Here is a 137,715-nt window from a genome sequence, read left to right as displayed (position 1 = left end):
GCACAGTAGTCAGTACGTGCACACGGAGCAGCAGGCTCTCTGTGTCTCTGTCTGTCTCCTGAAGCGAGTGAGAGGATATGCAAATGAGGCGGATTTTCCGACGTATTTTTAGACATATAATGGACATTTTACCATTTAAAAGACCAACAGCAAAACTCAAGGTAAGTTATCAGTTGTATTTTTCACAGTTAAAACCACAACAAATCACTTTAAAGCAAGCTAGCTTGCATAAAACGAAGATAAGTCTTAACATTTCAACAGCTTCAGGAGTTTTGCCGGGAGTCTGTGCCTACGTCACTCCTGAATATTTGTGTGCAACTCTAATTAAGGCCCCCCTATGCTACAGGTGACAGGGAACTATACAGAATTGTGTGCGTCCGGAATCATGAAGATTCTACTTTTATTTTATTTTATCTTTTCTTAATAAAGGCTTTGAATTCTCAGTATGTGGTTTTGAGAATGGCGTGTTTGTCCAACTCCACCTCATCCTACAGGTTCAGCTCCTAAATACACATTTACCTTCCCAATAAACACTGGTTCTGTGCCAGTTTCAACTAAGGTTAGAGGTGTTAGAGAAGTAATATTCAAAGATGCAGCCGTGCCACGAGAGCAACAGTCCACTGGCCATAAAAACAACAACACAGATACAAATAATTTCAGCATTTCTTAAACTACTTCTCATTCTTGTGTAGACTCTCACTCATCCAGGTAATCTAATTACTTAAATACGAGACAAGTCTAATTACCTTTCTGAAACCACGTTCGTTACATGCATCTGTTGAAACAGTCTGGACTGACCCACGATTATGGTTGCCAAGATTGACTTTTCAGATGTAATGCTGTCAAACTGTTCTCTAATGTGTAACTATTCTTGCATGTATCTTCACAGATAAAAAGTAGAAAGTTGACTCGAGGAACACAATTTAAAAGATCATGTTCTATCAGTTTTTTCCACTGCAGTGAGAGTGTGGTAAACACCAAATATACTGTATCTCCCTTTAAAACAAAGGAATCTGTGCATGTGTCTGTTCCTTTTTCTCAACGGCTAAAGCACAGGCTGCAAATACAAAATTCTCACCCACAGTTTGATACAGAGTGGGAGTATTTTCAGCCGAGAGCCAACGATTTGGTTCTCTGGAAGCGTTGCACATTGGAAAGGGCTTATCAAGCCGGTCCAACTGCAGCGGTACAAGCCCTCGAAGGGGAAGCAATCCTGTGGGAGGAAGGTGCTCCGAAAGCAACACGACAATTTCATGCTTACGTTTTAGCTGCACCAACCTTAATCTTAGTATCTGGCTATTAATGGCTATTCTATGTCATCTAAAAACTTATGTATCAAAATCAGCTGAAGGACAGAAAAGCGGACAGAGTTTCCTGAGGTGCTGATTAAAAGTCTGTGACCTGCTATGGTGAAAATAACATAGCAGATGGTGGGAGACTGTTTTTGGTTGTTTTCTGTTACAAAAACAGTTACAAAAAAAAGGTTCAGTGTGTATTCTCACCAAAGGGACCGCACCGAAATTCACAATCTGATTTTAACCGAGACCATATATTTTTGCGAGTCTCACTTCACTCATTTTGGGCATCAGCCAAATGTGGAAAGTACAAGTTGACTTCTCATACAAGCTGTTTTTGCTGTTGTAGCAACATTCGATGTCGACCTATTGAAATGCGATTCTCTTATGAAGCTATAAAGCAGGCGCTTTGAAGGCTCATAAAATAACCAAACGTGTTTACTATAGTTTTCCAGTAAACATAATCCTGGCAAGTCGCCATGTGAAAGGTTCAGTCAGCTCTCATCGATCAGCTCTGCAACCCTGAGCAGGCGGTGCGCACCATTTCATGTCAGTTCTGCTAATTGTAACTATTTAAAAAAGAGTTTTATTGGATACAAAACAATGACACAACCCTGACTGAAGGAGGACTCATCGACATTTTTGAATCATTTGACCTGAATGGAAATATACTGTACATTGAAAATTGTCCCTTTTTGGGTTGGGGACAGGGACAAACTTCAAACTGTTAAATGTGTAAACAATACCAGACTCCAGAGAAGTCCACAATCACTACACACTGCATTAAAAACAGAAATGACCTTGAAAAGGTCATCACTCAAAAAGAATTGGAAGCAAAAAAGCCTCAGCAACACGATGACAGGACACATCCGGTTAAAGTTGTTAGAAAATCAATCCATCCATTCATTATCTGTACCCACTTAATCCATCTCAGGGTCACAGGGATCCACTGGAGCCTATCTCAGCTTTGTTTGGGCAAAAGGCAGGGGCACAGCCTGGACAGGCCACCAACCCATTGCAGGGTCACATATGGACAAAGAATCACACACATTCATACTCTTGTTAGGAAATGATTAACAGTGAAGAATGTCGAAGCTCAGGACTCCATACAAGAATCGCAGAGAGATTTATAGACCACTGTTGGGTAAAAATAACACCTCTGAGTAAATTAACCACTAGGTGACTGCAAAATCTAAGTAAGACTGAAATAATTTAACACTCCAAAATAAAGACCTGGCAATATGACTCAAAATAGTGAACTTTTTAATTATCTTTTGCGAACGTACATCTGAGGAAGCAGGAGTGACAGAGCAAGTCGGTAGTACAGCAGCTTTACCAGAGCAGAACAAGTTGGTTTTAGACAACATGCAGTTCTCAAAACGTCTTTGCAGCTAAACACACAGCTAAACCCAAACTACAGTACATAACCACAAGTACTACTCATAATATGCAATCAGTTAGTACTTAGTAGTTTATCTTTGTTTTGGTTATTTACATTAAAGATATTTGCATATACACACTGTATACGTATACACACAGGTATATATATATATATATATATATATATATATATATATATATATATATATATATATATATATATATATATATAAAATATATATATATATATATATATATATATATATATATATATATATATATATATATATATATATATGTATATATATATATATATTCTTCATTTTTTAGACCAAAAAGGTATAGGCTGAAGCCTCATGGCTTTTGCCTATCCTTTACAACAAAACAACAAAAAAGGAAAAAAAAAAAAGATGCTAATAAGAAGAAAACGAAATGAACGAACAAAACAAAGAAAAGGAACAAAGAAGAGAAGAAAATAAATGTCGTCACTCACGATTGAGGACAGCATAATTTAGACAGTTGGATATTTAAGCAATAGCTTGTCATAATAAATATATAGTTGGTAATAATTAAGGTATAGTTTCTGTTAGCGTATCATGATCATTTATATTAGTGTTCTATATTTAGGGGGAAGGTGAGGTAATGTGAGACATCGGGTAACGTGAGACACCTCCTGTATCTAGGCAATGGTACACATTTGTGGTCAAGTGACCATGATGTTTTCAAGCCCCTCCCATTTCCCACTGGCTATGAAGAAAAGAACCTCATGGTGATTTGGTAAGCATGCTTTTTTGATAAAAATATGTTTTTTGCATGAAAAAGTAAAATTTCTTCTTAAAGTGAGACACGTGACACTTACCGCATCATGAAGTTAAGAGGTTCAGTTCAGTCTAAAAGGTATTTTAAAGTAATATTACATTACATCTGTTTTATTCTTTATGTTATAAACATTGTAGAATCTAGAATCTTGGTTTTCCGACTTCCTAGCACGTCGCCATCTCCCTGTCCGAACTCCGGAGGAAACATCCTTGGATAGAGCTAGAACCTTTAACATCCTTGGATAGAGCTAGAGCCATTAACAGAACTACAGTGGGGGAGTTCTTTGATAATCTGGCTGTAGTGATGGACAGGTGACAGAAATAATTCTTTAGTTGCTAATGTTTTATGGAGTTAGTAGAATTTGTTTTTGAGTCTGATATGTTTCTACCCTTACCTCTCCTTTAACAGGCATACATTTCTTCCACACCTGATTTACAACGTTGATGAAACCGGCATCTTGTCGTGTTCTACCCCAGACTGAGTAATATCTGGGTCACGTGTTCTGAGCCCAAGACTGTTCTAATCTAACTGTTCTGTCATTTGAATGTTCACTGCCCCTCTGTTGCAGCAAAAAGAACTGTTTTACTGACAATTTTCCAACATTAAAGTTTTTCAACATTAAAGTTGATTCTGATTCTGATTTTCTTTTAGAGTGATTTCAAGTGTTGAGAAAAATGTGTGCTTATTGACCAATCCCCATGATTCTGTTACTCGTCTGACATTATTTCTAGAATGTATAGCTGCCAAGTTAGCTGTCAGGAGTCTTACTGCTACAACATGTGTGGTTATGGTAGTTTTTAAGGGGAAAAGATAAATGTATCAGATTACCCCAAACTGTCTCACTTTACACCCTTGATTTTTCTGGTCTGTCTCACTTTACACCGGGTCTGGGGCAAAATGAGACACTTGACCACTTTTTTAAAAACAATCATATTTTCACTGCCCTTTGTCCTAAACACATTCTGACTATTTATGTTGCTAGAAAACATCCTGAACTAATAGTAAATGTGCAAATAGTATTGATATATCATTTTAGCTTGCCTGGAGGGGAGGAAATGTAAAAAGTGTCTCACATTACCTCACTCTCCCTATCTATTATTTTAGATTTATAATTTTTTTTTAATTTGTAAATTGAGCTACTTTTTTTTAGTTCCTCATCCAGGCGGTTCCACAGTTTCACCCCTTTGACACTGATACATCTTGACATTTTATTTGTTCTTGGCCATTTCTGGTCAAAAAACCCATAGCCCCTTAGGTTGTACCTACTTTCCCTCACCTGGAACAACTCCAGGATACAGCCAGTCAGTCAGTGCGGTTCCATGCACATCTAAATCAAGCTACTGGCAACAATCTAGCTAAGGATGAAACTGGAGTTTCAGAGAAATCTCAGTATACATGCGCGAGAAGACAATCGATTATTGAGAAAGGTGCGTTCGACTCCTTTTGCGTTAGCATTCGGTACAATTAGTAAACAAGGGCAAAGGAGGAAAACAACATGCGGAAAAATGGACGCTAACGATGCAGCAGCTCTGTAAATGTCGTACATACTAAGCTGATCATGTTGCAGGTAAGATGCAGCAAAGTCTCCCTCTTCTTCTTCTGTTACCGTGTTGTTGTGATGCTGTGACTGTTGTTATTCCGGCTCCCGCGGCTCGTCACTTCCAGAAGGGGGAGTCCTGGGACGGTCAGTAGCTCCGCGTGGGTTGGTATACGTGCCTGAATAACTCGGATCAGGATGCATTATCTAGCACTAAAAGCTCGAGAGCTTCAGTTGGGTTCGACTACAGCCCAGCTAAGGCTTTTAAATATTCGATATCGGTCGGATTAAGGCAACCATTCGACTTTCTGTTAGTGCATGTAAACGTACTGAGTGTACTCATAATGAACTCACAGAGTGACTGAAAATTACATTTTCCATCACAACGATGATGATTGGAACGAAAGCTTCAAACTTGAAGTTAGTTTTTACATAAACACGAGGAAAGTATGTCATTATTTCTGCAGCTGTTTTGGTAAATTACTCAAAAGTAAGATAAAACCAGTATAACACATCACAGACATACAACCTTCCTGAAAGGCTTTGCATCGGTGTTGACCACGCCTCTTCCCTCCCCACTAAAAATGGACAGAAAAAGTAGGATGCAATTGATAAAGTCAAAAATAACAGACACCAGACATCAAAACCACTCGGGAAACCTAAGAAAACTGCAATACAAGATGTATCAGATAAAATTAGGAAGTGATATATTTTTCCCAAGTGCTGCCGAGCCCCTTGTGACCCCAGAGGGTACTTCGCTGGCATTCTCATTTGGATCCTTGTAATCAGGTCTGGCCCAGAGAGACTATTAACAGCCACGACAAAGTCGACACATTAAACCTGGATAATTCACTCGTCTAATTTCTGCGTCACCTCTGGGATCGACCCTCCGCAGGCCTGTCAAGTTATTTACGTAGCCTTGCTCCACGAACATGACCCAAAGCCTGGACGTATCAGATCTGATCAAATCACGAAAATCAATCCAACCAAACCAATGACCGACCCAATGTGACACCAAGAAAACACGGATTGCAATATGTTTTCAAAAAGCACATTTTCCTGTTGATATTCAAACGCAACAACACACTAATGTCTGACAAAATGAAACTGAACATGTGTCTCAAGTTGCCAACAATATATTACCATATTTGTGGAGGAGGGGAACCTTTGGCCAATAATGAAATGGTTTCATTACTGTTATAAATGAATTCAGAAGGAAAATTCTGGCAGATATTTGAGGAAAATGCTTCTTTTTTGCAACAGTGAAGAAGAAAAAGGAAGCAAGAGATATGCAAGATTTCATGCAATAAATTCAGTCACAACTCTTCTCGTGGGTCCTTCATTCATTCATCAGCATTGCCCTAACGAGTGGAGCCTCAGAGTTCCTGTTTTTCCTCAGGGTTCATCTGTTCAGTGCTGTTAGTGTAAAAGCAATTGCTGTCGGGTGCAGGAAGCTGCACAGCTGACCCCGACAGCAGCACTATATACCTCCCACACACACGCAGAGCTTAAGCTTCTCAAACCTCCACGCCGAGCACGCTCTGACAAGCCTCTTTCTGGATCTTTAGACGGGGCTTTAGCAGTCGTCTGTACTGGGAGCAATGAGAAGTGACAAGATCTGTAGGGAGCCACGGAGCTGCTATCTGGAGGGATGGAGGTAGAGCAAAAATTCAAGCCCACACACACAAAAATACACCCGGGCCCACACGTATTCAATAAGCATATAAAATAGAAAAAAAACAGACAGTTTTTTTCCTTCTTTTTTTTCTGCGTAAAGTTGCTTGTAAAGTTTTGTGCAAAAAAAAAAAAACGAAAAGGAGACATAATTAGATCATGTGACATACTGTAATGTGACATATATTTCCACAGGTGGATGTGCTCGTTTTCAGCAACCTGAAAGGGAAAATTATGGGTACAAATTAGATTTAGTGAAATGTCATGATCAGATCAGCCTTTGTTCTCCTCAAACACGCTCCTGCGTTTGCAGCAGCTGGTACTCATATGGGTTGAATAAAGAAGTGCTGACAAAGCTGAATCCACACAGGAGGAGGACTTTATTGCCGCATAGGTGAGTGGACAAAATGTTTCAGCCTTTTCTGCTCAAAAGCAAGATAAACTATTATTAAAAATGAGACACAATGGTAGAATGCATATACATATATATATATATATATATATATATATATACATATACATACAGTATATGTGGCTTCAAGTGCCTCGATCATCTTGTTGTGTTTATTCTGAATGCTCGACAAGCCTTCACCAAATCTCCTGCCACTGCAGCCTGCTGAAGAAATTTCTTTAATTATCCATGGCAACTGCTGTCCTTTTTCAGGTCCACTGGGGACAACGAGATGTGTGACTAAACAAACACCATCCTGCTCTCCAATGAAACACGCAGGCAGTCTTCAACACCTTACCATGCAGTCTTGCTTGGCTGTAAAGAAATGAGAAGAAACATCTTATTTTAGGTTTTGCTCCGTACCGCCCACCTTACAGCCTACTCACTTGCATAATGTATGAGGTGTTTAAGTGCTTTCACATCCCCTTGACGATAAATAGATAGATAGCGTATAAATAATGCCAATTGGGCATAGATCATGGACCGATTATGCCGAGACTGTTTCTTAATATTGAAACACATTACAAGAACCTCTAGCCATCCAAAAGTGATGAAGTTTCTTTCTCAATTTTTTTCGTCTTTCTTCTTCTGCTTAATCTTTGAGCTGAGAAGAACCCATGTGGATTTGACCAATGCCCTCATATGCTTTATCAAATCTCTCTTGCTCCAACCGTTTCTCAAAGCTAATTTATTTCAATTTGCCTGCCCCGTATTTTTCCGAGTGTTAGGAATTTAATGACTTGAGTGGCCTCCGAGGATCCACGGAGCTCTCCAGCAGTCTGTCTCAGATAGCTGTCCTCTTTTGAATAGGCCAAACATTGTTTTGTTTGCATGTGCTACTGTCAATGCAAATGAGATGCAGTGCTTCCCTTTTCTCAATAATGAATCACAATTAATTTTTTTCAATCCTAAAACAATAAAGTGCAGGCAAAGAGCTTTGTAAAGCACTTATATCCTTCAAACTCACAGGGAAGATTACAGTGCAGTTTGTACTGCCATCTGGTGGGAGTTGAGTGTGTCACATGTGAGACACCACACATGTACATATGTACAAATACATATCTTTGTGAAGCCCAGTCCAGTTGCACCTAAAACCTAAAACTATGAGAGATTTTCCCAGTTGCAGTGATGAGCAAAAACACATTATAATGTATTCCAAAATAAAATACTATTGTTTTCTCTAAGTTCTGAACATCTCCAACAGTCCATAACTCCGAATAATGCTAATATGTGTCACTATGAATGCCTAGATTGATAATTGGTGATTTTTGGCACTCTTCTCTTGGGGAACCAAAACCAGTCACACAGTATGCTGAAGGTGGAGCTAGAGACACTGCACTCACTTGATTGGTACAAGAACTGTCTGTCACTGTTTATTTTCTCAAACAAAGCTCTGCTTCTTCCCACCAAGATGAAAGAATATGATGTGCTAGATGTTGTCAAGTTAATGTCACAACCTTAAATATAAGACGTAGATGCAGCCAACACACCTAGCAGTGGAAACGTAAGCTAGATCAGTGATCATGGTTCCAAACTGCAGTGTACTACTGACCCCAAGTGACCTGCAACTCTCAGTAGAAATGAAGCTTATATTTGGGCAATATTTGCTGAAAATGACGAAACAAGTGAAGAACTAAAATCACTTACGTTCAATGCCGTAAATTATGTTGATGTGGTAAAAAACAATTGGATGAAGCATTAAGCCATGCGGTTTCTGAAGAGCCTTTGAATCCTCTTATTCTTCATACTAAAGGGCCACCTCGCTGCCGGAGAAGCTGACTGGAACATGCCAACCAGATGTCAATCAAAGTTAGCGGGGGCTACCAGCTCCTTCAGCCGATCCCTGCTAAAATATATGCAGAGCTGCAAGCAAATGTTTACAGCAACCTTTCTCATTTGACTTGGTGATTTGATGGCGAAATCAAAAGTGACTGCTTACTTTAGAACATCCTGCTTTGGATAAAAAAATTAGGCTTGAGCTTCTGTAAAAACATAAACTAAAGGTGAGGAATGTTGCGACTGTTTGCTCAGTCAGCGAAAGACTGGCGTTTTATGTTACTCGGCTCTGCTGGAACAAGTTTACTGTGATCTCCTTTGGGAAGTCTGAACATCGATTCAGGGTCTGAATGCATTATTTTTCTCTATTACATCATCTTGTAGATATGAAAAAAACTGTAGCATTTCGATCCAAAACTTTAATCATTTTCCATTATCTTTCTCAAAACAATATACTATTTTCTATTTGATATATATTCAAATACATGTATCATAAGTACTGATCCCCATTTGACTCCATGTCTCTCTTATGTCTCTTTTTTAGCCCACTTGTTTAAATGAAATCTTTCATGTGAATCTAATTGGATAAAACCCTCAACAAGTTTCACACTATTATTATTATTAATATTATTAATATTATTATTATTAGTAGTAGTAGTATTAGTATTATTCATGTGCAGCTAAGAAATCATGTTAGACCATATCTGGCTTTTGAGCTGGATTCAGACTTTTGTGTAATATCATTTTCACCACTAGATGGTGTATTGAGTCTGCTCTCAGTCCAACTTCCGAAGGACTAGGCAGAGGGAAGGTAGTACAAAAAGGGAGGAAACACGGTCAGTTTTTATCCTTCAACAAGTTGACTTTGAATTAAACTTTAGAAATGCTGCTTCATTCAGATCCGTGTCAAAAACCCTTTGTTAACTGGGGAAAAGTTAATAAACTGCCACCAGGCAGATGCACTGTAAGCTACAATGCACATCGCTGCAATCTGCAATAAACAGAGGAGCTAAAGGCCAGAAAGTCCCTCAACCTCTGCCCCATTTTCTAATTTATACATCCTCGTTTTCTCTCCTCTGGTCTTAGTTCCGCTCTGCAGAGATGAGAGCAGAGGAGATGAGGACAAACATGGCTGTATCTTGTGTTTGTTTTTTTTCCCCCCTTTTTTTCCTGCTATTGCTGTTTCCCATTATAGCTCTCCGATGAACATAAAAGGTAATTGCAATAACGTAGTCACATTACATGTAGTCTTGCTCATAGATACTCAGGGACCTCTCCTTTTTCTTTGTTCTTCTCTCTTCCTTTGGTGATTTGGTGACACACCGGATCATTACGGAATATGCCCCATATCATTTTTGAGAGCTCAGATGCTGTGGATAATGGATCGACATAACAGCACCACCAGGAAGGAAGCAACGGCACCTGGTTCTCTGGGGTAAACAGGGTTTCTGATGACATCGTTGTGGTCGATTACACAGAAAATGGCGCTCCACACTGCACACTGCTACAGCTCTCTCTCATTGTCAGCAGGTGGATTTTCTCCCCTTTAAAAGGATTTAGTTACTGCTGAAGTTGTGCATTGAAAATATAACTTTAAGGCATAGATTGAATAACATCTTGTGGCAAATTTTCAACCAAATGAGTAACCCTAAATTTAAACAGGACCTGCAGTGGCTTTGAAATATTGAGATACTGTAAATGCACCGCTATCAACACGTACCAACGTCCATTTGGGTGACCTCTCCTTGTTCCATGTACACAGGTGAATCTTACACAAGCAAACACCAAACTATTAATGTCACATTTGTTGACAATGCGATAAAAATGCTGCGTCTTGTGGTGAGATTTTATGTGTTCTTGTGTGACAGAGGTGTAAACCAGGAAATCATAGAGTACAAGTAAACAGAGATAAGAATGGATGAGAAACTGATGAGAACATGTGTGATTATAGAAGCTATCTCTGCTGCGGGCCTTGCATAAACGGTGAGTCAAACACAATATTGGATTACCACACTTTAGAGACAACAATACATTTTCATAAAGCACACCGTGACGCACACTGTGCACCACCATTATGAATGTGAGAGTCTCATAACTGGGTCTTAACAGCATATCAACAGACAATTGTGCTTCCATTAAGCGTGACAACAGTGACAGAAAGCTCTTGCTTCAATACCTCATTATTCTGAACCTGGATCCTGCTCGTTTTTGGGTTATATTCTACATTGTGTGCATAATTGGCTGTAAGAGGTTTTGAAAATGGCAAGAGAAGAGGACAATAGATGAAATGGGAGAGGAAGACGGGGAGACAAGATATTCGCTTTTCACGCTGAATGAGAGTAAATAATTGAATTCTCTCATGACAAAACACAAGATTTCAATCACCAGAAAGAAGGTTGTTTTAAAAGAAAAATCATATACCTCACGAAGTAAACTCAAAGAAAGCTATAAACTGTGAATTTATGGTCCAAAAAAGTACTGTTTGTATGAATCACCATGGAAACACAGCATCCGAACATGATCTGGTTTTGTCCATGTTATGTTGGACGTGAGCATCAGATTGTTCCAAAAGACAGGTTTCATTTCTTTCCTGGTTCAGTAAAGTCAGAGTAAGGAGTAACCGTGTGGTTCTGATCCCAAAGAGGAGTGTGGTAATCACCACGGCAACGGACCCTCTGAACCTAACCTGGCGGGGAGTTGGTTTTGTTCGGGTTTTATCGCGTACCTGAAGACAACGATTCATCAAGGCTGTGACTTGGTCATGGTCACAAAAATGATGTTCCCTTCTGAGAATTAACAAACACTATACAAAAGCACAAATAACTAAATGACAGGGTGATGACAAACATGGACTGATGTGATATCTCACCTGAAGGTTTTTTTTTTTGCTCTTGTTGTTTTGGTAGAACACTACAGTTTCTTTTATTAACTCTTATATATGTAAACAGAATTATGCAGCCTGCCTTTTTTCACACGCTGCAACAGCTCTGCAAACACTTTCAATTATTTGTTTTTCCCCCACTGGAAGTTTTTTGTACAGAGTTGGGGAGGTAAAACATGTTGGCAAAGTAAATGCTCACCGGACGGTGCGTAAAGTTTGTCTTCCGCATGGGCAACATCTTCTGCCTCTGCCTCCTGTCTACTGGCTTTGACTAAAATTTTGCAAACGAGGCAGTGACTCGTTGTTATCATAAAGTAACCAATATATGTATTTATATAGTAATCAAATTCCACTTTGGACTGCATCCAAAGAAAAAAAACCCACAAGCAATACTTTGAGAGCCACTAAAAGCCGTCATAAATGACTCCTAATAATCTAAAATGACTCCAAATTCGTTGAGTGTATTTTTTGCTTTTCACATGAACGATCACGGTCATATTTATGTGATCAGGATTTATTAACGTATTTATTTATTCATGCCATTATTAACCTATTTTGTCTCTCTGTGGAGGATGTCTGCATAAGTGTGCTGTGGACACGAGCAATCCTGATTTAATCGGTCGATTGAACTGATTTATAACTGGTCTTTATGTAAACCACAGCTTGAGCTTAGTTGATACTCACAGAGTGTCGCTCTGGCGCTGTGACTTCTGAGGCAGGAATGAAGGAAGGGGGTTGTACTTAATTGTTTGTTTTTAAAATCTTGCTGACTTCTATTTTTTTTTTTCTTTTTTCCAACACCTCCTACCCGAACTCTAACACTGATGTGGCTGCTTATGTCTCAGTCAAACGCTGATGAGGGCCTACTGTCATAAAGCTGTAACTGTGGGACGCTCTGCAGGGAAACATCAATGTTTTTCAAGCAATTTTCTAAACCACTTTTTACTAAAACCTTTGTTTGTGTTCCTGGTTTAATATGTTAATATTCTAGTTTCATTTTAATTGGTTTTAACATAAACTATTTCAAGTCTGCTCTTTCTTCTGTAAGGCTTCTGGATTTTATTTCTCACCTCTAGTTCACCTGACAATAACATCAACAAAGTTCATGTAAATATTTGCAGGACCTTTGTTTTTACGTGAACTCCCCTGCGAGGCCAGGTTAGCCGTGCATGGTCATTGGTATTTGGGAACCCTCTCTTTTCAGTCTAGACTAAGTCTTCCCTAAATAAAGCATATTTTTGGTCTAAAATATATAGTTTAGTAGCACATTATCCCTCCTCTGCATTTAAAAACTCTCTCTCCTTTCCATACAATTATACAATGAAAGATACAATGAATCATCATTGATTTTATGCTGTGGAGGCTCGTTTCACATCTGCAGCATGGTGGATGCATTGTGGGTACATTTGTACTGCTTTGTTGCAACTTCATGTTTGTGTCCACAAGGGTTGGAAAGCTACAGAGACTGACAACGAAAAGAAAGAAAGATGTTTATTTTATTTGATTTCAAAGAGTATTAGAGACAATCAGGTTGGTGGCTGGAAGATTGATAAAACTGACCCACCACTCTCTTTCCAAACCTGGCATCCACTCCAAACCTTCTTTTGTGCTGCTGCTCTGCAGAGAAAGAAAGAAAAATGTCATCATAAAAGGAAATCATTTATTTTAGGGCCTCTGCAACATTGTCTGCACATTGAAAAGGTGTCTTTTCCTCAGCTACGGTCAATAACATGACCACCAAATATTTTAGCTGTGTATTTCACTGACTTGTATTTCACTAACTGCTTCCCCCAGTGCTCAGCTGTTGCATGAAAAATAGTAACGAGCAAAACGCCAGAGCGGTTTGAGCTACAGCTGTGCAGCAGTGCGTATAGCTGTCATGTGACCGAGGGAGATCTGTTAAACATTAAACCTGAGCTGAAATAGGAGTCATTAGGTTTCTCACGCTAATCTCACGCTGCTAGTGTGGCACCCTGGAAATGGCCATTATTATTATTTTATTAGTTCTTTTAATTAACTTGCCCCCCCAACCATTATTTTTCTTATTTAATACAGTTACTTGTAAGAACAGGGAAAACTAATCTGCTTCACCTGTGATTTAACGTAGGGTAATACCCACTTCGCCAGTAGGTGTCAGTGTAGGCTTGGGAATGGAAATGACGACGCTGTAATTCTGGCGTACAAGAGTGAAACTCCAATATAGAACGTGGTACGGTCAGGAGAAAGACACAGAGCCTATACTGACCACAAACTGTTTTTGTTATATTTGCAGGTGAGGAAAAGTGCACAAGCGCCCTATATATATTTATGTTTAGTTTATTTATCATACAGGCCATTTCTTATTCGTTTCGTTTCGTTTTATTCTTATTCGAGGCAGATATCTGTTGTTAGCCTTAGCTGCTAATTTAGCCACGTCCCGAGGCTAGCCGCAGGCTTGAGAGCATTGTGTGGGTGGGAACACATATAAATGACGTCACACTGTAATATCAGTGACATTACTATAATCTTTATTGTTCTTGTTGCATAAGTTTGCAGAGGTTTATAAAGGATAAAAGCAGCTGATATATGTAGTCTGTTATGTTATGTTTTGCATTTAGTATTCATTTGATTTCCTGTCAGTAATAGTTTGACTGTATTATATTATTTTTAGTTTTAATCCTGGCGTACAAGAGTGAAACTCCAATATAGAACGTGGTACGGTCAGGAGAAAGACACAGAGCCTATACTGACCCAAAACTGTTTTTGTTATATTTGCAGTGTTCTGTGCAATAAAGACAGCAGAACCAGGACATCTTCTGTCATCCTTTTACATGTGTAACATAATTTGGCGAGCCAGCCAGGAGGTTACTGTTAGGACAAAGACAAAGACACATAACCTTCTCAAGAGACGAACCTAGAAACAAACACAAGACAAAGATGGAGCAGCTCAAAGACGAGATCAGCGCAGTGTTGTGGACACTTGGGAAACCAGAACTCATCAAGGTGTGTCAGTATCTAAAGTGCAGTGAACCATCAGGCGAGGGATTTAGAGGACAGTCCCGTCGTGTCCTGATTCGGCTAGCAGAGAACACTTTGGATGAAATTGAAGAGGGTGAGGAATCCCATACGTTCCAGCAGTGTATTAGTGATCTCCAGACATTTTTACAGTCATTACAAGAACATATTACTGACAAGGCAGAAGTACTACAAACTGAGCCTAGTGAAATAAAGAAATTACATCAAGAATATGAACAGCTTCAGCAGGCTCAGGCCGAGGCACGTCGGGTTCTGGAGAAGAAGATTGAAGCCTTGGGGTCCCAGCTTAGCAGCGCAACATCTGTTAAAGAAAGAGAAGTCAGTCATCCTCCACCCCTCGCAGCACCAGAGGTGACATTGAGAAAAGATTTCCGGATCTGGGGTCAGATAGGTGAGGCTGGGCAGAAGGACAAATTATCTTTTACCAGCCTGACCAATCAGATCGAGTCTGGGCTTAAGAAGAGCTACTCAGAGACTGAAATCATTGAAGCTGTGATTAAAGCAGTAAGCCCTGGCCTCCGCCTTCGAGACCTGCTGGAAGTTAAACGGGACCTTACACTCCCCACATTGAGAACCATACTGAGAGGACATTATAAAGTGGACTCATCATCCGACCTGCTCCACAGACTTATGAATATATTCCAAGATCCCAAAGAATCAGCTCAAGACTTTCTGTTCAAGGCCATAGAGCTCAGAGAGAAATTGCTCTGGAAGTCTGGTGATGATACTGAAGAGGAACAGTTCAGCTCAGACCTAATCCAACGGAAGTTCCTGCGCTCCTTAGAGACTGGTCTGCTTAGTGAAGCAGTGAAGTTTCAGTTGAAGCCTCACCTTAGCAACCCTAAAGTTACAGATGAGGTTCTGATAGAAAAGATAAATGAGGCTGCCAGTCTTGAGTCAGAGCGACAAAACAAGCTTCGAAGAAACACAACAGTCAAGCCACCCAGGGTAAATGAAATACACACAGAGCAGCAATTTAACAATAATCAGCTGCCTCTGCAGAGTAGAGCAGACACAAATGGTGAAATACAGATGACAGGGGGTGTGGAAGCCACCACAAAGAAAAAACAAGGACAGAATAAAGGGCCTGATCCAGAGACAGCTAAGCTGATTGAGGGCCTCAAGGCTGATGTTCTTGAAGTGAAGAAAATGTTTAATGATACAATAGAGGCAGTAAAGTCAAGGCCCAGTACATTCACCCAGCCATCACCAACTGCAAGACGTGCAAGAGGGTGCCAGGCATGCAGAGAGGCTCAGGTTGGTGACACATGCAGACACTGCTATCACTGTGGGCAGGAAGGCCATCTCTCTCGAGGCTGCAGGCAGAACAGGTTCATCCAGGGAAACGGGAGGGGGCTGCTGAACAGGGACCCACAGTAGCCCTACCAATCTCCAGGTCCCAAGTTAAGTCTGTGTATCTGCACAACACCACCTCACCTCCAAAAGAACCACCAAGTGACCACACAGACACTCTATCCATCCCACAACCAGACAGCACAAAGCCCAGCAGTGAGCCACCTAGTGGTTATGTGCCCTCACAACGCCAGACCAAGCTCATCAGCCTCATTGGGAAGAGATGCATGGTCCAGTGCCACCTCGACGACAGACCAGTTGAGGCCCTATGGGACACTGGAGCTCAGGCAAGTCTCATCAACAATGACTGGCGGGAACAACACCTCCCACACAGCACCGTCAGGCCCCTCTCTGAGCTTTTGGGGGCAGAACCACTAGTGGCATTAGCTGCGAATGGGAGCGAAATCCCATATGATGGATGGATAGAAACAGAGTTTTATTTGGACTGTGACACTCACCCTGAAAAGACACTCCTAGTCCCTGTATTAGTGTGTAGTGATTCCAATGTTGCAGAACAACCCATTATTGGATTCAATGTGATTGAAGAAGTAGTGGGCAAATGGGGAAAGCGGCAGACAAAATCACAAAACATACAGAAAATCAGCAGGATCTTCTCAGTGTCAGTGGGAACAGCGAAATCAATGTTAAAGTTACTACAGACACCAGACCCAAATCAACATGTGGGAACAGTGCAGACAGGGAAGAGAGGAATACGCCTGGCTGCTGAACAGATAACCACCACATTCGTTCCTGCTCATGTGGGAGCCCAGTCTGCAGGAGAGAACCTGCTGTTTGTTCCCAGTGATTCATCACAGTTACCTGAGGGTCTGGTCATTCAAGAGGGACTGGTCACTGTCAGGGTGGAAAAGTTCACATACATCCCGATCTCAATTGCTAACACCAGCAAGCATGATGTCATTTTAATCCCTCGCACTATCCTGGGACAGCTGGAGGAAATAAAAGCAGTACATCCAATCACAGTGGAGTCCTCTGACAAGACAGCAGAGACTAAGACAGCAGAGACTGAGACAGCTGAAAAAAACACTGTGCAGCATCCCATCCAGCTAAATGAGGTAACCAGCATCCCACAGCCCAGCCACAAACCTTCTCAGTGGGATCCACCTGTTAAAGTAGACCATCTCAGCGAAGACCAGCAGCAGGTGGTGAGACAGCTGTTACGAGAGGAATGTCATGCTTTTGCTTATGATGACAAGGACGTCGGGTGCATTCCCACTTTAAACATGCATATCACACTGCATGACACCACACCTGTTCGAAAAACCTACACATCAGTGCCAAAACCGCTGCATCAAGAGGTGAAAGAGTACCTCCAAGATCTCCTGACCCGTGGATGGATTTCAGAGTCAAGGTCACCCTATTCATCCCCAATCGTCTGTGTCCGGAAGAAGTCAGGTGAATTGAGGCTGTGTTGTGATTACAGGGAACTCAACAGGAAATCCATACCAGACAGGCACCCAATTCCCAGGATTCAAGATATGCTCGACTCCCTGCATGGCAGCTCCTGGTTTTCAGTCCTTGATCAAGGTAAAGCATATCATCAGGGGTTCCTAGACCCTGAGAGTCGTCCCCTCACAGCCTTCATAACACCTTGGGGGTTGTATCAGTGGAACCGCATACCCTTCGGCCTCAGCTCAGCTCCAGCAGAGTTCCAAAGGAGTATGGAAGACTGTTTGAGGGGCCTTCGCGATGTCATCTGCCAGCCATACTTAGACGACAATCTAGTCCACTCACCTTCATTTGACAGTCATTTGAACCACATCTGTGCTGTCCTGCAAAGGTACAAAGAACATGGTGTCAAACTCAGTCCACAGAAATGTGATGTCTTCAAACAGAAAGTGCGCTTTCTCGGCCGGATGGTATCCGAGGAGGGATATACCATGGATCCAGCCGAGATAGCTCCTGTTCAAGCACTCAAAGACCGACCACCATCCATGGTAGGAGAGCTGAGCAGAGTCCTTGGTTTCCTCTCCTACTACAGGGTCTACATCCCAGACTTCTCTAAAGTGGCAAAACCGCTGTACCAGCTGCTGACCCTGCCTTCAGATAGGACTTCATCACATGCATTGAAAACAAAAGGAAAAAAGGTTAGTTCAAAGCAGAGGGGCCGGCCACCACCCAGAACACCTATCAGCTGGACTCAGAGCCACCAGGATGCTCTGAACAAGCTGATTGGTTGTCTAACAGAACCCCCCATCTTAGGCTACCCTGATTTTGCTGAGCCTTTCATACTCCACTGTGATGCCTCACAAGAGGGCCTGGGGGCTGTGTTATACCAGCTGAGAGAAGGTAAGATGAAGGTGATTGCATATGGTTCACGGACATTAACACCTCCAGAGAAAAATTATCATATGCATTCCGGAAAGCTGGAATTCTTGGCCTTAAAGTGGTCGATTTGTGAACGCTTCCGAGATTACCTTTATTATGCTCCACATTTTGTTGTCTACACAGACAATAACCCCCTAACATATGTCCTCACAACAGCAAAGCTGAACGCAACTGGCCATCGGTGGGTGGGTGAACTGGCTGACTTCAACTTCACAATCAGATACCGACCAGGTAAGAAGAATGCAGATGCTGACGGTCTGTCCAGGTTACCTCTGGATATCGATCAGTACATGGCCCAGTGCACAGCAGAGGTGAAACAGGATGTAATCAGCGCTGCTGTGGAGAGTGTAGTGTTGCAGAGGGAGGATGCCTTTCGTGAAACGACTATAGTCAACCAGAGTGCCATCAGTCTAGTGCAAGACCCCTCATCACTGTCGGCTGGGAAGTCTCTTTCAGAAGAGGAAATCAGAGTGAGTCAGGAGAAAGATGCTGTGATTGGTCGTTTGCTGCATTTCAAAGCTAAAGACTATCTGCCGAAAGGCTGCGCCCTGAAAGCAGAACCACCTGATGTCAGAATCCTGCTGAGACAATGGAGCAGATTGCATCTAAATGATGATGGGGTCCTCTACAGGAGAGCTAGTGGCAGAGATCAGCTTCTGCTCCCCAAAGAGCACCATGACACTGTGTTCAGAGAACTACATAAAGAAATGGGACATTTGGGGGTAGAAAGGACTCTGGGGCTAATAAGAGACAGGTTCTACTGGCCCAGAATGCAAAGTGATGTGGAACATTTTGTGATGCATGCCTGTGAGTGTTTAAAGCGGAAACGACCAAGTAAGATCACCAGAGCCCCACTGACTTCCATTACGACCACATACCCCTTTGAGCTTGTGTCCATAGACTTTTTACATCTCGAGACCTGCAAACACGGGTATGAATACATTTTAGTGGTAATGGACCACTTTACACGCTTTGCACAGGCGTATGCAACGACAAACAAATCAGCAAGAACAGTCGTTGAAAAAGTCTTCAATCACTTTGCACCCACCTTCGGCTTTCCAGTAAGAATCCATCACGACATGGGGAGAGAGTTCGAAAACAAGATGTTTTCCCAGCTGCAAAATGTATGTGGTATGCTTGGCTCTCACACTACCCCATACCACCCACAAGGCAACGGTCAAGTGGAGCGTTTCAACAGGACGCTCCTGTCCATGCTTAGAACACTGACTGACACTGAAAAGGCAGACTGGAAGAACTTGCTGGCAAAAGTAGTGCACGCCTATAATTGCACTAGGAGCGAGGCAACTGGGTTTTCCCCGTATTATCTGCTGTTCGGCCGCACGCCCCGACTCCCTGTAGACATCCTGTTCAACTTACCATCACAAGAGCAGCGAGTAAGTTATGAGGAGTATGTGGCAAAGTGGCAGTCACGGATGAAAGAGGCCTATGAAATTGCATCAACAGCTCAGAAAGAAGCACTGAGAGGTAAAAGACACTACGACCAAAAGACCTATGGAGTCCAGATTCATCCTGGCAACAGAGTCCTGCTCCGCAATCTCACCGAAAGAGGAGGGCCTGGCAAGCTGCGTTCACACTGGGAGGATGCTGTGTATGTCGTGGTGAGTCAAAAAAGCCCCGACATTCCTGTGTATGAGATCAAACCAGAGAGAGGAGGCAGAAGCCGCACAGTACACAGAAATCTGCTGCTTCCGTGTGACAGCCTACCTGTGGAAAAAACAGAGAGAAAAGAGCAGGACAAAAGGAAGAGAGGCCTGAGACATAACAGTGAAAAAACTCAGCATCAGCCACAACTTCAGGACACAGACATGGAAAGTGAGGATGAGGGCGACCTTGTGTGGAGGTTTTCACACCAACACAACCACACTGACAAAGTTGATGTCCCAACCCCCGATACTGAGACTTCTGACCAACAGGTGGGAGAAGTACGGAGAAGAGACAGCACGCAGGAGCTACAGGATGTGGATAGAGAAGAGGAACTTGAGCTGCAGATATCAGATCATCACGACCGACAGGAGCAACAAAAGAGGCAAACATCTGATGAAGAGGAGCAGCATCACCAAGGAGACTCTGACGCAGATCCGGAGTCATCACCTCTAACCCGACACATCCACCCTCAGAGGGAGCGACGGCGGCCAAGGATGCTGACGTATGATGCACTGGGACAACCTACGGTCAGACAAGCCGGTATGGACAGCATTGAGGTGGGCACATCAGCACCTTGCTTCCAGACACTGTGGAGACCATGGGTTCCCACAGACATACAGACAGTGTGCTAGAAAAAAACGAAAACAAATACTGAACAATAATTTTACAGCACATACTGTAATGTAACAGATTACCATTTAAATCGTGATAACTATGTTATGGTGCCTTGAACGGTGGACTTTAGGAATGTGGTAACAGACAAATGTGAAGTGTTGGCCGATAATCGAGTCTGGTTACAGTAGAGAATCCATCCCAATAGGGTGAACGTGTTCACAATTCCTGAAAACAACTGTTTATCTTCCACAAGATTGGGTATTGTGTATCAGCTGAGCAGTACTAACTTCTAGTATGGGTTTAAATGTATTTAATTTAACGTACTGTGAAGGATGCTTTCATTGAACAGGTAAATGCCATTTGTGTGCGTAACCATAGTGATTATTCAGGAATTGGCACCAGTAATATAGCAGGCGGTGTTTATGGAGTATAGAAAAAAAAAGTGTAACAACATTTTTTTTCTTTTGATTAAGTGGGGGAGGGTGTGGCACCCTGGAAATGGCCATTATTATTATTTTATTAGTTCTTTTAATTAACTTGCCCCCCCAACCATTATTTTTCTTATTTAATACAGTTACTTGTAAGAACAGGGAAAATAATCTGCTTCACCTGTGATTTAACGTAGGGTAATACCCACTTCGCCAGTAGGTGTCAGTGTAGGCTTGGGAATGGAAATGACGACGCTGTAATTCTGGCGTACAAGAGTGAAACTCCAATATAGAACGTGGTACGGTCAGGAGAAAGACACAGAGCCTATACTGACCACAAACTGTTTTTGTTATATTTGCAGGTGAGGAAAAGTGCACAAGCGCCCTATATATATTTATGTTTAGTTTATTTATCATACAGGCCATTTCTTATTCGTTTCGTTTCGTTTTATTCTTATTCGAGGCAGATATCTGTTGTTAGCCTTAGCTGCTAATTTAGCCACGTCCCGAGGCTAGCCGCAGGCTTGAGAGCATTGTGTGGGTGGGAACACATATAAATGACGTCACACTGTAATATCAGTGACATTACTATAATCTTTATTGTTCTTGTTGCATAAGTTTGCAGAGGTTTATAAAGGATAAAAGCAGCTGATATATGTAGTCTGTTATGTTATGTTTTGCATTTAGTATTCATTTGATTTCCTGTCAGTAATAGTTTGACTGTATTATATTATTTTTAGTTTTAATCCTGGCGTACAAGAGTGAAACTCCAATATAGAACGTGGTACGGTCAGGAGAAAGACACAGAGCCTATACTGACCCAAAACTGTTTTTGTTATATTTGCAGTGTTCTGTGCAATAAAGGCAGCAGAACCAGGACATCTTCTGTCATCCTTTTACATGTGTAACACTAGCAGAGCAGACATGCAAGTTTTGAGATACTCAACAAATTGCTGCACAATGCTTTGTGACATTGGAACCATTTTTCCCACCAAGCCTCCAGCCCTTTTCACTTCGCTCATTCAAGGTGGGACACGTGCACATTAAGTGTTAAGGTGTTCTGTGTGTAAGTACTGAAGTGGTAATCACAGAGATGAGCGGATGGCAGTGTATACGTGCAACCTGGCACGGAGGAACATGGCACATCAAGCAGCAGCGCGAGTGCTAATCAGCAAGAGAGAGCACGTCTCTCCTCTGTCAGCCTGCCTCTATTGGTTCCCTGCTTCTCCATTTGCTTCAAAGCTATGCTACGTGCGTATAAAGCCCTAAATTTGGCCATATTTGCAAGACCTGATAGTGCCTTATGTTCCTAATAGAGCTCTCCATTCTCAGAGTGCAGGTTCAGTTGTAGTTCCTAGAGCAGGGGTCACCAATCCTGGTCCTCGAGGGCCGGTGTCCTGCAGGTTTTAGATGTTTCCCTGCTTCATTGCACCGTGATAAAAGTGACTGTGTTGTTAACAGAATTGTGCAGACCTTGATGACAAGGTGATGACGATGATTCATTGGAATCAGGTGTGTTAAAGCAGAGAAAACTCTAAAACATGCAGGACACCGGCCCTCGAGGACCAGGATTGGTGACCCCTGTCCTAGAGGATCTAAATGTAGATTTGGAGGAGTGTTCTTCTGCTATCTTTTCTGTTTAGTAAAGCCTATAGTTAGTGTAAACTCTGGTGTTAAAGCCATTAGTCACAGCTGCAGCTGCAGGACAAGACTAGAGCAGAGTTTGTCTTAAACAGAGCTTCATCAATGCTGCTATAGACCTAGGCTGCAGGGCGGAACCAACATGATCCAATGAGCGGTGCCCCTCACCCCTTTTGGTCTCCTCTTCTTCTTTTTCTTTTCTTCAGCTCAATCCATGCAGATGTGGATGGTATACATGTCTCTGTTGGATATCTACTGACATCCTGACCCGCAGTCCCACCCTGTGGCCACTTCAGTGTCTGCTGTCTACAACTGTTTGTATAGTTGTCTCTGTAATACACCAACTAGGAATGTATCAGTCATTTGTACATAAAACTCTTAGGTCTCCAGCTAGCGGATAATTAATACTAAGGTATCTTGTCTTTTGTGCCTTTGGCAATACATCTGTGACTCTCCTCTCTCTGTTCTTCCTCCTCTCTGTCCTATCTTCCTTTTCCTAATCCACCTGGCTGGTCTTCAGCAGGAGGGCCCCCCCCCTTATTTGCTCTGCCTTTGTGAAAGAAGTAACAAATAAAAACAAGCCTGCAAGCAATGGCGCTGCACATGATAAACTGCCCCGCCATCTTTGGTTTGGGTGATTACAAACAAAAACTCAATTACCAGCTGATCTTGTGCATCAATGTCGAACAATCTTAAATCAATCATGAGTATTATTTTTGTGTTATTGCTTTTTGTGCTGATTTTATCAAGTGAAAAAAAATCAAGTGAGTGGAAACTCTCTTGTTTATGTGAATTACATGTGTGTGTGTGTGTGTGTGTGTGTGTGTGTGTGTGTGTGTGTGTGTGTGTGTGTGTGTGTGTGTGTGAGAGAGAGAGAGAGAGAGAGAGAGAGAGAGAGAGAGAGAGAGAGAGAGAGAGAGAGAGAGAGTATTAGATCTAAACAGGATATGAAGACTCCACAGTTCAAAGGAGCAGTAGTTGCTGGACTTGGTGCGGTTCTGAGGAAGCGTGCTTCCCCCTGACAGGCTTCATTGGATGAGACAGTGGAGCTCTCCTCTACTTCAGTGAACACTGATCACGCCTGCCGATAAATATACATATCTGATTGATCACATAGTTTCTTATCATCATCGTATAACATTGTACAAAGTTGGCTTTCATCTGGATTCAGGCCGGGGCTCTGCTAGGCCCCAGTCCAAAACTTTCAACAAGTTAAATCATTTTATTGTGGATATGGATACATGCTTGGTGTGGCTGTGCTCATAATTCCTCTCCATCTTCAGCTTTCTTGAAGACACCTGAAGGTTTTTGCCCAAAATTAAAACATTTTTGAAACTGTTCATCAATCTGCAATTGACGAAAGACCAAGGTTCATATGGAGAAAGGCAGCCACAAAGTATGATGCTTCCAACACTGGGCTTTACCACCGGTGAGGTGTTCTAGTAGTGATGTGCAGAGCTGTTTTTCTGCCAAACCGTTTTCTGCTCTTGGAAATGTGACCAAAACTTTCTATCTTGGTTTTTGTCGGTGCATAACACATTTTCCCACATGTTTTTGGAAGACTTCGTGTACTGCATTGCAAAATGTAGCTGGGTCCGGATAAAGACTTCCATCCTGTCACCCTACAGAACTTTAGGGTCACAAATACCTGTAAGCAGCACAAATAAACTCTTGCAGTCACTGTCTTGGCAGGTTTGCCTATAGGTGTGGAAGTTAGGGCACTTTTAGGATGCTGTCTCAGATTTACTGTTGCTTGGTCTTTTGTTCACTGACTTTATTGATTCTCCTTGCATTGTTACTTTCTCAAGTCTTTCAATCACCTCTGCTATGGGGTTGACTCTGTGAGCTGGCACAATTGTTGTTGATGTCTGATAGAGAACAGTAAAGGTACTAAAAGCTGCTGCAAGAGACAACTGGCATGTGGCCAGTAGTTACTTTAGATGTTTTTCGTTGATATACAGATGAGACACTGAGACAGCTAATCAACACTTCCTGGAAGTAAGTAAATATTCCTAAAAATATAACAGATTTTTTTTTTTACATAAAAGTCCCTCTTCAGAGATATACTGGCCTGTCGAGGGTGTACCCCAGCCTTTCGCCTGTAATGAGATGGGATAGGCTCCAGCAGACCCCCGTGACCCTGCAAAGGATAACGTAGGTATCGAAAGTGGATGGATGGATGGATGGAAGTCCCTTGTGCTGCTTTAACTTTCATTCTATCAAAGTGACCGATTAATCTCAAATAAAGTTCTGATCTTCCATGATTTAGACATTTAATAAGCTGCATCATAGGAAAATATATATATATATATATATATATATATATATATATATATATATATATATATATATATATATATATATATATATTAATATTATAACCAATATCCCATGGAAAAAACGGTGACGACATCATGAAGTGGAGAAAATATGTAATGACAGTGACGTTAGAGAACTGAATGTCCTTTCAGAATTGACCAAAAATCATAACAAACTTTTTTTAAGGAGGCCTCCAAGAAGTCTGGAGCAACACTTAAAGCTGCAGGAATTTCTGGCAAGTACTGGATGTGAACTAATTCGGACTACAGGCTTCTAGATCCATATGGGTGGAATATGTGGTATGGACACAAGACAGGCAACATATATAAACATATGTCGACTCTTCCAAAAACAAGTGTGAAAACTATCAGTTACATTTTGTCGTTTGAAGTTTATGCCCACAATTTCAAAAAGAGCTATAGCCATAATCAAGAGACCACCAAGCCTATTGTGAAGCATGGAGGTGGAAACATCATGTTCTGCGGTTGCTTTTTTTCATCTGGAACTGGGGCTTTAGTCAAGGTGGTCAGTTTATTCCCCAAAACATTCAGGTATCTTCTAGAACGATGAAGATGAAGAGGAATTTCAAAGGTCAGCAATGACACCAAGCATAAATCCAAATCAATAAAACAGTGGTTTTGGCAGAAATAAATTGAAGTTTAATTTCATCCAAATCTGAAACTGTGCCCAAGAGATTCCCTCAGAATCTGACACATTTGGAGTACTGAATGCAGAAATTTAATTAAATTGTAGTCACAAAAATCTGACTTAGCGGGGGGCGGGGTGCACTCTTTATATCCACCATACATTGGCTTCACTCTTTACCTTTGAATACACTTTTTTAAAAGACGTCATTTGCAGTTAATCTGTTGAAATGTCCCGGAAGTCCGCCAGGTCACGCTGCTGGGGTTAAGTCAAACATACATGTATGATGTATTATCATATAATCTCCCTGGTCACTTATTTACTGCCAAGGCTCAGGGGAGAGAAAATAAACACACTTTTGCAAACTTTTAACCGTCTGAAGTTCTATGCACAGTGCTGGGAAACTTACTGAGTTATCAATTCCTTTCACTTAACTATGCTTAACTCTATTTAAAATGACACTGTTGTATAACAAAAACACTCTTCAAAGCTGCAAACTTCATCCGTTAAGATTTAATGCAGAAGGCAAGATAATACGCACTTTTTAATCAAGTACACAACCAACACATCTGTGCAACAATCATTGTACTGTGCCTAATATTGCACGCTCTCCCGCACTATTCGCTGAACATCTGTAATTTGTCGGCTGTTATTGAGTCCGGTTTTTTATTTACAATATGCATGAGTACTTTCCATAAGTGAAACAGCATCCACGGTGTTTTCATCTTGTCTCTTCATTTCTCTCATGTACACTGAGGTTCTTGTCCTCAGGCTCAATTTTAACTGTGTCTATGTGTTTCTCAGACTGCTGGGAGACCTTGATTCGTCTATTAAAAGTTAATCGTTTCAGCACAGACATATGATTAAACTGTAGTATTCTGCCTGATGGTCCTCTGCAGAGAAGCAGCTCTCGGTAGGCCCGCCGGAAATCCCTGTTGAATGCTGGATACAGTATGGGATTAAGGGTTGAGTTTAAATAGCCCAGCCACAGGACTACTGAATGAATTGTATTAGGGGGGTTGGTCTTTTCCTTTATCCCCATGCAGGTGAAGAAGGTGAAGTAGGGACACCAGCAGATGATGAAAGCCCCCAGTACAGCTGCAAGGGTGACTGTAGCTTTGTGCTCTCGGGCTATGGTAGCAGTCGCTGAGCGTGCAAATGATGGGGTAGTAGCACGAATACGCCGCACCTAGAAAGGTTGGTTAGGACAAGAATAGAGAGCCAGAAGACATAGGAAATTAGATCTTGGGACTGGATCATTAGCAGGAACATATGATTTTGGATGGATCCATAGATCCATAGAAATATTTGTTTATACCAAAACAGAATCATATTTTATCTCATAGTAGCTTCAGATAGTTGGAAAATGGATGTACGGTGGATATAAAAAGTCTACACATGAAAAATTGAAAATTGACGGTTTTTAAAATATAACCTTCAGGCAGGAATAACACCATAAATATCCGACTTCAAATATTCCAACTAACAGAAATCAAACATACAAAAGACACGATCCACTTCAGCTTTATTGCCTAAGTGTTCCTGCTTAACTAAACACCTTATGCATTTATTCCAGCATCAAGTCTTGGTAAATAAGTCTCTATTAACTTCACAAATATATATTTTGGAATATAATCTTACTTGTCATTGCAAAAAAGTTCAAGTTCCTTTATATTGCAAGAGGATCTCCTTTGTCCACTGCGACTGGGTCGATACGGGACTTAGATTTCCTCCTCTGAAGGCATGTCTTGGCTGACTTTGAGGTTTGCTTTGGGTCATTGTTGTGGTGGAACATAATATTCCTCTTCATTTTGAACTTTTTTTGTGGCAAAAGGCCTTAGTTTTCTGAGTTTTCTGAGAATTTTCCCATCTATCTGGACAAGTACCTCTGTCCCCGCTGGAGAGCAGCACGCCTCTGACAGAATGCGACCCCCACCTCGCTTCACTATTGCTTTAATGTTGTTCGGAGGATGCTCTGTTTTGTTTTTTCACCAAAGATCCTTTTTAAAATTGAGGCCAAAAAGTTCAGCCATTATCTAGTCCCACATCGGTTGGGGTGACAAAATAAATCTTTCGGCGTAATTCAGATAGGTTCTTATATATTCTTTTTTGTAGGACAGCCTTCATCTCTTTTGACATTTTAAAGGAAACATGGCTCAGATATCAAAAAACTGTTAAATCTGAAAAAAATAAATATTTTTCTGATATTGTTGCATGCAATTGTAACAAACACTGTGTTCTTTTTAATACTATTAACACTGCTCTCAACTGCTCACTAGCCCAGGGGTCAGCAACCCGCGGCTCTAGAGCCGCATGCGGCTCTTTAGCGCTGCCCTAGTGGCTCCTGGAGCTTTTTCAAAAATGTTTGACCTTTTTTTTTCCTTTTTTTCATTCTTTTTTTCTCTTCTTTTTTCTTTTTTTATTCTTTTTTCCTTTTTTTTCTCTTTTTTCTTCCTTTTTCTTTTCCTTTTTAATCTCGACATTTCGACTTTTATCTCGATATTTCGACTTTTTTCTCAACTTTTCGACTTTTTTCTCGTCATTTCGACAACAGCTGGAGCTTTTTCAAAAATGTTTTACCTTTTTTTCATTCTTTTTTTTCTTTTTTTCCTTTTTTTCTCTTCTTTTTTCTTTTTTTATTCTTTTTTTCCTTTTTTTCTCTTTTTTCTTCCTTTTTCTTTTCCTTTTTAATCTCGACATTTCGACTTTATCGAGATATTTCGACTTTTTTCTCGACATTTCGACTTTTTTCTCAAGATTTCGACTTTTTTCTCCAAATTTTGACTTTTTTCTCGACATTTCAACTTTTTTCTTGACATTTCGCCTTTTTCCATTTGCCTTCATTTTAAGGCTTATACAAGAATTTTCATTTTTTGCGGCTCATATTAGTTTTTTGTGTTTTTGGCCCAATATGGCTCTTTCATCATTTTGGGTTGCCGACCCCTGCACTAGCCTGTTGAGTTGGACACCTCCTCAGTTAGTGGTGAAAAATTCCAGCAGTACATTACATCCAAAATGACCAGCATCAGAGCTCTGATAACCCCACCCTCTATTGATCCCTCTATCTCTGGCACCTGCCCTGTCACTTTTAGTCAGTTTGAGCCAATATCTCTCTCCGCTTTAAGCAAATCCGTGGGCCAAATGAAAATTTCATCGGGTCAAGTAGATAGTGTTCCTTCATTTCTCATTAAACAGAAAATTGAGACTACAGGTCCCAGTATTTTAGCAATTATGAACAATAACCTCGCCTTTGGTATCGTGCCTAAGAAGTTTAAGCACGCTTTTGTTAGGCCATTGATTAAAAAACCCAATTTGTACACTCTTTCCAACTACAGACCTATTTCAAAACTTCCATTTTTATCAAAGATTCTGGAGAAACTTGTGCTGCAACAACTACAGTCTTTTTTAGATACACGTGGTATCCTGGACCCTCTCCAATCTGGGTTTAAAGCCCTCCACAGCACTGAATCAGCGCTACTTAAAGGAGCTTGAGGCTTCTTTTAAGAAATGAGACTCTCTAGCGCCACCCTTCACCACGACGGCCGTTGGGGGTACTGCAGCCAACAGCGAAGCCGGCACGGGAGAACGGGGAGAACGCACATGCAGCGTCACGTGACGTCACATCCACAGGACAGCGCGGGAAATTCGGGACCGAATTGCAGCACATTTTGCAGCACACAGCCTGTTCAAGGCAAAGGAGAGATACACTAGAGGAAACATTCTTTTGGGTTTGGAACGCTTCATCTGACATTATTACTAGAAAACTTAAAATGTATACGGATTTTTTTCATAAATCTTGCCACAATCCGGCCTCAAGCTCCTTTAAGGTTTTTAATGATTTTTTGTCAATCACTGACTCTGGAGATTCTGCCATCCTGATTCTCCTTGATCTTACAGCTGCATTTGACACTGTAGATCACGCCATATTAATGTCCCGTCTGGAACACTGTGTTGTGCATCAGAGCCACTGCTCAGAAATGGCTTTTATCTGTTTTTCTTTTTTTAATCAGAATCCCTTTCATTGATGGCAGGTGTATGCTAGGTACCCTACTCTGAATGTATCTAGGCAACTCTGAGGAAACTGAATCATATTCAAGTTGTAAAAAGTCTAACATTTATGTTATTGTTATTTCTAAACCTCCAGTTTCATAAGGGTTTGTAGACTTTTTGTATCCACTGTAGCTCTGTAGGATTGAACTCAACACGTTTTATAAAATCAGAATACAAAACACTGACCTGTTCTCGTGCCACTCGGAAAATGCAAAGGTACATTCCACACATGAGAAGCAGCGGCATGTAAAAAGAGCAAAAGACGTAAATAAGAACATAGTTATTGTTCCATTCAAACTGGCAGTAGCGAAACTCCTTGTCCTCGTCCCCCATAACCCAGTCCGAGTGCTGCACCCTGTAGTCCACCGTGTTCCAGCCCAGGTGGATGGGCAAAAAAGCCACCGCTAGTGAAAAGGCCCAGATGAGAACGATGGCCATCGTCACCCTTCTGGGGGTTACTATCCGGGAGTGGCTGAGAGGAGACGAGATGGCCAGGTATCGGTTCACGCTGATTGCCAGCAGGGTCAGGATGGAGGATGTGCACAGCATGACATCCATTGTGATGTAGATGTTGCACAAGATCCCTCCGAAGGGCCAGTGCCCGCTGCGCAGCTCCACCGTGGCAGACAAGGGCAGCACCAGCAGGCCGAGCAGGAGGTCTGCCACCGCCAGCGACACCACGAAGCAGTTCGCCGTTCGCCACAGACGCCGGCTGAGCCCCACGGCCAAGCAGACCAGCACGTTTCCCCCGATGGTCAGAATGATTACACACACGAGACACAGACAACGCAGAGTGGTGGAGATCATGGCTCCTGATGGCTCCTTTTGATATTTGAGGAGAAATGCTTGAAATGACTCATCCACTTGTTCTGATGGTCTCCGCGTGTTCACTTTTCAGTCAGATGATCATTATCATGGCATCCTTGTGGAAAGGGAGTTACAGGAATATCAGTTGAAAGAATTCCTTAGCCATTTCTTTGTATTTCTTTACAGAGCTGCTGCCATGGCTCCTGAATTAAACACGTCCCTGGTAAAGAAAGAACAACCGTTATTATTAAAAAAACAAAACATAATCACATAAATAACTGCTAATTTAAAGGAATATATGATGATGAGACATAGAATGAAAGAGTCAAATTGCAAGTGTCCATTACATAACTTCAAAATATGGAAATAAGGGGGGAGGGCGAGCAAAAGGGAAGTTTTCTTTTAGAGATCTATGAGGAAATACATAAAAGTTCAGGTTACGAAGGAAATTATATCAGTTAGCAATATAATTAGTTATAGTTCTCCTGTAATGTAATATAATTTGAAGCAGTAGTGTTACCATCATGGGACCGTGACATGAATAAGAAAGACAAAATCAAATTAGAATAAATGAAAAAGATGATTACAGTAACATGTCTGGTGTCCATCTGAAGTTTCCTTTTTGATTATCTAAATGCTGCTCTGTGACATGGCCTCCTAAACGTCATGTTTGTGCCTCTAAAAGCTAAATACTATAGCCACATGGTTACAAATTTAGCTTTTGTGGAAATGTCAATTGAAAACTGAGATGGAAGAAGCTGAAAGAAGAAATGATGACAAGGTTGGATGATTCAACCCTTGCCAAAAAAAGAAAAAAAATCAACTACTACTCTTGGTGGACCTTGATTGACATGTTTTATTTCGTGGAAAGAAAATGAACAAAGGCTCAGTTTAAATTAAGATATCATACTGCAATTAATAAATAAATAGCCATAATCATTATTTTCTTTTTGTAAATAGTTTAGTTAAAAAAATCAAAAGCAAAAATAATAATTAACGTATTTGTAAGATGATTTGACTTCTGTACAATGTTTGATCGATAGTCGGAAGCGTACGATAATTTACAATCCCTCTCGAAAAAGCGAGTATTTCTTAATTACTCTAATTATTAGTCTAATTTGGAATCAGAATCATCAGATTCATTTGTTCATAACTGATCTGGCGTGATGTCAAGTTTTATTTATTGTATTCTCACTTTTTCTCTCACACGGACACGCCTCCAATCACAAGTGGCCAGCCCTTGGCTCGTGTTCCCAATGTGTACTCGTATGCATCTTAGCTGATGAGATGTGACCTTCAGGAGACTCATTTCTCATTTGACGTTGTAATGTACGATAATTTTATGCGAAATACGATAGTTTTGTTACGCTAATTTGCTTTTGGGCATCAGTCAACACTGTCAGTAGCTGTGAGGTTGTGTCTGCATATATCAGCTCGTCTTTCCCTTCTGCTCTGTTCTTTGTTCTTGCTGGCGTCGCACCAAAGATCTGATGTTCTTTTGTTTGTTCTGCCCCCGTCATTTTCTCAAGGGTTTTTCTACGTGTTTGTGTTATTATCAGTACATTGTTGTCATGATTTTGAGATTTTCTGCATTGTATTTTTTTAAAATACTTTTGTTTGCGACTCCTGCCTTTGAGTCTCTGTCTTTTTTGGCTCTGGTCCACATCTACTGGACCCGTGTGTCGTCTCTTGTGACATGGCAGGAGTTGCACAGGCCTGGAACTGAAACTCTTCTTTCTTTTTTTAAATGTAGTACTTATGACTTGACTTATTTTATGTGAGGACCAAGTCCATGAAACCTGTTCTCACTCCCAAACGTCACATAGTGATGATTGTTTTGTAAGATTTAGTATCAACCCTTGCAGGCTTTAGCTGGGTTTATAAAACGCTAGCAGCGGATGGGCCTGAAGTTTCAAATTATCCTGACAGACGGTCACAACATCAGACACTGCAAGGTTAATTGGGTGGCACCTGCACCACCATTAGAAAACTATTATAAATTATTAACTTCTCCAGCTGTGCTTGCAAAGATCACACCTCAAATTAAATTTGGCTACCCAAAACCTGACCCGATGCAAAGGGAATGAGAAGTGAGGCCACTGACGACTCAAACGGGCTTATGAAAGTCCTTCCCTGCTCCTAAATCTTTTATTTTTTGTTTGGAAGTGCAGGGTCTTTCAAACTGGCAATGCAACGGTTGTGGGATCATCTTAGAAATACATTTTTCTATAGAAAACCATTCTTTTATTATGTGCTTTATTTGCCAACTGCAATGTTTTCCTAATTGTAACCAAACACTTTCCACATTACCAAGCACATGTTAATGCCCAGCTGCACCCAGCTCCATCTGGTCAAGGAATAATGAAGCAAGTTAAGTAAAAATAAAGACAGATTGAGTTAAAAGCAATTTGATACTGTATCAAAAGCAACTTCTACCCTTGAGAAAAAAGTGCCTCCTCGACTTTAATCTCCTCCTGTGGTCCTCTTTGCATCAGTAAGCGAATGCTGCTGTAGGAGGATATTTTTGGCATGCGGTATTGATTTAGTATTTGGTTTCTTTCTGTGATAAATGACTGAGAATGTGTTGGGGAGGGGAGGTAATGGACTTTGATGGTCTGCAATTTAGGCAAGCATAAAAATGATTATGCATTAATATGAATCAGACAGCTGCTCCCGAGAGATATTTGCAGAGAAAGCGATTGGCTGCAGTTTATTTGCAATCAGCAAGGTCATATGGCAAGGTCTTAAAAACAGTCATAAAACATAAACAGCCTCCAGAGGCATATAAATAAATCTAAACTCTAATTATATTTGCTACTGTTTAAAACAAACAAACAAACAAACAAAGCCATCCATTATCGTGTATTTCCTCTGCCATGCTTCCCCAAAGCTCCACTTCTGCTTCCTCACAGTGAGGCTGAGCTTTGTTTGAATAACTTATTTTGTGGATGTTCAATGACAAACAAGCTAAACCAATTTCACAGTGACATGTAATTTCATTTGATGCGGTCCATTTGTTCTGCTGCGGCACACGCGTAAGGAGCCCACACTGTGTGCAGAAAGAGAAATGACCCCCCTCCAAGCAAACTAGTATTACTCAAACTATAAAGTTGGAGCAGTGACAGTCACTGCTCTGAGCTCAGATATATACTGAAAATAACTAGGAACACAATCAACCTCATATCGTGTAACGGAAGAGGGTTTTATCTTTTCTTTTTATAGTGAAAGCTGCATTCAGGATCTTCCCGAAAATCCATTAACTGACGGGATCATTTGAGTGCATGCAACGTTCACGCCTCTCTCAACGTCTCTGCAGAACTGTCTCCTTAGGTCCTTAACTTTTCCTCAAGCGTGCAAGTGTTTACGTGTTTACTTATTCAGTATTCAACAGGACTGAGTCGGTCAGGTTTTGGGCAACGGTGTGAACGTGGGTGACAAATTTCCAGCTGCTACAAAAGCAGGAAAACCTAGAGAAAGCACTGCATCTCCCAGGATGTAATATTTTCCTGCTGTGAGACGGCTGCACTACCAGCTGCGCCACCGTGCCCCTTTCTGCTTTTTTTTTTTTTTTTGAATTCTTTTGACAGGAGTTCTGTTCTGATCAGGGTTTTTTCCTATTAGAATATAATCCAATTTACGATATTAAATATGACAATATGAAGTCATTAAAACGGCCTTGATGAGAAAAGATGATATAGGGTTGCGGTGTTTGCTTTTGTGGTGGACGTCATCATAGCGGTGCTCCGATGCAAATTTCTTTAGGAATAATTTAAAGAGACAACCAAAGGTCATGCAAAGGTGCAATCTCCAAGGTAAAAATGGCAAAAGTTCAATTGTGTTGATTTACCAACCGACTCATTCCCAGCTTCATTTAACATAAGTTCTAACGATATTAAAACAACCCTTAAGTCTATTATTAGATGGTAAGAAAGGTATATTTTCATTTAGAACCAAAACCGTGTGAATTAAATCAGTTTTGAGTGAAAGTGGAATATGTATTTGCTATAAAGTTACAATAGCAGTCAGCACTCAGGGCAGAGGACCTACAGCGAATTACATTTCTTTTTTTAGCCTATCAAGACTCAGGATGTCCTCCCAGCCACATTAGAAGTTCACACGAGCCAACTGTTGCGGAAACTATTGTCAACGGACGCCAAAGGAGATCTCACGACCTCTGCTTCTGACAGTTACTTTGTGATAAGTATCAGAGGCGCTGGTCCAGCTCAAGCAGGTCCCCGTTTGAATCCCAGCTGGACCCCGTCTGCCTGGTGTTTGTCCTCCCAGTGTTTTTCTCCGGGTTCTCCGGTTTCCTTGCGCAGCCCAACAACAGGAGTCAACGTGAGCGTGTGTGGATGGACTGACAACCTGTTCAGGGTGAACCCCTACCTTTTGTCCGCAGAGAGCTGGGACAGACTCCAGCAGATCTCTGCGCCCTGACAAGGACGACAGGCCGTGAACTAGCTTGCTTTTGTATCGGCTGACCGGAGTTTGTGCAACGTTCAGTATCCAACTTGTACGGACTTATAACAAGACGGCAGCGACTGTCATCTGACGTCTGTCCAACAGTAATTTTTACACACATTTTGTACAAGTACTACATTAAAATCATTTGCTGGGATCACGTCTTCTCCATCACAGTGAAATTACATCTGCCATTCTTGTCAGTGGCTAAAAATAGCTACTTATTTTGCCGTAGTGTTCACGCTGCCAAACGGACATCTTGTTCCTGCTCAGACCTGCTTTGGTTCATGTCGTTTTGGTCCCTAAGGTCCCTATGTACACTAATGTCAACCGAATAACAGACTTTGGTATGTTTTTACTCTAGAATCTCCCTTTTGATGTAAAAAACATCGAGAAGATCAAACTGTACTTTTGGATTTCTCCAGAGACTAGAGGTAAAATGCAGTTACCAGCAGTACTCGAGTTGAGGGGGGATGAGGGGGGATGGCATCCCCCCTGAAATAAAAACAGTAAAAATCATCCCCCCTGTAAAACTGCCATCCCCCCTTTCCATCCCTTATGTCATTTCATCAATGAATGTGGTTTTACTGCTATTTCAACATTTAGAGTCATCACCAGAAAAATAACACCATCAAAATAACTTATTTGACAATTTTCACCTGTTTCAAGTACATTTTCACTTGAAATAAGTAGACAAATCTGCCAGTGGAACAAGATTTATCTTCTCATTACAAGCAAAAAAAATATTGTTCCTCTGGCAGATTTTTCTACTTATTTCAAGTGAAAATCTACTTAAAACAGGTGAAAATTGTTGTTTTTTTTCCAGTGATGAGTCTTGTTTTAAGTGTAATAAGATTTTTTACTAAAATGAGACATTTTAACTAGAAATAGGACAAATATTCTTATTTTGAGTTTTTGCAGTGAACCATTTTACTGTGAAGGACAGCAGCATATTGATAAGTTCAGAAAAGTGTTTTTTATTGTTGTGTTTTGATGTATTTGATGTAAGCCCAGTGGATATTTAAAGCTTACAGAAGGCTGCATTTAACTGCTGCTATGTCATTCCTGCAGTATTTCTGCAGGTGTTTTGGTCACTGCTATTATTTGTAATATATTATATTATTTGTAATCAGCACAAATTATCTGTCCCCATATGATAAAATCTACCATCCCCCCTGATTGTTTTTTACAACTCGAGTACTGGTTACCAGAGTGAATACTGCGTTTCAGACAATACTTGTCCCTTTGACTGTCAGTGATGCTCCTGGCGTTTCGCAAGCGATCTGGTAGTAGCACAAAGGAATTTCATGAATTATGCACATCTAGCATAATTAAATAACCCCCTTATTAGCTTGTCATCTCAAGGATGATTTTGTCTTTAGTTTCTTGTTTGTTTGTTGCCGTTGTGTGCTTGTTGTCTTTGCTTTCCCCCCCCCCACACTTAGCAACTTTGAGAATCAAAGGTTTTTGTAACTGTCCATTGATTTCCCTCAGTGTACTGTATGAGCACCTGCTGTTGCCATGGTGAATATATTTGTTCAGCACAAGAGTTTGAATGGAGCCACGTCCCTGGTCAGCCCCTTTTTTGTGCCACAAGAATCAGGATTTATTCTAAGCCATTAAGGGGTCAGAGAGGATTACGGCGAAGCTCAAAAGGACATTATAACTGTTTGTCACCACGTTTGTCTTTGTCCGGCTGCTGACTTGTCATGATTAGGCCCAGGTGAAACAAAACACCATAGTACCACAAATGACCTAAGATCATTTTCCACTTCATTGTATTATTTATTTCCCCGTGTCTTACACAATGTACCAATCTGCAGAAAACTCGTTAATCTGTTTTTGAAAAAAATCCCATTCTTAAGACGTCTCAGAGTTCCCGTGATGTGGAAACTGTACATATGGTGTGCTGCATGCATAGCAACACAGGTACAGTCCTGCTCTGATAGGTGACAGCTCTAACCATATTTGCTCACTGCACATCAACACTTAATACTGTCATTTAAAGCTTTTAAAGCTATAACCACCACGGGCTTATTTTATTGCCTGATAGCAATTAACCAGAAGAGTATTATAAAGCAGCACAGGGCGACACTGATACGTCTGCTACATTAAAGCCTCTTATCTGCTGTAATTAAAAGATATCATGTCGCTGTTTGGCAGCACATCTGCACATGACGCTGAGAGAGCTCGAACATCCCCTTCATCGTTGGGGAAGGACACGAGTCAACAGTAATAGACAGCCATGGAGATATAAGGTGATAAGATTCTGAGCACAAACTTAAATCATGGATATCATCGTCCAATATTAGAAGCAACTGTACAGGTCACATGACAAAACAACAAAACATTTGCCTAGACATCTCATATTATGATCAACTGAATAATAGGTCTCAAAAACACTAAAGAGAAGAGTTTGTCCAAACGTGAAGGAGAGAACAACTCCTGGATGTTCCCGTGGGTTCATCAAGGCTAAACCTGCCAGCTGTGAATGTGTAACCAAAGAAAAGGTGACACAACTGAATCACCAAGCAACGTATCCGTCCTTGAGTAAAACGGTCTGATCATTTGTCCTCCTTCAACTTCAGGCGTGGGACTTTCAACAGCTAGTGCAAAAGAGAAAAAGGTTCCAGGTGGACTCACCTCACATGGCTTGTCCCAGATCTCCGTCAGGTCTGTCCTTCTTTCCACACCACGAACATTTTCTGGTTCCTTGATCCTGCATGTGCATGCTTAGTTCTCACTCCCTCTCCCTCCTCGTCTCCTCCCTCCTCTCCCCCCCCTCCACCTCTGTTCTCGCAGACATGAGAGACACATGTTATTAGCATATCCACTTTCAACTCCATCTAGTATATCTGTTTATTAGATATGATTCCTTCATTTAGCATGAAAACTACTTCGGATGCAGCGAGTTGGGTCGGTTTTACTTTTTAATAACAAGCCACTTCAAAGGGCTGAATTGATTTCTCAACACGTTTTTATTGAGCATGGACTAGTGTTTCATCTTAGATTTATGTCTGTTATGTGCAGTGTGGATTTAAGTGAGCTGACGGTAAGAGTTGAATGTAAAGAGGATGAGCAACATTTTGCCGTCTCAACAAAGTCTCTAAACTGAGAGGAAATACTTTCATTTATGATTTTAAATGAAGAAGTCGTGTTGAGGATATGACATAAATGAGTTTTTAGAAGCCTCATGAATGTAAAACAAGCAAACAAATAAACAAACAAAAGAAAACAGGTATAAAATACTGACATTCAATATCAGCAGCTGGATACTTTAAGTTATACACTGACTTCAACATATCAATACGAGAACTCTAAAATTTTGTTGAGATGGTATGTTTTATTGTGTGCTGTTTTACTTGGGCTACTCGACCAAGTGAAGTTAACTGATTTATTTAATCACAAACCAAATATATTTATAAATGAGTCCAGAGTTACGTGCACCCAATTTCATATGATCAATATTGTATAAGTGAGATGGATAAATGAAGCTATGTAAAGTGACCAGAAAGCTAGAACAATGCAAAAGAGGGTGCTGAACAATCAATTTATGACATAAGAGACTAAAACAGAATGAAGACGACAGCAGAGAGATGACACAACAAGACATGACCAATATGCTAAATAAAATGATCCACAAAATGACCTGAGATGCAAAACATCCAAAACATGTTAAGTAGCCATATTTAATAAATTAAATGACTAAAACGAGGCAAACACAACACAGAACAAAGAGATGTAACATCTATTGTAAGAAAAAAACAAATATATATACTATTCAATAGGATAGACACAAAACAATCATCAATAATAAGCCAAATGACTGAAAAGTAGCAGAATGGATATAAAAATGTCAAAAGAAAAAAAAAACAAAACAAACACCGTGATGTAAAATGTGACGCAAAGTGATGCTTACTTTGTTTTTTTTTTTTGTCTCTTCTAATTTCAGTCCTCTGTGGAATGAGTAGGAGGTTTTTAGACATCCGGTGCCTCCTCGTTGGACAACAAATATTTTTCCTCCCTCAAAGATGGGATGCTTTGATTACCGCGTGCTAGAAATAATAAGACAACCTGAGAGTGAGACGATGACTTCCTGATGCACTGATGTTTTCTTTGCCTGAAGGCGTGGCTGATCTCCTTTTCACTGCTTATCCCTGAAACAAACCAAGTTAACAATTAATGCAGGTATGAAGACTCTTGGCGACAAAAGAGATTAAACAATAACACGAGTTACCTGAAAACCGGGTTACAGACTGGAGTCCAGTCTACGCTTCCGAGGTGGCGAGGAATGCCTGGCACAGCTGTCACGTGTATGTTCATATTAGAATATACTGTTAGAAAAAAAACCAAACCAACACTTTTAATGTCTTGATTTTAATGACTAACGCAACAGCAAGGGTTGAAAGAGTTCAAATCTGTGACTGGAAAATGTTAACCTCCTGAATCCAAGAGGGAGCTATAAAGCATATTTATGTCACCGGCGGGAGATATAAGCGTGAGAATCACAGAGGCTGCTATTTGTTCAACTACAAATAGCAGGGTGCTCATATTCATAAAACTCATTAAGGATCAAAAAAATGAGTATCTCTGACCTCTTGACTACGTCATCTCAAAAGAAGGGGGGGAGAGTGTTGACTGTTTCTTTGAAGATGTGACATGATGTTGAGTAATCTGAAGCCTATTGATCTTGAAATAGATTTTTAGTTATAAAAAATGCCAATAGCATCTGCTCTTTGTTGAAAACATTACAGTTATTGGAGGACCAAGGAGGTCCAGGCATTAGAGATGCAAGACAAAGCAGTGTTTGGCTCAAAGATTGGATTTAGATATTGTTAGTTCTACAGGAAGTGACTGAACATTTGTTTTCTTGTTCTGTAATGCAAAATAAATGATGTCTATTATTAAATTAGGGGCTGTTATTCAATTTGTCTGACAGTCAGCGTGGAGGTCCTCGGGTCTCAGTCTGGACAGCTCACGCCTCCCACCTGCTGGTCATTTGGAGTATTGCTTTGGGGAAACTCAAAAAAGTCAACATGTGCAATACAGGTGGAGACAAAACTTAACTGCTTAATAGAAAGTGCGTTCATCCATCTAATTATCCGTTATCTATACCCATTTCTTCCCGTTCAAGGTCCCTGGGTTCTGCTGGAGTGTTATGGAGCCAAATCAAGGCCAAAAGTTTTGCTAATTTGAAAATAAAATTTGAACCTGAAAATTCTTTTTTACAGTTTCAATTTTATTTTTTTCAGCATCAGATCTTTTTTTCAGTTTCAAATCTTTTTATTTCAGTTTCAAATTTTTTTTTCAGTTTCACATTTTTTTTTCAGGTTCAGACTTTTGGCCCCGATCTGGCGTGGGGGGCGTGTTGAATCATACTTCTACTGATAACTTCTGCAACCTACGTTTCCTGAAGGCAACATGACTGAGGAACGTCCCCCGCCTTCTCTGTTCTGCTGCCACTCATGATGCCACGCCCCTCTCAGTTGATGCCACGCCCCCCACGCCAGATCGGGGCCAAAAGTCTGAACCTGAAAAAAAAATTTGTAACTGAAAAAAAAAGAAGTGAAACTGAAAAAAAAGACGTGAAACTGAAAAAAAATATTTGAAACTGAAAAAAAGATTTGAAACTGAAATAAAAAGATTTGAAACTGAAAAAAAGATCTGATACTGAAAAAAATAAAATTGAAACTGTAAAAAAGAATTTTCAGGTTCAAATTTTATTTTCAAATTAGCAAAACTTTTGGCCTTGATTTGGCTCCATAGAGTGTGCCCCAGCTGACTTGGGTCAAAAGGCAGGGTGCTCCCTGGACAGGGGCCTCATAGAGACAAACAACCACACATGTTCACTCTCACTTTTAAGGAGAGTTAAGAATCACAAATTCACCTCACATGCATGTTTTCGGACAGTGAGGGGAAACTCAAATACCTGGAGAAAAGTTTAGGCAAGCAAAGACAGAACATGCAAACTCCATTCAGGGAAGTGGCAGCTGAGATGTGAACCTGGAACCTTCTTCAGATGTAAAGGCGTATGAGTTTGCATTAGCAGAAAACTTTAAAGGATCACAAATATCCAAATATGGAAACTGAATGGATGCTTTTATACCTTAAATGCAGATTTTAATAATCACATTTTTCTAAATTGCAGACCAAAGTCTTTGCCGCCCTGAATAGACTAACCTACCTTTACAGCTATGACTGCTGTTATGTTTAATTACATTTGTAGATATGAGGTGTTACAGCATTCCTCTTATGGAAACATCTGAGCCCCCCCTATTCTATATTCTATGAGCCATTTTTATGACTTAATACCAGGAACATGACTACGGCGCACACCATGTGCATGAAGGTGTGGTCCATGTCTGTGCATGTCTGCGCTTTACATTCTGGGAGCGGATTTATTTTTATGCTCCGCTCTGCTGTCAGACGCCATCATTGACGGTGGTGTTAATGAGATGTGAGTCGGCCTACAGTGATGTTTCAGACTAACAAGCTTTCCTCTGAACCACTCTCCTCTTTGTTGATGCACAGACCTTCTTTCAAAGCCGTCTTGTGAAGCCCACAAGAAGCTCTGAGCAAGAATGAGATGTTTTTGTTTCCAGACATACAAAGGCCTTCTAATTAAAGTCAAGGGAGGTACTTATTTTTCAAATGTATTTATTATATTTTTTATTTTTTAATGTGCCATAAATTACAGAAAGTTAGAGGAATACGACACAAGTAAGGTTTCACCGTTTGTTATATGAGGCATGAATGGAAACAGACTGAGTTGTAAAAACAAAACAAACAAACAAAAAAAATAAAAATGTTAACACCTCACCAATGACCAAATCATCATTTTAAAATTTTTATTTAAAAAAAAAATATTGAAAATGCTCACAGTTACTGTTTTTGACAGTCCTGAAGAAGATAAAAATGTCATAGCACCCATTCCAGTAGCTGTGTAACAATTTAGCTACTGTGGTGGGGTGGGGGGGTATTTTTATAAACCTCGCCACTTAAAATTCTAACTCAAACACTATATTAATCCCTGAAGGGAAATTAATTATAATTGTATAAATGAACCTCATGAAAATGAATTAATTAAGTAATTAAAATGATGTACAGCCATAGAGTTATACATATTTATTGGGGTGTTTCTGGGTGGCAGCTACGTTGCTGTTTATGGAGCTGCTGTCATCACTGTGGGTACTTTGCCCTTGTGATGACCTTGACCTCTTCATTGTGATTAACGGAGCATAATTACTCTTATTTGAAAGATAACATGTATTTTTCTGCTCTGGTTGTAGAATCAGACCACCGCAGTCTCCGATGGGTTGGCTTAGAGGAGTCTGGGGGTGAAGGTGGAGCAGCCAGAGCACTGGCTGGAGGTGGTGGTCTGCATTTCAGCCCCGCCAGTCCTCATTCTACATGCTGATGGACAGCCGAGAAATTGCTACTGAAACAACATCTGAAGTGAGGATGGAGGGTTAAATCTGAATAGGTTGAAGAACATGAGGATGGGTGAGCATGACAGGGCCCTGGACAGCTGTCTCGGCTGTGGAGAACCATTTAGAAGACAGGAGTTTGCATCGTTTAAGGTCCAATATTATTTAATTTTCATCCCTGTTCATTTTGATCAAGAATTACATTTAAATCCTGACTTGGGGATGGATGCATGAGCCGCGTGAATCTGTGCCTGGAGTTTGCAGGATCGATCTGCTAAGGTTGGATAAAGGTACTCTTTTGGTCAAACTTAATTTACATATTGTACTTTGAAGTTAATAAAATATAAACAAAGGAAACATGTTCATACTACATCTTTCATCATGATCGAGTCGTTTTATTGGTGCATTGTGAGCGACCGGATGGTCACCCCGTTTCAGGATGTGATCAGCCTGGACTTTGTTTAGAGGAGTTGGGAGGAGAAAGTGGCAGTTTGATGGTTTTTACAAGAAGTAGTACTGCAAACCAGACAGTCCATAAAAAGTGCACAGGTCACCAAACTGAGGGTGGAAAATAAACCAAACCAATGACAAAAACAGAATAACGGGTTTGTACTTTTAGCACGGCTGCTGCTCCCTCCAGCAGGCCGACAGACCCTCATTCCACCCGAGACTGGAGTGCAGGCACCCTTAAATAATGCCAACCTTAAACGCCGTCATTTAGGACAAACCAATACAAACAAAGGGGGATTTCAAACAAAGTAAATGAACATGAACCAACCATCAGACCCTCAGAAGAAAATAACTGAAAAACCAAATAGAACATTTCCAACATATACTATATCCAATAAGTTTCCCCTTTAATTATTTCCCAAAACTGACCTTAAAACCATTATCCTGACACTACACCCCCTACTCACTAGGGCCTGCACCTCCTACTCTCGTTCAGGTAACCAACCACACCTGCTGCTGCACAAGGTGCTGCACGCGTCTCTGCACAGGAGCGATGAACCTGACCCGGAGGAGCAGGAAGTGAATACAAATATGTTTAAGAAAAATAAAAAAAAAACACCAAAAATATAAATCGAAAACAAAATGTAAATTAACATGAAAATGTGGGTTACCAAACACCAACCCTACTAATAACACCTTCATGCAGTGGTGAGAAACGGAATAACACCTTCTTACATGCATTAGTGGGTCTTTAAACTGTATCATTGCTTATATGCAAGATTCATTCGTTGGCATGTTCTCTTTTGACTCATTTGTAAATGTGTGCTATTACTTTACGATATTTGTCAGCCAAATAAAAGTTGTTCTTGACATCACTCATGTCATTTATTTATTTAACAACTGACATGGTTTCCACTCTTTGTTGTCCTGGAGGAACGCTGCTGCTGCTGCTGCTGAGTCGCCGGGTCAAAACGAGTCATTGATTCAGTCTGTGAATCAAATGGCAGCAGGGTTTTCATTTATAGAGGAGAAACAGGGATGAGTCAGAGATGTTGATATTTGGTGAACATGGACCAAGATAGGTGATGTATTTAACTAAGTAAACAGACAAATACCATGCAATCATTTGTAATGCATTAGTTGTCAAACGTCTAGCTGGAGGCCATCCTCAGCTCCACACTTTTGTGAAAGTGAATCCATCCATCCGTCCATCCATCCATCCATCCATCCATCCATCCATCCATCCATCCATCCATCCATCCATCCATCCATCCATCCATCCATCCATCCATCCATCCATCCATCCATCCATCCATCCATCTTCTATACCCGTTTTATCCGTTGCAGGTCACGGGTCACTGTCCCAGCTCATTACAGACGAGCAGCAGGGGTTCACCCTGGACAGGTCGCCAGTCTATCACAGAAAAGGAAAACCAGTTCAGAGTCAGAAACCTATGTAGAAAATCGACTCAAACCATTTGTGTGTGCGTACTACTTGATTTGTGCATAGCTCTTGATTTGTGTGTGCGTATTATCTGATTTGTGCGTAGTACTTGATTTGTGCTTATTATTAGATTTGTGCGTGCGTAACTTGCTCGAAGTTACAGAAAAAACGATAATTATGAATTCAAAAAGCCTCCTGCACACACAAATCATTAAATACGCATTTACGAATCACCTGAAACACACACACAAAGCGATATGCACAAATGGTTTTGAGACTCTTTTCTTGCATCCAAAGAAGCCTCACAGATTCGTCCGTACAGTACATGCTGCATTTAACTACTGGTGAAAAGCTGGGTCATCTGAACTTTCATCTGAGTCAAGCACTATTTCCCTCTTCCATCGACACCTGATCCACTCCCAGCATGGGGACCAGTCCCATAAACTGCCTTCTTTTTCTTTGTTAAACTGCAAAGTCATCCAAAGGTAATAGTAACCCAGCTTTTGCATCCAGCTCAAACTTTGTTTCGGCTTCTGGCTCTGATGCACGTGTTCATGGGATCCTCCTCGCCAGAGTGAAAAAACAAGAGGAGATGATTTATTAAATCATTCAGTCCAGACTGATTTACTGTTAATTTTACTCTAGAAGTATCTGACAGTAGCTGTACAGAGGACGCACAACTATTGCACAACATCAGTGGGGGACAGAGTGCATGAAAGAAGTACATTTATGTAATAAACTGGATGTATCTGCTGCTAGTAAATAACAGGCTCTGTATTATCAACAGGTCCGCCGTTTGTGACTCAACCCTAACCTCCCTCGAGCGTTTTTTTATGATATGACACCACACACTAATCTGTCAGAGTTAGTAAATCTACCCATCTTTAAATCACAGGAATTCATAAGGCTTTTGTGAGTTATCAGCCACATCAAATCCACAGTGAAATCAGTCATCTTTGTCATACAGTAACATCAGCAATGAGCGGATGTTTCCTTTTTCTCTGACACAATGCAAAAAGGAAGAAGCTAGAACCCTCTAGCTTCCGTTAGGACATTTATTTCAACCAGAAAAAATGCTTTAAATGTCACAGAAAGTTTTTAGAGAGAGTTTTTATTTCACATCATCATACACAACAACCTCTCCATAATGATACCCTTCAAATTAATTTGCAGGCAAAAAAATCCACTTATTGCAACATATTCAAAGCCTCACTAACTCTTAGAATGTAGGTTTGCTCATTATGGTTGGCATTTGCATTGATAGAGTCAGATTTGTAAAGATACTTTCCTTTAAACATCCTGCAGGTCTAGAAAAGCACAGTTAACAGTGCTGGAGAGAGGAGTACGCGTTCAATTTGCACAGTCTTTCAATTTAAAAAATTTCTGTCAGCAGGCTGCCCCAGGAAAAAAGCATCGCAGTGGAAATAATTGTCCTCGCTCTCATGGAACAAAGCGCACATACACACACACACACACACAGTAGAGGTTAAGCGGGTAAATTGTTTTTAGATTTTTTTAGATACTGAGAAATAAGTATTGGAAAATATCTTTAATTTCTTTTAGAAAGGTTTTAGACATTAAAAAAACACCAATAAAGGTCAAAATTTACTGTATTTTCTGTTTCATTCCCTAAATGTAAACATAGCACACTAAAGTAAAACGGCCATCGTACTAAATCTGTTATTTAGCATTTTCCGACATGAGTGCTGTGATAAGAATTAATACATTGATCAAAGCACTCTCACCTGAAGCCTCAGATATCTGTTTCAGGGCAAATATGATACTGTTTTACAGATTAACAGCCCCTTTAACTGTTCTTACACATAAATGAGCAATGAACACCTCTGAAAACTCATCTGTTTTCCTCCTCTGGTGCAAGCTCTGAACATATTCAGGTCCGATCACTGAGGTGGCGCTTGAAGGTGGTTTGGGCAGGTGAGACCACATGATGTTCAAACAGCTGAACATGAACGCATCCTGGGATAGACTAAACAAAATCAATAGCTCAGCTGACGACTTATTTGATTTTGAAGGTGAATGACTGCAATAAATGTAATTTGATTTATTCATTGTATTTGTGGCACATGTTTCCTTGACCTGGATCGGTCCGTGGGGGAAGATGATCAAATCTTTTTTTTTTACTGCAGCTGCGCTCATTGTAACCTATGATACATGTTCACATTACCTTAATTCCTATTTGGAAGAGCTGGCAGAGCTGAAATGAAGACTGCAGCTTAATGTGGGACAGTATCCTTGATCATGACTTTGTTTTCACTGGGATGTATGCCATCAACTGGCAGACCCTGCAAAGACAGATATATTTCTAAACAATGTTCATTTAATTCAGTTGGATCCAACCGGATTTGCAAAGACATCTCCACAATCGATCAAAGAACGTCTCATCCCATTTACGTACTTTAGTATTTCAATTTCAATAAATCAATAAAAAACACTTTTTTTGCTCTCTCATTATAGAGTGCCATAGATAGGTGAGTGAAAAAAGGATAAATTAACGCAACTTAAAAATAGTATGCATAACCTTAAGTCTGAAAATATTCCATGAACACTATAGATTTATTGACCATTCAAAAAAAAACAAAGGGGCTTTTTTGGAAATCTTTTAATACAAATGAACGAGTCCCATTTATTTCACCTTTCTTCTGTGTCCAGGTGCTGCAGTACTGTACAGTTTGCCTGAGCCTGGGAGCTGGCACCTGCCGATGGCTTTTTATGCAGGGACTGTTGAAAGGCACTGGACCTCAACCTGACGGACCACTGAACCAGAATAATGAGCTGAAAGTGGCTGAAGGGGGCACAGCGCTGCAGACCAGGGGCTTGCTTTTCAGTTGTGCTGAAAACACTAGTAGTGAGTTCACCTTACAGCGCATGGAGTCATTTGACTCAAGGTTAATTAGCAATGTCATTTAATGGGGATTAAAGGGAGACTGGGGAGGTAAATACCAATTTCAAACCAGTGCTTCATTTATGCTGCATTATAATAAGTATAAGCACACACGCACACTTTCAAATATACAGTAGTAGGATGTTTGTTTCCTTTCTTTTGGTTTATTTCATATACCAGAAAAAATGAAATGATGCAAAAATGTGGCACAGCATTCAAGATTCCCCTATTGATGATACCAAGTTCAACATATCACTGAGCCACGAGTTTTTTGATCACATAAGTGGTTAATGCCGGTGAGTTCGGACTTGATCTATCAACAAAGACTTCTGGATCGCCAGGATGTGGATTATAAATCAATGAAATAAAAGAAAATAAAAAAGAGCATTGTTGAAGACATCGCGCCATCTCGTGGAGCAGTAGATGCTAAAAGCTGGCTTTGTATGTCATGGACTATATATATATGGGACAAATGGAAAGTGTTGAATAATACAATAACCTATGCAAACTAATTGTATTTAGGCCGCAGGACAGGGACTTAAATCCTTAGATTTCAGGATTCAGGGCTCAGAAATCTTCAGTCTTACGCCTGAATGGTTCATAATCATGCCCTAAAAACGCACATCAGGCATGTTATTATTGATTAAGCAATTTTACTCAATATTTGCCATCAGCTCTATCCATCTCTATCTCTCTGATGAAGGCAATACAATCATATTCAGAAGCGATTGCATAACAAGGATGCAGTTAATTGTTGTGCTGTGCCGCTAACAACCAAAGAGAGGCTTGCAGCTGAGTGACTTCTCTGACTATTATATAATTAAACACTTCAATCTCTGCATATTTGATAGTCGTTTCTGTGAAGGTAATTCAAATAAGTGCACGTTGTTGTCTGGTCTGTTTATGCTTCGTTTTATGAGCCCATTTGTCTTTGGGTATGGGACTCGGGATTTGCTGTTGCTCCAGGAGTGTTTGGCTGCACCACTCTTATCTTGCAGATAACTGCAAACCCCACAACAGAGAGTCTTCTGCACGAAAGATCAGGATCAGAAGACTTTAGTATTATTATTATCATCAATCTTTATGTTGCACTATGCAAAATATTGGATTTTGGTTGTAAAACTGAAGAAAATCTATGAATAATCATTCTATAAAAGGACCATTATTCTGCATTTGACTTACACAATTCTTACGTTTTTGGCTCATGCAAAAAACATTAGGTGTATTATAAATCTTTAAACTTTTAAAGCTTGTGACAGATGGAGAACAGCTGGTTGCCAGCTATAAAAATCAGGTAAATAATGAATGAACAAACCATGCTGAAAAAATATCAGAAATGCTAATAACTCTGTTTTTCCATTAAAGTCTGCATTGAAACACAATCATATTCTCAGATTCACCTGGTGATTCCGGGTTCTAAATTTGTTAAAACAGATCAGGTCGACAGACCTAAAAGCTATTGTTTGTGTGTTTATATACAAAGGGGACTGCCTTATTACGTTATAATATTTTAGGTGTTTGTTTTTGTTTTATTTGTGCTGTTGAAAATGGATCACTGAAGCTTGATATTGATTAAAAAAGCAGAAATGTAATACCTGCACCAGACTGAAGACTCATAATTGTTAGGAGCCCATATTTCCCTTTTGTGTCATTGTTTTAGGAGATTATCTTCACTAATGTTTCTTCTTGGAGTTGTTTTAATTAAACACAGGGTTTATGACCTCAAAAACAAGCACAGAGCTTAAATAAATCCTTTTCCTTCTGACTTTTTGTTCCCTGATGTGTTTTGCATTGATAATCTATCAATAGTTCTGTGAAAATAGACCTCTTTCATGTGCCACAGTTTGCCTTTTGTGTCAGTGTGTGTGTCTGCATGAGTGTTTTTGAGTGTGTGCATGTGCACATGACCATTCTGATTGTGACTCATGCTTCACCGCAGCCTTTTGTCATGTCATTGTTTTACTAAGAACCTTTTATGAAGTTCAGATTGTTTGGGGATTTGGAGACCGTCGGCGCAATTGGCAAAGGCCTAATGGATATTTCCCCATTTGCTGCACTCGTATTGCCAGTGTGCATTTCTGGCAAAGGTTGGATCTCTCCAATGCGCAATAGGAATCAGCACTGTGGACAAATTACAGACAAAACCTTTTGTATAATGAGCATTTATTGTCAGAGGAGGAGGGAAATACAAGAATTGCAGGGAAAATATCAGTCACTTGCACTAATCAGTGCAAAGTGAATCTCTTTTATAAAATTAGATGTAGAAATCTGTGGTCATGGTTACCTCATACATGGTAAGCAGGCAGGTTGAAAACAAAAGTATTTACTGTCAAAAGTCTAGTAAAGAAGACCATAAATGATGGAAGTTGAAAGTTGCAAATATCCAGGATAAATTCTAGTATAAAATCATTTTTTAAAGTTTTGTCTGTAGGAGAATAATGAGAGATTTATGCTCCTATGTCAAACCAACAACGTGTGTCCACTGTAGCTGGGAACCATGCACCTAACCAGAACTGTAACTACACGCAAGGTTAATGCTGGCTGCAGAAAATTAGATCGATCCACATGTCTGCGGTCCTTCTACGCACATTCTGCTACTTCTTTATCATCTTCTTCCTGGAAACATTGCTGTAATGTCAGTAACGGTTACTCTTGCTCAACATTCATCAGCTCCAACTAGCATAATATATGTCTGAGTTGCATAAAGGAAGTAAACAAGCAGTAGCTGGGCGGTGCATTGAAGAGCCCCATGGAGCCATCGAGCGGTTGGTGTTGTAGTTGCAACGCGACGCGATTGACAAACGAGTGTAAACACCTGTAGGTCCTGTACGTAGGTTGTGTGTCTAGCTGCTACATAGAAGAGAAATCAGACTCAACACTCCCATTTGTGATAGAAATCCAGAACGTTCTGCATAGAGACGCACCGACTGCAGTTTTCTCAGACGAATTATTTCCCCCCCATGTTCGAAAGGTTCTGACTTACTACTTTAGATTATCCTCCAATTCTCTTTTTTTTTTTCACAATTGACCAATTAACTATCATTGACGTGATACAAAATCGGCTTTTTTTTTAACTATAAAATTGTGGTTATGATAAAATTCTGATCAACAACTTTTATATGATCTCAAAATGCCTTTTATTTTCCACTGCTGGGAATCCAGGAATAACGTTCTCCAGGGTAACATAAGGTCTGACTGGTTTGCACCCCCCCTTTGGACTTCCAGATTCTCAACCTCTTACCTTTTTATATGCATCACTAAATGCACAAAGATTATATGTAGGGAGGGTGGTGCAGAGGTGTCAGAGATGTGTGTATCATTAATGACACAGCAGACATCAGGGGTTGATGGATTACTGCCGTGCAGGGAGGAAAACTTTGAGCGCATTTTTTGTGGCTTTGATGCTGCCGACTCTTGTGACGCCAGTATTTTTTCACAATTTTTCAAGTCAATGTTACTTCTAAAAAGCAAAGATCAATCTTAACTGTAAATCCCGTCAAATTGCAACTCCATTCATTTTAAATCATGATATTATTGTAGGTTTTATAAGCTGGATTCAAATTGAGTTGAAGCTAAGGTTCTGTAGTATTTCTAAGCATTAGGCCACAAACGTAAACTCATGCTGCATTGTGCAAGGCTTTTAAGCCCTCCTGCCTCTGTAAAAACCTCCCCATCTAAGACATTCTACGATAATGCAAGGAAGAAAAATAAGAAAAAGTCTGATAGCTGAGTGCATGTTCTGCTGATCAAGCTGGAAGTTGGTCCGTCTTGGTCACGAACTGAACAATCGGTGCATCCCTAATTCTTTGGGTAGGAAATAAACAGCTAAACATTTTTGCAAAGGACCCCTGGCAGTCCCTTGTATCGCAGGACCGTGGCTGCGTGGCACAGGACGTCTACGCTCGCTGGATTTTCCTCGGAAGCCACTTGAGCAGGGACTTGCAGAGCTTTTTGCTTTTCAGCTTTGTCTTTGTGAAGTTCTTCACGACGGCATTTCTGAGCAGGCTGAAATTTAACGGCTCGGGGAGATGCACAGAGAAAGTGTTGTTGCCGCGTCCTGAGCGATTCAGAACCTCCAAGAAACCTCTCTCCTGCTGCCTGAAGTCATACTCGACGCTGTTCAGACAGAGACGCAGGCAAGAGTTACTAAACACCCCCAAAACACACATGCAACATAACTTCTTATCTCCCGCATTTAGCTCTCCCCAAAGAGGCAAACGAATGCTCGAATGTGTCAGATCTACATTTGCAGGCCATGTTCTTTGACAACGCAAAAGCCTTTTCATGCCTCAAATCACTTAAAACTGTGCTGTTAGTTTGCTTTGTGTAGTTCTGCTCATGTGGGAACCGCCGTGCTTGTCAGACTTCTAAGTGGCTGATTGGTTTGGGCAGGGAAACATTTCCCTGCAGAGATTTCTTTCTTTTTTGAAGGCATATCTTATTCGAATTACCTTTTCTTTTCTTAGTCTTTTTATACCAAATGCCAAAGCACTCAGCTCACAAGTTTATTTAAACTCTTTTTGATATCTAAATGCACTTTTGAAGTGAGCAGATCAAGAGACATGTTTTAATCATTTAAATATAAACACAATTTTGGGTTGTTCTTTGTAGTGTTATTCTCGTGCTTCCCTGAGATGATGAGGGTATTTTTAGATCCCCCTGCCTCACATAGCCTCCTTTCCATTTTCAACATTTCAACATCTATCGGGTTTTGTTAAGGGTTTTTCTTCTTCCTCAATCTGATGCAAGATCTCAGCAGATGGATGCAAACCAAAGTAAAGGAGGGACCTAAGTGGTATCACATAAAACAGCTTAAAACAATACATCGGTGACAAAACTGAGGAAGAACATGCACTAAAAGCTACGAGCATCGTCGAGACACATTCGGCTTTCATTAAATAAATGTAAGACTTTCATCGTGTAAAACAGTTCAAATACAATGAAATCCATGTTGTCAGAAAGGATAAAGCCTGATGATGTCTTAAAGTTTGAAAATAAAGCAGTGAATATCTGCTTTTTAGAGGCTACATTACAACACCTACCTTCCTCATCTCATCTCAATCCTGCCAAAACATTTTAGTTTTACATGATATGAGATCTCATTTGTCAATTTGGAAAGCTTTGGGTGGTATTTGTTTGAATGACACATCTTAGATTAATTAAATGAAACGTTTTTCCCTTTTTTGGAACAGATTTTTTCCTTATTTTCTTTCAACCCAAAGATTAACTCTAGCTGTAATGTTTGATTGTCAAGTGGAGAACTTCAGAGCGATCTTACCATCCACTTGTTATCAGCTCATCTGTGTTGCTAGCCTAACATGAAAAGCTAAGTTATTCAAATTGACAAATAACTTTTTTTTTTTTCAAAATTATAAATAAAACCAAAATGAATGGTAAAGGGGTTTTTTTTGTCTTTTAAATGAATGGGGAGACATCATTACTCCAACCGCAAATGAGAAAACATCGGTATGATGTAGAAATATAATGTAGAAAATCCCCCAAACAAGCTACATTTGCGAACCAAACTTTTCTGGAAACAAAAGAAGCTTAACTAAAACCTACTCCAGCGACGTCCACACCTCAGAACCTGTGACGCCTCGGGGGGGGGATAATCACACTGCAGAAATGTGTTGTCATCACACAAATGAGAACGTCAGGTCTTTTTATGAAAGAAATCGGCACCATATAATGCAGGTCAAAGGTGAAAAGCATCTTCAAGACGCTCCAGGTACCGTAATGTGACAAGGCTGTATCAGTGTTTTGGCAAAGCATTTATGTGTGTGTGTTTTGGCAGAGGATGGGCGTGGCTGGGCATCACTCAGGAAAAATCAAATACTCCAGCTTTGTCTCACCAAACTCGCCAGTGCTTCCTTTTTTTGTGCCACAGCTTCTCCAGCCTTTCTGCTTCCCGGCCTCTGCCTGCACCACCCGCTCCATCAGCTGTCTTCTCCTGGCACCATCGATGCCTCAGCTCACTGCTTCACCAGCCCAGTGTCTGCAGCTCGCCTCCTCACCAGCCCAGTCTGACTGCATCTTCTACATAAATCAGTCTTCACCTCAGCTTTTGGATTTGGGTCCTAATATTAGCCCACGCGTCACAAATGTAGTTAAACAATTTATATTGAGATAATTATTATTACTTATTTATTTATTGGATTGTGCTGCTAGCCTGAAATGCAAAAAATGGGTATATGTTTTTCCACGTCATCCCAACATCTCTTTTTTTGGGTTTGTATTTATGTAGTAATACAAATAATATATTAAAAACTTTAAATATATATATATATATATATATATATATATATATATATATATATATTAGGGGTGTCACGGTACACACAAGTCACGGTTCGGTACGTACCTCGGTACAGGGGTCACGGTTCGGTACGGGTTCGGTACGGGTTCGGTACAACGGGAAAAAAAATACAAAAAGTCCCAAATGTATAAGACGAGTTTTTTCTTCCTTTATTTTGATCATAGCATTTGAAAGTTAAAGTTTGTTCAATTGGCTACAAAACTAAAAAGCATCTCTTATTAAAGTGTAAAATAAATAGAATAATGGGCAGAGCCGTCTGGGGGCGGAGCATTCTCCATGGGCCCTTATGATAGTCATTTTAACGTTCAACAACATCATCCTACCCATCAAACTACATTTATTCTCACTTTTATTGAGCTAAGCCTATAGGCCTATGCTGCAGAAAGCAGAGTAAAGTCACAAACTTGTTCAGAAGAACACACACACACACACACACACACACACACACACACACACACACACACACACACACACACACACAGACTCAGTTCCATCTTTGATACAGCTTAAACACAAAAAAAAACATAACTGGTCTAAATTACACATCTATTTAGATAGATAGACACAGCGGTCTATAACATCATTTCTGAGCTCTATAACAGAGAATAGACTCGGCGGTCTAGTTGAAAACAACACAAGCACATTCAAATAAGCAGGTGGTCAAGAATACCACAACATTCTGATAAATAAATTATTTAAGAAGGTTACACTGACTCACCAATGACAGTTGACTCTTCCATAACCCAAAATAATCCAGGTAACGTGGAAAACGGGGTAACATTCAAAACTTTGTAGGTTTTAAACTTTAGCGCTAATCTCCTTCACGGCAAATTTGCTGTGACTGTTAAGGCTGATTTATGGTACCGCGTTACACCAACGCAGCGCCTACAGCGAAGGTTGCGCGTCGCCGCATAACCTCGCCGTAGACTGCGCCGTACCCTACGGCGTATGCTCTGCGTCGATTCAACGCAGAACCATAAATCAGGCTTTACAGCCAACCCGCTTTGGCTCACGGCGCCGATGCGTTCAGGACAGTTGTAAATTAAGAATTAGAACATTCTGTCGTTATTATAGCCTACAATTTATGATGATATATGAATTGCACATATATTTATTGATATGCACAGACTAGCACACATTTAGGTCTGTAATGGAACGTGACTGTTGATATTTATAAGGGAAAAAAAAACGATTGATTTTTTTTTTTTTTTTTTTTTTTTTTTAACTCAGTCAGACGTATTCGCCGTATGACTGCGTGAACCGAACCGTGACCCCCGTATCGTGACGGGACGGGACGAATACAAATACCGTTACACCCCTAATATATATATATATATATATATATATATATATATTTAAAGTTTTATATATTTAAATATATTTAAATTAAAAAAAAAAAATATATATATATATATATATATTTTTTTTTTATATATATATATATATATTTTTTTTTTTTATATATATATTATATATATATATATATATTTAAAGGTTTTAAATATATAAAACTTTAAATATATATATATATATATATATATATTTAAAGTATATATATATAATATATATATATATATATATATATATATATATATATATATATATATATATATATATATATATATATATATATATATATATATATATGTATATATATATGTATATATATATATTATTTTTTTAAGTTTTTAATTTGACAAATTTTAGTGATGTACACTGAACAAACTGCTGAAAAGCTTTACTCTGACCTACAAGGACTTAAACGGTGATTGTTATAAATCAGCCACGTAGACTGTCTGAGTTGACATGTTCTTGTTCGACCGTATAAATCTCAGAACTCCAACTCAATTACCATAGAAAGACTGACATATACGGTAAGTAGTTGGATTTGACAGTCATCCAAGAAATTAATGGTGCCTCAGAGAGCAAAGTGTTCTTGTGTATTTTGAGCAAGAAGCAAATGTGCAGATTTTCATTTTGGTAAAATCCCCATATATCAAGTCATCAACTTTCATCAGAGTGGAATAAACTGGCTGGCAGAGAGCCGGCATCTGAGACGGTCACCGGGTCGCCCCATGAATTTGACTCTGTACACAAAATCCATACGTTCAAACCGTCCGTGAATAAACTTAGACGTTTCCGCTGCCACGCAGGCACATAAATGGATTTCTTCTTCCGCCTAATCCTCTTTACTTTGTCTTTAACAGATGAAGAATTTCCATAATATACACTCAATATCGCTTCATGAAACTAATAATCTGAAAACTTGGTTTTAAATCACAGTGAAGCTGCTGGTTACTTGCCAGTTAAAGGTTTCTCTGCACAGAACACTGCCAATGTTCCCGTCATCTCACCTGTACACAATACAAGCAGTCTTTTGGCACGTTGAGCAGTTTTTGAGGTCCTGTCCAGCTTTGCGACATCGTCGACTGCAACAAAACAAAAACAAATTGCATTTCGTGAATAGCTTCCAAAAGCCTCGTCCTCTCAGTTAAATCACTGAATTGTCTGTCCACTAATCCTGAGATCCGTCCCTGCTGCTGTTAGCAGCCATGAGCTGTCTGCTACACGTTATATTAGGTCTCTGCCGCTTATTATGAGTTGGTTATCCTGGAAGATTAGATCTCAAATGCTGTCACAGCTCATTTGCAAACAGCAGGGGCTGAGAATGATTGATAAAGACACATTGCCAGGAGGCCGCTTTAATTCCTGTTATTTGTCCCAGAAGAGTAACGTGTCTAAAATAAATCTCTCTGAGACGTGTCCCCTTGAATCGCCCAAACAGATTTCTGTCACACTCAGACACACACACACACACACTCAGACACACACACGTCCCAGACCTGCTAGAAAACTGTAACAGTGTTGGGGCCTCACACCATCACATCATCACCCAGGAACCCTGGATCACAGCACATTAGTCTCTTTGTGGCACAGTCCCCTTGAAAAAGGTCTGCGTAACTTTTTACATCATAGTGCGAAAGGACTATAAGACCTCTAAAGTTTAATATGATATAATATAATATAATATAATATAATATAATATAATATAATATAATATAATATAATATAATATAATATAATATAATATAATATAATATAATATAATCAGGTTTTATTCATCCTGAAAAGGAAATTATATTATCACAGAATAAATTCTTTAGGAATAATTTATCTAGGAATAATTTATTTAGAAAAATTGTACTTACTGTTAGATTAAATTGAAAAATAAAGTTATAAAGTTTGGTAAAGTTGGAAGAGTAGCAGAGGGATGAAAATCTGCTGGACCATGACTCTATGGGGATTCTGTGTTTGTAACTTGGCAGAGATGATGGTGTCAATACCTGGGCGGCCAGTTGTTTCCTTACAGTAACATGTCCAGGTTCAGGCCATCAGTTGTAAGAACTGCTTCACTTGAAGCCAAACAAGTTTACTCGAAGGTTTTGATTCATGACATCCCAGAAACAGCACTTTTCCCACCTGCCACCTCGATCAGACACCCGGTGCATTTTCTCATCTTATTTGCCGTATGAGTGCATGTAAAACTGAGCAGTTTGAATGTTACAAGTCTCTGGAGTCACATGTTTAACTTACAAAGTCTTGTTTTGCAGGAATTAGGTGTCCGAAGCCTGTGGGCTGTCGGGTAAATGATTATATGATGTTGGTTCATAGAAGAATGAACGATTCCACCAAAATACCAGAAGTGTCATATCCCCACATTTACATAAAACGGCTTGATATTTGTTGTTTTTTTTCTGTTTTGAAGACACTTGGAACTAGGTGTTTTACAGAATAATGCTTCACTCAAAAGAGAGCATGGTCATCCCCAGGAGAGTAGAGTGTTTTTGTATTGTTTTCTTGTTTATTTGAAGCCATTGAAGTACAGAAAACATTCCTGCAGCCATGCCTCTGCCTTCCTCATACATCCATGTCAGCATTGCAGACTTCAAGTTTTATTTGCCAGGACCACAGATTCCTCTTGATGTTCAAAGGGAAGGGATGATTTGAACCTTCTTCTTAATCTCTGCTTTGCTCCTATCCTGCATCCTCTACTGGATTTGGGGTTTAATGTCAGGCATTACTCAGGATTTGGAGCGTTCAGTCAGCCGCTCCTCTATGTAAATTATTTGTCTGTTGTCATGGTAACTAATCATAAGAGTTGTTAAAAAAACTGACAGCATTACCACCAGAAATATCTTACCAGAAATACCAGATAGTCCTATATTATATGTTGGTTACAGAAAGAAAATGTTCAGGTTAAAACTGAAGCATATAAAATACTTTATATTTGGATATTTGCACATTCTTTTTCACCAATAAAGTAACCTGCATTTTCTTCCGTCAGCTATGGATCCATGCACTTAATTACAAGTTAATCTTCAATTTTGCTGTACTGTGCATGCAGCACAAGCTGATTCTGTGTTTGATTTGCATGAAACGAACAAAGCCATGCATTCATTCCCCCTCCGCCTACCTGCTGGTGGGAGTGCTGGACGTCTCCAGGTCTCGGATAATGTTGAGTAGAGTGGTGATCCGGTCCTTGTTGGCCGCCAGACTGGCCTCCACCGCCTCCAGCCTCTGCTGCAGGGCTGCTGATTTGGAGCACTGTGGGGAAGGTGGCAGCAACAGGTCTGCATCAGCTGGGTGGGAGTGGGCCAGGCTGCTGTCCTGTGGACATGGCTCATGGACACCGGACTTGATTGCGTTCGCTTCCCTGGACTGGTGGTGGGGGCTGGATGTTGATGACGGGAGTATGGGAGCGTGTTCGAGGCCGTTGTATCCACGGAGCTCTTCCTCCTCGTTGAATGATGCTCGCGCAGAGACAGAATGTCCTGGACTTTTGTGTCCTTGTGTTGGTCTCACATCCAAGTCAGACTTCTGGCAGGGTGAGGATTTGCTTGGTGTCACCTGTGTGTCGGTGTGTGAGACAAGGGGTGTCCAGTTAGTGTTTGTGGTTACTGAAGGCGATGAGTAACTCGGATGCGTCTGTCTGTCAGCACCGGATTGAAGCTGCACATGAGCATGCCTGGTCGATGCACCAAAGATGAACGGTTGCGTATTTGATTCTGTGCACAGAATGGTTTTTACTGCACAGGGTCCCTCGTGGTTTGTTTCGGTGTATCCTCTATTATTCACAAGCTTTCGTTGTTGCGTATTCAGACGCCCCTGCAGACAATAGCTGCTTGAGTCCGTTAGGGAAATGTAATTCTGAGTGCTTCTGAGCTGTGACAGACTCAAAGGTCCCTGATCTTTGGACTCATGCACAACTAATTCACTGATTAGATCACCATTGAATTTGTTTTTTTCAGACTCCGACTCTTGGCTGGGATGAATGTTTGTTAGGGAAGTGTGGCTGCTAGCATTGCTGCCTCTGTTATGATCCTCTGACACTTTTCGAGGCATTCTAGAGTTGCTCTCCTGATTGGGATTGACACCCGAAAGGCCGTGTTCATTAGTGTCTTGTGTTCTGACGTCTCTTTCTTGTCTGTGATGAGCGTTGCTTGTGTCAGGAGCTTCATTACAGCTAAACACGTTTGTTGTATTTGTTGACTGAAGGGAACTTGATACGGAGACATCATTTTTGATTTCTGCAAGTTGCGGCGATTGGGAGCCAATTGTGGATGCGGATATTTTTAGATCAGATGTGATGGTCCCACATGGCGAACTCTTCTGTTGCATGCTGTTAACTGTGGAGCTGGGAGCTGCACTTGTAGGGAACTTGGCTCTGGAGTCCAGACGTTTAGATGGAGATATTGTATTTAAAGAAGGTGTGGGGACATGAAGCAAAGGTTCAGAGTTGGAGGAGTGAGATATCATACGCATTACTTGGTGTGACTTAGCTTTATGACATGTAGGTGAGCTTACTACAGCAGCAATAAAAGACATTTTATCTGGTGGTGTGTTGGCGGTGCATGAAGTGGGATTATTTTGTGGTTTATAGCCATTAGGTGGTGTACCTTCAAGCATAAGATGCGCTGGTGGTTCTGGTGGTTTATAAATGCGATCAGATGCAGTGGTTGACACTGATAATTTATGGTCTCTGTAGGCCACTTCTGGGCTTTTGCTCGTCGCGTTGCCCGCTTGTGCTTTGTCTAATAATTGCAGCGTTTCTTCTGCAGTGTTGAAGTGAGTGACTTTGCTCTCAGCAGGTATCACTTCTGAAGTAAAGGTTGTGATTGTTTTACTCATGTTCGCACCGGGCGTACTCCCAAGCTCCATTGCTGCAGTATACAAATAAGGAGGGCTCTGGGTTTTCCTGGGTGCAGCGTGCACAGAAACGCACACGTTTTGAGGCACATGTTCTTGGTTAGAGTTGCGGTGTGTCGTTGGGACGAGCTCAGGGTAGATGTTTGAATGTGGCTTGTTTGGATTGGCGACTGTTTTCGCTCGAGGAGTCAAAGCGAGACCTGCGTGGAGGGGGATCTCATTGCACTCTGGAGTTTTAGCAAAACAGTTTTCACCAGAATCAGCATGCCTGCTTTCTATTGTGGCTTTTGTAACGGTGATGGTTTTAGCTTGGACGATGGTTCCAGGTTGAACGGGTGTTGCGTCAATTGAAACGTGTGCTTGTGAAAAAATGGTCAAATTACCTCTAGAGTGCACAGGGCATGCAGGGTGGGGTGTTTTTCTTATCTCTTCGTCGAGACGTGATATTTGTGAATTGACTGAATGTGTCTGTTTTTCAGTGTTTGAGAAGCTCTGAGAGATTTGCTGGTTAGCTTGAAGGTATTTTTCAATGCAAGGTGCCTGGAAATGAGTGGTGGTAGAGAGTGAGGTGAGGGCTGGATATGAATATTTCTCTTTAAGGTATGCATCCGGTGCGTGGCTGCTCTCGCCCAGAATGGCAGCTCTGGAAGTTATAGACTGTCTCCCGCCACAGTGGTTGCATATTTTCTGTGGCATGGTAAAAGCTCGGGCAGCGGATAATGGCAGCACCTTCCCAGACCGATCGGCATAATGATCGGGGATGCCTCTTCCATGAGAGGTTGCTCCCTTTACGGCCTCCGCCTCATCATTAACGACACTGATTCCCCCAATCGCCTCTGAATCAACCACACTGCCATTGGTGTAACGAGCGGCAGATTTTAATTTAGGCCTGCCACTGGTTACCGTCCCTGCGGTGAGATGATTGGTCTTGATTGCCCTGGCATAGCAGTAAGTCCCACTGCTGTTCCTCTGATGGCAGGCCACATCCTGTGAGGCGTCACCTCCAAGTGTTTTGAATGTCACTTCCTTTTTGATCTTGGGTTCCCCAGTTTTCTGTTTCAAAATAGCCCTTTTCTCATTGTCACTTCTTGTTAGCAGCAGTATCTCTTCCGTTTCCTTGCTGATATCACCGTCAGACGTTTGAATAACATTATCTGAGAGGGTGTCAGGTAAGTAGGTGGGTGGTCTGCTGATCCCTGGGGACGTCTGAACGCCAATGTTGCACTGGAGCCCCCACGCCTGCAGCAAGACTCCCCCGCTCCTGTCTCCTCCTGTTGTCTTCCAACCACGCACCCCGACCAGGGCAGGGACGCCCAACACCGGAATAGGAGTGGTCAGGTCGGCTGCTCGTCTCCCCATGCCTCGCCGACTCAGGAGTCAGCTAATTCAAGTGAGTGGCATTGTTTCCACGCCATTACATCCGTCTAAAAGTATGAGAGGGACAAGTTTAGAGTGAGAGACATTTGAAGGAAAAGCATGAGTAAGCAGGATTAGCTGAAACAATGCACAGTGTGAGAAGTGAGACGAGAAACTGATTCAGTCCTGCAGAGATGATGGATACCTAGGGATGGCGAAAATCAATCCCACGTTTCACACAAAAGCTGTACTTTTCCAACTTTCCTACATGTAGTGAAAAAGAAAAAGGGCACTCTGTATACCAAGACTGAAAACATACAGTACAACTGTACAGCATGGATCCCTGGTGAGTGTCTAACCCCACAGAGTGTAAAGTATTTGTCGACTAAAATTTGAAGCATACGTCCGATGAACTCTGTCCTCCGCATTCACATCACCTTGGAAAGAGGCCATGATTGGTACTCAAGCAAAGCCTTCATTAAATCCTGTGTGCATTAAAGTGGAACACCCTGGAACAAAGCGGACAGAATGTGTGCGCGCATGTAGTTGTATGTGCATGTGTGTGTGTGAGTGTGTGTATGAGTGTGTGTGTCCATGATAGTCTGGAATTGACTTGTCACTGTTCTCGTCTGTGGAGGTCATTTTAATGATTTACACAACAACAATGCACCAGTCAGAACCTGATATCATGTGGGTCTTGTGTGTGAACAGGCACTTGACTTTTGTACAGTATAATACATACAGCCAGTCTGATTGTGAGTGCATGACAAATGTTTCTCGCAAATACATCCTGACATGCCTCCCATTCCTCCTCTTCTTCTTTAATTTTCAGTCCAGCGCTGTCTCTAAATTGGAGGAGTCACCTATACCTGAAGGGAGGATTATTTTGGTCACCGTCTAACAATAAGTGACAACTGTCCTATCCTGTTAATGTACCATTAAATCGCCCTTTCTTGATTTAAACCAAACATGATCTTGGAAAAAGCAACACATCTTTTTATTTTTTATTTTTCACATGGCTGAACGCAAAACCTGAGCAAGTTTTTAATTTTATTCTGATTATGAGACATACCTGAGTTTTTTTGTATAATCCAGCTGCAAGAAGTCCTTTTTTCTTTACTGCAAATGTGAGGTGCTAGTTTTCCTAGATCATCAGGATTTGGAGGGACTTTGTCTCCATGTTTTAGTTCCTCGGTTGTGGATTCCAAACTCAGCAGAGTCTGCGAGTGGTCAGCCCTGCCAGGCAACGCCGCTTAATGAGCTGTCCTCTCGTTGCCTCTGAACTGATTTACCTTTTATTGATCAGACGCAAAGCCAAGCCGCGTCCTCGCCGTATCCACTTCTCCTCTTGTCTTGGTCCTGCGTGCTCTTTTCATCATCAAAATGCATCACTCTGCTACAGAAACGCTGTCCTCCAACACGCTCGTTTCTACTCTGTCTTCCCCTTTTTATACCTCCTCCTCTTCTCACTCTCCCTTTCTCTCCTCTGTGCCACTGTCCTCCTTCCCAGCATGCATGCATCCCGATCTACAGCTGGGAGAAGAGAGACAGAGGGGAGAGAGCAAAAGGAGAGAGCGAAAGACAGACAGTGAGAGAGGAAGTGACTTGCATCAATGGAGAAGGGACTGTCTGTAAATTACCATTCAAATTAATAAAAAAATTAAGGAAATAAACCATTACCATCCTTTTTAGACAAACTATGACTCTATTTTGAACTAAACTTTAATTACAACACTAAACTTTACAACTTTACAACAAATTTATGAATTTACAATTAATCCTGTCATTTCGTTTTTCGTTTTGCAATGAAAAACATTCTTTAATGTTGCGATGATGAATTTTTACTATTTACTATTTTACTACTAATACTATTTTTTTGCAGTGCACTTTGATATAGTTTAACAAATTCAGATTAATTACATCGGTCCACTGTTTAGTCAGCGGTCAAGAAGCACAATGTGGTGCTCCTACTTAGGTTTCCAACACTAGAACCTCTGAAGTTTGTGTAGGGGAGAAAACACTTTAACATTTTCATACTTCTAATCCATGCTCCCTGCTAATGTAGCGGTACCAAGCCTGGATCTACATGTATTGCCTTTTTTCTTCTTTCACCGTTCTTCTCTTTGTAGGGGGTCACGACAGTGGATCACCATGTTCCACTTATTGATTTGGCATTCCAGGTTTTACAGCAGATGTGCTTCCTGACACAACCCCTCCACGTTTATCTATGCCTGGGGCCGATGCTAAGAGTGGTTGGAGCAACTGGAGACAACGTGGGGATCGGTGTCCTGCCCAGGGACACTTTTGGCACAGACAGAGCTGGGGATCGATACAGCCACTGTCTGGTTGGAGGCCAGCCAGCATCTGCCCACTCCTCCGCCGTCATATGAGCCACAAATCAAAACTTTATGAGCTACATGAGGACTAACTGCTTAGGGTAGTGGTCCACAAACTTTTTCTGGTGTTTTATAAGAACATTTGGTAACGCTTTCTTTTACAGTACAGTAATAACCAGGTAATACCATGGTAATTACACTGTAATTACCTAATAGTACCTTGTATTTACAAGGTAATTATATGGTAACTACCGGGTAATTTACCCAGTAAGTACTAGGTAATTATTACGTATTTTCTTGTACCATGTAATTATGTGTATTTACCATGTAATAACATGGTAAATACCTCATTCACTCACTCACTCACTCACTCATCTTCTTCCGCTTATCCGTTCCCGGGTCGCGGGGGCAGCAGCCTCAGCAATCGTAAATACCTGGTTGTTTAAACTAAACATTACTAGGTAATTACAAAGACATTAGATGGGAACTATGAGGGAAATTACAGGTATTTACTAGGTTAATATTGGTAACTACCAGTCAATTTACCATGTAATTACTCTGAAATTACATGAATTGAACATGAAGTAAGTACCAGGTAATTAATAAGTATTTTTCTGCAAAATACCAGGAAAGTATAACCTATATTTGAGGTAGTTACCAGCTAATTACACTTCAATGACCATGTAGTTACCTTGTATTTACTATACATTTCATGGATAACTACCGGGTATTTACCCATTCATTATTGATTTATGTATTATCAATGGATTGGTGCATGTACCCCTGAGGGGTGTAAATGACTCTATTGACCTTGTAATTAACCTGATAGTTACCTGGCAATTGGCAGGTACTTACCTTGTAGTTACTTGCCCGGTAATTATATTTCCTAAGTATTTACCCAATAAGTACAGACATTTTTACCTGGCTTTTACTCAGTAATTAAAGTGAAACTGGACTGTAAAAGAAAGCGTGTGTTGTTTCCATAATATTACCTGGTACTTCCTCATTAAGTACAGAAATAATTACCTGATATTTACCCATTAATTAAAGTGAAACTGGACTGTAAGAGAAAGCGTGTGTTGTTTCCATAATATTACCTGGTAATTGTAGATTATAATTATAAAGATTTGAACAATTGGCAAAACGTCTGATAATTACCTCCCCTTTACCCCGCAATTAGAAAGTTGGACCACACCCCCTCACACACCACCACCACCTTGTAACAAATACGCCAAAACAGGTGATCTGTCAAAGACTTTTTTTTCTTCAAAAGAATAAAGAAAAAAATACAAAGTTCTGTATAAAAACATATTGTACAGTGTAAAACGTATTGCATAGTGTAAAACATAAAACTAGGCACAGTGTTGAAAATATAGGCACATTCAGTCAATCAATGCAACAAATAAAAAATACAGTGCAGTCAATAATGATATAACAACATATTTAGATCTCAAACTGGCATGTCAAGGACCCCCAGTATTATCTGCATTCGGCCATCACACTTAATCTCAATTTTTTTTCCAAGATTTGAGACATGTAAACAACAAAAACACGGGGCTAACCACAATAAAATAACTTTTTATAAGTTTCAACACAAAATATGACAAGTTAATCATTTGCTTGCATATCGAACGGAAACAGGAAGTTAAGCTTCGTCAATAACGGAAGTAACAGAGGAAGAACGGTGCCCTTCAAAATAAAAGCATAAAAATAAAACGTAAAATGACAGAAGTGCTTAATTCACTCTGCAAGTAATCTGCTGCCATTTACACGCACCACCAGCTGAAAAATAGCAGATCTACAAGCTCATATCGCTGCACTCAGGACAGAGTGCTGCGCTATAAGTTATATATAATTTCCTGGTAGTTTGCAGAAAAATACTTAGTAATTGCCTGGTACTAACTTAGAAATAATTCATGTAATTTCAGAGTAATTACATGGTAAATTGACTGGTAGTTACCAATAATAACCTAGTAAATACCTGTAATTTCCCTCATAGTTCCCATCTAATGTCTTTGTAATTACCTAGTAATGTTTAGTTTAAACAACCAGGTATTTACCATGTTATTACATGGTAAATACACATAATTACATGGTACAAGAAAATACGTAATAATTACCTAGTACTTACTGGGTAAAATTATCCAGTAGTTACCATGTAATTACCTTGTAAATACAAGGTACTACTAGGTAACTGCAGTGTAATTACCATGGTATTACCTGGTTATTACTGTACTGTAAAAGAAAGGGTTACCAAACAAACTACAACCTCTTTTAAATAACCAAACATCAAACCACATTTACAGTGTAATTATTTCAAGTGTAACTGTTTTTATATATTGTGTAATAAGGCGCGCAAAAGCGGTGGCAGGCAAAGCAAGGGCAGTGGATGGCATGGGAAGGAGTGGAGAAGAGGAAGATTTCCTGGAAAGAGCTGTGGGAGATGGAGACAATCAGAGTAAGCTTTCCCATCAGGGCTACCTATGATGTCCTACCTTCTCCTTCAAACATAAGCCAGTGGTATGGCGAAGACCCCACGTGTCCTCTATGTTTAAGCCCAGCAACACCGAAGCACATCTTAGTGGGATGCAAAACCAGTCTCACCCAAGGCCGCTACACCTGGCGGCACAACCAGGTGCTAAAGTGTCTTGCAGCTGTGCTGGAAAGTTGCCGGACAAGTGTGAACTCCCTTCCTTCCCCCTCTTCCCGTTGGAAGCCAACACCATTTGTTTGAGAGGGCAAGAGGCAAGCCAGCCTCACCACCGCAAGAGCAGACTTTGGGCAGCTGGGCAGAGCAAGGGACTGGAAGATGCTGGCAGACCTGGACACTGAACTCTGCTTCCCAACTGAGATCGCATCCACCAACCTGCAACGAGACCTCGTGCTGTGGTCAGCCTCGATCAAGCACGTGCTTGACGTCTACATCATCGAGCTCACTGCCCTGGGAGGGTGCGTGGAGGCAGGGCCGCCGCAAGGGGTGTGCGAACCGTGCGACCGCACGGGGCCTCGCGCTTTTTTTTTTTTTTTTTTTTCAAAAAATTATTATTTTTTTCATTTTTTTTCGTTTTTTCCCTTATAAATATCAACAGTCACGTTCCATTACAGACCTAAATGTGTACTAGTCTGTGCGTATCAATAAATATATGTGCAATGATGCGCGTGTCTTGTTCAATACAACTGCGTCAGACCAAGCGCAGAAACAAGCTGTTCTGATCCAGACGGGTGGAGTTGGAACAAACTGTCACACAATGCCGAGAGAACGAGACAGATTCAAGAAATTTCCATCAGGGAATGAAAAAAGAAAAAAACTAAAGAAAATGGAAGAGTTTAATGCCTCTCTGAAAGGCTCGTTTGATAAATTTGTTACAAAAATCACCGATCCGACCGGGTCTCAAGCAGCCGTGGGGCCCCGTGTCGAGGCAAGCCAAATGATGATGAGGCAGGGGAAGGTATCCAGTATTTTGCTAATTGGAGAGTTAAAATTGCGCATAGACACCCGATCCGACCCGAAAAACCCAAAAATTTCGTGAGGCCCCCCCCCCGGCCATTTCGCACAGGGCCTCGCAAATCTCCCAGACAGCTCTGCGTGGAGGAGGCCTACGAGCGGAAGAAGCTGAGGTACGCAGAACTCACAGCAGATGTTCAACAACAAGGCTGGAAAGCAAAGGTCTGCCCAGTGGAAGTAGGTTGTAGAGCAGGGGTGGCTAACACGCGGCTCGCGAGCCGCATGCGGCTCTTGTGACTTTATTTGATAGGTGCAGTGAAAGACAGACACGTAGGAAGTGGGGGCAAAATATGCCACGACTGGAATCGAACCCACATCGATGTACAGGGGAAGGTGTTCATAGTCGCCTGCTCAACTCGTTGAGCTACAGGCGCACGCTCGTGATTGTGAGCGGAAATAACTTGGAGGGAAAAAAATCCACTCTCAAAATGGCAGGGAAAAAAATGCACGGCCTAACGAAAATATGAAGATGAACACAGGACGTTTTTAAAAGAGTGGGAGAGTTTAATATATATATAATATAAATTAAATATTAATATTTAAGCAATACATCACGACAGGCTGTGGTTACGCTCACACAGCTGAGGGGCGTTATTCGGCCCGACGCGAAGTGATGTATTGCTTTTATATAAAACGGTTACCAATAATGTAAATATGAAAGAGGAATACACAATCTATTTTATGTCGTTTTTAATTAATCAGAAATACATATTATCCAGTAAAAATAGCCCCATTGTGGAAAAAAATGGTCCCATCTCTCCAGATGTCAGCTTCACATGTCGTCTTTTGCTCGTCTTTTTTTTTCAGAGACACTCCTCAATCCATTCATCCATCGTTAGCCCTCCCCGGAGATCAAAGTTTACCGTGAATATGCCTAATTAATTGTTAACGAAAATAAAAAATAAACTTTAAAACCAGCTACTTTTTGCTACCTGCTGTAACCATCAAAAAATATGTAACAGTTGGTTGTTGTCATGGATACATTGTTGCTTCCCTGACGCAATATGATATGTTGTGATAAGGCTTAAGAATAGAAGCCGTGGTATATGAGATAAGAAAAGAAAGGATTGTCCTTTATTTCTCCCTTAATGAGGAAATTCACTTTGAGAAGCAGCAGTACACTCAACACACACATGTACAAAGGGTAAAAAAAAGCTAAAAAAAATATACATAATTACGAAATATAAACAGTATACTGTATATATTGGAATGAAAAATAATATGCTCATTATACCACAGTTAATTTCACCTTTCCGTTGTATAATGGTATTTTTATGTCTCAAATAGAGCAGGGAGTGAGGGATGGGGCAGTTGATGTGTGCATGTGTACGATGTGGCTCTTTGCAGTAACACAGTAACCAATTGTGGCTTTTAGACTCTGACTGGTTGGCCACCCCTGTTGTAGAGGATTTGTAGCAACCTCAACAACGAGGCTACTCAGGGAGAGGGGAGTGCAAGGGAAGGCCCATCGGCAGGCAGTCAAGGACCTCTCCAGGGCTGCGGAACAGGGGAGTCAGTGGGTTTGGATGAAGAGAAAGGACTCCACGTGGACCTTCAGGCGAGGTGATGGCAGCTAGGTGATGAACCTGAAGCGCTGGGTTTGCAGCTGAGGTGTCGTGGGCCAAAATCAGCGAAACACCTATGAGGGAGGGAAGCCCACCTGATGATCCTAGAGTGCCATCGCTCGCCTCACCTGAACACCCTACCGTGGTGATTCAAGTACCAACATCCCACTCAGGTAAGGTATGCGGTCAGGCGCAAGCCTGGCTCAGGGAGGAGGGCACCCCTGCCATGCAGAGTCCACGGCACGTTGGATAAAAACATCATATCCCGTGTTCTATGAATCTGAATCTGTAACTATTCTTTGCTGTCAGTGTCATTATGTTCAGTGTAACAGGTTTCTTTTCTTTTTACTGTGTAACAATATTCAACATTGCTATCAACATAGTTTATAGGAAATGCCTGTCTGCGCAAAATGTGTTTAAAAACATGAACGACTCCTGTCCGTTACACTCAGAGGCAGTTCTAGAGTTTCTTGGAGCCTCAGGCAAAAATTCATAAGGGGCCCCTCCAACTATGAGCCCCCTATGAATTTTTGCCTGAGACCCCTTATGCCCCTCCACTAGTTGGAGGGGCATAAGGGGCCCCTCCAACTAGTGATCCTAGGAGCTATGTTGTCGGGGGCACTTTCGCCCCTGGTAGGGTCTCCCATGGCAAACAGGTCCTGGGTGACGGGCCAGACTAAGAGCGGTTCACAAGCTTGTTATGAAGACGAATAAAACAAGGACCGCTACGTCGCCCGGATCGGCGTCACCGGGGCCCCGCCCTGGAGCCAGGCCTGGGGTTGGGGCTCGATGGTGAGCGCCTGGTGGCCGGGTCTTTGCCCGTGGGACCCGGCCGGGCTCAGCCCGAAACGGCGACGCGGGTCCGCCTTCCCGTAGGCCCACCACCCGCAGGAAGGACCATGGCAGGCCGGTGCATTGTGGGCTGGGTAGCAGTCGTGGCGGGGTGCCTCGACGACCCAATCCCTGGACATCAACCCTCACAGTGGGGACATGGAATGTCACCTCGCTGGGGGGGAAGGAGCCGGAGCTTGTGCGTGAGGTTGAGAGATACCGGCTAGAGATAGTCGGGCTCACCTCCACACATAGCTTGGGCTCTGGAACCCAGCTCCTTGAAAGGGGCTGGACCCTCCACTACTCTGGAGTTGCCCAAGGTGAGAGGCGGCGGGCTGGTGTGGGCTTGGTTATAGCCCCCCAGCTCAGCCGCCATGTGTTGGAGTTCACCCCGGTGAACGAGAGGGTCGCTTCCCTGCGCCTTCGGGTCGGGGATAGGTCTCTCACTGTTGTTTGTGCCTACGGGCCGAACAGCAGTGGGGAGTACCCGGCCTTCTTGGAGTCCCTGGGAGGAGTACTTGATAGTGCTCCAACTGGGGATTCCATTGTTCTACTGGGGGACTTCAACGCTCACGTGGGCAATGACAGTGATACCTGGAGAGGCGTGATTGGGAGGAACGGCCTCCCCGATCTGAACCCGAGTGGTGTTTTGTTGTTGGACTTCTGTGCGAGTCACAGTTTGTCCATCACGAACACCATGTTCAAGCATAAGGGTGTCCATCGGTGCACGTGGCACCAGGACACCCTAGGCCGGAGGTCAATGATCGACTTTGTTGTCGTTTCATCTGACCTTCGGCCGCATGTCTTGGACACTCGGGTGAAGAGAGGGGCTGAGCTGTCAACTGATCACCACCTGGTGGTGAGTTGGATGCGCTGGCGGAGGAGGAGGTTGGACAGACCGGGCAGACCCAAACGGATTGTGAGGGTCTGTTGGGAACGTCTGGCTGAGCCCTCTGTCAGGGACATCTTCAACTCCCACCTCCGGGAGAGCTTCTCTCGGATCCCGGGGGAGGCGGAGGACATCGAGTCCGAGTGGACCATGTTCTCTGCCTCCATTGTCAACGCGGCGGCTCGAAGCTGTGGACGCAAGGTCTCCGGTGCCTGTCGTGGCGGCAATCCTAGAACCCGGTGGTGGACACCGGAAGTACAGGATGCCGTCAGACTGAAGAAGGAGTCCTACCGGGCTATGTTGGCCGGTGGGACTCCTGACGCAGTAGATAGGTACCGGCAGGCCAAGCGGGCCGCGGCTCGGGCAGTCTTGGAGGCAAAAACTCGGGTCTGGGAGGAGTTCGGGGAGGCCATGGAGGAGGACTTTCGGTCGGCCTCGAGGAAATTCTGGAGGACCGTTCGGCGCCTCAGAAGGGGGAAGCAGTACTCTGCCGGCACCATTTATGGTGCTGGTGGGGAGCTGTTGACCTCGACTGGGGACATTGTCGGACGGTGGAAGGAATACTTTGAGGATCTCCTTAACCCGACTGACATGCCTTCCACTGAGGAAGCAGAGGGTTGGGGCTCGGAGGCGTGCTCATCCATCACCCAAGCCGAGGTCACCGAGGTGGTTCGTAAGCTCCTCGGTGGCCGGGCACCGGGGGTGGATGAGATTCGCCCTGAGTACCTCAAGTCTCTGGATGTCGTAGGGCTGTCTTGGCTGACACGCCTGTGCGACATTGCATGGAGGAAGGGGACAGTACCGCTGGGGTGGCAAACCGGGGTGGTGGTCCCTCTGTTTAAAAAGGGGGACCGGAGAGTGTGTTCCAACTACAGGGGGATCACACTTCTCAGCCTCCCGGGGAAAGTCTACGCCAGGGTACTGGAGAGGAGATTACGGCCGATAGTCGAACCTCGGATTCAGGAGGAACAATGCGGTTTTCGTCCCGGTCGTGGAACACTGGACCAGCTCTATACCCTCCGCAGGGTGCTCGAGGGTTCATGGGAATTTGCCCAACCAGTCTACATGTGCTTTGTGGATCTGGAGAAGGCATTTGACCGTGTCCCTCGTGCCATTCTGTGGGGGGTGCTGAGTGAGTATGGAGTCCGGGGCCCTCTACTAAGGGCTGTCCGGTCTCTGTATGATCGAAGCAGGAGTCTGGTTCGCATTGCCGGCAGTAAGTCAGACTTGTTCCCGGTGCATGTTGGACTCCGGCAGGGCTGCCCTTTGTCACCGGTCCTGTTCATAATTTTTATGGACAGGATTTCTAGGCGCAGCCAGGGGCCGGAGGGGATCCGGTTTGGGAACCTCAGGATTTCATCTCTGCTTTTTGCAGATGATGTTGTCCTGTTGGCTTCATCAGACCGGGACCTCCAGCATGTGCTGGGGCGGTTTGCGGCCGAGTGCGACGCGGCAGGGATGAGAATCAGCACCTCCAAGACCGAGGCCATGGTTCTCGACCGGAAAAGGGTGGCATGCCTTCTCCGGGTGGGTGGAGAAGTCCTGCCTCAGGTGGAGGAGTTCAAGTATCTCGGGATCTTGTTCACGAGTGAGGGAACAATGGAGCGTGAGATTGACAGGCGGATCGGTGCAGCGTCCGCAGTAATGCGGTCGATGTACTGGACCGTCGTGGTAAAGAGGGAGCTGAGTCGAAAGGCGAAGCTCTCGATTTACCGGTCAATCTACGCCCCTACCCTCACCTATGGTCATGAACTTTGGGTAGTGACCGAAAGGACAAGATCGCGGATACAAGCGGCCGAGATGAGTTTCCTCCGCAGGGTGGCTGGACGCTCCCTTAGAGATAGGGTGAGGAGTTCGGTCACCCGGGAGGAGCTCGGAGTCGAGCCGCTACTCCTCCACATTGAGAGGAGTCAGCTGAGGTGGCTTGGGCATCTGTACCGGATGCCTCCTGGACGCCTCCCTAGGGAGGTGTTCCAGGCATGTCCCACCGGGAGGAGACCCCGGGGAAGACCCAGGACACGCTGGAGAGACTATGTCTCTCGGCTGGCCTGGGAACGCCTCGGACTCCCCCCGGAAGAGCTGGAGGAAGTGTCTGGGGTGAGGGAAGTCTGGGCATCCCTGCTGAGGCTGCTGCCCCCGCGACCCGGTAACGGATAAGCGGGAGAAGATGAGTGAGTGAGATGAGCCCCTCCAACTAATTAATCTAATTAATCAATTGTTCAATCTCTTAGTAAAGTAATTAGTAATTAGTAAATAATCAGACAGAAAAAAAAAATGTGAGAGAAAACTTTTTTTTTTAAATAGTGCACATTTTTATTGTTTCAGAATAAAATATAAACACCATTGGCACATAACCCACATTTTTTTTTCTTCATTCATGCACCTTAGTAGCACATTTTCTAAATTTCTTGCAGATGATTTCTGTAACTTAGCATTCTTAGCTTGACGTCCGTATTAATGGTGCCATCGGTGTAAACCGGAGTCAAGTTCTCTCGTCTGATTTATGTCTGACCTGGCAATAAAGCTTTTTCTGATTCTGATTCTGATTTACAGTTATGTTTAACTGGACTCAGCTTTGATCTGATAGCTGAAGAACGACCTTTGTCTAAGATAACTATTTTATTTTCGGTTTTCTCGCTGAGTGAACAGGTTGACCAAAAACAGGTGTCATTCCTGCCACACTCAACATTAGCAGGACAGACTGAGCTAAATTAGTTATGTATTATCTGCACTACTTACCAATTTCTTGATGCCTTTTTTTCTTTTGTTTGTTGTTATTTTTTTTCCTTTCTTTCCTCACTGCCAGAAGCATGGCTGCTCTTAATTTGATAGACCCGGGGCCTGTACTACGAAGCGGGATTTGGGGTTAGCGAGGTAACTTCAGGTTTAACCCTGGGTTTTCAGGACTACGACGGTGGTTCACTTCTTACCGGGGCACATCGCCATGGTAACTTATGCTGAACAGCTAACCTGCTCCGGAGCAGGTTATGTTCGAGATACAGATCGCCGGGTATAAAAGCACCGCCCACTGACCAATCAGCTCTCTTGGAAAATGGCATGCCCTTTCGAAGAGAATCCAGTGGAGCTCGGTGCGCGGATCGTGAGAGGATCCCTCCTGTCTTCTTCTTGTCATTTGTTTTTCTGTTTGCTGCAAGTAATGTCAATGCTATTTCATTGTGCTTTTGTATACTGATATCATCCTAAAACAGAGAGTGATAGAAACACTAAAGCCTTGTACTTGTTGTACTTCTAAGATATGAAAGTGAGCCTACTTACCGCTTTGAATTATGTTTTTATATTTATTTTTTGTTTGCTCCCATGTGCGTTTCACTCCGCTGGGGTTGCAGCTGAAGGAATGAGGCTACAATTGTCATACACGCCATACGAATACATCTAAGCAACACATGCATTTAACAGAATAGACAACTGTAATTATAGTCAGATCTACTTATGCCCTAATGATGGGGCAGTGATGTTTATATCCCTATGAACTTACGCATTTATACAGTCAGCGATCTTTTGCCAACTGTCTTTCCTGCATTTTGCAGCTGCAACTGTGTTGCTTTTTGCCTGTATTATATGCCTATACTCATCATATTTCCGTAAAATTATTGTTTGCTCTTCGCTACTGAAATAAGCGGCTCTGACAGCGGACTTCTCTTTTAAGTATATTTGACAATATACCAGTTACAAAGCCATGTTGCTGTAACTAAATGACATGATGGGATGATATTATAACGTGCCTGCGCGCACTGTTCTGAGCATGCGCAATAAACGGTCGGAGAAAGAAAAAAGAGTTCAGGATTCTTTTGACCAAAGATGAAGACGTGTGTTTCCCTTTTTGTCGTGATTCCGTGAAGGTAATTTAATTAACCATCTCTGGTAGCTGCTGAAACGCAAGACTGCTGCAGAAATGTCTACTGCTACATTCTCCATGCTTGCGATTGGTCATGCGCTGAAAACACCGCCCCTTTTATGTGCACGCGCTCATATCCAGATTGGAGAAACCTGGGTTGATATACCGAGTTGATAACCACCGTCGTGTGACCGCTTAGCGTGATTGCAATTGTCCGGGTTAGTGAATCTGGATAAGGAAAAGATATCCTGGATATGTTGAACTTGCTTCATAGTACAGGCCCCCGGACTCATCAGGTTTGTTTACTTGACATGGTGGGAGCTGAAGGTAGAGGCGGGGCCCCCCTTTAGGGGTTCTCCGCTGGCCAACCACTGTCATTGTAAACAGTGTTCCCAGCTCCTCGGCAGGGAACGCAGCCTCTAAACAAAAGTGATTTGTAGTTCTGTATTGTAGCACTGTGTCACGGGTGGTGTTTGTTGAGGACCCAAACGCAGGAGGCAGGAGTTGCAAAAAGCAGGGTTTATTTTAAAGGGATTGTGACATGAAAAACAAAGTTTTCTTGATTTTTTGTGTTTTGTTGGGTGTCTTGACATCAATTACACCCAAAAAACAACGAACTTTTAACATTCAGTGTATTGTGTGCTTTCTGGGATTTTCCGCATAACTATGCAAAAACGGCGCATGTGGTTTGGTGGCGGGCCGTTACGTAACGGCCCGCTAAATCACCGCCCCCTCCACCCAGCTCCCTGCCTCCTCTCCTCTCCAGTGCACCATAAAGGCTGATTTATGGTTCCGCGTTACACCGACGCAGAGCCTACGGCGTAGGGTTACGCGGAGACGCGCACCATACGCTGAACCCTACGGCGTAGGCTCTGCGTCGATTTAACGCAGAACCATAAATGAGGCTTAACACGGAGCAGTTTTGGAGCCTCTTTTGTTCTAATCACCGGAGGAAAACTGCTAAGAAGACCCGCGGCCACTGACTGGACTTAAGATAAGGGGACAGTGCTGCTTGCATGCCTTTATTTTTATGATTGTTTGCTGTGGTTCGCCCTCCTGCTTTTCCGTGCATGCTTCGCCTGTCGCTCCGACGCCGCTGTGAGCGTATGGCTGGAGGAGGAGGAGGTTTGGAGGAGGAGCGGAGCAATGATTGACAGGAAAGGGGGGAAAGGAAGCATTTTTCACGGCGCAAAAAATCACTGTAATAAAAAGCCAGGAAAAGAGTACTAGATTGAAGTTTTTCTTGTTACACTCTTTTAGACACATTTGAGGGATGTTGGCCAAGACTTTTAATAGTGTTAAAAGCATGTTAAAAATGATGTCACAATACCTTTAAAGAAACCAAAAACCAAAGCGCTGCTTAGCAGGATAAAAAAACAAAACACAAAACAGCAATTCAAAAAACTGGAGCAAAAACTTGGCAGGAAACATGGAGGTAGAAACAGTACGGACCGACAGGGAGAAGGGGAATGACAAGACCAGATATACACAGGGGATAACGAGACACAGGTGCAGACAATCAGGGCAGATTGGAAACAGGAGGGACAGAACTGAAACTCAAAAACTGGGGGGGAAGTGTCAAACCCTGAAACACTGTTTATTAAACTCAGTTTTCATCTTTCCCACCACTTAATTCCTTTCTTTTACAGCACCCATTATAATTACATACAAATGATACATAATGCAAATTAGGTGATGGTGTCAGCAACTTCTAGAGACTTCAACAACAACCTTTTTTTTTACCTTCAAAAGGTATGACCTTTTCTCTGACTAACATTCTGGGGACATGGTCTTATATGGTTTCAGTGACTATCGTGATTTACATGACATTTATATATCCATACAGAACACCTTCCAATTACGAATAAGTTCTAGCAATTCTGCAGAGAGGAGTGGGCCAAATTCCTCAACAGCGATGTAAAGACTCATCACCAGTAATTGCAAATGCTTCATTGCGGTTAGAACTACAGATGGCGGCACAATCAGATATTAGGTTTAGGAACCCGTTACTTTTTCACAACGGCACCAAGTTGATTTGGAAAGCATTTTTCCAAAACGAAAATACGGTAATTAAAAACTGAATTGTGTATTTACTCCGGTTATCTTTTATTTATTTTTGATTATCAGAAACATCTGAAACCAAAAAAGGAAAAACTAGTACAAATCTGCAAGGGGGCAAATACTTCTTCATAGGCCTGTAAGGTAAAAACTAAATGTTATACCACTTAATGTGATTAGATGCTTTTTTTGCAGTATATTATCTCAAGGTGTAGATTAATGAACAACAATTCACTGATTTTTCAAATGTGGCGTTGGCTAACATATTCATTTCTGAAATATGCAAACATGAGAGGAATGCAGTGAAAATACTCATTAAATTAAGTTTGCATGGTCTTCACAGGATTGTTTGCAGAAATAACTATGTAAAATGAGAAGCAACAATCAGACGTAAGGCACTACTTTTTCTTTCACTTAGGCGACGTGTCGACTAGGCGCTGACAGCCATTAACAGGTTTGCTAACTATGGATGAGTCTGTGAGCGTGCAGTCATCAGATGATGACGAATACTTCTTACTGGACCGTCCAGATTAATCTATTTTTGAGCCAGAATACCCAGAGGAAGAAATCCAGGTTTTGGAAGAAGATGTGCAGGCTAGCGGACACTGACTCTCTCCTCAGGGATCACTGGAGGTCTGCTTTGGTAGAAGATAGTTCCTTATATTTATCTGTATTTCTTCACAATAAGCAGGTAGCTTAAGGTAATTATAAAAATCACAATATCTAAATCAGAACACTTTTTGAAAATGAACTATCTCCACATACATGACTGTTTTTCATTTTTCCACTTCACTCTGCTTTGGTAGCTATAAAGTGTCTGCGCTCGTTTCTTTCTACATTAATGTGAACTATTTAACTGCTCATGCATATTTGATGTTTCAAGCAAAGCAAACAACTTTACATTCATGTGATTAAAATTGTTAGCCTAATGCTAATCTTTGTGTGTGAGCCTCTTTAGCCGCGTAGACCTTTGTCGGGTCAGAGGACGGACGCCGCCCGTCTTTGTGCAAGCATCAAAACACTTTCGTGAGCATGGCTCATGACCCATAAGCCCCCCGGCATGATTAACAATAATCCTTTAAACTGTGCCGAGGCTGAACAAAAGAGTAATTAGTGTGTTGTGACTGGATGGTGCAGCAACACAAATACTGATATCCACTGCTTGATGTATCACACGTATGAACACTGCAATCCATCAAGGCACTCATTTAACGGCAAATCTGGAAAAAACAAACAAAACAAAAATATATACTATCCTACTATATACTAGAATGACAAGATCAAGAACGTACTGACGGCTTGTGCGGAGGAAGAATCTTCCCAGCAGATTGGTCCAGCTAAGATGCTGAAACGCTGTGCAAGAGCGGCATCTATAGAAGTGATATTTACTGGAATCACCGCCCCAAAAAATGATAATCATCCACTTAATAGTGGGAAAGAGAGCTCCATATGGGTCACAACCATGAGCTGCCAACCGCTAGGATGGGGGCTGCAGGACTGGATCACCCAACAACTCTTACATCTGATTCCATCTGGCGGATTCTGTATCGTCTTCCGTTTGTTTAGGAGAGCGATGGCAGCAGGTGAGAGAGGAGGTCATGCTTTGACATGTGCAGTTCCACATGGGCAGCAGCCAGCCGGCATGTCCTGCAGCTTCTGTGAGCTGTTTATTTATTTATTTATTTATTTAAAGGTTTAGATAACAGGGACAATGCACATTAATAACACATTTAAACAAATGTAAAATGTGCCGGAATTAGCGAAAAAGGCTATTTTGCATCTGCTGTCCCTGCACTGGTGTAAAAATAGTCAACCTAAAAGAAAAATTATTAAGATACAATCAATAAAACATTTCAGAATAAAAAGGCTATATCAGAATAAAGATTAAAAGGTAAGAAACTAAGCTAAAATACATACACACACAGGTTAACGTAAGCTCAACAACAGATAATTGCTACAAATGAAAACAGAAACAACATGAAGCAGCAACAGTAACATCAGCATTAATAACACAAGACACAATAACAAACTAACAGGCCAAAAACAAACAAGACAAAAGCACTAAACACAGAATAAAAAGCCATGCACAAAAAGCAACAGTATTACTAGACAAACTAATAGGCAACATGACAGGTGACGTCAGACAAACACCGACAGGCAGGGCAGCAAGCCAGGAAAATTACGCACTAAAATTCAATGTTGACAGCCTTGACCACTAATTAACCACTTTTTTAAATAAAATGTAAAAGAATAATTTGATTGGTTTCTAATCTCAGTTGGTATGAAGTTCCACTCACGAGCAGCCCTGATAGAAAATGCAGACTGGCTAAAAGCACTTTTCCTATACTGGACCACACAATCTCCTCTAGCTGCACTCCGTTTGGATGTAGAATCAGAGATCCAAGCCACAGGTAACAGAATAAAGAAAAGGACAGAAGTTCTGAAAAAAAACAAAAAAAAAACAAACAAAAACATCCTTTCTGGTATAAATGAGTCTGAATGTTGGCTTGGATTAACGTAATGGTATTTACAGGTCTGTCTAAACTGTTTAGTTCCCTCTCCTATGTGTTCCAAACTCAAACAAACGTGTTTTGTGTCTGAAAGGATGAGGTTCTTGACTAAATGATGGAGCTGTAAAGTGCAGAGTAGACGTGGACTGTAACTGCTGCTGATAAACATCAGATGGCAGCAGAGTGCTTGAACAAACTGACAAGGTACATTTTTTTCATTTCCATCCATCCATCCATCCATCCATCCATCCATCCATCCATCCATCCATCCATCCATCCATCCATCCATCCATCCATCCATCCATCCATCCATCCATCCATCCATCCATCCATGGATGCAGGGTCTGTTGAAGCCTCTCCCAGCTCTCTCTATCGGCACCCTTGACAGGTTGCTGGTCCATTGCAGGTAGAAAATACAAAATGCATGATATCGACTTTCCAGCTTCCACTCAGATTGAATGCAGTTCGCAAAACTGTGCATTGAGGTGAAATTGCGACTCACCAAGTTTTCCATTAAAGCTATGAAATTGTTCTGTGAGCGGGATGATTGTGCTGAGTAGTAGATTGCAGATTCTGCAGCCCTGGAGGATGGGGTGGACTTTTCAACCATGCTGTCCCACAAAGTTGTCAAGTGGTTCAAGCAATGATGTTTCAGTGTAAATGGATACAGTGAAATGGTTTAAGAATTTTCTGCATTACATTTTATTCATTGTAGATTTGAGGAAATCTTCATTTGAATATTACTTCTCCATGAAGACGGATGGTTTGAAGCTGCAGGTGCAGTGTTGACAGTCAGCTATCCAGGTGAATCTGTGCATGTCAGGTAATGCATTTATTAAAATTGTCAACACGATGACTGCACATGGCTGTTCTATCCTGCTGTTGTATGTTCTACAGTTTATATATCTGTACTGTAGCATAAACTATGTATGAATGTTGAAAAAGCACTTGAAAAAGTTCCAGCCAATGTTCAGGAAAATTCATATAGGCCAAACAGTGTCTCCTTTAATTTCATGCATTCTTCTTGGATAAACCTGGCGCCTCCTGTGCCCTGAGGGAAACATGACTTCTTGAAGTTTGGCCCCAGTTTCTGGTGTGCAACGTTAATTGCCAGAAGCTGCGATACACTTTGTTCCCTTCGGAGCCACAAAAGGCTTCATCCACCTGTTTTCATCGACACAGACTTTGATGTTAAAATTAGAGGAGTTTCCTTGTGCCGAAAAGAAGATGCTGTCAAATGTGTTGGGGAAAAAAAATTCAATTCTATTCTTCTTTTGGAGTGGCAAGAACACGCAAACTAAATCACTGCACTACTTTTGATCAGGGAAACATCCAAGGGAATTTGCTGGAAAGCACATTACAATTATATTTTCACTGTGAAAGAAAATCTCTGTTAAAATGTAATATAGTGCAGATTCAATTAAACAGTTTGTCATCAGGCTGGAAGTCATTTCATACTGTGTGAAACTCCAAGAGCCAAAAGAATGACTTGGGTTTTATTTATGCGATGCTGCTGATGCGGATCTGCCCCGTTCCTTTGTGCTATTGTTGAATTTTATCCAAAGAGTTAAGTAGATTTTCAAGGCTTTGTGCTGCATGACCATGAGCTCTTTTGTGACCATCGTTTTATTGTTTTTGGCCTCGAGATTTATTTGGCTCTTCTGATGCTGATTTTCTTGTTTTCAGTGCAGCTATCTTCTGCTCTCCAGGTAACCTTTTTACATGGGAAATTTGTGCCTCAGGTTCATCGTATTTTGAACATATGAACAAAAGTATTTGGACATGTGGCCATGACACCAACAAGGACTTGTATTCAAACACATATAGCTGAATATGGGCCCTCTTTTGCAGCTGGAACAGCTTCCACTCATTCTGTAGGGCATGTTGGACGAGAGGGCCTGGTTTTCAACCTCTCTTACAATTCGTCCCATAGTGCTTGATGGGGTTGAGGTCAGGGCTCTGTGCAGGCCAGTCATTCTTCCACACTGAAATCAAAGCACGTCTTGATAGTCGTTGCTTTGTGCGCTGGGGCATGGGGCATGGGTCGTGACGGGATAGAAAAGGGACTTCCACAATCTGCTGCCACAAAGTTGGAAGCAGAACATCTTCCACAATGTCTTGGTATGTTGAAGCTTTAAAACTGCCCTTCACTCATGGTAAAAGGCCAAAACTGAACTCTAAAAAACAGCCCAGAAAGTACCATCCCTCTTATTCCTGCAGACAGACAGGTGACGTTTTCCAGATGTGTGCCAAAACACAGTCTTGGCCATCTGATTGCAGATCAGAAAAGTCTGATCCACCACTGAACGGTACCTGTTTCCAGTCTTCTCTGCCCAGTGTCAGTCCCTCCATCGGACGATCGTCATTGGACTTGGCCAAATGAAGACTGCATGCAGCTGTTCAGCCATCGATACCTCATTCCAGGAAACTCCAGTTTTTTCTGCTCATGTTAAAGCCAGAGGACCTTCTGGACTCTGCTGGGATGGAATCACCAAGTTACTTTTAAACATCATGCACCTTAGCAGTCACTGACCATTCTGTGCTTTTAGGTGGCATAAATTGGTGTTGCTCCTAAACACTTCCACTTCCACACAATACCACCTGGAGTTACTGTGGAATGTCCATCGGCGATTCAATTTCACAAACCATCTTTTTCTGTGGTTCTTTTGTCATTTGTGTACTTCTGTATGTAATATTATTATATAATAATATTATATGATATACTATTATATATTATTATTAGTGTTGGAGTTCCAACCTGTGCTGCTGTGCTACGGAAGGTGATGTACAAATGTATATGTAGAGTATCTAACTCTATAAACAGCATCATCACCTGCTTAACAAATCCTGCACTCAGCTCAGTCAGGTTCACATCCACGTTGTGGAACCACTGGCGGTCATGTCTATACACTTGTGCCTGACACTGTCGTATTATTGTGTCACTGTTGTTTTTTTAGTCTTTTGTTGTTGTCTTTTATATTATAGGTTGTTGTCTTTTATATTGTGTATTTTATATGTATAATGTTTTTTAATGGTACTATGGACCTCTTCTTAAGATGTGTCTTTAATAAAGTATGAATTGAATTGAATTGAATTGAATATGTTGGGTGCCTGTTTATCTAACTCTAACTGAATTTTTTTCAGCAGTTCATGTATTAGTTACAACTTTTTTGGCTTGTCCAAACCTCTGCACAACTGCTGTTACGTGTTTCAGGATCAGGATATTTCACATTTTCCAAAATCAGCCTTTTACAATAATGAATCTCCTCTTTTTGACATTATGTTAGCAGGGGTGGAAAGTAACCAATTACATTTACTCATGTTACTGTAATTGAGTACTTTTTATGAGTAATTTGTAATTTTTCTTAGTAGTTTTTGAAATATGTAATTTTTACTTTTACTCAAGTACATTTTGACCCAAGTATTTTACTTCGCTACATTTGAACCCCCTCACGTTACTGAGTACAACATTTATGGTGAAACTCTTGTGGGCATTTTATTTTGGTTTATTGTGAATAGCAGAATCCTGCGGGCATTGGGCACTTTATTTTGTGTTTGAATACTTTGATTCTGGTTTTAGTGTTGTCGGTTGGACAATATGACTGAAAATAGTTTGCACTTTACAGTACAGGTTGTGACTGTCCTTTTTGTCCTGTTCTGCGGAAGTAAAAGGATCATGTTACTGAGCTCAGCTGAGCTTTTACAAGTGTGGATGTGTACTTTAATATGCCTCGAAGTTAATTAAAACAGCTTGTGCTGGATTTGATTCGTGACTCATCCTTTTTTTGCATTAAATAACTGAAAGTAACTTTTACTCAAATTACATTTTAAATGAAGAACTTTTGTACTTTTACTCGAGTACATTTTTAGATGAGTACTTTTACTTTTAATTTGAGTAGGATTTAAGCAAAGTAAAGATAATTTTACTCAATTACAATTTTTCAGTACTTTTTCCACCTCTTGGTTTTGGCCACTAGGGGGCAGTGCGGCCGCGGTGATAAACCAGCGTGTCACCAGTGAGGCGGTAATAAATCATCTGCCCAGTGTGCAGGCCATAATACATCCATGGTGCAGGCAGATGGAGCTCGTGCTACAGACAAATACAATCCTTCACAAACAATATTTAAAAGTGAAGCAACTTTGTTGAAATGGAGGGACGGCTTAAATGTCAAATATAACCTCAAAGAAAGTGTTCTTAGTAGAAGTACATTTTAAAGATCTTGTGATCTACGCAAATGCTCATTGACTTCTCCCAGTGGCGTCAATTCAGTCGAAGCTAAGGTATGGCAAGGTTACGAGTCACAGAACTTAACTAGAGTATCAATCAACATGTCCAGCAAATACTCATCACAGAAGTCTGCTATGTAGCTTATCTGTGGTCAAGAAAATTGGAACTTTTTCAAATGCAGTCTCGCTCACTGCAAAAAGTAAAAAAAAAGAAGGAATATTTGTCTTATTTTTTAGTCAAAAAAATCTCATTACACTTAAAACAAGTCATCACCAGAAAAATAACTTGTTATTTGACCATGTTCACCTGTTTCAAGTAAATTTTCACTTGAAATAAGTAGAAAAATCTGCCAGTGGGACAAGATTTATCTTCTCATTACAAGAAAAAAAATCTTGTTCCATTGGCAGATTTTTCCACTTATTTTAAGTGAAAATCTACTTGAAACAGGTGAAAATGGTTGTTTTTGAGTCTTGTCTTAAATGTAATGAGATTTTTTTTAACTAAAAATTTGACATTTTAACTAGAAATAAGACAAATATTCTTTAAGATTTTAAGATTTTCAGTTTTTGCAGTGTATAATAACTAGTGAAATCGATCATGTTGTTCTGAGTTGCATTTGTAGTTATTCTATATGTATTAAGTAATAGAATAATCAATACAAATAGACAGGGTAATTCAATAAATGTGTTAAAAAAACAAACAAAGCCAAGGTGTGGCGGCTGCCATACCTTGCCATACCCAATTGACGCCCCTGACTTCTCCCCTTTGCTAACAGTCACTCAGTCAATGTTTCCCAGTTCATGTTTCCTGAGAATGATGACTGTCTTGAAGCTGAGGACGTGCAGTTCTGGTCACATCAACGTTGTTGTTTTCAACACACAAATCAAACTCGTGGCTTTGTTGGTGAACAACTGAGCATTGCTTTTGCATCTGTTTCTGGCTTTGTGGCAGGTCGGGTGGGGGGGTAACAGACCTCAAGTGATTTCAACACTGCTACAAGAGAAAAGAATTCATAACTTGCCATGGGACAAACACGAAGCGGGAGGGCATTTCCTAGAAACACATGTTGTTCCCGTAACACATCTGGTATGGTGAAATCACAAAGACCCCTTGTTGCGCCCTTGCCTGGGTTACTGGAATCTTTTCCTCTGGTGCCTCAAAACATCTTTTTCTCTGAACTCGTATACCATCCAAGTCAGTTTAACAGAATCAATACTTTTGATCACCCAGCAGTTTTATCTCAAATGCTGGCTCGGTCCTGGCTGTTATGAATGTGTTTAAACTGCAAGCTGTGAGAATGACAGATTCACTAAAGAGCTGAAAGCGTTTACAAGGACAAGCATCTTGTTTGTGTTTGTTGTTGTGAGCCTTTTTTCCCTCTCTTTCCCAATTCTGAAGTGCAGCTGCAACCAAGAATTTGTAAAGCGAAGGTCACTGACGGTCCAACTGTCGGAATAACTCAGAAGGGGTTCTTACACTCTTATCAGCATTCCTTCATCTGCTGTTCACTCTCCGGTTCTGCTCAGGATCGCAGTGGTCTCCTGGACTCTGTCCCAGCTGACACTGGGTGACCCTGGACAGCCCACCAGTGGACTGGACTGGTGAAAAAGCAACTCCTGTTTCCAGATCAGAGAGAGATATCACAATGAATGTGGATTTTTGCCTGCCGCTGCCCAGCTGGTGGGAGGGGATGATCAATAACAGTCACCGGGGCATCGCAGGGCCACACGAGTGAGCACGCACCCCCCCCCCCCCTACGGTCAATGCGGAATCACCAATCGACCTGACATGACTGTTTGAGGATGCAGAAAACTCATGCAAACTCTGGTTTACAGCCAGGATTTGGACCTTCTCCCTGTGAGGACCCGCTTCTTTGTAGAAAAGGTTCCTGCTGCTGGGGCGGATAATTGCAGCTGTTCATCCAAAACATGAAGTCTGCACTTCAGAAATGAATCCTCCCTCGGCCATTTGTTGCAGAAACAAGATGTTTTTGGGAGTTTTACTTCATGCCAGTCATGAAGAAGACACTTTACTGAGGCAAAGATAACCTGGGAGAGGAACTCACGCCAAAACGCAGTTTAAGATATTTAAGAAAAGAAAACTTTATTTGTGACTTGTTAACAAAACACATTACCAGATTGATGAAATCATAAGAATCACTATTATCACCTTAACAATGATAAGCAGGTGTACAAAAAGGTTATGAACAGGTCTGCACGGCCGCAGTCGACCGGTGTTCGCCGGCCGCCGCCGCCGCACCCAGCAACATTCACTATACACAAGAAGAGAATACACCGATTTCATTTTTTTAATGGACTTTTCTTGGATTTTTATCTTGTTTTTTTTGTGTCTTTTTTCCTTTTTTTTTCCTCTGCAGGGTAACAAACAGATATGGAGAGTGAATAAATGAGTCAGTTCCACAATAGTGTTTGTTCGATCAGTTCAAAGCTCAACACGGGTCTAAGGACTGAGTTTCTTCTCTGTGAAAACCATACTGTATGGGCGAAAACGGGGAATAAAAAGGCATTTCAAAGCATAGCACAATAGAATCATGTATATCTAGAAGATTAAAGTCATTTTCAACAGGATACAAAATGTGGTTCTTTTAGGATTTTCCCACAAGTTCACTGTTTCCGATATCAGTTGTGTACTGTAGGCATGTGTTTCTTCTTGGATGAGTGTGGTTCTTTTTTCACGTGTGTGCATTTTCTTGGGAATCAGTATCAGAGGTATATGTATTCCAATACGCGTTTCCCAGTGGGAAAAAAAAAAACAAAAAAACAAAAACATATCTATGTATATATAATATCTATATAGAATCTGTTTCCTTTGCTCATAACATGCAAACAGCCACTTGGTAATCGGACAGCACAGACTTACACCTGCAGGAAGGAGCAGGGGGGAGGATTGGTGTTCGGGGAGGACTGAGCTTGATGGCAGCACCTTCACACCCCAACCGTGACTGGTTGATGCGATGGTCTAAAAGAAAGGAGCGCCGAGGAGACGTTTCAACCACTTGCAATAGTTCTGAGCTTTACAGCATCAGGATGACTAAAGCTCACATCTGGATCACTCATTTTGGGCCTTGGGTCAGACTGCTGCAAATACGTCAACGATTTGATCCCTTTAAGGTGTGATTGTGTGATTGAGACCTCTTAACCGTCGCACCATTGGCGGTTTCACCCCTGTTTACTCCCCTCTTTGAATGCAACCACCATCCTCCTTCCACTGCTGCTGACCTGCAATCCCAGAACCGCAGCAGGCGCAGCCGAGGACCGACTCGCCCAGTAGTTTCTTTTTTCTCCCCGAATGGATCAAAAAGATCCGCTGACATGAATGCGATTTCTTTAAGGGGCCAGTCTCTCTGATCCCATCACATCGAGCGACGCATGAGCTGAGTTTCTGCTAACCTGTCAGTCGTCCTCACCACGGCGAGCGTGCAGCCCATGAGGGGGATGACAGAGCTGTCAACAGTGAGCAGTCAGAAGAGAAACGACGGCAGAGCGTCCTAAGCTCAGTTCAAACTGAGGTTGAACTTAACTAAAGATGAACATGAGTGTTTGGCGGGGATCTGGGTGTCTGTCTGTTTTCTGTGTAAATATGGATACATGTAAGTGTTCCTCCGTCCCGACTGCACAGCTCACTCGAGGGGAGCGACTTTAAAGATGTTATCCAACCATGATGATTTGACAAAATGGGAGTGGAGGGAGGAAACGGGATAGCGGGGAAAGCGGATCCTACAAGCGCTGAAGCGGTGGAGGCAGCGGTGCCGGGCCTGAAGAACAACCACTTAACATTCAACGACAGAAGTAGAGGGAGCAGGCTTGAAACTTTGAAACAGAAATGAAGCGACAAGCAACGTCCCTGCGTCCTGGCTATATAATACACTTCCGCACTGAGGATGAGGACGGCGCTGGCCTTCACTTTTGGAGTTTCCAGATCGGGGTGCATATTTTCATTTTCAGTTTGTGCGTTCGTCTTGTTCTGAATGTAGGAGACTGTGTATGTGTGTGGTTTTATTCTGGGCCACTAAAAGGCAGAGAGAGTAAGTGTTCTTGTCATGTGTGTGTGTGTTGGGCTGAGTGTGCCGATGCACGGCGGGAGTAAGACCCCGTCGAGGGGCTGGTTGCATCAGCTGCACGTATAGGTTCCCTAGTTACATCCGAAGTGAGCACTAATCCCAATTAATGCTAAATTACAAGCGATACCACCACAATAATCTGTTGTAACGCAACCATATGCAACAACTAAATAGTTAAGCAAGCAATAAAGCAGGTGCAAATGATACAAAGTCACGAACTGCACTCACTACCAGTAAAGCAGGATTCATTTCCTTTTTTTGTTTTCTTATTTTTTTTTGCACGCAGCATTTGTTTTTTCTTTAGCAAATTCATGCCGTCTTGCAGCCTTAAGGGCCGTGGCACAAATTCTGCATGTTTCTGTCCATTTTCTACACGTAATATCATATGCCGATTACAGATTGACACTTTCCAACAGCTCATTTCCATCCGTCCAGGGAGGATCTGGCTCCGATTTATTACTAGCTTATCAAAATGAACAACTTCACCTGAAATGTTTCCATGTTTAAATTGGATGATTATAGTGAATAGCTACATTGTTACACCAATAAAGTATATCTCAAATAGCACCTAAACCAGACTTTCTGTTCACTTTTACGGGTTTCCAGCATACCAGCTTCATCTCGGTTATTACAGCACTTAAGAAGGAGCCATGTTGTCTTATTTTACCACGGTCCGGAGTGAATAGTTTGCAGAGAATGGACCAAAACATGCAAATACTAGTATTACTAAGTTAGAGAAGAATAACGATTCTGTTTAACCAATCGTGAGCGTATCGAGTCACGGTTGAAGTCACGCGTTGTGCAGCCGTCAGCAGCGCGTTGCCACCGCTGACGAGCTACTCGTTCGACATCTTCAACGTTTAGCGTTATGTCCACTGTTCAGTCAGTTTCAGTAACTTGGGACTTACAAATAAGCTAGCAGCTGTTAAGCCGCTACTTTGTGAACTAACCTGGGAACAAACGTGCGCGTAGTTGGTGCAACCCAGTGCAGATTCTCAGCTTCTGCCATGTGCTATTTTACACTGAGACGGAGCTCTTTGTTGGAGTGTGGTCCAGAGTCTCTCAGCCAGCTCACTCTCTTAAAGGTGCTAATCTTATTGTATATGTCATTGCATTTCCTTTTCTCACTGTTTTTTCCTCCTTTTCCTTTTTTTTCGGCATTTTTTTATTTTACAAAAGACTCAACTTTCTGGAGTCCGACACGCCCTGTTTAAGACGAAAGCCTCCGTTGCATGTTTGTGGGTTTGTTGGTATAGTTTTGGCTTTCGCTTCACTTTGACTTGGCAAAGAAAAAATAAATAAAAAGGGGTGCCAGAGATGGCAGCCGTGGCTGACAATGGTCAGATACAAATATTGCACCTTTTTGGGGGTGCTTTTTGTTGTCACTTATACAAACGTGGCGGGGCAGAGGTTCAGTGGATTGGATGGTGAAATCACAGAAAGGCTAATCTAAGCAAATAAACTCATTTCTGTGTTAATTTGGTCCAGCCTTGACATAAAGAACATTTGTAGTTCGCATGATGTGGGAGCCAGGCCTGTGTGGATGAGGGGTTGGCCACTGTACAATGTCTATGCAAATGTGGTGCATGGGGGGGCTGCCATTGTTGTACAATACGCATTTGGCTTATTTTTCTGGCTCTGAAGTCGGATGGTAGTTTGTCGGTAGCTTTGCTTTCAAGTCACCCCTTCTCTTCTAGTCGTCGCCATCATCCTTTCCTTTCTCCTTCTTGTCCTTCTTGTCCTTCTTCTTCTTCTTCTTCTTCTTGGCGTCCTCCTTCTTGCCGAAGCTAATGAAGTCGCCTTTGTCGTCCACAGGCCCCCCGTCGTGGCGAATGGAGATGATGGCCGGGGATCCGGGGATGATGAAGGCCTCAGGAGGGATCTCCCCGGGTTTCAGCTGCTGAGGGGGGCAGTATCCTTGTTGGGCGCCGTATCTGAAGTGCCAGCTGTTGCTGTTGACTCCGGCACCCACTGGGGGAGATAGCTCTCCTCCACCTTCTCCATCTACAGAAGCAGGAGGAAAACAATTAGCTGATGCTCGGTGGATAATCTGGATACGGTTACAATGCAAACCATGTAGCAACCAGCTTAAACTCTAATACAGCCAAGAAAATGTGATTTAAAAAAAAAACAAAGCTGTTGTTCTTGGTATCTGCTGTCATGCAGCCTAAATCTGCATTAAATAAAATGATTAATAATGCTGCAATTGCCTACATTTGCAGAAATGGTTTATGGTGGTAATGTGGACAGAGATTGATACTGACAGCTGAAACGCTGGTGTTGATACTGACTCATTTTATTTTAGAGGGACAATGTCACAATGGTCTCGCTCTCAGTCCTTTTTATCAGGTAAAAAACCCACCGAATTCCCTGAAAAATAAATAAGGGACCCCTCATCGGCAGGGCCAGCCAACCCGATTGGCTTCACCCTTCCTGGCGTGTTGAATTTTTTTAGCCCCTTTTTTTGTGAGTGAAACGATTTTTCAACTATTTGATTCAGACCTGAATTGAATTATATTTTTGAATGCCATGAACACATGGAAAACAAATTATTATCCAGCAATTCACTTTAATACAAAGTAACAAAATTAACTGAATAAAATAAGTATCTTTCTTAAACAGAAACCTGTCCTGCTTAACTTAAAATTGTATAAATTAATATAAAACAATAGAAAGAAAGCAGAAACTCCATTCTTTAATAGTGCACATTTTTTGTGCAATAACAAAAGTGGAAACAGAAAGTCTGTAAAAAGCTTGTAAACATATTTGTGCCTCAACGGCCATGACTGTAGCTACAGATGTAGTAAAACAGAAAAAAAAAAACTCAACAGCTCAATGCCATTTTCCATTGGCATTTTACAATTATTTTTTGACTCTCACATTAATACGGGACGCAGACTTTAGTTTATAAATATGGGACGATTCTGTTTTTCAAGGGACGGTTGGCAACCCTAACCCAAAGTAACCATGGGCACCCTTCTTGGTCATGTCTTGCAACCTCTACGTATCACTTTATGGCGCCATGTCACGCATGAACAGAAGTTGGAGACGCTGCCCTCCTCCCCCCTGAAATCTGAAACACCCCCCACAAACAATGTAATTGGATGCATGAATCGCTCTCACCCCGTCGTGAAGGACACGTTTGTTGAGCCGAACACTGATGAACAGTTAACGGCTCAACACATGCAACAATAAAACCCCAAATATCTGATCTCACGGGAACGTTAATCGCAGCTGGTGAGAACTTGACTGTTGTCGAGCAGCAGAGGCAGCCGAGCTCACCACAGCCTCATTAGGTTAATTAAACAACGCTTACTTTTTCCACCCCTATTTCTTTTATTAGAAATGATCATTTGGTCAGTCGCCTGATAGTAGCGCTAAAGCCACGGGGAGCGGATATTTTCAGAGCTACAATTCAGCCAAGATCACTTAAAGGGAACGCTGGAGGCAATAACCTTAAAACCACGGGGATGTGTAACTTGGCACTGTGATTAGTTTTTGTATTTGGATGATGGCAACAGCATAATCCTCCTCACACAGAAGGCCAGAGACGGGGATTCAACTTCTGGTGCAAAAACACGGATGTGAGAGAGAAAGGAAAAGCAGCTGGCAAGTCAGAATAGGGCACATAATAAAAATATATACAATCATCATTATAAATAATGAAGATAGAATATATCTATTGGGGTCAAAAGGTCAAATATTTTGGGATGGAGAGGAAAGAGGGTGTCAGATGGGATAAAGAGGGAGTGAGAGTGCGAGTGAGCGTCTGAGCGAAGCAGCAAGAAGGATAGGAGTGGGCGGGATCTGCAGACACGGTGCTCTCAGGCCCACACCAGTTCCCTCTGCACTGACCTACTTTCAGTCTGGATTTTATTTAGATCAAACACAGGCCATCGCCAAAAGAATCTGTTTGATTTTCCTTTGTGGGCTATTTATGACATTGCTGGAGTACAGAGATGGTTTGAATGCCCATCCCACGGGACAAATCTTTTTATTTATTTTTTTTGGGGGGGGGGTTAACTAGCATATTGTCTCACTGGATTCCCCCCCGCCGACACCATCGGGCAAGAGACCGTGTTTCCAGACTAGAATAAGAGCAGATACATTTGAACCAGTCAATACACGGCTCTGCACTGTCGCCCTGCTCGGCCGCGCTGATGAAGAGCTGAGCACACCACAGATGAAGATATGACTCGTTAATGAACCGCCACTCACTGCACACTCATTCTATTAGCTCAGAAAAATCTTGAAAAACGATCTGGCGTTTCTTGTTGCCAGGAAAAGTCAACTGCTGCCTCGTGTAGTGACACGTAGCGCTATGAGCCATTAAATGATGGCAGAATACGTAAAATATTGAATTATAGACCAAAAAAAAATAAAAATATGGCCGCATTTTTTGTATTTTTTTTTTTTTTTTATCATTCTGTAAAGTTTTTTATTCACCATATAAATAAATACATGAGCAACTGAGTGGAATCAAGCTTGTTTAATGATTAGTCAGATTCCCGTGCTACTTTATCTCACCATTAGCGGAGTTACTGATGTGATACCGTAATGACGTGTTCAAGGATTAAGATATTTGTGGGGATGGTCTGTCTGTCTGGATCTAATGAGGGTATTACGCCGCTCGTGTTTTAACGTCTTGTTCAAATGGCACCAATGATTCGGTAAGAGAAATCGCTTGTCGTGTCAACGAGGACAAGTATGATTACATTTAATTAAAAAGCCAGTCAATGGGTGGAGGAAAACGCATAAAATATGACAAGGAAGAATGTGCATGAGACGACTGAACAGTGAGTTTGAACCAAGCTTCTGAAAGACGAGAAAATATCCAAAAAGGACCCTTTTGTCATCGTGAATGAGGCCCATTTCCAACACCTAAATCAAAAACTTTGTTTCTCATCAGTACTTTCAACTCGCTCTCAGTTCATCACCACGGTCACCATGGTAACTAAAAATGGAGTAGAAGGCTTCTCTAATGAAATAGTGTAGTTTGTTTTTGTTTGTTTGTTTTTCTACATCGAGCAGATAGAGAACATGAGCGTTTTGCAGGAACAGACCAATCATGACAGGTATCCTGACGCGGCGGTAGATCCGATCCATCGCTATGAAAACTGATGTTAAAAGGGTCTCCAGTGCACGCGTTAGTCAACTCTGGTTAATGGTCCTATTGTCACATTTTACAATTTCTAATGTAGGATTATAATATTTCTGTCTAGTTTGATTTTATTTAACCTTCTGAGGAGCACCAATTCTGAATCAAAATGTTCATGTATTAAAAGAAAAGTTGAATCATATATGAAAGCTACTACTGAAAGCAAGCTAATTCTGGAAGTCTCACACTATCTTACATAACTCCTGTTATTGGGTCTCCTACAGGCTGTGAGTAAATCCATATTAAGTTACAGTTTGGCCTCTTCATTCAAGTATTGGATCATTTTGGACGCTATAAAAAATTGTTCAGCTCCAATTCACTTCAAAGTGAATGCACAGGACTGGTGGGTTAGTGATGCTGCCAGGTGGACTATAATCACCGCAGCAAAGAAAATAGTAAACAGTGGCAGTAACAGTCGGTGTGGCGTATTAGAGCAGCTCATATGCATATTCACGACCAGCTGAGCTCAAATGTCAGTCTATTGTTGTTTTACTCAAGTGAGTATTGTCCTTTGCTGAATCCACCGCAGCGAAAAAATTCAGACCCCAAACATTGTCAATTAAAATACTGACACTCATGAGTTTGCATGAAAGAGTGATTGCGAACGAGTAAGTCTCGCTGCTGCTATTTCCACTAGGATGCCTCTGAAATTTCCTTAGATACGCCTTTATCTCCCATCAAATAAGTGTCTGAAATAGATTATTGTGTAACTGCTGGTAAGCAGGTCAGTATTGCTCCTTGTGAGGATGCTGCCACGGCACCTGATGAGGACATGGGGATGTTTGAAGCCTCATTTCTCGTAACCTGATGTCCTACATTTGAAATAGGCTATGCTATTTTCTGTCTTGATACAGTTCCATCTCAAATGAATCTCTCAGGAGCTTTAGCTGTAGCCCCGGCATTAATCTGGCAGGGATGTCGTGTTTGTGTAAATACAATCAGATTGTTGCATGTCGTCTCTAGGAGGAACAGCTGCACAACCCCTACTTCCCCACATTTATTCCTCTCTGTGCCTCTTTCATTCCTAATACCTGCTCTTGCTGAATTCCCTTTCCTATTCTCTTCCATGCTCCTGTCTCTAAAAATTCCATTCACAGATATGACCGGTTGCTATGGAAACTGCCTTCGCCTACTCCCTGCTGATGGTGGGTGCGGCTGCTGCAGCAATCTCTCAGTTAGACAGTGTTGCCATGCAACGAGTCACATGGCGTTCCCTAGCAACAACACTACTGCAGGAACCTGACAATCCTCTTAACCTTTCTCTCCCTCCATCCCCCCACACCTCACTTTTTTTTCTCCCTCCATCCCTGTGCACGTCTCCTTCACTCGTTCTCTCTGAAAAGTGCTTTTAATGTTACTGGATCTCTTTTTTTTTTTTTTTTTTTTCGTGGCACTCTCCCATTACTGATAATAGCCTGTCTCCCCCCTCCGGCATTAGACAAATGTCTCCTCATCTGCGCCACGGGTCACTTACATAAATGCAGTTTTGAGGGTGCTGCACTTAGACGTACCACATGTCGAGCAACCTCAACATGAAAACAATCCAAAGCATGCAGGAAAATGTGTCACCATAAAAACTCATCATGTGTTGTTAAGCAGAACAAGCTGCAATCTATTGTATGTCGTCGCTGTAGCACTGTGCCACTCCTTACAAACCGTGTGCTGCAACCCCCCTGCATGCTGTGCACTTTATTTAAAGACAATATTTGAGTCTTTCAAGGCCAGAAAGACTGATTTTTGAATTGAAAATTGATATTAGAAGCTGGTATTTTCTTAAATAAATGCTCCTGATGTCCCTCACAGTTTATGTTTAGTATGATACAGGGGGACATATTCTGTCACTGCCGTTGTTGCTACCCATCACCCTGAAGTCTACATTGCAGGTTCTGCAGCCAGACAGAAAATCAATAAATGGAGAGTGGGATGTATGAAGAGACAAGTTACAACGTTGCAAACACCGTCTTCCAGTCATTCCTGTCATCTTCTTCCTACTGAAACACTCCCAAACATGAGTCATGAGCCAGCTCTGAGCCAGTGACTCTGTGAATGATGCAATACCGTTCATTTTGGACACTAGCTCGTTTTACGCATATGTTGAGTTGCGACATATTTTCACTGCTGCCACCCACTCAGGAAGAGTCTTATTCAAAACAGGAGCCTTTCCTCAGTCTGTGTGTGTTATTTTGCTGCCGGCTGCTTTTAAGGGGGAATACAGTTGCTCAACTGCGACTCTGCACAGAGGCCCGGGGCCTCTGGGATCTCATCTCAGCTGTGCTTCAACACTACACTGCAATTCAAGGCCATGCAGACATTTAAATAATAAATCTGGTGAATCCCTGAGCGAAACCAAAGTAAAACCAAAGATGAGTAAATTTACTTCCCTAGGAAGTCTTTGCTGTAAGATTTGCTCACATGGCAGTTAAACCAATGTGAATGGATGGATGGACGTTGCAGCATTTTGTGGTTAGAGCTACAAATCTGTGCCTCACCAGTCACCTGTAGCCCCACAACATTTATTAAAGAAAACAATGAATATTTGGAAAATCTGGCTATTCAGTCACTTGTTGATGGCTTAATATGTGATAACTAGCTGAGGACTGTTGCACAAAACCAAAAAAGAGATGAAGCTGGGATACGTCAGTTATCAGGCTGAACTGAAAGCAGGGGTGGATACATTACCGTGGAGGTTTATTCTGGGCAGCTAGCGTGGCTGAGAACTGGTTAAAAAGGGGCTATTTTAATACTGCTGCTCCGTCTGTTCAGTTTGCTGCCTCTGTCTGATCAGAAATACCTTTAATTCAGTCATTTATGATCGTCTGTGTGTGTGTGTTATCTCATTTTCATTAGACCAGACCAATATTTTCAAGACAAATAGCAATTCTGCATTATGATTGTCATTTTATATATATATGATCCATAAAGATTATTATAAAGGTTTATATTAGTATCGCTTTCAGCCATAGCCTGTTTATACTTCTCTTTAATATCACTTTTGTCATTGCAGTTGGTGAGATTATTAGAAAAAGCATGGCTGCGGTGATCTCAAAAAAGTCCATTATGAGGGAAAAACTGCCTAAAATCCCTTTTTTTATGCCGTGTTTTTGCTTCCGAATGATGTTTGACGAACGAAATTCTGTAAATGCAGTTTCTCTTAACACAGTGATGCTGATACTTTAGTTTGAGGCTTTGTTGCCAGTTTGCCTCGTTGTCACCTGAATGCAGGGCCCCCACAGCCATATTAAAGCATACCATTAAAAACTGTAAAAAAAACAGTTGTTTCTTTCAAAGGCTACTGTATATTTAAAGAAGTTTGTTCAAATGAAATCCCAGCATAGTCAAAGGAAAATTAACTCTTTAAATATAACGTATATACTATGCATTTGAAGTGCCTGATAAGTGTATTACTAGTACTTGCATGCATTTGTTTAGCGTATTAGGTGTCTGGCCTACTCATATGTCTCCGTCATGAAGTGTTTCACGCTTGGTGAAATGTAAGTGACACATATTTTCATTCTTCATGGATTAGTTGCAACTCTCCTCCTGGCTTGGTGTTTGTTCAGTCGAACAAGGGTTGGATGAACTCAGTGAGACACATGTACCCCGCTCTCTCAGACGTCCTGAAGTTTTAATGAAATCCTTGTAACTATCATTTTACAATTATGCACGTAACATACGCGGCTAAATAAAGCCTGAATGTGAAATCGAGGGCCTGCTCTAGTTGAAAGATTTAGATTCATTCATTCATTTATTTCAAAATGTAATCCAGGACTTTAGGTTTAAAAGAAAACTGTACCAGTGTATGAATGTAACCATCTGAATGCAGTACTGTATTTTGCGGACCATAAGGCGCATTATATGGTGCAATATCAAGAACGGCTCTATTGTCTTACATAAGACGCACCGCGTTATAAGGCGCATGATAAAATATATATAAAGCGAAACAAAACAGTCTGGTAGGTCGAATTTTATTCAACTCTTTCACAATAACTCAGAATATCGTTCAGTTGTAACAAATACAGAAAAATACACAATTACATTTTAAATCATTTGTCTTCCACAAATCCACAAATAAACAGTGGAGGAGGTAAGCGTAATACTACGTCCTGTTCTCTGATTGGTTCATTGTTTCTGCCGATAGTGGTTGGACAATCATTGTATTCCAACATTTGATCAAAATTGGATTATGATATAGATTTGAAAATTGGGTTTATGCTAAAAACCCAACGTTGGCTTGACGTCTAATTACGGCGAGGTAACATGGACCAGATATTGGATGATGGTTGCTTGCCAGCACAACATAATTAGTTATCTAACGTTGTCTGACATTGCAACCCGTATCCAACCAAGGACCGACTTTAATCAAACATCCCCGCGTCAGCTGGGAATGGTCCGACAATTAATCAAGCGGAGCGGCTTCGTCGCTTACCTTACTTCGTCGCACTAAAACATTTTTACAGATTTTTTAGTGTACCACAGTAAATTGGTTCGAGGTCAGTAATCCACAACAAGAATTCATACATGAAGTGCCCCAGATTATAGGGCGCATTGCCGACTTTTGAGAAAATGTACGGATTTTAAGTGCGCCTTATAGAGCGAAAGATACAGTAATTATTCAAATTGAACATGCAATTCAGAAAGAAAATGTCTGCATAATTCATATTCAGAGCACTAATAGTCTTGCACAGAAGTTATTTAAAATACATCAAAAGTCATACATTTATAATATTCTTATATCAGAAAAAGTGAGAAAAACACAGATTTGTGATAAAAACAGAGATAATGGGGTTGTAAAAATGCAAGGGAAGGATTAGACATTTTCTGAGACTAAAAACATGAGATGAAGACAAAAAAAACCTGTATCAACGTCAGCATACTTCTGTGTTTCGTCGTGCAGGGAAAACCAGACACGTTTGGATCCAGGTTCTCAAGGTTTCTTTACCTGCCATTGTTAATGTAATAGTTGCTCGGGGGTCACGTTCTGGGTCTCTGGAAAACGCCTAGAGACAACTTGCAATTTAATAGATGCTATATGAATAAAATTGAATTGAACTGAGTTGTGTTGTTGAAATAAAACATAATCATTTAATTGTCCTCTTGTTTGTTTGAGCTGCTCCGTGACCCAGCAGCAACATCCTGTCACCTGTGGAAGCTCCACCTCATTCAAATAATGAATGTTTTATTCATATTGTTATGTACAGAGCTGTATAATTTACATCCCACATGGCAAGTGCCATATAGTGATGATGTTAATCCAGGTCAATGTGTTTTCATAGATTATTATATACAGCTGTGTTTTTTTGACTTATCATTAACCTTCAATGGCTCAAACTTCATAAAACGTGCCATTCTGTCTTCACCACATGTGTTGAGCCTCTGATGCATTCAAACAAAAACAAAGGACAAAATCAATCACACTTTACTTCTGAAACTAATTGTAAAAATCAATTGTCTTTTTATTCAGCGGTTGTGTTTTTTTTTTCTCAGCATTTCCCCCGAGGAGCTGACACACACTCGGTACATGAACCCCGCCGTTCACTGCTCACCTGCAGCGCTGGATACAGTGGGCCAGTTCTGCACCAGCATCCCCTGAGCTCCCTGCATCACCGAGGCCTCCTCCATGTGGACGGAACTGCTGGAAAGAACACATTCAGCTAAATCAGTGAGGCACTTTCAAATATTTATTCAAACATTTGACACAATAGGTTTCATTTCCCAGATGCATTTTTTTTTTAACGTCATGACATTTCAATCCATTGCAGCAAAAATAAATCATACTGTAAAAAAAATGTAATTAGTCTTTTTCCAGGCTCTGAAAGCAACAGTTGTTGAGTTTTATTTTGGTACGACCAGTTTGTATCGGATCAGAAAACTAAGAAAAATGGTTTTTACTTAGTAAAGTCACACTATTTTGAACCGTTTGGTGTTTCTTGGAAGAGATGAGTTTTCGAGAGATTTTTGAAGGGAGAGAGATTTGGTAGCTCGGCCCACTATTGTGGAGCCACAAATAAAACTTTAAACAGCTCGGGCAGAGGGACTGCTGAACCAGACCACACTCCTTAAACAAAGATAATGATAAAAACTGAGATGGCAGATGAATATAGACCCTGGAGGCACTCTGTAAAGACTTCCTGCAGCCATGGGGAACCAGTGAAAGTCAGTGAATGGTACGACTTTTTGGGCAAGAAACTGAACCTCCACATTTTAATATAATACATTGTAAAGGGGTTTTCAGGAGGCGCTAATCCAGTGGGGACCAATTATCCAAACTATCTTGTACTTCACTCATATTGCTGAGAGTCCACACAGCAATGACAATGTCAAAATGTTATTACAGTGTAATCACATAATTATAACATAATTTCATATCTTCTGCAAAAACTTCCCTTTGCCGTTTTATCTGCTAATTAACATCCCCATCAAACATGAGGGATGGCATCAAAAATACAATAGTTCAAACTCTAATAAACTCATACTTTATATGAAATGAACAGAAAAGGAAAAAAAGCAATTCTATACATTTGCAGCGAGTTTAGAGCTTACTGCAAGTGAAGACCTGCACGGGGCCTCTGCAGTGCAGCACACTAAATCCTGGCTCAAGCTACACATTATGTTGATTTGTAATGAAAAAAAAAATGCCTGTGTGGATACATTTGGAGTGCTGCTTATGAGAATATGACACAGATAGGCTTAGAGCATTCACACTGACTGACTGCAGCAGGATTTTGGGTTGGGACTGTGGGTGTTTCGGGCTGTTTGTAGAGCGATGCGTTCAGTTCCGCCTGTGCTGGGGTGAGGGGTTAATGCGCGCGATCTCTCTCTGTCCGCGTACGTTACAAGCACTGTCCGTCACTTAAAGGATGCCGCAGTAAATTGTGGCGATGGCTTACGTTAATCCATGTCGTGTTAGAGTGACTTAATGACAGAGTGGACATCATGATCCCCTGCACCCCTGCGCGCCATAGAAATTAACACTAATATCCAATTAAGTCAAACTTAGACGGAGCAGATGAGTGCACGACCCAGCGGTAAGCAATGTTAGCATGAAATTATGAAAATGTAGTACAAAGCGTGGGAATGTGGAGGCAAAACTCATTAGTTCCTGATGGTCCAGCTGTCGTCATCTCGTGTCTTAATGGAGCTTCTCCATGGAGTGGTCGTTTGAAAAAGTGACAGATGTAGGTTTGGGAATTGCAAGGGTTGTTTTTTCTGTCGCACAGGGTCCTCTTCATTTCAGAGAAGCTGGTGAGGTAGGTGGGAACACTTGAACGCAAACATACCGAAATCACTGAGGCCTAAATGCTCGTAAGTTTAATTCAGCCCTGTTTTAGAGTGACACTTGATACTAGTGTTGTTTTTGTCAGCCTGTTTCAATTTTAGTTTTAGTCTAGTCTTTGGGTCAAGCTATCGTTTTAGTTTTTTTAGTTTTAGTCACGTCATTTTAGTCTTGTTTTAGTCAAAGATTGTATTTAGCCAAACCCATTTTACAATTCAAACAAAGGTTATCTTATTATTATATCATTGTTACCTTATAGATTCAAGAATACATTCATTCCAGATACAGAAGACTCTAATTTGAGTTTACAACATATTATAGATATTTTCATCTTTTTTCTTTTTCAACGACAAATTTGGTTTTCTTTTCCCTGTCTATGTAGGAAAGTGTATCCAAAGATGGTCTCTTCTTCTTCTCCCAGCCCCAGAGAAGATCCCCGCGTGGCCGGCCATCGGCCCCTTTCCCTATGGAACTTTCTCTTTAATGGACGTGAACCTAGAGCTCTGCGTTAACGGCATCAGCCTCTAACTCTGCAGCTGCATCTTCTGGATCTGATTCCCCGCTGCCGCGACTGGGATTGAGGACGTGACGTCACCCAGCAGAACTAAACCAGAGGAAACTACTGAAAACATGGATGTTAAGGATCTTTGTTAGAACATTTCGTCTCATCTCGTTTTGGTCAACGAAAATGAAGAAACATTTTAGCATAGTTTTTATTTTGTAATCTACATTTTAGTCTTGTTTTTATTCGTCTACGATATTGCATTATATATTTAATTATCGTTATCGTCACATGACCTGCATTTTCGTTGCGTCTGGTCTCGTGTTCCTGAGGTGATAAAGTTCTCTTGATGACGATATTTAGTCATAATTTTTTTTGACGAAAGCAACTTTACTTGACACCAGTATGCATTTGAATGTATCTCAAATTTGGATTTGGTGGTGTAAAAAGGGCATCCGAGGGCTCAGCGATAGAGAGAGAGAGTTCAAGCAAGTCCAAACCGTCCCCTGAGAGATGCCCTCACATGTGCATGCAAAGCAGTCGCCGACAATGATGCATGTGTGCATTTCATAATCTCCGAAAGGTCATCGTCAGCTCATTTGTCCTTCAAGCTTCCTGCTGAAAGACTGTGGGAGAGGGAGGCGACGCTTGGAATGTAGATGACCTATATAGTGTTACACTGCAGAGAAAGAGGAATACTGCAGCCACTGATGGAGCTGCTCAAGCCTTCTCCCAAAAGACAAGGATGGAGCTGAGGTTCACACAAACGCTGGAAAACTGCCAGTGGTCATTTCTGAAAATGGGAGCCTTCGAGCTCTGGTTTTATTTTGTTTTCTTTTTTTAAACCCCTTTATTTATGGTAATACCTTTATGGTACATGTGTTGCTGCAATTAATGTACCAAGAAAAATGTTCTTTTCACCCTTTTGACACAGAAATTGCATGCAGGTACACCCACGACAAATATAGACTTTGTTGTCATTTCCAGAGGTTTCCCTCAGCTCTCTGGCATTATTCATTCATGTTTCTTCTACAAATAATTCTGCAACATATCATGACATGAAGAAGCAGCACTAATATCACTAAAAGTCCTAAAAGTCATGGTTCCCTATAAGTTCCATGCGAACATTTTCTGGGGAAAGACGAAAACCTCTTGTCACTTCTGCGAGGACGGCGGGAGCCAGTCTCCCGCAGCGGGACTGACAGCGGGCTGCCAGCTCCATGCAGTCTGGTAGAATGAATTCATCATTTATGGTGTCATGTTTCCATCACTGCCGATCAGAGATGGAGCTGATAGATACCATAATTACTGCTGATTCCCCGGGTCTGATTGCAGTCGTAAGCCAGTGGGTGTTGGCGGCAGTTTTTTATCCAGTGAGAAAGAAGCTTTAAAAATACGTAACATTCACAGGAGCTGCTGTACGGGTATGAAATTTCAACTTTTTCATAAATATTCACAAAGTAATGAGACAAAATGATTTTAAAATGATCTGAATATTTGGATGGAATGTGATTTGTTGATCAAAAATCCACAAAATGTTTTTTACTAAAAACTAAAAACCGTCTATTTTGCCGCCTATTAATAAAGTTGTGCTCTCGTGCATCTCTAAAAAGTTCTACTTTGGTTTCGTTTGGGATCATTATCCCAAAAAGACACTGTGAACGTTTTTTCTAAGCATTATTATTGCAAGATTCATCAGCGGTGTCCCCGATGATCTTCATCCATTTCGTTACACTTGATCCAACTCGGTCCTCGGCGACCTGGCGTTTTCAAATTTCACATTTCCCTCATAAAAGCTGTACTTGGTGCCTCAATGGGGAAGCATCTTTCGAGTTTTACGACTGTGAAGCAACTTGATTACATTAAAAACCAATTAAATTATGCCATTTGGCTCTCAGGCACCTCCTGCCTTCTTTGCCGTGAGAGAAAAACTGGAATCACCCCCTTTTTATGCAGGGAAGTCACCAGGAACTGTTTAATTAATGGTAGGCAATTAACATGTTATAAGATCACAGGAACAATTAAAACCATATTTGAATTTGTTCAAGGAACTATTTAAAAGTCATCAAGGCCAATAACTATGTTGGGGTCATGTTTCAGTCTTGTATGTTTTAATTTATGAAATTAAGCCACTTTGCTTCTGGTCTATTGATTTATTTGGTCTTAAAATATTCTGATAACAAAAATGACTTTATTTCCTTACAGTGCAGCAATTATGTAACACTGAAGTCTGTATGTAGACAGGGTGTGCAGGATAAAAACATGTTTGTGTTTTTTCAGACGATCAAAAGTTGCAAAAGAGTTAAAAGATGAAAAATGCTTACCTCTGCATCCCGGCCCTCAAAGATGCAGAATATCTCCAGTCAGCATTCGGGGCTTTCGGCTGATCGAGCAAGAGGAAGAGAGAGAGAGAGAGATAGAGAGAGAGAAGAGGAGGGAAAAAAGAGAAGAGAAAGATGAAGAGACAGCGAGAGGGAAAGAGGGGAGGAGGTAGGGTGAGTTTAGTTTGATCTCATACTGTGCAGAGCCAGGCTAGGCCATGGTCTCATCAATTAATCATGATGCACATTCCAGTTCAGGACTTGATAGGAACACTGCAGTTGTGTCCCACACTGCAGAAACACACACTCACACACACTGTACGTATTGATAACCACACAAATTTTTTAAAAAGGCCAGTCACTGAGAGCCATATTGACAGATTATGGATGGTCTCCCACTAGGTGCCTGTAAAAAGCTGAGAGCTGAGAGAGTTATGCCCCGTCCCTGAGTGCTTCTGTGTTTATGCAGGCCGACGTGTGTGGGGTGTGTGTAACTGGAGTCAATCTGTGTGCTCCCGGTGAACTTGGGCTGAGTGACTGCAATTCCCCACAGACCTCTCACAAATCGCTGCCTTTAAAATCCAATAAGCAACAGCTATTATCATCAGGCCAACCACATGCTATGTTTCGGACATGCAGCCGGCATCGCTGCTGAAATACAAATGCGGTCCGTGTGTAACATAGTGGAAGACGACCACATGTTCACAACATTTCATAATAACTGGGCTGTTTTCCTCTTTCCTCACCTTCCTTGCTTTTAAAAAGAATTGATTTCTCAAGACTGCACATCTCAGATAAAACGTATAAATCTCTTTCGCCATTACGAATGGCTGAAAATAGATTACCAATGGTGAAACTACAAAAAGGCGGTTTTAATGTATTTTAAATAACCCTTCATTAGTTTTGCTGAGTTATAGTTGTTACAAGGTCTGAGCTATTGACAAAGTCAGAGCTGCCAGGACTCCCATTCATTTGTCTTTAATGATGCCAAAATTCACTGATGATCATGCTTCCATCATCTCAATGAGGGTAAAGTCATACTTTTAATGAGCTACACTTTCATGGGCATTAAATGTGCCTGAGTCTTTCATAATTATTTTCCTCATGAGTAGGTACTCATGCACAGCATGAAATGATTGCCAAATGTAGCACTACAGCTTATGCTAAAATCTTCCAGCACCATGTGGGTTGCCGTCATAGACCTAAAAAAAAAAAAAAGAGACATGCAACAGCAGAACAACAGAATATTAAGACACACAGACCTGCTTAGGCAGCTGCAAGTGTCCCAGATACAGATGGCACATCACGTTCCTCGGTTCAATTCAGAGGAGAGAGTTTTCTGCTGGTAAACCCAGCCTCTGAGTAAATCTAATCTGCAAGGTTGAGGCTGGAGGTTAATCTAATTTAAGAGTCTACACTGCATCACTTGTCTGGGTAGAAGCTTTTTTTTTTTAATTTCAATAAATGCATATAACTAATGTACTACTGACAATTACTTCTCACAATTAAGATGATGTATTTCCAGACAAAGAAGTGAAGCTCCTGAGTCTCTTGGACGTAAAATCATAAAATATTGAGCAACTTTTTTTTATTTATTTTTAGACTTCAACTCAGACTTCATAAGACTAGCAGATGTAACACATTCCAGATTAAGAAGGAGCACATGGGATGACTGCCTGCTTTGCAGAGTGGCAAAATGCTTTACAGGGATCACAGCAATGCAGAATAGTTTTTTTAAAGATGTGAAACTGGATGCACCGTAAACATAGCAGGTGAAGGTTTGGTTGTTTCAGTCTCCAGGAAACCATACATGGTAAAGGAATTATATCACTGAAGATTTAATGCAGCCTTTGAGAGCACACAGAAAAGAAAATGTGCACAAATCATCAGTCTCAGATCTTGTATCAGTTGCAACATCAACTAATATTGTGGGAGCTTTGATCAAGGCCAATCGCATCAATGTGACTGCTTCATTTCACTCCCCCAACTACACACACAGCTTCACACGCAACTAAGATTGAGTTCCCATTGAGACAATACATGAAATGGGAGATGTTGTAGATGGGATGACAACCTACTAGTGAATCACAAATGTCTGGATCAGCAGTTATAACACTGGTCCCATGAAAAGCATCAGTAATGACTCTAATGCAGCATGAGTGCTGAGCTTGGCAGGACTACGTGACTGCACATTAGAAGTGGGAACTGAACAAAGGGAATGGAGGCTGCACAGTATCCATTCCCTGCAGGAAAATATCAAACTTGACATATATGAATGTCAAGTTTCTTCAGAAAAAAGAATAATATTGAAAATCCTATGGCAATAATGCAGCATGAACTCGATCCAATCATATTTGGCATGTGTATGAAATAGTCAGTTCAAAATAATTAATATCTAAACATGGTGATGCATGACCTTGTGATTATGTGGAGAAAGGTAAACATCAAAAATGAATGACACACCTCTGGGCAGATTTGCAGCGAGGCATCAGGCATACTCAGTCTTCGTACAAATCCGCTCCCACTGGTGAAGAAGCGGTCGGCCCCGCTACCCCAGGTGCCGCTGATGGGCCGTCCCGTGTTGTAAAACATGAACGTGTCGCTGCCGGAAGTGGCGGTCAGGCAGGTCTTGTAACAGTATGTCTTTGTTAGGGAGCCATTTCCCCGCACTTCAATGTAATGAGGCTCGACTTTGAGGTCTCTCCGAAGCACCACGTTGTTGTTGGGCTGTCCCGGGGCTCCGCCGGGGCCTCCCCCACCAGCACTCACGCTGCTGCTCCCACCATCTGGAGGGGGTTTCTGGGACACGCAGCACGGCGAGCAGGACCCAGGCTGGGTGCAGTAGGCGTGACAGCGGACGATGGCCAGCACCACCACAGTGACCAGGAAAACAAACGTCGTGGCGCTTAGGGCCACGATCAAGTAGAGGGTGACGTTGGAGAAAAGCAAGGCGCTGTGAGGTCGCGACGTCCTCTTGGGGTCAGGTGCGGCTTTGGGTGGTACTTCCATGACGGCCACGTTGATGGTGGCGGTGGAGGAGAGAGCAGGCTTGCCATGGTCTTTCACAAGCACAGTTAGAGAGAAGGATGTGGAGTTGTCTTCCAGGATCCTGCGAGTGGTCCTGATCTCACCAGTGTGTTCGTGAACTTTGAACAAGTCCAGGTCTGTGGCAGTGTCGATGACATAGACCAGCCAAGCATTTGGACCAGCGTCTGCGTCATATGCCACCACCTTGGTCACCAAGGCACCAGGATCAGCGTTCTTTTGTACCGTCTCCAAGGAGCGCGTCCCGTTGCCGGGAGGGCTAACTATGAGTGGGGCGTGATCATTCTGATCCATGATGTAGATGTAGACTGTGGCCACTCTGCTGAGAGGAGGAATGCCCCCATCCTGGGCTTTGACCTGGAAATGAAACTCTCTCAGTGACTCATAGTCGAAGGCTCGCAAGGCATAGGCCTCCCCTGTATCGGCCTTCACCGACACATACGAGGTGACAGGAATGCCGTGGTTGTTGTCATTGAGCACTGTGTAGGTGATGCGTGCGTTCTCTTTGATATCTGCATCTTGAGCCTTCACCGTACACAAAGGGGCTCCGGGGGCGTTGTTCTCACCCACATAGACCGTATATGACGTCTGTTCAAAGCGTGGCGGGTTGTCATTAACATCGGCCACGTCCACCTGGAAGGTCTTCTGCGAAGACAGGGGAGGAACTCCTCCATCTGTGGCACTCAGAGTGACATTGTAGGCATCAGTGGTCTCACGGTCCAGGAAGGCTGAGGTAACCAGAGTGTAGTAGTTTCTGAAAGATTTGATCTTGAAAGGAAGGCCTGCTGGGATCTCTAAGCTCACCTGCTTGTTTGCTCCGGAGTCTTTATCCGTAACACTAATGAGGGCTACTACTGTGTCTGCACGGGCGTCCTCCCTCACAGGGCTGGACAGGGATGACAGCACTATCTGAGGGATATTGTCATTCACATCCACCACCTCTACCACCACCTTACAGTGTGCAGCCACGGCCCCGGGTCCCTTATCCATGGCCTGGATGTACATCTCGTAGGAGTTGGTCTCTTCATAATCAACATTGTTCCTCACTCTTATTTCTCCTGTGTTGGTGTCCATGCTGAACATCTGTCTGACTCTCTCCGGAGTGTAGCTGCTGAAAGAGTAATAAACTTCTCCATTTGTGCCCTCGTCTAAGTCACTTGCGTTCAGCTTAATCACCAGGGTGTTTTTGGGTGAGTTTTCCAACAGTTTCACCTTATACACGGAGTTGTCAAACACGGGAACGTTGTCATTTGAGTCCAAGACCCGCACGTTGATTTGGGCCGTCCCTGTTTTTTCTGGCGTGCCACCATCCACGGCACTTAGAATTAACTGGTGGTAGGCCGTCTGCTCGCGATCGAGGGGCTTTTTAAGCACCAGCTCAATGTGCTTTGTGTTGAGAGCCGGTTTGTTGGACACCAGCGCGAAATGGTCGTTTGTGCTCAGCTGATACATGCGAATTGAATTGGATCCGATGTCTGGATCCTGCGCGTGCTCGATGGGGTAACGAGAGCCCGGCAGAGCGGATTCTGTGATCTCCAATTGGTACTCGTCTTTGGGGAACTGCGGCGCATTGTCGTTGGCATCCACAATCTCCACCTCAACATGGTGCACCTCGGTGGGGTTTTCCACCATCACCTCCAGATTAATGTGACAGGTGCTGGATAGATCACACAGTGCCTCTCTGTCGATCCGTTCATTGACAAGTAATTTCCCATTTTTGGGGTTGACAATCACGTAGCGCTTACCGCTGTTGGAGGTTACCTTGATTTTTCGGGTGGAGAGCTTACGGATGTCCAGCTCCAGATCGCTCGCCAGATCGCCGACCAGTGCCCCATTTTCTTGTTCTTCTGTTATAGAGTATCGCAACTGTCCAAACGAAAGGCCACAAAATAAGGAAAACAGCAGGAAATAAAAAGGCACATGACTCCCTATCCAGTTGCATACCCCCGTCACAGCCATTGCGAGCTCACAGGATCCGCAGACGGATTAAACGCAGCCTTCCGCCTTTTTAGCTGGCAGTATCTTGCATCCCAGCACCTCATTAAGGTGGGCTAATTGATCTCCCTGTGAATGAAACAGAAGCAGCTCATCCATTGCGTTGCCCGGCTGAGATAGATCCTCTCCAGCGCACCCATATTCCCTTTGTCCGTCGTGCGCTTTTTTTTTCTTTTTTCCTTTTTTGTCTCTCCAATGCGCGCCGCTGCTGACGGGTGTGTTTCCCAGTCGCTGGAGCTGTGAGATGGTCAGGTAGCCCGAATCAACTAGTACCAAACCGGAACAGCAAAGCTTTTACTTCAAAATAAAGACAAGTCATGGCAAATTTCTTTCAGCTGTATTTCTTAGACGGTACGAGAGAAACGCACTGAGGTCTCTCTGCTGTTGTATGATGTGCGTGTGCTTATTTAGTCCAAAATGACAGAACATTTCAAGATGTTCAACATTTTGTAAAGTATTAAAGCATATATATGATATGTTGTAAAAATATGTGAGTAAAATCTTATTTCTACTCTATAAATATTTCAAAATTTGAATGTAGGCTATATTGTCATCCAGTAACTCAAATTACATAAATTAGCAGCTTTATTAAAAAAAAAGAAGAGAAGTCCGGCCACTTCATGTGACGAGATTAGATTTATTTTGAATGTATGACCGGATGTCTGGTTAGTGTAAGTTGCGGGTTTGATGCTGGATGGAGCGCATCCCTCCCTGGCGCGCGCTGTCTCCAGCTCTCTCCTCGCCGCTGTGGCGCAGCTCCCCCCTCCCTCCACACCCATTCCTCATCCCTCCATTGCGATGTCGGTGTTGGGTCTGAGAGCTGGATCAGTCGACTAACACCTAAGCAAATAAAATAAATAAATAAATAATACATAAAAAGAGAATGGATGGCAAACAGGAGGAGGGGACCGCGGCAAACGCCCTCACATACCCCACGCATGTGCGCCCAGCGACACCAATTACATCCCGCACGTAATTAAGATCTGCTGTGCAGCAGATTAATGATGGATTTATTAACCTGGAGATGCGACACAATTAAGCCCGCGGGCTGAATCACATTATTGATAATGATCACCGGTTTGTTTGGCCACTGTTGCTCTCGAAGATATAGGAATCTCGCATCGAGTCTCTTTCCCCCCAAATATGAGACATCGTGGCGTGGAAAAGAAAATAAAACGCTGTGACAGACACAGACACATGTTTGGGGACTGGCTTATGTTTGTCGTCCTTTGTCTGCGCTCCAGTCGCAGACGGGGATGGTTCATTCTGCCGGTAGCTATTCTGCGTCGCAGCGTGGCGCATGGCGAGCATTAGGGTGGGGGGCTGGGGGGGCTGGGGGGGAGACAGCATCGCCCTGACAATCGCAACCTTCCCTCCACACGGATGACTGTCAGCGGCGGACCTCAGACTGTCAGGTCATATCACCATTTGTGACTATAGCCGTGGTGGACCCCATAAAGCCCGAGCAGGAACCTAATTCCCTCTCATGCGCTCTGTCCTGCGGAGAAACATGATATGGTATTAGAGTATAAACAGGGATACTATCGCAAAGAGGTCGATGATGTCAGACAAATTAATAAAAGTAGAAGCGCAGCTGTCCCAATCTACATATGATCAAGTGGTTACTTGCCCTCCTTTATTATTCCTCGAAGAGCTCTTGCATTCAGCTATTATTACTTCAAATGAAATGCAAAAAGAAACATGACACAAAAAGGCGTGAGTGACCCACATCTTCTGAGAGTCTGCAAGGGGGTCACACGTTAACAGAGTCTCCCCTTTGCTGGGATGTTGCAGCCTTCTTATCTACCTGCCCACGCTAAAGTGGGCTGATATTTCTGAGGGGTGCAGCTCAACAAGTGCAATAGTACAGATTAGATGATACTCCAATATTAGTCTAAAAACGTTGGTCTTTGAATTGTGTAACCAGATTCCAGAGATTTAGTCCCACATAAAATAAGTTAATACATTTAGGGGGCATCACCTTTGATTAGGAGCAGGTAATAAACGCTGAAAAGAAGACCTTTAGACACCTGCCATTGGCTACTGCTGATTTAAGGTTATAGTTTTTCTGCTCTCTCAGACCATGTCTCTGGCTTATGCTGTATCTTTATGTAACAAAACATGTTCTTTCATATATCTGTTTCAGTTTAAATATCTTTAGATCATACAGAGCTGCTGTATTCTGGATTTTTACAAGATATGCTATTCTAGCTTGAACATACCATCTCACCTGACATACATGTCCTAAAAACTCAGGGAAGACATCAAGTGAAATAAATGTTATTACAAAACCCACATGGCATAATGAAGGAGTTTGGATCTGTGAATGTAAGACCATAATGATTTAACAACCTAAATATGATGGACAGTGTAGTGTATAAAGATGATGAATGTGTGCACTTGGCTTTAAAATGACAGTGACCACCCTGACCATCATCATTTTCCAATTTTCTTTTATTACTCTGTTATTTTCTAGCTTTACACAGTTCACGTTTTTTCAAATGTATTACATTAATAGTCAAATACAAGTCCAGAATATCGCAACAGGAGCTTACTGTTTATGCTTTAATGTATTGACTTGTGTTGTTATATGTTGTTATAATGCTCCACAGGCTCTTTTTATTGAACATAAAAAGGCTATTACAATTATTTAATTAAATATTTGTGTCTTTCTCCTACAAAGATGATATTCTGACCAAAACAAGTAAAGTCGGTACAAAACATCTGGTAGGGCAAGTCTGTCCGGATAGCCTTAAGGGGAATAGATGGTTGGTTGAATGCATCTAATGGGGGAAAGCACAATGCCTCTTTTGAATAAGCTGTGCACAGTTGTGTATATATTTTGTACACAAGACATGATATGTACATTATGAATCAGAAAAAAGAGAATAAATATGTGTGAAATGAGTCACGAATGCAAATTTGTAATTGGATTTAACACACTTTGGTTTAAATGATCAAGCTTTAGTCCAGACCCATGGTTATATGCACCTATAGTCTAATTATGTGAGCTTAAATGTAACCCAAACACACGCAACCACAGTGCAGCAGACATGCAGAAGAAGGATTACAAGTTAAGGAATTTAATGTATCGATGTTTTCATTCACATATGCAGGAAACTGTTCACTACGTGGTTATATATGAAGCATTCTGTATTCGTTGCATAAGACATGTGTTTCCATAGCAACAGCAACTTGATGAATGTGCATTCTAAATCCAGTGCAGTGTCCCCACACAAAAGTGTGCTTATTTATATGCCAACATAATGAAAGGTCTGCGGATTGCCATACGCTGTGATAATCTTCTCTTGTTCACTTTCCTTATCCAAACACACATTTCTGCTGGTCTGAAGCGATTCAGCAGCGGGACGGAACTGAGTCACCGAGCAGGTCTGTGTCTGCTCCTTCATCCGCACATGAAATGTGACACAAACTACCACTGAAGTGTTGGAGCATGTAATATGGGACGGGTATACAGTCAGGTCCAGAAGTGTTTGGAGTTAATTTAGTTAGTTAGAGTTTAGAGTGTTTGTTCTTAGGATTTTGTCTTCATAGACCGCTGTAAGGGATTTGAAATAAAGCAGTCAAGTGTAAGTTTTCAACTTTAATTTAAGAGGTTTCACAAAAATCTTTACCATTAAGGAATTAAATAAATGTTGAAGAAGTAACTCCATTTTCAAAGACTCAAAAGAATTTGGACAATTGACTGAAAAAAAGTAGTTGGTCGGATGCAGTTCATTCAAACATAGTTTAAAGAAAATTAAACAAATAAAAGGCCTGAAGTTCAAAGATATCTCATTGCAAGTGCAGGGCTCTTTTATTAGGCTGCAAGAACCATATTATACTTGAAAGATTGCACAAATCTTAGGTGTGTCCAAATCAGCAGTTTGGTACATTTTTATACAGAAAGAAAGCACTGGTGAGCTTGATAGGTTCAAAAGTTCTGAAAGACCAGAGAAGACAACTAAAGTGAATGATTGCAGAATTATTTCCTCGGTGAAGAAAATCTTTTCACAACATGAATCTAAATCTAATTGTTAAATATACATCTAAATGTAACCTCTACATGTAAATGCTATATCCAAATGATAAATGGAAATATAACTAACTTATTAATCCCTTTTTTTTGGTTGAAACTAAATATGTAGCTTATATGAAAATGTTTATATCCGTATAAAAAAAGAAAAGGGAAGCATGGTGGCTTAGTTGTAAGCTCTGTTGCCTCACAGCACAATGTTTCCACTCCTGATGCTGGTAGGACTCTTTCTGTGTGGAGTTAATATGTTTTCAGTGGGTTTTTTTCTGGCTACTCTGGCTTCCTCCGACTGTCTAATAAACATGTAGGTTAGGTTGATTGATGTTCTAAATTGCCTACAGGCTGGAGGGTGACTATGGTTGTTTATCTATATGATGGGCATGGTGATCTGTCTGGGATATATCCCTGCCTTTTGCCTTTAATGTGTATGAACAGACCCTGTACAGGATGACAGGAGCTTTTATTTTGGTACTTCCTGTTACCCTTCGTACGAATTTGCATAATAGCTATAGTTTCACCCGAAAAGTTTGCATTTAATATTTATATTTATTTTTAAAGTTTTGAGTTGAAATTTAGAATTACATTTAGATTCAACATTTAGAGATACTATCCAAGTTAACATAACATTTAGGTGCAACTTTTAATATTCAGATTTAACTATTTGTAAGTTAACAAATATTGTTGTCAATGTGGTCAAAATTATTTTCAAAAATTCAAACCACTTTTTTTTAAACATTGCTAAATGTGACAAAACGTTTTTCAGCATTTCAAATTTAGACATTTGCAAAACCGCAAAAAAATACAAAAAATACAAAAACTCAGAACAATATTTCACAGAGGAAATGGATAATGCCCAAACATACTATAAAATTATCCCAAGATTTTGTAAAGCAAAAAGATGAAATATCCTTGAATGGCCAAGTCAACCGACAAAACTGAAAATAGAAAGGCCCAGAAACAAGAAACAACTGAAAGTGAATGGTAAAAAAAAAAAAAAGAAATCTCCAAGGTGTATTGACAATGCCTGCATGCTCCAGACTTAAGCTGCTGACAGCAAAGGATTTTTACTCGAGTATTAAAAATGATAGTTTTAAACAATTGTCTAAATTCATCCCAATACTTTTGAGCCCGTGATAATTAGGGTATTTTGATTAAGATAGCTTTATTCCTAAATGGCAAACGCCATATTTTTGTGAAAGTTCCTGAATCTGAAAGTCTACACCTTGATCAGGCTGTCATTATTTTGTCTTTATATTTCTGCAAGTTTAAGATGGAAAAGGTTTTGTTAGAGAGAAGACTTCTAAGATATATGCTGTGTCCTTACACAACCAGCACAGGCTGGCTGGCAGAAACTAGTGCAGCAGCGACCCCATGGCAAGGGCAGCCATGCACATAAATAACCTGCCACAGGCATCACTCAAGAAGAAGTCTAAATCTCACTGCACTTTTAGTCCATTACGGCACGCCATCAGACCGGCCTGCAGCTCATCACTCACTGTTTTATTCACTCAAGCCTTTGCAAGTGTGAAGCCTTGTTCCTTCTTAAATTTCCGAAATCAAAACAATAGTTTCCTCTGTCCACAGCAGCCTTTGCCTCATCAAACATAAACTAATGTAACATACAAGACAGATGTTGTCTAAAGAGATCTGGGATTTTTTTATGCTACATTTTACAAAAGCAGTAATAGATTTGTCTGTCTGTCTTGTCTGATGAGCTTCTCTAAATCAGAGTGACAACCTGCTCATATCAATTTCTGCAGCAGTGCAATGACTCTTTTATCTTTTCACACAGCCCCGTCCCCGAATAGAACGAATGATGCATCAATTTTCCCTCTGACTGCTGTTAGAGCCACACATCACTAGACACTTGCTGGAGACCTCCACAGTTTCTCCCTTCAACTGTTATGCAAACCAAAGCTCTAGGTCATAAGACTCATGACCCTGTTGTGCATGGTCTGCAGCCAGAGAATCGCACAAATGGGTCAAGCACTCACTCGTCTGACAAGCTGACTGATGATGCTGCACTTTTTAAAGCAACACAGATTTGTTAGTAAAGTAGCGCTAGGCAACTTGTGTAGCAGGTAAAGCTTATCTGACCTAATTATATGAAAAATAATAATATAATCCTAAAAATTACATTTACTTGAAAAGTGGACTAACTGTGGGTTGTAGTGCTAATTAAAGTACAGAAATCTCTTTTATATCTGCTAATTTGTCTTCATATCTTGGGATTAAAAGCATAGACAGCAGAGAACACCAAACCTGACAGCTGACATTTGCAGGTGGATTGAATTGGCCTTGTTCTGGATTATTACAGTATATCAATACAAGAGAATACTTCTGATGTTGGGATTAAAATTACAAATGTAAATACACTCAAGCGGATCTAGAATATTCTTTTTAGTGATTAAAACATATCAGATGGAGAAAATATTCCTAATCTGGTTAAAATTAAACTTCCAAACTCAGTCACAGTAAACCACAGAGAAAACTATCAATCAGAATATCTATTCCTCAAATTCAATGCAAGCAAGATGACTTTTTTCACTGCAAGGACGATGCATTGTAAACTGATTAGACTGAAGTGCCATTTGATTTCCTCCCACTCAGACTAATCTAAATCCATAAATAAATCCGAAAGTACTACCTTATTATCTATTTTAGACAATACATTAAGAAATTACTGAGAAAAATTAAGACATTTTGCACAGAACCTTGAAATAAGAAGAAGAAAGGAAAGAAAAAGGAAAAAAAACAACCCCCCCTTGAAGGAATGAGATGCGTGGTTTCTACAGCTGGTAAGGACAACCCTTTCAGCACCATGGACAGCACCTGTTCTGGAAACAGCCCACCAGGGAGCGGATTGACTGCAGTGACACAGGGCCCACGTGGATGTAGCCACAGGTGCATGGCTTATTTCTGCTGACCTACTTTAGATACTCTTAAAGCACATGTAACTTCAGGACCTCGAGGCCTTCACTGTAGCGTTTTCAGTTTGAGCACTAAATCCAGATTTAAAAAACAAAAACAAAATCAAAACAAACCGATTGAAATCCTAAAAAATATTGCCACTATATTAATATACTGGGATGTTATATCCATCAAAATATGATGTATGTTGTGACACTGTTTATTACTAAGTTATATATTATAGGGAAACATACATTCATTAATTGTAATGGCAAAAACTCAGAATATAGTCATGTGCAAAAATGAGTACTCCCTCTTATAATCCTATTTTTGTGTTTGTGTGTGTAAAATCATAATAAATCCTAATCTTGTCATAGTGGGCCAATTGCACTGTCATTAGCCTAGTTGAGATTTAAGCTTTAATTCCAAATTGACTCCTGTTTGACATCAAATAGTCGCGTGATGTCCAAAGCTCCATTGCGCTCATTTGAGCCTGTGGTTTAACCTGAGGTTTTAACCTAAACTCAAGTGCAATGTCCTCAAAAACTGTCACAACAACCACTACAGGTGCCTTTTCTTCTGTCTTTTCTAAACCCTATAATGCTGGATGTAACATATTTGATACAAGAGTTTTGGAGACCTTTGCTCCACCACCACGATCAAAAAAGTAAAAAAAAAGTTTTATACAAACCAAACTTTTTTTTTTTTAAATATAAGCAACTAAATGAAAAAATACTTAAACCTACCTAAAGTATTTATAATGATAGGAAAAATGATTATTTAGAAATTGTTAAAAAGATTTTCATTGGGTCAGGTATTAAAGGGTCACACTTTACACAGTTAAGTTTTGATGTTTTTAACACGAGAAGATAGATGTCACCCTACACATTTATTTTGATCATATTTATCTTCATTCTTTCCCATGAATGGTTCTGCCTCTAAATTAAAGACCAACAGAAATTTGCCCATCAGACTTCTTGAGAACTGTCCATTAGTGAAGTCAGAGAAACCTCTATAAACTGAAGCATGATGTAAAGTTTCTCCACAACCAAGTGAGAGGTTGATAGTCATATCGGAAGCAACTACTGCAGTTTATTACTTCTAAAAGTGGATCTACAAGCTGCTGCATAATGCAGGTGCATAGCATTGCTTACATATTTATATATCTCTGTTTTTACCTTTCTCCTTTAAATAAGTAACAGCTGAAAAAAAGCCTCTTTTTTTGTCTAAGGTTGCACTCGCCAAAAAATGAGGCCCACTTTGGTCAGAGGATATTTTTTTATAACTAAGATTTGTTCTTTTTTATGTCACGCCCACACACACACACACACACACACACACACACACACACACACACACACACACACCCACACACACACACACACACACACACACACACACACACACACAAAGCAGATTAAGGGGGGGTGGGGTCTAATTTTTGGACGACTGTATAAACTCTCATCATTCAGTCTAGGATGACAGACTGAAAGCCATGTGTGGTCATCACAAAATGCAGACAACTGCAATTTGACTCGAGGCTTTCACTAATCCTGACAAAGCTATTATTTGTCTGCTTCTGCAATTTCAACTGCGGGCCCTTCTCCTTTATTTAGCTTTCAATTTCCAAGAATTAGTACAGAGCATCATGAAAAGAAACTGGGTCAAACTGCGTACATGCGAGGGAATTTCAGAATGAGAGAGAGAGAAGTGGCGAGTGGAGGGGAGGGGGGTGAATAATGTCACATTCAAGAAGTCAGTTTTGATTACTTCCATTTCAATCTCCACAACAGACACAACAGAGAGACGGATTAAAAATCTTTATTGAAACTAGCATGATCAGGCAGTACATTTAAGCCAAATAAGCAACATCAAAACCTGTCGATCCTTGATCTGGAAAATATCTGATGTAACCGTTGAAGCATACTGTACAGCTTGAATGGCAGAGTAGCCATGGAGCACGAACTGAGCTGTGTACACAAATGAGAAATAACTCACTTTTACTACACTGAGCACAAGCACATCCTGTGCCATTCAATCACAGTGGATACAGAAGATATCAAAAAGGTCTACTGTATAAAAAACACAAAGTATAAAGCAGTTCAGTTTACAATAAATCGACCTTCTGGCTCTTTGTAGAACAGCTGTTCTGAATCCAAAAGCTCCTATTCGACAAGCAGTTCAAGAAACTAGATCACGGGAGGAACTGTTATTGTTATACTATAGGTAATGCCATTATTTCAGTCATCAACAGTCGTCTTTTACAATACAGAAGGCACGCAAGGAGCTCATCGTATGTGCAATGAATTAATTCCGTGAACACAGTTGGAATCAGTGCGTTCTGGCAATGATTGCACATATAACACATCCTCCACAGCAAGACACCCCTTATCACGTTACATCTCCAGTCTGACGGACAGCCAGCCGGATGCTTTTAAAGGTGGGCATCTTGGTGCGAGACAGTGAGGGAGAGAAGAAAAGGGAGGTTACATTTCACCGACTCCCGAGTATGGAGCAGGATACATCCAGAAAAATTGGTGTGTTTTTTCTCACTGCATTGGTGAGGGACAGCTCCGATCCCATTCGGATTCAGAGCACACTCCAAATTCAAAATGCTGTCATCTGCTTTATACATTTGAAACCCTGTCTGCAGAGTCAGCATAAGAACACTGGAGCTATACTTAACACTACGTTCTGCTCATAACCCCATCTCCTTACCTTGTGCCATTACATTTCATCACTTAGCACCCTGATGCGTGGTCTTAATAAGCTCCTTGTTTCTGAGAAATTAAAGCCCCAGGCTTGTGCAACAGCACTTCCTCTGAGGTCAACAAAGGTATTCTTGTTCCATTTTTTTTTCTTTTAAAGTTATATACACTACCAAAACAACATCGGATACACTAAACCATAAATATGCAACACAAAATGCCCCTAAAGAAGCTCACAAAGGCAGCAATAAAAGTTAATACATAAAATACATATAAAAAACATGTATATTTATAAAAACATTTTGTCTGCACCTTAAATCTTCTTGTACCCTGGCAACAATAAGCACATTTCAATAATCATAATTGTATCTATAAATAGAGTATTTATCACATATTTTCTTTCTTTTCAATAATTAATCTCATTCTTTTTTCTTAATTTGCAACTTGGGTAATGAATGACTGCAGATTTAACTTGAATTGCCAGCTTTTAGGGAGAAGAAGAACATAGTCATGTTTTTAACAGATTTAATGTATTTGGTATTTTCTTGTTTTTAACACATTAGCTATGTTGAACACTTACACTAGTTTTTTGAGGGTATAAGTGCATTTACACCAAGGGGCAACATTAAATTTGAGAAACCGTCAAAATGTTTGTGCAGTTTCTTAAAGGACCGCTGGGGGCTGGCTCCCCATCTTTATCTTTATGTCCAACTTTACAACAGAGATGAACAGATTTAGAGCCTAGTACAATATTTTAACTGACTGCCCGGCTTTCTTATTCGGCTCATTTGCCCATTTTTGGAGTAAGCAGGGCTGGACAGTTGACTCCTGTGAAGATGGAATCTCCCACAAGTTCTGAACGAGCCTCAAATCCACTCTTCAAAAACCTTTTTTAGGGTTTGATACGTTCTTTTTTTTTTTAATAAAGTCTATAGTTTATCGAAAAATAGGCAAATGAATGGAATGACCATTTGAGGCTGGCCCTAGTGGTTGTTTGAGGAACTGCAAGTTTGTGGACTTCTGTGTTGACGTCAGACCGGAGAGCTGGATGCAACTCCTTGGTTTGGTTCATCGTATTTAATGTGGAACGTTGCCACTATTCATCATGTTGTAAACGTTCCTCTCACTTCAGCGTACACAAAATTTGGATATACTCAACAAATTCAACATTGCTGTGCAATTCCACCAATAAGAAATGGATTGCATATTTTATTTATTTATTAAGTCTTTTTTGTTTCTCCAACCTCAATACCATCTCTTTTGAACTACACCATCTATGATCAAATAAGGAACTTACAATGTTTTCTAAGTATTTTTTTTAATGTCATAGTTTTTTTTTGTTCTCTCTTTTTTTTTTAATTGTAGACATTCAGAACTTGAGCACAAAAAAAATCTAAAATTGAATCACAAATGATTTTTTTTTTACCAGAAAGTTATTAGTTAAAAGCCTTAATAAACAGAAATATTTCTAATATAAAGAACAAATAGACTGATGTTGTTACTAGCTACAGCTTTGAACTTATTAGATATACGGAAGATGCAAATTCACCCTGATTCATATGTTTATCGTTAGGCGTGTTCTGAACTCCTGCATGAGAAAATGTGGCATGGTAGCAACTTGAGAATAAGATGAGCTGCAGATGGCTTGAAGAGCTATAGCGCACTGTGTAATCCCTGGAGAGAAGGCAAATTTGCCCATGGAGAAGTTTCAGTGAGTTAAGGAAGAAACGATTTACTACGTGAGGCCTCTTATGAAATGTCCAGACATCTTGACATAGATGATTTGTCATCCAAATACTTGTAGAATCATGCACGTTCATGCTTAATGGAATTAGGATGGTAGAGCGATGAGCTGATCGGAGGTGGATGTCTGGAGAGAAACAGGAGCTGCAGCGGGGGGACTGAGGATGGACAAATGCGTTAAATCTTTGTAAATCACAAGAAAGTTTCAGCCAGAGATTCCCGTGAAGAGATGATTATATCACCGCACCGCTCTTCTGGGGTCCTGCAGAGAGACAGAGTACAAAATTAGCCAAAACCCAAAGTTGACCTCAATATAAATTTATAGAAAGTCCTCACTCATGCAACGGATCGTGACTGGTTACTGCCACCATAAGGGACATGTCATTGCAGTTTAGGGACAGAGATTTGAGGGTTTTCCTGCTGTCTTTTACAGTTTTCATAATGTCACCAATTCTTCCATGGACATAAATCAAGACAGAATACACAACTTATTAAATAACATATGACAAAGCAGGAGGTGGGATTAAAGGTAGGGTAAGCAATTTCCGGATGACATCACATCTGTATTTAAACAAAACATGGAGAGCCCGCTCCTTCCTCCAGGGGTCCTCGAGTGATCAAGCTCCGTCACGATATGCTAGAGCAGTTCCATGATTTGGGAGGTAAGCTGCCCCCACTCTGTCTCCAGTTTATGGAGCCTGGGCTGCGCATGAAGACTGGGGTTTTTGTTGTGTATTCACACGATGGGTTGATAGCTTACGGAAGACATACTTGCGGTATGTGACAAAAAGTGCAAAGAATTGCTTACCCTACCTTTAAAGCATGCACAAGCAGGCATCACTTTTAGTTATTTTGGTGTCCAACATGACATGTTCAGAGACAGACGTCATGTAAAATTACATACAGATCTGACACATGACCTAGAGGCCTTGTTTGCATGATTGTGTAAATAGTTGATAGATTTCCTGCTCTGAGGTAGATGCCATTACATGCTGAGAGACTATTCAGGACAATTTATGCCTCAATCTTTTTTTTTTCTATCTGTGCCATCATTTTGCCCTGAATCTCTACAAACTAGCCAGATGTGTACGAACCAAATCTGACCTGCAGCCAATTTTGTCCTAATCTCAGCACTCAGTATAAGACGATAGATTTTCTCAGTTGACGACCAGCCGATTTCAACGTTGGCGCTCACGGCAAGCGTTGGATTGGAGCAGATTGTTGTATTTGTGATGGACACAGTGACCAAGCACAAATAATAATATTTGATTCTGTTTCATCTGATCAGGATAACGAGTCAGTCAAAGGGATTATGGCACAGTTTATCAAATCAGAAGAATTGAAGTCAAACAAACCAAGTATACCGAATAGAAGAGGATAAAAAGAATGTCGACACAATTATAGTGGCTCTACGAACTGTATTTAGTAACCAGCATACCTCCAGTTGTAGAATGGACTTCCTTTCATTTTGAGTACTTCAGAACAGAAAAAGAGACAATTTCAGTGGGATGTGTGAAACTCGGACACTCAAACTCAGAATACATACAGAAAGCATCATGCACACACGTGTGTCTATCCCCATCCACGTCTACCTGCGCATGCATATTCATATTGTTTAATCTTTCAGTTGATCACTTGCCTCGTTTTACTCTATAGAACCAGCTGCACAAAAAACAAACACCATCTGGATCCTTTTTCTGCACCTACAGGTTGGTTATCCTCTGCTGTGCACAAGAGCGCTGCTTGAGATTCAGAATGCATCTGATTTAGAGCAGCGCTGCTTCTTGTCCTTGAAGAAAACCTCTCCATATCTGGGCTTCTTTGTAGTACTCCCACTCTTACACCCACCAGTTATGCTATGATTATGTGTTATGTATCTGCAGCAGATGACCTACATACTACATAAGACATCAAACAGTGGGGTGATGGGTGGATTCTGGCCTAATTTTCCTATAAAAGTGTTGATAAGTTGCTCTAGAAATACATAGATAATGAAAATCAAAAGGACTGTGTTATCTTCCTGTAGTTATATTCTAACTCTTAACTAAATTCAGTTGATCAATGTATATGTTTAACAAGGAGATACTTTTGAGTAATTACTGTCGAACAGCGTTTGAGAAAGCCATGTTTTGTTCTCATTATGTTTCGGATTTACCACAGAAACGCAAAAAAATGTCTCTGACGAAGCTGAATGGCCCTGCCAGTGATTTCACTGGGTGAACTTTCACACTCCAAACCTGAGACGCACAAAACAGAAACAAGCTAAATAATTTAAAGGAGTTTGGATTTTTTTCTGTCAGTCGTGTCAACTTGAATACCCTTCAAAGTATCAGTGAAAGCTACAGTAGAAAAAAAATCACATATTTTAGAAAAGCACAAAGGTAACTATTGAAAAACAAGCCAAGTTCAAGCAAAATCTTTGTTAAAAGTGTTCAAACATATAAAAAGCAAAACGTGCTAAAAGTAATTCAATTGTTGCACTCTTAGTCATGACAAACTTATGTACATAGACTTGTGGGGGCGGAGCTAGCTTTAATCACTGTGCATCATATGTTGCATTAAACAGTAAAAGCTTTACAATTTAATCTGATTGACTTCATCTCGTAGGTGACAAATGAAATATAGTAGTATGTTAACTGTAGGTATTCGGCCTGCTCATTTATGAAATAAAATCATAATCGGAAGTATTTTGGTCAACAGGGAAACTACATTGATTATCGAGAGACTTTAGCTACTTTCACATAGAACGCGGTTTGCACCGCGTACACCGCCGGGGTGGGCAGAGTCGCCGCAAGTGGGCGCAGAGCAGTGCGCATATTTGTTGCAAGTTGCTTGGCGACCGAAAAAAAGTTTTTCGGGTCTGGCGCCGTTTTCCCACTCGTTTGGATGTACAGTAGCCTACATATCTGTCCCTTAAGTTCTTCCATTTTTTCTTCAAGTCATCCACTGTAAATAGTTAAAAACATATTTTATTAAAAAACCTTTCTGAACTATGTTGTTGTTTTTAAGCTCATGTCAGTCATCTAGATTTTTGGAGAGAAATCTCCCAGAATTTGGACATACCCGGTGTGTTTAAAAGTGGCAGAAATGTGATATTCTTTTGCTCTTTTAACAATAAAATGTTAATTTAAAATAAAATATAGCATTTCCGTGCCTCATATCAGGATCAATTGAATCATTTATCAATACATGGTTATGAAAAGACCACGTGTCAATACTTTTGCAAACTGAAGCACTACATGTCCACTCAGTATAAAAATCTAGATGACTGACATGAGCTAAAAAACAACAACATAGTTCAGAAAGGTTTTTTAATAAAAATGGGAAAGCCGGCGGCGGCTGCCGCTGTGCGCCCTCTATGTGAAAACCGCTTTTTAAGCAGGGTGTATTTATTCTGCACATAACAATGTTGACATTTTCCTAAATGTTTAGACTTAATATAATTTACGACTAAACAAAAATGACTTAGGCCAACAGAGCGAATGCTGCTGGGGCGGTTCAACCAACCCCGTTCAGACAGAAACACCAGCTTGACCTTGATATTACTAAACCAGGATCAATATCATTTCACATTACACACAAAAAGGAGGAAGTAGCTACTCCCTCTCCTCTGGCCAGGTGGGGTCTATGTCTGAATCGCACACATTATTTTGAACACAAAACAGAATAATTGTTTTTTCTCAATTTAATTTAGATTTAAACTTAAGATGATAGTTGGAAGCAGTTTTAATACTATAATATAAACAACACATATCAAGCCCTTCTTTTAAAAGTTGACAGAGTTGCCTGAGGTTTTAAGGAAATGTCTGTGCCATGTTTTGGTCAAAATACCATGAGGATAAAAGTAGAAAATTACTGTTTTCTGACATGTTTTCATAACTCTATTCATAGCAGCTGGTTTAAGGCGTGGGAGTTTATGTCTCAACTCCACCCCACTCTTGAAAAAGTGTGAAATGGCGTGGAGAGGGATTCTGGATAAGTCTGCTCTGATCTGAATCTATGGTGTCACATTAAACACATCTGAATAGCATTTTTCTGACTCAGGCAGCTTCAAGCTAAGTGGAATGTTTGTTTTAATTCAAAGTTTCATTCAGAAACCCAAGTGTATGCCATCAAAGACAGCACATTATATTTCCTTTCATGACCTTCATAAAAAGAGATCAGTTTTTGATTTTGCTCAACTTCAAAGCCTTAAAGAATACTTATTAATGTACTGTAAGGTTGTGTTCCAGATTAAGATGTTTGTTATAAAAAGGGCCTGGCACATGACAGTCTTAGTTTGTTCACATTTTTTCCCCAATCTGATATATGATCTGTATGTCATTGCTACCTTAGTCATCAAAAGTATCGAGCATAACCTGAATCCGCCACAAATATAGCAACGTTTTTCTCCCCCTTCCAGAATAAAAATGACACATGAGAACCTTTTATATAACAGTAAGCTAGGCCTATCCGACGCAGGCCTTCCTAACATCCTTTACCTTTTTTCCATTACGTTATCAACCCGAACCCAAGGGCCATGTTACATACCTCCAGTGTGGATGCTCTGGAGTCTGTGGTCTCACTTGGTCCTATGCTTCTGGATATACTGGATACAAAATACCCAGCTCCTTTGGGAATTATCGGTTGTCTGACGACCACTTTACCCTTCCTGGTCTCCGCGAGGAACAAGCTGTACCAGTAAGCATCGCTGGAGATCAGGGTGGAATCTGCGATGGTAGAACTTCTCTGGCTGATGACGCTGTTCCTGCTGATCACACTGTTTCTGTTGGGCGGGGGGATCTTGAAGGCCTTTGGCTTCGGTTTTTGACACTTGAGGACGATGATAACTAAGATGGTGATCAGCAGCAGAAAGGACACGGCTCCTAAACCAATTACTAACCAAAGGTTGAGGCTTGTGAAAACGTCATACTCTAGAGGTAACTCTGTAGTCTCTGAGAAGGGCATGGCATGCTCTACTGTGGATATCTTAATGGTGACGGTAGCGGAGAGAGCAGGTGAACCATTGTCTTTGGCAACAACTACGAGCCGCTGTTGTCTTGGGTCTCTGTAACTGAACATTCTTGTTGTTCGGATCTCGCCGTTGTATTGATCCAGACTGAACAGTGATAAGTCGCTGACCTGCAGGAGCTGGTATGTGACCCTGGCGTTCTGCCCCGAATCTGCATCAATAGCGATGACTTTGGCCACCAAGTGACCCTTATCTGTGGACCTCGGTATCACCTGTTCCACGACAGAGCCCTGTGCTCGCCAAGGTGACACAATGACGGGGGTGTTGTCATTTTGGTCCTGAATAATGATGTGAACTGTCACATTGCTACTCCGCGGAGGAACACCGGAGTCTCTAGCCTCGATGTGGAACAGGAATTCCCTCTCTCTCTCATAATCAAAGGTCTTCAGGGCGTAGAGATCACCATTCTCAGGATTGATGGAGAACAGCATCGACATAGATGTGTTAACAATCTCTTTCTCCATTATGACATAAACCAAATACTGATTTTCGTTTAGATCCGGGTCAAATGCACTTAGAGATGTCAATAACGCCCCTGGTTGATTATTCTCCGCAACATGGATGGTGTAGAAGGACTTTGGGAATGTGGGTGCGTTGTCATTTATGTCCAGGATCTCCAAGACAAGGGTTTCGTTCTCCGATAAGGGGGGCGAGCCTTTGTCTGTCACTCTTAGGGTGATGTCATACTTGCTTACTACCTCTCTGTCCAGCGGCTTCGACACCAGGAGTTCAAAGTAACCTTCTGAGGACTTGTTCAGGAGGAACGGTAAGGTTTCTTGCTGGTTGAGGGTGAGCTCCACTTCCCCGTTGGCTCCAGAGTCCCTGTCACTGACGCTGACTACTGCGATCAGCGTCCCCACAGAAACATCCTCACTCACTGCTCTTTTCAGAGACTTGATGGTCACCTCGGGGTAGTTATCATTCAGATCTGTGATGAAGACCATCACTTTGCAGTAACCTGACAGAGGAGTTATCCCTCTGTCCTGAGCCTGGATGTGCATTTCAAAACTTTGACTTTCTTCATAATCAATCACCCCCTTCACTTTGATCTCACCCGAGTCTGGATCTAGTGAGAAGAGCTCCTGCGTCTTCTCAGATGTGTAAAGAGTGTACGAATACACTAACTGGGCGTTTGTGCCTTCATCTAAATCTGTTGCATTTAAGGTCAAAACCACTGTACCCACTGCCGAGTTCTCGGAGACGTTGATTGCGAACACAGGTTGACTGAACACGGGGGCGTTGTCATTGATATCCAGGATGTTAATAATGATGCTGGCCGTGCCGGAGCGGGGAGGCAGCCCTCCATCCACAGCGGTCAAAATCAAATTATGCACCGCATGCTCCTCTCTGTCCACGTTCCCACTGAGCACCAGGTCGACATATTTTGACCCATCGCTGCCCGTTTGGATGTCAATGCTGAAGTACTTGCTCTCGCTGAGAGAGTAGGTCTTGATTGAATTGGCCCACACGTCCGCATCCACGGCGTTCGTCAGGGAGAACCTCTCCCCGGGAAGCGTCGCCTCCGAAATGTCCAAGTGCATCGTCTTCCTGCGAAACACGGGCGCGTTGTCATTGATGTCCATGATTTCGAGCTCGATGTTGAAAATCCGAACCGGATTTGTGAGGATGACATCCATTTTCAGAAAGCACGAGGTGGTTTTAGTCATGCATATCGTCTCCCGGTCCATCTTCTCGCGTATGAACAACTCTCCCGTGTCTTTATTGATGTGCAGGTAATTTTTGCTGTGGATGACATCGAGTTTGGCGTTGCGCGTCTCCAGACTGCGAACATCCAGACCCAGATCTGTTGCTAGATTGGCAACAAAGGAACCCTCTTCCATTTCCTCCGGTATAGAGTACCGAGTGATGGAGAGCGCAAATCCCCACAGTGCGGTGAACGTGAAAACAGCCACAGATGTCCGTAAAGGTGCACACTTACACGCCATTATTATCCTACTGTGTTTCTAAAAGAAGAAGTGGAACATCAAAATTATTATATATCCTTCCGATTAGGTTGTCTTGATGCGAGGGAGCCCCGGTGTCATTCTCTCCTCCACATGTAGCTGGAGCTGCAGCAGACCATTTACGGCACAGAAGTCGCTGAAGGAGCTGCGCTCTCCGCGCAGGGGCGCGCACAAGCGCACGCAGCGCCCGGGCGGGCTGGAGGGAGGGCCACCCAGAGAGCCTCACAGGGGGATGTGATAGGCAGGAGGCTTGGCTGAGTGCTTCATAATATACCAAGGACACTGGGAAATATTTGTTCCAGCCAAAACATTCGGACAGAAAAAATAAAAGAGAACAAAGAGAGAGGAAAAAAAGAACACTGTCAGATATAATGTGTTTCAGCAGATGGACTGTTTCTCATTAAAGACCACCAATTGGTGAATAAAAAATAGATACATAAAAAAATTACATTAATAATACTAATAATAATAATGATAATAATAATAATAATAATAATAATAATAATAATAATAATAATTATTATTATTATTATTATTATTATTATTATTATAATGTAATTCGTAATGTAATAATTCCAATGTATTTTTTTGTGAACATTGTTTTAAAATTATAATTTTACATGACAAATAAATGTAAACATTTTTAACATAATCCTCCCACCCTCCCCCTGTCATCTCCCCTCACTCCCCACTCCCCTCCTCTCTCAGCGTAGTATCTTACAATCCTATTGGGGCTCTTTATTCTCAAGTGAGCAGGCTCATTATAGCTGAAGCAGCTCTCTTCCACGAGTCCAGTGTAGAACCACCTTGTTCACCCATGCTGCAGACAGTTCTAGCATGCTCACATCCTGAAAGTATTCAGACCATTTCATGGGCAGTCCCATATCATATGTTTAAATGTTCTTGGTGTGTTCAGAGAGCACACGTCACAGTTCGGGCTGGCTGACCGCTTCATACGGAATCTCAACAACTTATAACGAGTCAACTGTTGCTTGGGGTTCTTGGGGTCACAAAGTGTATTCTACCAGACATGATCTGAGTTTCTGTCCTCCTCTGCAACAGCCAGGTTTCTAGACCATAGCTGGGCCTTCTGTAGCTCTTTCTATGTGTGTTTCTTGCAATGGATTTCTATGGAGCTGGAGCTTGGTCTTACCAGTATGTCAATGAAATATCACACCTGCCAAAGTGAACTGTGCTGCTCGGTTGTGTCTGTGACATGCAGCTAAGAAAAATAAGATGAACATCAGGAGCTATTTTAATCATGGAAGTGGGAATTAACTGAAGAAAAAGGTTTCTACATAGCTAGTGAGTTTTTAGTAGTGGCAGTAGAAAACCTTATATGAGACTGCATCCGCAAGCCCTTATTTGTGGAAACTCTTTAGGATGATACACAGAGATAAATACATCTAAATAATCTAACATTCAAATTCAAGTTGAGCATGCAAAATCAACCCAAATCTAACCAGCATGAATACAGCTGAGACTAACTGAGCTAGCATAGCACAATGGGTTAAGGGTTATTTCCATGCATGGTGGGTAGTTGAGTTTAAAGAATAAAAAACCCTCAGAAATCCTGACTTCATAAATGTAAATTTGCAAGAAAATTTGTTCAGATCACAGCACACACGGTGGACATCTGAGGCATAATGGAAGTTCACTGAAGTAATATAGTCCTTATATATTGGGTGGCTACAAATAAATGTGATTATATTTCTCCCTAGATATTATATATCTAAACTGGTCTTGTTGCTTTTGAGCCAGTAAGTGTTATACTGTATGTGATCTGCATGATCCTCTGGACATACATACATCTTACCTTTAACATTACAGAACCTGATGTGTTATAATATTATTTTAGTCACTAAGTAATAAAAAAACAAACAGTCTCAGCATCTTAACATGAAACACTTTACAATGTTCTAAATATATATATATATATATATATATATATATATATATATATATATATATATATATATATATATATATATATATATATATATATATTTATATATATACGGAGAATAACGGGAGGTTCTCCCAAATGCCCCAGATGCATTTACTTAATATTCATACCTACACTGCAAATATCTGAAGTGTGAGTCTTTTTAAGGGCAAACTTTATCGAGATATATTATATTAAATATGAATTATTTGGAAATAGTGTCTGCAAGAAAATTTTAAGTCACAAAATAATTTAATTCAATTCAGTTAGTTTTTCATTGACATCATAAGCAGCTATATTTTGTGTTTTAAAACAGATATAAACCCTAGGACAAAAAATAAATAAAGTGGAATAAAAAATGTCCCCGAATCTTGAGGTTTGTGTTTTAGCTGACCTGCCGTGCCTGCCAGAGGTCAAGCGAGTAGAGACCAGGGGCCTCATCTATAAAGCTTGCTTGCGCAGAAAAAGCGCCTGAAAGTTGCGGAAGCCACCTTCTACGCAAATCCTCGGATCTAAAAAGAAAAAACTAACCGAAAAATCTGCGTATCTTTACGGCAAGTAGGACCCTCCCGTAAGAATTTACTTAAGACACGGGGAACTGGCGAGGCAGGCTGTGAGGTGGTGAAATGAAGCCAGATTCATGTCATACTCTTAATAATGTCATCACACATCACAACATATGTCAGGCTTAAAATAATAAAATAATAAAATAAAATAATATGAATCGTGTCCGTCTGTGTGTGAAGCTTAGCTGTCAGTCAGGACTCTGCTGCTGCTGCTGCTGCAGCCTCTTCTTCACCCACCGCTTTAGGACAGAACAAATGAGGGGCTGCGTTTAGGGAGCCCCACGGAGCCCCTCATTTCTTCCCTAAAGGGACACAGATTTTTTTTCATATATATGAGTTTTACGGGCGCGTGAAACCTTTACGTGCTGCTTGTATATGGTGCCTAAATTAGGGTCCCGCGTTAAAACGACGCAGAGCCTACGGCGTAGGCTCTGCGTCGGTGACGCAGAACCATAAACCCGCCCTGAGCAGCTCTGAGGGGAGACGGGAGAGGAGGAGGGGGAGCGGGGGGTGAAGCGGGGCTGCGGAGCCGTTTTCGTATCGCTTTCATACAGTGTCTTGATAATTTGCAATTCAAGGCTGATCCTACCGTTAGTTTTTAAACTGTAAAAAGTAAGGGGAAAAAAAACATGGTTTTGAAAAGACGGGGGGCATGTCCCCCCTGTTGCGCCGGGGAACTCACGGCGTTTAGCGCAGCAACGGCGTGCTGCCACTCACTCACTTTATTTTATTGTATACTATTTATATACTTATTCTAACTTTTACTGTGACCACCAAATAATGTGGTTTTCCTGTCCTCCACATCATCTACAGCATCTAGGTCTCCGTGAAAGTCAGTGTCACGGTGGCTGCTACTTCTCATTCATTCTGACGCCAAACCATGGATCTGCGCCAAACAGGCTGCAGAAAGCCACTGCGCATGCTCAGCAGGCTCATCCATATGCATTTCTGAGCGTGTAAAGGGGCGGATTCAGCTACGCAACCTTCCAGCTGGACTGCGTGGAAGTCTGCGTGCACATGGTTTTATTGATCCGGATTTTTTTTTGCGCACGGCATTTTCGGCTTTTGAGCGTACGTGCACTTTTAGTATGAATCCTACGCAGTCCATTTTAAATGAGGCCCCAGGTCAAGAGGAGTTTGGATGTGTCTGACTCTACCGAGAAAGCCTAGCGAGGCACCATCCTCCGGGCAAGGGTAATGTTTTACAGCTCCTCAAACCCCACTTTGCTGTGTGTTTTCGGCTGCTTGGTTGAAGACAGTCAGCAGCCTCATGTTGTTTCTCCTCACCCTCAGGAAGTGGAGTCTTTGACAGGCTTTCTTCACCGTGGGAGTGGCGTTGGCCCACCTGCATAGGTCCTTACTAGATCTGATTCTTGCTTCTTTTTACAGTAATAGTAATTAGATCTTGGTGGTATTTAAAACAAGATTATTCATTGAGCAACATACTGGCCATCTCTAGGTTTTAATACTGTAGATTATCCTCAGAGCTCCACCCAGGCAGCATTTACTGTATAAGTTTCATGGGTTTAAAAGTTGGCTGCAAACATGGTTTCTGAGTAGGTTCATCCACATGCCACACAGTGGTCCTGTATCTCTCTATCCCTGTGTCTCTATGGTTGTACAATACTAGTCAAAAGTTTGGACACACTTTGTCATTTAAATGAACAGGAAATGAACGGGAAAGTGTGTTCAAACCTTGAAAAAAAGGGACCGCATGTTTTTAAACAACAAAGACAACAGTGTTTCACAGCTTTAACTTCTACCTGTGAACACTACTGTCTCAAAATATTCTTACTATTCAAAAAAAGAAGAAAAAAATCAATTGCATTTCATATTTAATGTATAAAATGTTGTAGTTAGAATTTTTGATCTTCAATCTTTTTTCACTATAAGTAATGCATGCAAAACAATGAGTGTGCTAGCTATTACTCTTTTGAAATAATAATGAATAATCACCCACAACATGCAGATTTGGTTTTGATTTTGTGGAATTAAAACTGACCTGGCTGAAGAACAGGTAAATAAATAATGTCAACCTTTATCATTTTCTTTTTTAGAACAACAATTATTAGAGTTGGTAATTATGAAAAGAATTCCTCTGTGAAACAAATCCACTATTGAGGGCAGGTGTCATCTCTCACCTCCACCAGTAAACATGTATCGTGTTTAACAATGCAAGTCTGTACTGTTGGTCTAAATTACTCGACTAAAGATGAGACTTTCCTGGATCTGTCAAAGACCAAATGCTGATTGGTTTTAAGATGTTTTACCCATTTAACATGAATACATGTATTGTTTTGCAACACATATGATCTTTTGACCTATAATGAGGCTGCTGAACCAGTCTCTAGTTATGTATTAATTTGTAACCCGATGCCTATCACAACCCGAAATAAGAAAGGTTGATAAGTGACTCGTGAAAAGAATGTGGCATCAGTGTTTCTAGGAACATGAAGCAGGCCAGAAAAGCAGAAATAAGTTTATTAAATGCAATAAAGCTGATCTTTCTCTGATTTCGGGTTGTATGTAGCCATTCACAGAACCTGCTATTGTATAACATGAATGTACAAAAAACTGAGTTTAGACCTGGGGGTTTCAGCAAACATCATTGCACATACATCTCATGAGATTTTATCTTAAGGTACTTTCAATGCAAAAAAGCATGCAGTTTTGGGAATAAAATGTGGAACCTGCATCTACCACCTTGCTTTGAATGTTTATTTCTTAAATTTTTAACTGATGCAGTCTTGTGTTTCAAGTGAGTGGGTGCACACATGCACTTGCATCTAATACCATGGTTTTCAAAAGGAAGAAGCTCTTGAAGCTTTACTGACCTTTTACGCCATCCAGTGACAACTCAGAGGATTTACTCTGACTGGTATCAAACACCCCCAGGTCTGCAGAGTGGCTTCCTCCCATCTCCATAATATTTAAAAAAAAATCAGGAGCATCCTTCCCTAATCTGACAATGAAACACTGATCCATGCATCTATCACACTGACGCTGGTTCACTGCAATGCCGTTTTAGCTGTATTTCCAAAGTATACAAGAAAAATAATGCAGTTGATCCAAAAATACTGCTGTCTGAATGTTGACGGGTGCATCCAGAAGAGAGCAGATATCTGCTGTTTTAGCCTCACTAGACTGGAACCTGTTCAGTTTAGAATACATTTCAAAATCATCCTGATATTCAAAGTAACTAACTGGCCCAGCTAGCTCCAAATTCAATAATCTCATTGTTATGCTTAATATTATATTCATATGTGTTTTAATCTTTCTGATTTAAATGCATCGGTTGGATAAAAAATAATAGAGATCACTTTCAAATTAACTGAATACACTGGTGCAGTCTCAGTTTCTGCCGTTTTTAATTTGCCTCACCCACAATGAAAATGTAGATTTTTACTCTTAAAATAATGCTTTTTAAAGCACTATTTATCAACATGATACATGCTTCAAATAAAGGAGAAAATAGGAGTCAGAATAATCCTGACGTTGCTCAGCATCATCACGGATGGCTTGTCTCTTCAGAGCTGTCTTTTTGTGAGGTAACGTCGCCCTCTAGTGGCCAAAATGGAAGAACACCAGTGGGCCAACAAAGAGGGAGAGACAATGCAGATGAACAGAAATAAAGCCTGTAAAAGTTGAGCTGTAAGTAGATTTTGGCAAAACACTGGAGCGGATATATGCCATCTGTTCCTGCAAACAGCATGCAGCACATTTAATGACGACTATTTTGAGCTGTTTTCCCTACCAGTGGTGATACAGTCAGAGATAAATCTTTGCCCAATTGTCCACAGTAATTGGCAGGATGGAGTTATGAGCCTATCAGGATTTGTGCTTTAAATTCCTGCTAGTCCGAAACATCAAGAGGATAAAGTGGATTTTCTTTTTCCCTACTGACTTTTATCCATCTGACTTGATTTTCCGAGAGTTTGAAATAAATCTGAAACTGGCTGCTGGCAGTCAGCCTTTTGAACATGAAGCAGTTCACGGAGTCAGTCAGGCCCAAGCAAGCTCAAGATTAACCCACTGGTCTGCAACAGCTCAGTGAGAGGGAGCGGATCTGCAGGATAATCTCCACAGCAGTAGTTTAAAACCCGAGGTTTACTGACCAGAAAGTCAAGAAAAAGGTTAAAACCTTGTGTCACAGCACCACAGCTTCTTCCTCCGCACGCCGCCCAACTGGGCGTCATGCCCTTTACTTCTAAATTTAACAGGAGGGATTAGTTGCTTTTGTTACCCTGATGAGATTTCAGTAAGGTGCTTGGTTGAAGTGTGAGCTGGCTCAAACTGACTGGACACATTTTATCATTCGAATCTGACTCCACAGCTCAGCTCAGACTCCACTCCAACTCCGTTTCAGTGTCAACAGCCCCACGACGGAACATCTTCATATTTATTTATTTTTGAAAGCTATTGAACTGGATTATATGTGTACGGATCACTTTTTACAACAACTGGGATTACTTAGTTTAACTCCATTCCACTCTCAAACTAAGAATCCTTTAAAATAAAAATAAAGTAGCATAAAGAATGATAATAGTTTAGTTTAGTTTAGTTTATTTTGTTTTGGTCATTTACAATTTAAGATGTTTGCATATACACACTGTATATGTACAGTATACACACAGGTATAAATATATATATTATATATATGTACACATTTCCTTTTTTTTTTTTTTTGACCAAAAAGGTACAGGCTGAAGCCTCATGGCTTATTTTGCCTATCCTTTTCAACAAAGGCAGACTTCAGAAACAAAAGATACTAATAAGAAGAAAACGAAACGAACGAACAAAACAAAGAAAATAAACAAAGAAGAGAAGAAAATAAATGTGGTCACTCACGATTTGAGGATAGCTGCAGGAGGAAAGTTGCATAATTTAGACAGTTTAATATGAAGATAATTTATATTTGTGTTCTATATTTATCCATTATTTTAGATTTATAATTTTTTTTAAATTTATAAATTGAGCTACTTTTTTTTAGTTCCTCATCCAGGCGGTTCCATAGTTTCACCCCTTCGACACTGATACACCTTGACATTTTTTTTGTTCTTGGCCATTTCTGCTCAAAAATGCCATAGCCCCTTAGGTTGTGCCTGCTTAATGATAATAATAATGATAATGATAATAATAATAATGATAAAAGAATAAAGTTGGAAGGCAAATGTCAAGTAAATTGGCCCTTACCAATTAAGGCTTTTATTATTCCTTGATCATTTCACGTGGATCATTTTGGGATGTAAGAGAAAAAAAACTTTAATTATCGTTCTTAAGATGACATCACTTAATATTCAGCTCTTAAGAATGTGAAGAAACATCAATTTAAAATAATTAAACGGGTGAGGTTCTCATCTCAACCTCTCAAGAGAGAGAGAGAGAGAGAGAGAGAGAGAGAGAGAGAGAGAGAGAGAGAGAGAGAGAGAGAGAGAGAGAGAGAGACTTTTTTTGACTTTTAAAACAGCTTTTATTTACACCATTATAAAAATCAATCCAGTTCCATCATCTTTGAGCTAAAAGATAAGAGAGGATATACATATTAAAACCTCCTCTCTAAAAAAAACTCTAAAAAACTCATAATCTAGCAAACTTTTGTCCACAACACACACACAATTAATACATTAAAGATTAAGAACCAGTGAACCATCTTCCCCCAGAGAACATAAGATCTGTCTAACCCCCCACCGAGTCTTGAAGGAGTCCAGATTGCCAGTCAGCGCATAAAACACATGCTCTACTTTCAACCGTGCTGCGACTAACCCCTTAAAACTTTGAACCACATCAGTCCAGCCCTGACCTACCATCTGGTTCTTCCTGGTCTTCCAGATTGCCAGTTTAGCGGTTCCAAACAAAAAAGAAGAACCAAAATTTCTCTGTTTTTAACCACATACCTGGGCCCGAATACAAACAATGGGACAGAAAAAAACCTCCCTCAAATCTTCCACCCATTTTTCTAGAACTCTGAAAAGGCCTGTTAAGCGAGGACAGAGAACCACCAAATGTTCTAGTGTTTCCCTTTGTGAGAGAGAGAGATACACTTTACCCAGACATGCCAGAGGTGTTTTATCTGCTGTGGTGATGCTCCACCTTGTAGGGGTGGTTCTAACTGTCACAACAGGGTGGATGTGGGCCTGACTGTTGTTATCTGGAGTCATGTTTAAACTCCAACGATTGGAAACACTGGAGAGGCCTGAACACATTTCTTGTTTCTGAACACATCTAATGATTTGGTGGAAATACCTGGATAATCAAATCTGGGCCTGATGGATCTGAATTTCCTCTGTTTTGATCTGTGCTTGGGGGACACAGATGATGGACTGTCCAGCGAGGGGTGATCTGGAAAAAGTGAAGGACAATTTTTTCACCTGGACTTGGATTGCATTGGATTGTAAAGAGCGGCCAAGAACACCTTTCCCTCCAATGAGAGCCATCTTCTTCATAACTGTCCCAGGCTCTAGAAGAGGAAAAGAACGTTTATGTTTATAAACATTAAACTAGGAGTAATTCAAATTATTTAACATGAATTGAATTACATTAGAATAAACCTAAACTGAGCTTGAATGGAATTTAAATGATTTAAAGTTTTTGAGCCATTGGGGGCTTAAAACTCTTTAGTTGACACAATTGTCACTAAAGCCACAATAATCTGACATAATTAATGAGACACGGGACAAAATTGTTGACCGAGTTATAATTCTAGATTAAGCAAAAAATCAGGCTAACTTAAAATATTAAATTATTCAAATCTTTTTTTTTTTGTATATATCTTTTTATTTCACAATAATTTTCACAATTCACATTTTCACATGCATGATTTCTATTATACCCACAAAAAAAAAATATATAATGGCAGCAACAGCGATATCAAACTATATATATATATATATATATATATATATATATATATATATATATATATATATATATATATATATATATATATATATATATATATATATATATCCATATATACATACAAACATACGAACATACATACATATAAGGCACACGTTCGAAAATAAAGATACTCATTGGTCCCCTTTGGAAAAATGATCCAGTTTTGAGAGTAATGGGAACCAAAATTCTTGAAAAATATGAGCAGGGTTGTATTTTTCTAAAGTTAATTTTTCCAATGGTAAAAAAACTGAAATTTGATCCAAAAAAAACTTGAAAGTTGGAGGGGAATCATCTTTCCAAAGTAAAAGTATGCATTTCTTAGCGAAGTATGTGATCATAATTAATATCCTGCTTTTTTTCCGGTCTAACTGAAGATCCAGTGTGTCATTTAATAAATACAAATTGGAGCTTAACTCAAAATTAATTTCTAATACTGATTGTGTGAAGGAATGAATTGATTTCCAGAAACTTATTAAAAGGTCACAAATTACTCAAATCTATTGACAAAATAGGAAGTGCATCTCTGTAAAGAAAAGAGGCTCAAGAGAGCAAAGTCGGGTCTGGATTCTGCTACTTTGATGTGAACCTCGATCAGTCAGCCTGGCTGGCCTCATGCACTTTAAAAAAGGTTTTACATAAACGGACAAAAAAATTATTCACCTGTCATTCAAATTATGATTCAGAACTGAAAATAAGTTTTTCAGGTTTTAGCTCCTAAAATAGAAACTAAATGTTCGGAGGCCACGAGTCAAAGACTTTAGGGATGATGTTGTTAAAATGATCAGGTTCAGATTAGACATCGGTGATTGGCTCTTCTTCATTTTCAGGTGTTTATGTCGTACATGGAAGTGAAGCCTCAACCTTTTAAGTTAAGAAGAACCTTTGATGGAGTTTACTTGTTTTGATGATTTAGTGATTGGTTGGAAGCTAATATCGATCTCTGTGGGTGTGCTGTTTGGGTGGTGGATTTCTTTTAAATTACCACTGACTGTGTTTCATCACCCTCAAGGTCACAGGTGTTTCAGGTTCTACAGGAAATGAGGATGTTTCTGTTGAGCAGAGACGGCGGTTGTCAGTTAAAGGCACCGATGATGAACCAGATACGTGTTGTTTAGTGATCTATCGCTTTGATTGCTGACTTCAGAGACAATACTATGAAATACTTAAAAGTCAGGAAACCTTTTAGATTCTGATTTCAGGTTCTGATTAGTAAACCACTTGATGCCTGACATGTGATGCAGTGCACTGAATTTTTTTCAGTTGTATTATTTCTTTTAGTACTAGTTTATTTTTTTCCTCATGTTTTATCATGTGTGTGTATGTGTGTGTTGGGGGGGGGGGGGGGGGGGGGGGGGGGGGGTTGAAGTGAGCACTGTGGAGGGTTTGCTGTGAACACTAATGAGCTGTTGCAGGCTGTCAGGGATGGGGTTGTTTAGGACCCAGATGCAGGAGAGCGAGAGGCAGGAGTTCCAAAAAACAGGATTTATTGGAGCAAAAACACAAAAACAAGAACCAAAAGCGCTGCTGGGCAGGATCAAAAAGAGGCAAAACAGAAACAGGGATCCAAAGACTACGGGACAACATGGAGGGAGCAAACAGTACGGAACGACAAGGAGCAAGGGAAAGACAAGACCAGATATACACAAGGGGGTAACGAGACACAGGTGTGAACAATCAGGGCAGATGGAAGACAGGCGGGGCAGAACAGAAACACAAACTGGGGGAAATGTCAGACACTGACAGCAGGCTAAAGCTGGGCATACACTGTGCAATATTTTAAATCGTTTGATTCAGCCCCATCTCACACTGCAAGACTAGATTTCTGAGTTCAAAAGTTCACAGCCCACGATTTATGGTCTCACACTGTACGTCCTAATGCTCGGATGCGACCCGTCTGCTCACACTATACGATCATAATCCTCCCGTCGGACCTCTCTGTACTGGTAACTCGAGGCCGGTTTTGGGGCAGGGGTGCGCTGTGCCCACACAAACGTGCGTCCTGCCCACCCGATCAAAGGTTATGGGGATCCTTTATTTTTTTATAATTAAATTTTTTTAATATATATATATAAAAATAATTCCAAAATATCTGTACCGTTTCTGATTGGGTGGGCACTGCTCGTCCTATTTAGACAACAATGAACGCATACCGTAAAAGCTGTGTCTCGGCGGAGGGATCCGGCGTCCCAGCAAAATTAGCACAACAGAAGTGTTCAGAACAGCGCACAGAGCGCACACTAAAGGCTGATTTATGGTTCCGCGTTACACCAACGCAGAGCCTACGGCGTAGGTTACGCGGCGTCGCGGGGTGCAGACTTTCCCCAGTCAACTGGAACTGGAACTATATTGTTGTATAAAACCACATGTTGATAACTCAAGGTGCTGTTTGTTGGTTGTCATATAAGTAGAGATACATGCTGCACTAATGTAGACTCCACTTCCTGGGACCCTGTGTCATTGAAAGAGTGTTACTTAAAAGGTTATTGAGGTGTTACTGAGGGAGTTCTGATTATTTGATG

General features: G+C 41.2%; 5 protein-coding genes across 8 annotated transcripts; all 5 read right to left on the bottom strand.

Moving 5' to 3' along the window:
• Positions 1-25,932: 25,932 nt before the first annotated feature.
• Positions 25,933-37,875, bottom strand: hrh2b (histamine receptor H2b). The gene is made up of 3 exons (XM_061740946.1): positions 37,802-37,875; positions 30,077-30,917; positions 25,933-27,029 (listed from the first exon to the last, which is right to left on the bottom strand). The coding sequence occupies exons 2-3, from the start codon at positions 30,695-30,697 to the stop codon at positions 26,562-26,564; spliced, it is 1,089 nt and encodes a 362-aa protein (XP_061596930.1). The 5' UTR covers positions 30,698-30,917; positions 37,802-37,875; the 3' UTR covers positions 25,933-26,561.
• A 1,536-nt stretch (positions 37,876-39,411) lies between these two features.
• On the bottom strand, positions 39,412-59,150 carry LOC133460325 (uncharacterized). 2 transcript variants are annotated; one of them, XM_061740945.1, is made up of 3 exons: positions 58,172-59,150; positions 56,052-56,126; positions 39,412-39,492 (listed from the first exon to the last, which is right to left on the bottom strand). In XM_061740945.1, exons 1-3 carry the CDS (start codon positions 59,098-59,100, stop codon positions 39,483-39,485), a joined length of 1,014 nt encoding a protein of 337 aa, XP_061596929.1. In that variant the 5' UTR covers positions 59,101-59,150; the 3' UTR covers positions 39,412-39,482. The 2 variants fall into 2 exon arrangements, with proteins under 2 accessions (XP_061596929.1, XP_061596928.1); XM_061740944.1 differs by lacking the exon at positions 39,412-39,492 and adding an exon at positions 49,628-51,497.
• LOC133459342 (uncharacterized) lies at positions 59,102-62,729 on the bottom strand. The gene is made up of 3 exons (XM_061739231.1): positions 62,553-62,729; positions 59,655-61,328; positions 59,102-59,115 (listed from the first exon to the last, which is right to left on the bottom strand). The coding sequence occupies exons 2-3, from the start codon at positions 61,261-61,263 to the stop codon at positions 59,102-59,104; spliced, it is 1,623 nt and encodes a 540-aa protein (XP_061595215.1). The 5' UTR covers positions 61,264-61,328; positions 62,553-62,729.
• A 22,386-nt stretch (positions 62,730-85,115) lies between these two features.
• Positions 85,116-107,639, bottom strand: LOC133459757 (protocadherin alpha-C2-like). 2 transcript variants are annotated; one of them, XM_061740031.1, is made up of 4 exons: positions 104,837-107,639; positions 102,377-102,435; positions 97,821-97,909; positions 85,116-89,123 (listed from the first exon to the last, which is right to left on the bottom strand). In XM_061740031.1, the coding sequence occupies exons 1-4, from the start codon at positions 107,375-107,377 to the stop codon at positions 88,813-88,815; spliced, it is 3,000 nt and encodes a 999-aa protein (XP_061596015.1). In that variant the 5' UTR covers positions 107,378-107,639; the 3' UTR covers positions 85,116-88,812. The 2 variants fall into 2 exon arrangements, with proteins under 2 accessions (XP_061596015.1, XP_061596016.1); XM_061740032.1 differs by having other exon boundaries at positions 97,821-97,906.
• An 8,531-nt stretch (positions 107,640-116,170) lies between these two features.
• On the bottom strand, positions 116,171-125,877 carry LOC133459756 (protocadherin alpha-C2-like). Of its 2 annotated transcripts, XM_061740030.1 has the most exons (3): positions 123,341-125,877; positions 120,249-120,285; positions 116,171-119,072 (listed from the first exon to the last, which is right to left on the bottom strand). In XM_061740030.1, exons 1-2 carry the CDS (start codon positions 125,765-125,767, stop codon positions 120,274-120,276), a joined length of 2,439 nt encoding a protein of 812 aa, XP_061596014.1. In that variant the 5' UTR covers positions 125,768-125,877; the 3' UTR covers positions 116,171-119,072; positions 120,249-120,273. The 2 variants fall into 2 exon arrangements, with proteins under 2 accessions (XP_061596014.1, XP_061596013.1); XM_061740029.1 differs by lacking the exon at positions 120,249-120,285.
• Positions 125,878-137,715: the final 11,838 nt, after the last annotated feature.

Source organism: Cololabis saira, chromosome 14 (assembly GCF_033807715.1).
Source record: "Cololabis saira isolate AMF1-May2022 chromosome 14, fColSai1.1, whole genome shotgun sequence".
Taxonomy (NCBI): domain Eukaryota; kingdom Metazoa; phylum Chordata; class Actinopteri; order Beloniformes; family Belonidae; genus Cololabis; species Cololabis saira.
The sequence above is the reverse complement of the archived record's forward strand: the minus strand, read 5'-3'. Positions and strand labels throughout refer to the sequence as shown.

Excerpts from the sequence above, each read along its gene's own strand:
- hrh2b (XM_061740946.1), bottom strand. The coding sequence starts at position 30,697 with ATGATCTCCACCACTCTGCGTTGTCTGTGTCTCGTGTGTGTAATCATT. Across the intron at positions 27,030-30,076 it reads TCCGAGTGGCACGAGAACAG|GTGCGGCGTATTCGTGCTAC; the intron begins GTCAGTGTTTTG and ends CAACCTTTCTAG.
- LOC133460325 (XM_061740944.1), bottom strand. The coding sequence starts at position 59,100 with ATGCCTCGAAAAGTGTCAGAGGATCATAACAGAGGCAGCAATGCTAGC. Across the intron at positions 56,127-58,171 it reads TCCAGCACTCCCACCAGCAG|TCGACGATGTCGCAAAGCTG; the intron begins GTAGGCGGAGGG and ends GTTTTGTTGCAG. Across the intron at positions 51,498-56,051 it reads ACTGCTTGTATTGTGTACAG|CGTCGAGTATGACTTCAGGC; the intron begins GTGAGATGACGG and ends CTGTCTGAACAG.
- LOC133459342 (XM_061739231.1), bottom strand. The coding sequence starts at position 61,263 with ATGGGGAGACGAGCAGCCGACCTGACCACTCCTATTCCGGTGTTGGGC.
- LOC133459757 (XM_061740031.1), bottom strand. The coding sequence starts at position 107,377 with ATGGCTGTGACGGGGGTATGCAACTGGATAGGGAGTCATGTGCCTTTT. Across the intron at positions 97,910-102,376 it reads TTGAGGGCCGGGATGCAGAG|CAGTTCCGTCCACATGGAGG; the intron begins GTAAGCATTTTT and ends TGTTCTTTCCAG. Across the intron at positions 89,124-97,820 it reads CACTGTATCCAGCGCTGCAG|ATGGAGAAGGTGGAGGAGAG; the intron begins GTGAGCAGTGAA and ends CTGCTTCTGTAG.
- LOC133459756 (XM_061740029.1), bottom strand. The coding sequence starts at position 125,767 with ATGGCGTGTAAGTGTGCACCTTTACGGACATCTGTGGCTGTTTTCACG. Across the intron at positions 119,073-123,340 it reads CCAGAGCATCCACACTGGAG|GACCCCAGAAGAGCGGTGCG; the intron begins GTATGTAACATG and ends GTCTCTCTGCAG.